At 45.4% G+C, this 140,134-nt stretch overlaps 8 protein-coding genes, 1 long non-coding RNA gene and 2 other non-coding genes across 32 annotated transcripts in view; 7 read left to right on the top strand and 4 right to left on the bottom strand.

The window, feature by feature from the left end:
* LOC131721841 (guanine nucleotide-binding protein subunit alpha-11) overlaps window positions 1–12,270 on the top strand; it is a 24,657-nt gene extending 12,387 nt beyond the window's left edge. Inside the window, exons 2-7 of the mRNA XM_059014880.1 lie at window positions 1,001–1,185; window positions 2,431–2,585; window positions 3,704–3,832; window positions 6,249–6,378; window positions 6,953–7,106; window positions 8,393–12,270. Of these exons, the coding sequence (XP_058870863.1) occupies window positions 1,001–1,185; window positions 2,431–2,585; window positions 3,704–3,832; window positions 6,249–6,378; window positions 6,953–7,106; window positions 8,393–8,583 (944 nt within the window). The 3' untranslated portion in view covers window positions 8,584–12,270. The remainder of the gene's footprint in view (window positions 1–1,000; window positions 1,186–2,430; window positions 2,586–3,703; window positions 3,833–6,248; window positions 6,379–6,952; window positions 7,107–8,392) is intronic.
* A 7,047-nt stretch (window positions 12,271–19,317) lies between these two features.
* Window positions 19,318–40,493, top strand: LOC117966252 (TLE family member 5-like). 2 transcript variants are annotated; one of them, XM_034911999.2, is made up of 7 exons: window positions 19,318–20,102; window positions 31,875–31,972; window positions 33,819–33,882; window positions 35,168–35,212; window positions 36,845–36,907; window positions 37,633–37,707; window positions 38,589–40,493. In XM_034911999.2, the coding sequence occupies exons 1-7, from the start codon at window positions 20,076–20,078 to the stop codon at window positions 38,814–38,816; spliced, it is 600 nt and encodes a 199-aa protein (XP_034767890.1). In that variant the 5' UTR covers window positions 19,318–20,075; the 3' UTR covers window positions 38,817–40,493. The 2 variants fall into 2 exon arrangements, with proteins under 2 accessions (XP_034767890.1, XP_034767891.1); XM_034912000.2 differs by having other exon boundaries at window positions 19,319–20,102; window positions 38,592–40,493.
* Window positions 39,399–40,767, bottom strand: LOC131721848 (uncharacterized). Of its 2 annotated transcripts, XR_009319939.1 has the most exons (3): window positions 40,079–40,767; window positions 39,641–39,912; window positions 39,399–39,598 (listed from the first exon to the last, which is right to left on the bottom strand). It is a non-coding gene; the product is annotated as an uncharacterized LOC131721848 (long non-coding RNA). The 2 variants fall into 2 exon arrangements; XR_009319938.1 differs by having other exon boundaries at window positions 39,641–40,767.
* A 7,895-nt stretch (window positions 40,768–48,662) lies between these two features.
* On the top strand, window positions 48,663–67,468 carry LOC117962920 (transducin-like enhancer protein 1). 12 transcript variants are annotated; one of them, XM_059015036.1, is made up of 20 exons: window positions 48,663–48,776; window positions 51,861–51,958; window positions 52,213–52,276; window positions 53,796–53,840; window positions 55,206–55,268; window positions 55,732–55,833; window positions 56,553–56,732; window positions 57,554–57,700; window positions 58,713–58,844; window positions 60,495–60,548; window positions 61,141–61,284; window positions 61,514–61,655; window positions 62,346–62,503; window positions 62,886–62,962; window positions 63,125–63,374; window positions 64,181–64,428; window positions 64,567–64,714; window positions 64,948–65,098; window positions 65,506–65,582; window positions 65,862–67,468. In XM_059015036.1, the coding sequence occupies exons 1-20, from the start codon at window positions 48,753–48,755 to the stop codon at window positions 65,967–65,969; spliced, it is 2,412 nt and encodes an 803-aa protein (XP_058871019.1). In that variant the 5' UTR covers window positions 48,663–48,752; the 3' UTR covers window positions 65,970–67,468. The 12 variants fall into 12 exon arrangements, with proteins under 12 accessions (XP_058871019.1, XP_058871024.1, XP_058871021.1 ...); XM_059015041.1 differs by having other exon boundaries at window positions 55,759–55,833; window positions 56,553–56,733; window positions 57,600–57,616; XM_059015038.1 differs by having other exon boundaries at window positions 55,759–55,833.
* A 538-nt stretch (window positions 67,469–68,006) lies between these two features.
* LOC117962278 (transducin-like enhancer protein 1) lies at window positions 68,007–87,905 on the bottom strand. 5 transcript variants are annotated; one of them, XM_059014869.1, is made up of 21 exons: window positions 87,296–87,904; window positions 86,853–87,041; window positions 83,677–83,816; window positions 81,031–81,094; window positions 80,765–80,809; window positions 78,736–78,798; window positions 78,423–78,527; window positions 77,917–78,131; window positions 77,532–77,586; window positions 75,861–75,959; window positions 75,131–75,175; window positions 74,172–74,330; window positions 73,590–73,740; window positions 72,796–72,980; window positions 72,208–72,311; window positions 71,588–71,837; window positions 71,157–71,404; window positions 70,843–70,990; window positions 70,459–70,609; window positions 69,888–69,964; window positions 68,007–69,538 (listed from the first exon to the last, which is right to left on the bottom strand). In XM_059014869.1, the coding sequence occupies exons 2-21, from the start codon at window positions 86,874–86,876 to the stop codon at window positions 69,431–69,433; spliced, it is 2,436 nt and encodes an 811-aa protein (XP_058870852.1). In that variant the 5' UTR covers window positions 86,877–87,041; window positions 87,296–87,904; the 3' UTR covers window positions 68,007–69,430. The 5 variants fall into 5 exon arrangements, with proteins under 5 accessions (XP_058870852.1, XP_058870854.1, XP_058870853.1 ...); XM_059014871.1 differs by having other exon boundaries at window positions 78,486–78,527; window positions 86,853–87,905; XM_059014870.1 differs by having other exon boundaries at window positions 78,453–78,527; window positions 86,853–87,904.
* A 7,594-nt stretch (window positions 87,906–95,499) lies between these two features.
* Window positions 95,500–95,571, bottom strand: trnaq-cug (transfer RNA glutamine (anticodon CUG)). The gene has a single exon. It is a non-coding gene; the product is annotated as a tRNA-Gln (tRNA).
* A 627-nt stretch (window positions 95,572–96,198) lies between these two features.
* On the top strand, window positions 96,199–96,270 carry trnaq-uug (transfer RNA glutamine (anticodon UUG)). The gene has a single exon. It is a non-coding gene; the product is annotated as a tRNA-Gln (tRNA).
* A 264-nt stretch (window positions 96,271–96,534) lies between these two features.
* On the top strand, window positions 96,535–99,865 carry LOC117401341 (required for excision 1-B domain-containing protein). The gene is made up of 5 exons (XM_059014879.1): window positions 96,535–96,843; window positions 97,150–97,232; window positions 97,784–97,988; window positions 98,705–98,793; window positions 99,242–99,865. The coding sequence occupies exons 1-5, from the start codon at window positions 96,829–96,831 to the stop codon at window positions 99,312–99,314; spliced, it is 465 nt and encodes a 154-aa protein (XP_058870862.1). The 5' UTR covers window positions 96,535–96,828; the 3' UTR covers window positions 99,315–99,865.
* Window positions 99,866–100,209: 344 nt separating this feature from the next.
* On the bottom strand, window positions 100,210–108,850 carry LOC117401339 (cytokine receptor-like factor 1). 2 transcript variants are annotated; one of them, XM_034001942.3, is made up of 8 exons: window positions 108,450–108,850; window positions 105,035–105,313; window positions 104,349–104,478; window positions 104,073–104,242; window positions 102,886–103,043; window positions 102,607–102,775; window positions 101,854–102,039; window positions 100,210–101,286 (listed from the first exon to the last, which is right to left on the bottom strand). In XM_034001942.3, the coding sequence occupies exons 1-8, from the start codon at window positions 108,505–108,507 to the stop codon at window positions 101,270–101,272; spliced, it is 1,167 nt and encodes a 388-aa protein (XP_033857833.1). In that variant the 5' UTR covers window positions 108,508–108,850; the 3' UTR covers window positions 100,210–101,269. The 2 variants fall into 2 exon arrangements, with proteins under 2 accessions (XP_033857833.1, XP_033857832.1); XM_034001941.3 differs by having other exon boundaries at window positions 100,211–101,286; window positions 101,858–102,039; window positions 108,450–108,849.
* A 3,802-nt stretch (window positions 108,851–112,652) lies between these two features.
* On the top strand, window positions 112,653–121,590 carry LOC117966274 (transmembrane protein 59-like). Of its 2 annotated transcripts, none has more exons than XM_034912048.2 (8): window positions 112,653–112,923; window positions 114,328–114,436; window positions 114,955–115,049; window positions 115,338–115,487; window positions 117,992–118,100; window positions 118,609–118,720; window positions 118,937–119,054; window positions 119,151–121,590. In XM_034912048.2, exons 1-8 carry the CDS (start codon window positions 112,765–112,767, stop codon window positions 119,307–119,309), a joined length of 1,011 nt encoding a protein of 336 aa, XP_034767939.2. In that variant the 5' UTR covers window positions 112,653–112,764; the 3' UTR covers window positions 119,310–121,590. The 2 variants fall into 2 exon arrangements, with proteins under 2 accessions (XP_034767939.2, XP_034767940.2); XM_034912049.2 differs by having other exon boundaries at window positions 114,331–114,436.
* A 1,459-nt stretch (window positions 121,591–123,049) lies between these two features.
* LOC117962286 (kelch-like ECH-associated protein 1A) lies at window positions 123,050–132,277 on the top strand. Of its 3 annotated transcripts, XM_059014874.1 has the most exons (8): window positions 123,050–123,289; window positions 125,073–125,166; window positions 125,367–126,079; window positions 126,410–126,766; window positions 127,501–128,177; window positions 129,819–130,024; window positions 130,601–130,777; window positions 131,491–132,277. In XM_059014874.1, the coding sequence occupies exons 3-8, from the start codon at window positions 125,870–125,872 to the stop codon at window positions 131,685–131,687; spliced, it is 1,824 nt and encodes a 607-aa protein (XP_058870857.1). In that variant the 5' UTR covers window positions 123,050–123,289; window positions 125,073–125,166; window positions 125,367–125,869; the 3' UTR covers window positions 131,688–132,277. The 3 variants fall into 3 exon arrangements, with proteins under 3 accessions (XP_058870857.1, XP_058870856.1, XP_058870858.1); XM_059014873.1 differs by lacking the exon at window positions 125,073–125,166; XM_059014875.1 differs by lacking the exon at window positions 125,073–125,166 and having other exon boundaries at window positions 123,050–123,285.
* Window positions 132,278–140,134: the final 7,857 nt, after the last annotated feature.

Here is a 140,134-nt window from a genome sequence, read left to right on the forward strand (position 1 = left end):
GGTTTTACTGCAAGCATGATAAGTCATGGTTTCTGTGTTACAAGCTCAGGTGTGTCTTATTAAACTTGCAGTAAAACAGGAGTGGATCAAACCGCTATGCAGTGAGTCTGATTTCCATCCCTGTGTGGGTTTTTTATTTTTATTTAATAAATTTTAACTTGCATGAAATCCCGGAGGCAGTGCTGTGTTTAATCTGTCTTTTATCTCTAGTGTGTACCTGGAAATGTACACGAGTATACAAACAGCAGATCCGATTCGAGCTTTGTGGTTAACCTAGCGGGGGTTGTGTGGAAGTGTCTGTCTAACACACCAAACCGCCCAGAGGTTTCGTCTTCTGCATTTTGTGGTTTGTCACTCGTAAGCTGCTCTGGTTATCAGATCCTGTGGAGATTAACCTGTTCGTGTCCCACTTGTAAATTTGCAATACGTTTTTCTGCAGGTTGCTTACTGTACGCAGTTGTGATTTGCTTTGCCAGTGGTCACCAAATGCACATTTTAAATCTGCACTATAGTGGAGATGCACACACACAGGGTTGTTGGCTGCTGAAGGCCTCGCTTGTTGAGCTTTGGTTAACCAAACCTTCACGGTGTGACACTATGGAAACGAAAATGTGCTGTGTTTTATTTACTAAGTAAGGCCATTGTAATAATAATAGCAATGCTTTTTCTAAAGTTGGGTAAATGAGGTAGAATTTATATAATGTAAATAATAAAAAATAGTCATCCTGAAGTACCATTTCAGAGATGGGAATAAGACTCCCGTTGCATAGCAGTTTGATCCATTCCTGGTTTTACTTGGACTTTCAAAAGACACTCCTGAGCTTGCTCCCTATGGCTGATCAAGCTCGTATTAAAACCTGGGATGCTACGCGGTAAGGGTATGAATATAGAGAAAGCTGACCATTTGAAAAGGGTCTCTATAGAAGGGTGGGATTCATCTGTGAGGTCTCTCTCTTGACCGGTGGTCTTGAATATCGTTTGCCTGCTTGTGTTTTCCCAGGAACGGGAGAGAGTGGAAAGAGCACGTTTATCAAACAGATGAGGATTATCCATGGAGCTGGCTACACTGACGAGGACAAGCGAGGCTTCACCAAGCTGGTCTACCAGAACATCTTCACTTCCATGCAGTCCATGATCCGAGCTTCGGAGACCTTGAAAATCCAGTACAAATACGAGCAAAACAAGGTACGGGCCAGACCTGCCCAGAGACACACCGCACAATACAAACCAAGATCCGAGGTTAACCCTTTCAGTGTTGGAGGGACCTCCAGGTCCCACCTTGCCTTCGTGCTGTATGTTAATGTAGACCGCTGGAACCTCACGGGATTTCTAAGTCCCAGTCGGGGAGTTTCTTTATATATATATATATATATATATATATATATATTTTTTTTTTTGTGTCCTGTTCTCATCCTCAATAACGGAGTTTGAATTATGTAACTTAATTTCGACAATTAATTCGGGAGATGTGACAAGGTGTGCACCTTCAGCGAATCACTTGGCCCACGTTTATCTACCTTGTAACCTTCATGCTAGTAGTACTCAAGATCTGTCGATGTTTTAAAGTAATGGGCGATCGCTCGTCTCGTTGACGTTTGTAATGCGTCGTGTTGTTGCTGAAGTGGTCTAGCCACTAGGGATTCGGATGCAGGTAAGAGCCTCTTTTTGTCTGCTGTGACCCAGTCCCTACTGGAATGAAGTAACATTATAATGTGTGTGTTTTTTCGTGTAGGTGCTGGTTTATAACCGCATATCCTTCACAGGGTGTGTTTGTGTGCAGAAATCAATGTATGATCTTTCACAGTGCACTGCGTCGTAAAATGGTCATGTGGCCTGGGAGAGATGATTCTTATCGTTCAAAATGTACCACAAAAGATAACCGCCCTGTGTACTTCTGTCCCCTTGTTATCTCTCTCACGTGCCGGCTCTGAGCTGTGTGTCAGGCTCTGGCTTTATTTATTTAACCACTAGAGAACCCATGAAACCAAGCGATCCTTCATATCCCCGCTCTGAGCAGGGATATCGTTTCTCTTGTCCTCCCCACGCGCTCAGAGTTTTCCTTGATCATCTTTTTTTAAATAATCCAATATTGATATACATTAGAAGTAATCCAATATGATTAATGACATATACTCTCTCTATATATATTTTTTTCTTGATACATTAAAGTAATACATTGGGATGGTATTTTAAGAGAAATCTTGAAATGCTACAAACTTGCCACTGGGTAGAATGTCGCTCCATGATCCTTTGTTGCGGTTTTGCTTCCCACATTCCCACAGTTTAATTGGAGTTCCATCAGAATTGCTTCCTGCTTCTGTGGTTGGTGGTGTTTAAAACGATTTCCTATCGTAGTAGTTGGTGCCTGTCTATTGATGGTCCTTCAGGTTTGTTGCCTCCCTGTCTGCACCCTGTTTTGTTTCTCCGCAGTCCAATGCCCTGTTGGTTCGCGAGGTGGATGTGGAGAAGGTCTGCTCTTTCGAGCACCCCTATGTAAACGCAATCAAATTTCTGTGGACCGACCCTGGAATCCAAGAGTGCTACGACCGGAGGCGGGAGTATCAGCTCTCCGACTCGACTAAATAGTAAGTACGAGGCTGGATCGGGGACAGGAAAGGAACACGGTGGGGCTGATCGAGCTGCAGCTGTCGACAGTATAGATGGAAAGCCGCTGCTAGTCCCTGGCATCTGATCTCTTCATCTTGTTCTGTGGTTCAGACTCAGTCCAGTGGTGGAGCTGGAATCCCATTTCTGTAAAGTGACCTCTATTGCAAAGGTGTCGGGAATGCAGCACTTTATCTGTAGTGTCGTATTTTGAAACGTTTGGCTCTCCTGAATCAAGTGAAAGAGCACCAAAACAATGTCAGGACAGTAAAAGGTGGACCAGTCCTAGTGCTGCTAAAGCTTTAATAGAATGTGTTTTTAAAGCATCAATTAGCACTCCTTTAAATGTATCACAGACACAATTGTAATGTGAAATACTACAGGGCTTCTGTAGCAGTCGACTGAAATTACAACTTTAAGCTTAGAGCAACATGCCAGCCCCAGGAATAAAATAATATTTTAGTGTGAATGTTCTTCCATTGGTAATAATTCATCAGTACTAACATGTGTACTGGAGTCTGCAGCGGGGTGACTTGGTGTACTGAGAACTACATTTCCAACAATAGAATGAGTATTGGGTTAAGAAAAGTCTCCCTGGGGAGAAAAACTTCAAGCTCAAAGCTATGAACTTATTTAAAGGCTTGTGCATTTTACTTATTTAGTTATTTTTTAAAGAAATGCATGAAATACAAAGATTTAAAACATTTGTATTCTGTCCAAATGCAACTTTTGGTTTCACGGGCCGCAGAAGAGGGTGAAAGCACAGGAGAGGGTGAAAAAGTAAAAAATAATAATAATCTGACCCCGATTTACACTAGCAACAGATCAAAAATATGCGTAATAATTAACACAGTCTTTTGCTCAAAGATGTTTTAGTTTTATTGATGAGCTTGTATAATAAAAAATAACAATACAAATAAATGCAAGTGGCTGCTGTAATTTTGTTAATGTTGGTTTTATCAAATAAATGTGATGTTGGTGCAGGGGTTCAAGAATTCATCAGGATAGCACCTCGGAGGGGCCCAAGTGAGGGGTGTGCTAATTGCTGTCCTGCTTCATTTATATAAGTTGTGTTCCTGTGTTTTCTCCCTGTTTGTAGCTATCTAAGTGATCTGGACCGTATAGCGGAACCGTCCTATCTCCCTACTCAACAAGATGTGCTTCGGGTTCGAATCCCCACAACCGGGATCATCGAGTACCCCTTCGACTTGCAAAGCATCATTTTCAGGTACAAGATCAACAGCAAGGTTACTCATTCAGTGCTCACTCATCACTTTATAAATCCGATTTTAATTATTCTTTATTTTTGTTTTGTGTTTTGCAACTTTGCGGGCGGGTTGGGAAAACTTCCAACTTTTATCTAGTATACATTTTATATTCATATATATGAATATAAATATATGTAAACTTTTTCTATATATGTTTTGCATTGCTGGATGTCAGGGAGGGACCCCACCTATTATTATTATTATTATTATTATTATTATTATTATTATTATTATTATTATTATTATTATTATTATTATTATTGGTAGTAGTTCTTGATTATTGTAAAGAACCTTTTCAGTCCTTCTGTATTAATCGTTCCTAATGAAATCATTCACCACGGCTTGTCATCATGTTTAATATACAAATCATTTTATTTTTAGCTGTAGTTTTCTTTTAAGGAGAAGGGTGTTGGTTGATGGCATCGGAGTTTAATGTCTCACCAACAGAATGGCGACCTCTGCTGGCTGACCCTGGAACAGCCATTCGTACTCTGCAGCCCCTCCTTTTTACTGTGCGGTTTCCTGTGCAAGCAGGGACCTAGCCTACTTTTTAATCAAAGGCTTTACAAAAAAGGATTGTGAAAACAAAGGATTACTGCGCTTCATAATGGCCAGTCCCCCTGCCTTTCACCTTTTTCATGAGCGCCAGGAACAATACAGTAATATTACAAACAAACAAGGCGGTGCGAGTAGGACTTCCTGTCACGCTGCAGTCCGTGAGGACGGTTTTAAGTGGTGACGCAAAGGGTTAATAAAATAAAATTCCCAGAAGATTTCAAGCTCGTGTGCTGTCGGTAATAAAGTTTAAAGGATGCCATTTCAGATGTCCTACATCAGACCTCGTCTTTTTTTAAGTAGGTCAGTCTCTCACAGGAAAGGAGGTTGCTGGATGTGAAGGAGCGTTATTTTAGGCAGCTGTTTCTGGAGGCTTCATTTATCAAAGCTGCTGTGTAGCGCCGAGGCGTTGGGGAACAGAATTACCTTCCAGAAATAATATGTAATTCTGTGGACAGCCTTGGCGTCGGTTTAACTCCTTCCTGATGCTGCGGCTGCTTTTCATTGTTTCAGAACAGATTTCAAACATGTTTCCTCCCTGTGCTTACAGCTGGTGTCCTCCCAACACTACCCAGCCTGCTTTTCAGCTGGTCCTTGTGGAAAAGCAACCTCGCATCAGCGTTCTGTTTCGTATATTATTTTTACTAAGCAGTACGGCTTTATACAAAATTGTTATTCCATGGTTCCATGGTAAAAATCTGACCTGGATTAAGCAGCACAGCATGACCTCCACAGTGGTTTTATTTTCAAGTTGTTTGTGTTTACGGAGACAGGGAAGCCTGTTCTGTTTGTGTTTTTATTTCTTTCTCCAGTGTGTGTGTGTGTGTGTGTGTGTGTATAGAGCAAAAGCAGTATCGCTTTTAAGAAACCTCAAGATCTCATTAAACATTTATTCTTAAGTGCTGTGACTGGGTCAAGCAGTGCAGCAGCCCCTAGGTAACGGCCTGCTGGGCTGATCTGGGGAAATCGTTTTAATTTTTTTTTATTTATTTATTTTTTCTTCTCATAATACACTATTCAAATGCCAGTGCATTAACGCTTGCTGGCCTAGAATGATGACAGGAGTATAAACTTCCCATCAGATACATTACAGTGTTTTAAAAGACTGTAAAAGTAGTCTGTGTCTCAATTAAATGTTAAGGCTTTAAGGCTCCACCCACACATCCATGAAGTTCAGACCACCTATGAAACGCGCAGCTGTTTAACGCGTTTGCCTCGGGGCTCGAGCTCCGAGGAAGCTTTGACAGGTGTGATCTCTGACCCGAGGAAGGTATCCTCACAGGGCACAGAAGAGAAGATGAGGGGCGACCTCTCTCTGTAGAGAAAGACAGTAGAAAGAGCAAGTTACATAGATAGACAGAGATACAGAAACACAGTAGATATAATAATAAATAATAATAATCTTTATTTTTAATATGGCGCCTTTCACAATGCAAATTGCCGCAAAGCGCTTCACATGAATAAAACAAATATTAATAAAAGAATGCAAGAAAAGCAATAAAAACTAAAGAAACCCACAGAACAGTAAAACAAGGCAGGGAATAAAGGGGGCATCATTTTAGCATCGAAACGCTCCATTATAAAAGAGTGTTTGTAATCTTGTTTTGAAAGCAGTGGCTCGCCATGGTAATGCTGACGCTAATATTTTACAGCTGTATTGATGAGGCACCCATTATTCTGCTAAGTGCATGGGAGTCCAATGCACTGTATTGCTCTGTGATTACATTGATGCACCTGTAGAACATTTTGTAAAAATCCTAACAATAACTCTTAATGGAAACCCTTTTCTCTTATTGTCCTGGTCCCTCTCTCCCTTCTCAGAATGGTGGATGTGGGCGGGCAGCGGTCTGAGCGCAGGAAATGGATTCACTGCTTTGAGAACGTGACGTCCATCATGTTCCTCGTCGCTCTCAGTGAATACGATCAGGTCCTGGTCGAGTCTGACAATGAGGTACGGTACCGAGCCCGGGGGGGGGGGGGGGGGGTACTCTCTATGTCTCTCTGCTCTCTGTGTCTCTGCTCTCTCTTTCCTCTCCATCTCTCTCTTCTCCTCTCCTCTCCACCTCCCATCCCCTCTCTCTGTCTCTCCCCTCCTCTCTCTTCTCCCTCTGCTCTTTCTCCTCCTCCCCTCCTCTCTGTCTGTCTCTCTCTCCTCCCCTCCTCTCTCCTGTCTCCTCTCTCTCTCTCTCTCTCTCATTTTTACTCTTTCTCCTCTCTCTCTCTCTCTCTCTCTCTCTCTCTGGGTTCATATGGATTTCTTATCTGACCACCCATCTCTTCAGAAGCTTTTAAAACCCTATTCCCATGGCAGCAAAATGCTGAAATAAAAGGGTGGTGAATTCTGCAATTGTTCAACATGTTGTGACTGTCCCTGCGCAATTGAAGGGTATATCTTGAGCTGCAGGTCATGGCAGTGATGTGTGTTTTATTTCAGGGCGGGGCTGTGACAGATGGAATTGGTAAGTTGCTAAAATCCTTTGTTTGGTTTCTAATTCCTTTTTTTTTTTTTCTCTCCCCCCCCCCAGAATCGAATGGAGGAGAGCAAAGCGCTGTTTAGAACGATAATCACATATCCCTGGTTCCAGAACTCCTCCGTCATCCTGTTCCTGAACAAGAAGGACCTGCTGGAGGAGAAGATCATGTACTCCCATTTAGTGGACTACTTTCCGGAGTTTGATGGTAAATCTTCTGTCTAGAACTTCCACACTCCCTTCCCAGTTAGAGCGCTGCTTCATTCTCTTACCTTACTTTATTTAAATTCTCCAGTAAAACATATCGGTGAATGCACAAATGTAGGGTGATGGGTTATGACCATCTGTAGATCAATTATTAATAGATCATTTCTTACCTTTTTAGTAAATTCATTCTTACCACCTTGGCTTTTTTACTAGGTCATTCTTTTTAAAGACATTTCAAATATGATTACTATAGAAGAAACTGTCTCTGTTGCTTGCTGTGCTGCACTCGGCTAAGGAAGGGATTAGGCTCCTGTAGAAATCTGCTGTAGTAATTGTGGCGAGATCCTTCCTTGACAGGTGGGGTAACTGTTGGGTTTGGTTGCTGCTTGGCTTTGCCTGTCGGCTGTGCTGAAATGCACGAGTCACTGGTAACCAGAGAGGTGTTTCTGTACACATACAATAGCAAGAAGAGGTATTCCCTTTACGAATCCAGAGCCAGAGTAAAAATACTGTCCGGCCGGGACTTCACTTTTCTTTTTCCAGTTTTTAGTTTTGCCCAGGGATACGGTTAGTGCTGCTGACACCTAGTGGTACAAACCAGGAATTTGAAAGTGCTGTAATTGGCAGGTGGGCAGAGTTAATTTCATATGAAAGCTTCTCCAATGCATGGCTTCATTACCTCACCATGCACGGTGTGCGTATGTAGTTGACAATCGACTCTCTTAAAAGGAATCTGTTTTTTTTTTTTTTTTTGTATACAACTACAATTCCTAATGCACTGTTCCATTTCTTACATGCTTGTGTTCTGTGTGATTCTCCTATGGTACCCAACAAAAAAAACTAAAAATTTTTGCAGGGATGGAAATAAGACTCCTCTTGCATACCGGTTTGATCCATTCCTGGTTTTACTACATAAACACTGTGGCTAATCAAGCTTGTTTTAAAACCTGGAATGGGTGAAACCGCCAAGCATCTCCTGTAATTGTCTAATAGCTCTATCTGACTCTAGTCGGTGCCATGCCCTGTACACTAAATTCATATTGGGATTATTGATGCAGGACAGGGTAATGATGCATATTACAGCAGGCAAGCCATAGATGGAACGAGCGAAACTGCTAAGCAATAGGAGTCTTATTTCCATCCCTGAACGGTACGCGACACAGGAAGCAGTGTAATGTTCTAAGAGGTTTGGATGATAAGTGATTGTTGTAAGAGGATTGGATTGCACAGCGATGGGTAACGGAGCGACGGCCCTGTTAACGACACGAGTTGTTTCGTAACCCGCAGGTCCCCAGAGAGATGCCCAGGCGGCCCGCGAATTCATCCTGAAGATGTTCGTGGACCTGAACCCGGACAGTGACAAGATCATCTACTCTCACTTCACCTGCGCCACGGACACAGAGAACATCCGCTTCGTGTTCGCCGCAGTGAAGGACACCATCCTGCAGCTCAACCTGAAAGAGTACAACCTGGTGTAGACCCCCCCCCGCCACGCGCCACAGAAAATTAAAATTATAATAAATACGAAATCAAATCTATATATTGCTGAAAATATTTTAAACCTTTTTAATAACAACATACAAACAAAACGCAGTGCTGCGTCGGATCTGTGCAAGTTTGTAATTCGATGGCAAGTCGTCCACAGAGCTTCTCTCGATAAATGAAAAATCTACACGTGTACGAAAGAGAAGCTTTTAAGATTGAATTGAGCAGTACATCGGGGGTGGGGGGTGTATCCATATTCATCTCTCTTAGTTCAGTATTGATGTTATTTTAATTATGGGCCAATCTGTACATTTATTTCAGCCTACCACAACTACTATGTTATAATTTGCCAAACAAGCTTGGGCTAATTTTTTGTTTGCCCCCCCCCCCCACCCTCCCCCCTCTCATTGCCAAATTTAAACACTGGACCAACTGACCTGCCCTGACCCCATCCCCATTCTGTGCTGTTTTAAAGACTGGCCACTAAACGTAGATTTTGAAAACCAAAAATTATAAACAAACTCACTATGTGGTGCATGTGATTTTATCATTTTTAGGGACAGTTCCGTCCCCCCCCCGTCCCCGTCCCCCAGGAAATAACCCAACCATCTGAAGTGATTTCTAATGATGTATTTACTGTTTTTAATTGATTTCTTCTTTCTTTACGTATCAATCATAAAGTGTTGATACTGTGATTTGTGTTTATTTTTTATTGACGTATTAAAAACATAATTAGTAACTTGCTGTTCTTTACATTCATGGACTACAAAGATGGGAGGAAAACAAGCAAAAGAAAAATAAATAAATAAGTCAGAAGACCAGGAAACGTGTTAAGTTATTGGAGGGGGAAGAATGACCTCTGGTTTTATTTTATACAGTTTAAATTTAAAAGAAAAAAAAAAAAAATCTTCTGTAGGCATGGTTTAGAAGATTTTAACCAAGATTTAAAAAAATAAATCATAATTTTATTTATCTAATTTATGGACCAGATTATATATATATATATATATATATATATATATATATATATATATATATGTGTTGAGAGAGAGATGTAGTTTATATAAAAAACACCTCTTCCACACAATTCCCAGGCAGAGGTTGACGTCTCGACTGCTGTAAAAACTTCTTGTGTTCGGCTAAGTAATCAGTTTTATTTTATTTAACTTGGATGTCGATGATTGTTGTTGTTGTTGTTGTTATTATTATTATTATTATTATTATTATTATTATTATTATTAGTTTAATGTGAGGTGGCAGTTGAAATGCGTTACAGATTTAATTCATGGTCTCTCTTTTTTTTTTTTTTTTTAAATGCAAAATAGGAAATGTAAAGAAAAAAATGTGTATTCACTCTCATCAGTGGGTGAAGTCTAACCTGCCCCTTGTCTGCTTGTAGTAGTATTATTATTATTCTTCTTCTTATTATTAATGTTGATATTATAAAGAAGCTTGTCCTGCTATGAGACAGCTGTTGAAGTCAATGAATTATACTGGTACTTGCAGTCTTATTTTTTGCAATGTACTCCGGTAGTTTTTTTTCTTTTTCATTACAAGGGCTAATGAGGGGCTCTGTGAACAGCCTAATAGAAACAGACTGGGTCGTGCGTCGCGGTGGGCTTCACTGTTGAGAATGGGTGGGATGGGGAGGCATTGCTGCAGATTTGGTGCACGAACGTTGGGGAGACTAACTGGGTGGCGTTTTTGCAAAATTAAAATAGTGCCAATTCACAATTTCTTAAAATACTTTTAAGAGATGCAGTATCAGTTTTTAGAATTTTAAGGAAACGATTCTACTGACATCTTGCACAGCAGATGCATTATTTCAGATATTAGTAATAATAATAAAGAAATACGAATCCAGTAGTGTTTCTTTGTTTGTTTATAATTGCAGATCTATTTTGTCCTCCTCGGCACATCCAACACTAATAATCCAAGTGTAAAGCTTCACGCTCAAGTTTATGAAGCCTCTGTAATCCTGCATCTTGTGTCCTAAAAAAGGTTTCTGCATCCTTGTAAAAAAAAAAAAAAACAATAATTTATATGTTATTGTTTTCTTTCTCCTGAAGTGCTAATCCTGCCAAAAGACATCATGTGTCAAGAACTGTTCTGCTGATCTGCCACAGTCGGTTGGGTAAATAACTGGGTCTCCCCCTTGCCTCTGTAGTTGAGTGCGTCCGGTATTCAGTATTTTTCCTTGCAACTCTTGACTTGTTCAAGAAATGTATTTAATTCTAACCACCCCCGGTTAAAAATCGATGCTGTCCGAGACTTTTTAAGGAAATATGTAATACAGGAAACGTCCGGCTTATCAGCGTCAGCCATGGCATGAATAGGATAGACAGGGAAGCAGTGGGTTTATTTCATCATGTAGCAGAAATACACACACACACACACACACACTCTTTTGGGGGTTTGGGGGAGGTTAAGAGGTGAAATGTTCATTAGTATCCCGCGCAGAATGAGTTTTGGCTTTTAAAAAAAAAAAAAAAAAAAAAAAAAAAAAAAAAGTTGTAAACTTTTTTTAAAATGACTTCGTTTTTTGAACTCCTAACTGGGTTACCTGTACAGTATTAATTCTGATCACTGGTTACAACAAAACAAAAAAACAACACTAAAACAAAAAAATATATATATAAATAAATTAAAATATATAAAAAAAATAAAAATAAAGTGTGAGTGGAACGTTATTAAATTTTAAATATGCATCTTAATAAGCTTCTCAGTAATACAACACTATATTGCCATCATATATGTCTGGAATGCAGTAGACGTTCCGTTTTGGTGTTTTGAAAGTTTGGTGTTTTGAAAGTTAAGATTTAGTGTCTGAAATATAATTTTTTTTTAAATCTAGATGTATAGAAATCCCATCTCATTAAACAGGTTGTATAGCCCTGTATACAGATGCATTGTGTGTGTATGTATAGGGATCTTAATGCATCCGTTTAATTTTCCTGACCTTGCAGTAATTTATTATTTGATTTTCAAGGTATGTTTTTACATTCCCCATAAACTGATCCATCATCATTCAGCCTCTCCTGCTTTTCGGGGGGGCAATTTTATTGTTCTCTATTAAAATATGTGCCATGTTTGGAACAGTGGGCTTGGTTCCCAGAAATGTAAGGACTTTTTTTTTTTTTTTTTTTTTTTCTTAAGTATGTTTTGATTGAAGTTTGAAACCCTTTACAACGAGAGGGTTTGGAAGATGTATTCTCATTTGTGTTTAAAATGCTGTTTGACATCCGAGAATGTGCTTATATATATAAATCCTCCTTAAAGTTTTGTGAATTGGGCCCAGTGTCGGGATTGGAAAGGTGCAGCATTTATTTTTTTTGTTCTTCAGTGTCATAAAAATCATGTTGAGCTCATCCAAAAAAAAAAAAAAAAAAGGGTGGGGGAGTTGGGGGCGACGACGTCTGATTTGTTAGCCTTTTCCTGCTCTGTTGTCTTCATCTTTTTATTTTTTATGATTTCTCCCATTAGGCATTAAGTGTTTTATTTTTTATGATTTTTTTTTTTACATACCTCAGGTAACTGCTTAGGCAGTTCCAGACACACTTTGTCACCAAATGGATTTTTAATGTACTGCAAATGTGCAACAACTTCTATAAAATGTTGATTTGGTTTAAATTCTATTGTTACAATCATGCTCAATAAAATGTAAATTCCTTAACCCTTTATACTTTATTACCCCTCTTCTATTGTAGGGCCTGACAGCTCTCAAGCTAGCCTTCATCATCACAGCTAATGTAATGCAGTGTGTGTGTGTGTGTGGATAGATACAGATTCACAGCTAATGTAATGCAGTGTGTGTGTGGATATGGATAGATACAGATTCACAGCTAATGTAATGCAGTGTGTGTGTGTGTGGATATTGATAGGTATAGATATGCAGAAAGCCACTTTCCCTGCATCCATTTCTATCTGGTAGAGATGTTTTATTAAAGTGATGAAGCCCCAGCAATGTGTCTGACTGGGTACAGGCCTTGTTGTGTCTCATTTTATATATATATATATATATATATATATATATATATATATATATATATATATATATATATATATATATATATATATATATATATATATATATATATATATACACACATTCATGATGAAGGAACCAGTCTTGCAAGTTTAGCCCAAGAGGTTTTAAACTCTGCATTAACACATTTTTCTGTTTTTGCAAGGAACCTGTTAATCCGCCTTTTGTTTTTTTTAGGATTATGATAGATCGGACTATAGTTTATATACACTAAAACACATGCACACATATTCCCTGGTGATCCTGTAGGGGGCACTGTTTTACACAAGTTGGGTTTGCTTCTGGTAAAGCGTTTCAATGCAGCAGTAAAGAGACTCCCAAACTTAATTAAGCACCTGCACTTTGTAACTTGAACTCCCACTCTTAAGAGCATGCTTGATGAGGAGAGAATCCTTCTGGGCTTTTGGTGCCGTTTCCTTTGATTTTATAATATTTTTGAGGCCGGAGAAGCTGAAATTGACGCGTAACAAGTGTTGCCCATCTCCTGGTGTTGCCGTCACACATCTGCACCAATGTCTCTTGGAAAGGTTCAGGGCCATGTGGAGGAGGTGATCATAGGGGAATATGGAAGCAAGGACTCATCCTGCAGGGGAGGGGGTAAAAACAAGACTCCCGTTGCATAGCAGTGTGAGCCATTCCAGGTTTTACTGTGACTTTAACCAGGCAAAACCATAGGGAGGGAAATCTGGAATGAACCTGAAGCCTTTTTAAGATCATGGTAAAACCAGGAATGGCTCAGACTGCCTACGCATTGGGAGTCCAGTAAATTCTCTGTGCCAGAAAGGACATGTGAAGTAAAGGGCTTTGCTTTTTTTTTTTTGGAGCTGTGGGTTATTGATCTGGGAGAGTAGAGGGGCTAGAGATTTGGATTGTGTGTTTTTTTTTTCGGTTTTGTTTTTTTGCTGTAACGGATGCTACTCGATTTTAGTAAAGATTTTTTTTATTTTTTTTATATAATATATTCTTTAAGGATTTGCTGTAAAGTAATAATTCTCCTGATTTGAGAAGGTCAGATTTTCAGTGTTTAAAAGTAGAATAGGTAATAAGCTTTTAGACAAGCCTTGTAGCCCCTCCACACACACACACACTCTCGATGCTCTTTACAAATCTATGTAAATCTGCATTGTTGTGAGCACTCCTCTTAAGCCAGGCTGGTAATTGCACTGAAGTGGCCGTGTGGGAGTGCTAACAATACCCAGCCGTATCTTTTTCATTGTTGCGTTTCATTATTTCTTTTTATAATTAGAGAGAGAGAGAGAGAGTTTTGTAAAATCAGCAGTTTTGTTCTTTTAGGCCATAAAGATAATTTGATTCCCAGTTTAAAAAAAAAAAAAAACCTGCACATGCATACAAAGGGCAGACGTTGGAAGTGATTCAGTGAGTTTAATAAAATGAAATGAACACAGACCCTGAGCAGCACTGACCCGGAACCACCTGCAGTTACCTGGGGTAGATTAGTGTTTGTGTCTTTTGTAGTTTAACGTTGCCCCAGAGGGTTTGCATGGCAGTTCATAATCTGGGCTCCGATGGCCTTATTTAAGCAGGGGCACGTGCTTGGCTGCAAGAGATCCATTCTGTGGGCTAACGCTGCATTGCATTGTAACAGAGGAATGAGCTGAGATCCTGACATAACATCACGGTGCGGGCCGTGTGAAAGCACCAACACCACTGCCCCTCGCTCCCCCGGAGATGCTGATCACACACACATACATGCATGCACACACACACACACACGCGCGCGCGCACGCCCTCCTGCTACAGGGCACCTCATGATGGTCATCCATAGCATTCACTACCTGGGAGTGTCTGTCTGTCTGCCTCCTTGTGTTTCAATACTGCTGCTCTATCGATTTCCATGTTCCTGAACAGAAATATAGACATGTGCACAGTGATGTGTGTTCCATGGTAGAATACTATGTTTTAAAGGAGTCAGGAGTTTGGCATCAGTCTGTGGGGGTGTAGGGTGGGAGGAGGGCAGGATAAATTGGTTTAGAGTGTTGCAGGGAGTCTATTGGAGGATTGTTTGTGCTGTGTTCCTAAAGAACTCCCTCCAATGCCCAAGAAAGCAGAATGGAAGGCTCCACATTTAATTATATCCAAATATATACCTGAAATAAGTGAATGAATGGAGGGTGCTAGTGCTTGAACACCTGGTACCATTTTATTAAATGTCTTGCCAATAACATTTTGTTAAATAAACACATGTGAAAGCGGACAGGTTTTTAAGATTAGCAGTGTGTACATTGAAGATGAATTTTTTTTCATTTGTTTGTTTTGGTTTACTGGGCTGCATTTTGTAATCGTCATATACATATATAGTTAGGAAGGGGCGTGCTTTTTGTTCACCATTAAAAGTGTAAGTGCAAAGAGCAGACTTTTTTTTTTTTAAGATATTGTGCAATTACAGCTCCTATTGCAACACAAAGGGCATGGATCAGTGCAATGTATAGGAATGTACCAGGATGCACGTTCTTTGAGGCACCAGTGCAGAAAGTCACGCTCACTCTCAAATCTCAAAGCCATTGTGGGTTGTGTTTTTTTTTCTTCTCTATAGTACAATAGCATTTCAGTAACCTCGGTCACGTAGGAACCAGCTAGCTGGCGTGTGCCGAAGTAAAACCTTTTTTTTTTTTTTTAAATGATCGAGGTTGACCATCGTGTAGTGATTGTATACAAACCAGAGTCATGTATTCATTCTCTTTCTGTGCTCCTCTTTGTTTTTAAGTATAGCGAATGTAAATTCTGTACAATAATACCTGTGCCAATTCCCTTCTTTGTAGTGCGAGACTCATACAAGTGCCAATGTTGTGGAAATCATTAGACCGACCTAATGTATTTTAAGGTCCAATTTTTAAACAAAAATAAAGGACAACTTTATTCTGTATTTAAGATTAAAGAGAAAGGAAAAAAAAGATACCGCTGTTTTTAACAATTGTGTCATTTAAAATTGCATGTATTGTTTGTTTTTGGGAGGGGGCCTAGAACCCATAGTACTGCTTAACCGAGGCAGGAGGGGGGGGGGGGCGGCTGTAAGGTTACAGTATTGTTCAGCCAGGCATTTTATTTTTTGTTGTTCGTTTCATTTCAACCACTGTTGCCTGAACCTCATTAAAAATACATGGAAATGATTTTCATAGCCTTCTCCTGAAAAAAAAAAAAAAAATCTCTGTTTGAAATTGGAATAAATTTTGTTCCTATACTTGTGTTGTGTCTTATTAAAAAAAATAATAATAATAATTGCTTTTACTTCAGTCCCTGCTCATCTTACCATACTAAAGAGCATGGCACGGCCCTCTGCGATTTCATGAAGATTTGAAAATGCACAGCGCACGAAAAGCAGATTTGCTTAGAAGTGCGTGCCACTGCAAAAGTGTTGAGATGTGAAATCAATCTGCCAGATCACATCAGTTTATTGCAATACAAGACCAGAAGCTGGCAGCTTGCTGTGCACCAGGGAGAGGTGGGGTGCTCAGTATTGCTGTTGAAAAGTCGTGTGTGTTTGGATGAATTCTAGTACTGGTATTATTGGTACTGTTAGCTGAACTCGAACGGGGGCAAAAAAAAAAAAACACGAGCTTTTCGAAGAGGAGAATCACAAGCAGCATTGAAGGGGAGCACAAGCTTTTGAACTGGACTGCTTTTCAGACTTGCTGCAGTACAAGTAGTTTTGTCTGGCCCCGTTAAGCGCAGTCAGCAAATAACTTTGACATGCTCTGTATTCAGTTCAGTTCCAGCCGCTGCCAGCTACAGCACTAAACTCGTCTTGCATTTTGGCTTCGACAAGGTGTTTGTGTAGAATCCAAAAAAAACAACTTTTGTTAATAGCTGAGAATTCCACAGGGATAAAATAACGGTAGTTAGTTGCTGTCATTTTGCAGCCCTTTGCCAGAGGTATCTGCAGAGTTCTATATAGAACAGCACGGAACACTGCAGGGTTCTATGTAGAACAGCACGGAACACTGCAGGGTTCTATGTAGAACAGCACGGAACACTGCAGGGTTCTATGTAGAACAGCACGGAACACTGCAGGGTTCTATGTAGAACAGCACGGAACACTGCAGGGTTCTATGTAGAACAGCACGGAACACTGCAGGGTTCTATGTAGAACAGCACGGAACCTCTTGACCAGGTGATTGATCCTGGCTGAAGAAGCCATTCCCAAAGCTGTGTGTTGCGTTACTAGCACTGGCATGCAAGGCACAGGAGACAGACTGTCTCACGTGAAGACAGGTAGCCAGTAAGCCTGCCACAGCGTTCTCACTGGTGGCTGCGAGTCTGTCCTGGTAAAGAGGGTCAGCGCTGTGGCAGGCCACACAAACGGGGGAGGGTTGTGTATTATTTGAAGGGAAGCGCTGGTTGCTGCAAGGGAAAGTGTGGGAGGCTGAGAGTGAAATGCAAGTGACAGCAGCAGATTGAGTGGGTGGTGAGACTCTCTTGAATGTGCAGAATATTCACTGAAACAGTGGAGGGGGGTAAATAATGCACTAGAGCTGTAAATGAACAATATGGTGACATTTCTGGCACCTGCTGTAATGCATTATCATGCAGAGACAGATATGCGTGCCATGCGTATTGTACTTGAAACCATATAAATATGTATATATATATACACACACACACACATATACAGTTGTACAGGCACATGAATGTTCACACATGCTATCACACTGTTTTCATAATAGCAATCACTGAAATTGGTGTGCATATGCGGAGTATGACCTGTGTGATGTTCCATTACCTAATTACTTCATATTCATTCGTTTGTACCCCCCCCCCCCCCGAGCTCCGCTAGCTGCAGAGTGGATTCCAGGTCTATTCAGCAGCTTTTTTTTTTTTAATTCACATTTCCCTTTAATTATCAGCTCTTCCTGTCCCTTGGAGTGCCAAAAGCGTTAATTACCTTTAATGAGTTGGCAGTGCAAACAGCTTCTCTGAGAGCGCTAAAGAGGCAGTGGCAGCCCTGCCTCGCGACGACTTCACTAAGTGCCTTCAGGAGGGTTTGCTGGATCGCAGGTTCCGTTCTGGCAGGGTGGTCTCACTGCAGTGGGACCCCGTTTCCACACTGCTGTCTTACTGCTAGGCGTTTCATCCGAGAATCGTTGAACCCTAACGCTGTCGGAGGTGGGGTTATTTAAAAAATAAATGACCTCTCCTCCAGTTAGATTTGATATGGGTTTGAGAGCTTGTAATCTCATCACAGGGGACAGGACTGGCAGTGTATCACACAACATGGCCCGTCGCACATAGAATCTCAGCTAACTGCCCTAGGTCTTATATGGATATAGGGCAGGGCTGGAGCTGCAGCAGCTTTGCCTGACATTTGCTCATGCTGTGCCTGCAGTTCTTCCAAATAACGCATACAATCCATACGCGCCAACAGCTAACACAATGGTTGGGGGTCACTGGGGGTCCCATTATCCCAGTCCAGATAATCAAACGCTGCCCCAATGCTTACCCCTGCTAATAAAAAGCAATGCCCTGGTTAACATGTTAGGCTTCTGTACTGTTGTATCTCACTAATACCTCATTAACACAAGCCACCTGCCAGGCCACTCCAGGGAGAGACAGGTCCTTTTAGCTTGGGATTAGCCTGTCTCGATTCGGAGAGCTCTTTGTAAGGACTTCCTCTGCAGCGATGGTAATTACTGAGTCCAGGGGAGAGGAAGTGGGGAGGAGGGGTTTCTCTGGGCTGATGTCTTACTGTGAAGCTGATTCCAATTCTCTTGAAGACGCAGCAAGCAATTTTTCCTGTTTTTTTTATTTGTTTTTTTGTTTAAATATGCAGATATATTGCTGTCCAACAAGGCTTGAGACATGAGACATTGAGACTGCTGCCAGGGCTAAAGAAAGATATATTTCTATATGCATCAGTTTAGACTAAGGGAAGCGGGGGTTATATTAAGAATTTGTTTTGTGCAGCTACTGGCAGCAGCGAAATCAACTGCCTTAGTGCCAGTAAAACCTACTGGTAGATTAACATCTGCCATAATAATAATAATAATAATAATAATAATAATAATAATAATAATGGTAGATGCATAGTTCACACATCCTAGTCTCTGTAAGTCGCCTTGGATCTGCTAAATAAACTAATAATAATAATAATAATAATAATAATAATAATAATAATAATATAGAGTAATACAATATTCTGGAAACCTTGATTGAGATGAAACTAAACCCCACCTTACTGAATGGGTGATTTCCTTCTGAAAATGACATCATGCAGCCCTCCCTAATTAATTATTTGTCATACAGATTAGGTCTCATTAAATAATCATGACGCTGGATTTTGTCTTATTAAATATTGATTAGAAGCGCTGTTCTGAGATGCATTTCGACCGATATGAGCGTGGCACTGCTGCATCTGTGTAATGAACGCTCTTTCATGCCGCGACCGGGAGGCTAACCTTACATGCACATTTGAAGATTCATTTTGTCCCCAAAATTGAGCGGGTTGATATTTTTTTTTAATTGTATAAAGACAGGAGGTTGATAAAAAAAAAAAAATGTAAAAAGACAGACATGTAAGTGACGTAGCTAGGAAAACCATGTTACAATTTAAATATGCATTTAAACACCCCCCGACCCCACCGCTGGTGTATAGGATAGGATGCAGAAATATTTCGACCTTCGAGGGGGGAGCGGGACAGAGGGAGGGGGCTAACTGTATAAATTCTGACACCTAAAATGGATGTGCGGTGCTTCGCCTCAATCCTCGATCACGTGGCGCCGCAGTTCCTGGACGCCTGATGCATTTTGTGACTCGATGTAGCGGAAAAGCAATGGCTGAGGAGCGGAACCGCGCATCAACATAGACTGGGGCAGTGCGGAAAGGGATACGAACATTATAAAATACACCATCATCAACAACAACAACAACAACAAGGAGGACGAGAAGAGACTGTCTGAGCAGCAAGGAGCCTCCTTCGCGCTTTCTCTCTCGCAGTGTTTTTTTTTCCCAAGGAGAGAGGGGGGGAAACAAAGATCTTGGGATCCTCACTGTTGTTGTGCACAAAAAAAAAAGGCAGACCGTGGAAAAAAAAAAAAAAAAAGAGGGGGTTGTCAAAGTCCCGACCTGTGCCGCGTTCTTCTCTACATTGCAAACAAAGAACAGTTGCTTCCAGGTCACACACACACGTTTATTTAATTTTTTAATTTTTATTTTTCCCGCTGGCAGTTTGGCAAAGACGCCGGTTTTATGGAAATACAAGACTCTGCGCACATTATGAACCGTGTAATCTAGACACGCTTTGAAAAATATATATAGATCTATATAAAAAAAGAGAGTTGTCTAGCCGGCGATCGAAAAAGGGAGGACGATTTCTTATTTTTTGACTGGATTCACAGATTTCTCTTGACACTAAAGAAATATATACCTATTTTGAACGGTTTGGTGTTTGGTTGCCGGACATTTAAGAAACAAAACACGAAATTGACATGATGTTTCCACAATCCAGACATTCAGTAAGTTTGATTTCTTATTTTTACGTTGTGATTTGTGTGTGTGTGTTTGAACATCCGCCGCAGACTCATTTGTTTACATATGTGACTTACTGACTCAGTTCTTGCTCGTCTGTGTTGCACGGCCAAGAAAGACGTGTCCATTTTTTAAAACAAAGCTCAAATTGTTCCATAAAACCTTCCCCCCCCCGATGTTTTTAAAAAACTGTTTTTATTTATTTTTAACCAAAGAAGGCGGCAACAACTTGAAACAGTGTGCCATTTTGAAAATGCTCCTTCCAAAAATAGATATACAATTAAGACGTCTTTCCTAATCCTCGCACATCTGTGTGTTTTTTGTTATAATTGACCGATGTAGTGTGGTTTTGATTAGCTGCATTATTTAATTTCGTGTACACATTGCCGTTGCAGTCGCAGACCAGTCTGAATAGCTGCGATGAATATGATTTCTGTGTTGCCGTAGTTGCTGGGAACCCAAACGGAAATGATAAAGCACTTGTCTTTTAAAAATGTTAACAAAATGGCTGTGTTTTCTTCCTTCGTATCCGCCAACGGCAATAAGTATATTGCCTGTGTGTGTTTTCAATGTTTTTTTTTTTGTTTTAGTATAATATATTGCTATACAAAATGTATCGATCGGTCGAAACTTTAATTAATAATATTGGTAATTAAGGTAATTTGAAACACACGCCTGTGTTATTTTTGAAGTTGCTTAGTTTTTAGTTATTGGAAAATTTTAATGAAAATAACAACCAAATAATGTTTCTGGGCGCTGTCATATTTTCGAAAATTTAATGTTTGAATTGGAAAGAGGCCTACTTCTACTAAAACTAAAACTCAGACCGGTACTACTAGTCTGTGTTTGTCAATGATATTTATTGTACGTAAAATGTTTTAACAAAACTACAAAACAGCAGACCTAACAATTACACCCGGGTTTGTGATGACCCAGGCAGAAAAAAAAAAATAAAGATTTTAAACTGCCATTATAGGAAATCAATTTATATTATAGTCACACTAATCATTTATGAATTACTGTATTGCCGGCGTCATCAAATTGCTTCATAATTATACTCCACTAAAGGAAATGTCATTTACTCGCTCCGGGAAGGATTATGATGATGTTTCTAAAAACGGGTCCCCTCTTCTCATATCTTTCTAAAGCTTTAGATATTTTTTTTTCCATCCATCTGAAGGACTTGTAGTGCGAAACGACCTCCTATAATCGATTTTTTTAAATCAATAATTATTTTTTGGTACACAGCAGTTTATATAAAGCCTACGCACTTAGTTTATCAATCTTTTTCAATCAATCTTTATCTTATATAGCGCCTTTCATAGTGGACCACCATCACAAAGTGCTTTACAAGATAGTGAGGAAATACAGTGAAATACAAGGCATAGTACATTAAATACAAACAGTACAAAACAATGCAAATGCATTCAATAATCCATTGAATACAAGGCTAGGATGTGAATTCTAAACATTGTGGATGCATGTGTCATACAGAATCATACGACTAAAATGGAGTAATAAAAACCTGAAATAGCAATTTAGACAACAGCGAATAACTGACATCAGGCTTGAAGAGCATTGAAAGCAAGAGAGATCAAGAGGGTCTTGAGAGTTGATTTGAAGCGAGCGACGGGGGGAGCTGCACGCACTAAAGCTGGGAGAGAGTTCCAGAGAGTCAGGGCCATGAAGCTGAAAGAGAGCTCTCCCAGTGTGGGGCACTGTTGCTTGGGTATAACAAGCAGTTGAGATTCTTGAGCTGAGTTTTCGATCCTACTAGAAGTTCAGATTTGTTAGTTTTGAAGAAAATTGGCAGACATCCAAGCCTCGATGTCTTGGGTGCAGGCTGAGAGCCGGACCATGGTAGAGGGACATCCAGGGTCGAGTTTTAGGTAGAGCTGGGTGTCGTCAGCATAGGATTGAAACATGAGGCTGTGCTGGCGGATGAGGTGACCCAAGGGAAGCATGTAGATGTTAAAGAGAAGAGGCCCAAGAACAGACCCTTGGGGGACACCGCAAGTGACCGGGTTTGCGTCAGCGCTGCTTCCATCATAGAAAACAGACTGCATGCGTCCAGATAGGTAAGAGGACAGCCAGGAGAGACAGGTTCCAGAGATCCCAGCATACTTCTGAAGGCGGTCAAGAATAATGCTATGATCTATGTTATCAAAAGCAGCTGTTAGGTCAAGGAGGACAAACACAGAGGGAGCAGCCCACTGAGCAGGAGATCATTCACAATCCGGAGCGTTTCAGTACTGTGATGCGGCCGGAAGCCAGACTGCAGAGATTCAAGCAGATTGTTGTCTGTGAGATGTTTCATCAGCTGGCTGGTTACAGCCCTTTCAAGAGTTTTGGGAAGATTGGCTATGGGACGGAAGTTGGATAAGACAGCGTGGTCAAGGGAGGGTTTTTTGAGCACTGGCGTTGCTCTGGGAGTCTTGTTTAGGCCTTAGTGTGTACATGCCTCAATTGCTCTCTGTATTTAGTCAGTGTTTGCCCACACCAGTGTGCAGTAATAAAAGTACTATGTGAAATATTTTGTACTCAAAATTTTAGGACTGTTTCTTAATCCCAACCTTTTTTGTGCATGCGTTGCAGACAGACTCATACTGCTTAACTAGCAACCCGGGCTTAGATGGAGGAGTTTTTAATTAGACACAGCTGAGCTTGTTACCGATACACTGTGGCTAATCAAGCTTGTAGTAACACCTGGAATGGTGTGAAACGGCTGTGCAATAGGAGTCTTATTTCCATCCCTGCACGATATGTAACAAAGGAATCTGCTGGTACGACTAACGTACTGCGAAGATTTTCAGATCAAACAAACTGTCAGTGAGAAATGCTTCCAGTCAACAATTCGACACAGGAGTGCTGTGTGCAATCCGCAGTGGAAATTATAATTAAAGGGAAGAAAGCCCTCCAAACCCCGCACACACTCCGGTTTCATCTTGCTTTGCCTGGCACCGCAGTGGCAGCCCGTCCATTATACTAATTACACAGCTGTAATAACGACATGGCAGCTTGTAAACACAGCTGCACAGATGTGGTGGAGTGGGTGAGTGCGAGTGTGTTTGTGCTGGGTTAGCACATGTGTATCGAAGTCTGTATTTGGCGTTAAAGGGTGCTGTAGAAAGCGACTTCACATTTAAATCGGTGCCCCTCAATAAGAGGAAAAACTACCCTTAAGGGCCTGCATGCTGCAGGGGTCCGTCCAGTTACAGGGTTGGCAATCCATCTCCCATTAACCAGCAGTTTGATCCATTCCTGGTTTTACTAGTTTAATTGCACACCTGAGCTGGTTACCGCTACACTGCGGCTAATCCAGCTCTTGGTAAAACCTGGAATGGGTGAAACTGGGTAAAGCACTTTGTTTAGGATTGTATACTGGATGCAGGAAAGCTATACTGTGTATATTTTATGCATTTGCTCTGCACCTTTGTGTTGCCAGCCTGCACATGTTAATTCCAGCTGCTTCTCTGCTAGTCTGTGCTTGAACAGGCTTGCTTATGAATCACAGCCCCCTGCAATGGCACCAGAGCTGTGCAGAGGTGTTTCTAATGATGCGGTAAAACACTGCGCCTTGCTTCTTGCTGACAAGGTTAAGGGCAGCGTGGGCTGTAAATTGGTTTAACCTGCTGCCTAATGGTCCGTCTGATGCAAATCAAGGCACAGCCTAGCGATTCGGGATTTTAATCCAGTGAATACTGTGGATGAGTGCATGTTAAACCCATCTGCCAGCAGGCTGCAATGCAATCTTGAGTTATATATGATGGCACTGTTGGTGACTTGAAAAGAAATGAAGTTAGGGCTGATGTTTTGTGCATCAAGGAGTGTTTATGGTGCTTTGTCGTAGCGTAAACCGGTCGGAGAAAAATGAATGTCATTTCTGCTTGCGTTTCGGTCTGTGATTAGGGGCGAAGTGATTCGTTGCGTGTTCTTTACGTGATAGATCGCCTCCTAATGGAGGTACATATAGATTTCATCGTGATAGTAGACAAGCTGCAGCACATGGGTCATCGTAGTTCACCAAATGTTTCTTCCATGAAGAATGTGTGTGTGATAGTTGGTATGAATACATCCTCTCACCATCTCCTTCTGATTTTGGACAAAAAAGAGAAATGATCATTTGATCCTAGTATGCGTCGTGGACCATCGCTTGTATTGTGAGATCGTATCATGACGTTACTGCATCTTTATACCCCTGTTATAAAGAAAGTTTAGAAGTAGAGGTTATTCACCCTGTACAGTATTATTCAATAAAGCTTTCAGGCTAGGGCTCTTTTGAAATCGCTCAGTCCAGATAATGTACGAGCCGGGAGATAATCGTGCAAATCCGTGTATTGAAAAGCCATTGCGCGAATACAGCTCTGTATTGATCAGAACACATTAAGAGCGTGTGATTAAATGATTGGGAAGGGAAGACATTAACACCACGTGCTCTCAACACGAGGGCCAGGACTGGTAGGAGAGTGAGGCTGATTCTGTTACAGTAATCGGGCAGAGCATGCATATTATATCTCTCTATCGCTGGTCTGATTGCAGGGAGTGTGTGTCAGCCAGGTTTGAATTAACCTGTTCTCTGTGCGCCATTTTCACAGGAAGCCGCCGGCACGTTGCTTGCTGCTTGCTTGCAGTCATGTAACCCGCCTGGAATGCGCTGTGATCCTCGACGCGCGCTCACAGCTTTTATCAATCATTGTGCTTCACGTCTGGCACGGAAACGGGTCTTTCACAGCGATTCTGTGGGGAGGGGTTTTGACTTTTTTATGTGATTTGAACATGCCTGTAGCAGAAAGCCAGCGTGACCCTTTCTCGTGTTGTGGGTTTCGTGCCCTGTCAGGTTGCTGTGTGTATACTTGTGTTAAGTCTCCCATCTAGCAGCTCGATCCATTCCTGAGATGTTTAATTAGCCCCCATGTGCTGATTTAATTAGGCTGAAGGTAAAACATGGAATGGCTCTGACTGCCATACAATGGGAGTCACGCTGACTTCCTGAAATACAGCTGGTAAAATATATTGGTAAAACTGTGACTCGGACGCTGCACCTTTTAGAGTCGCAGAAAGATTTGTAATGCTAATTTGGTAAGGGGGGGTGGAATACATGCTTGCTGAGTTTAACACCCTTTATTGCAAGCTGTGATCTAAACAAGATAGCCGTGATTATTACCAGGATGATGATGATGACGACCCCAGGGCTGCTCGTGAATAATCAGTTACACTGAGCTGTATGGAGCAAGAGCTGCTAGGATGATCAGTCTCTCCCTTACTGTTGTCTGACTCTTCGAATCTGTTGGTGGGCTAGAAGCCGATTCGATTTATTTATTTATTTCTATTAATCAGCCGGAGCTACTGAACTCATTCCACTGGCTATTGTAATACGTTGTTTTGCGGTCTCGGTTTCATCGAATAGCTGTGTTCAGTAGCACACGCTTCTGAGCAGTAGGGCTGTGTATTGGCAAGGGGGAGGCAAGCGGTCCGCGGGCAGGCTGCAAATCTGCACTTGCAAGATTGAGCAAACAAGAAGGGCATCATTGTAACTCTGTGTCGTTCTCATTGTAACGTGCACTTCCTTTCTGGAGGGGTGGGGGTGGGGGTGGGGGGTGGGGGTGGGGGTGGTAGTTCCAAGCTTATTAAGGCCACTTGAATTAACAAAACAGACCCCCGGGGGCATTGTATAAAAACAGGTCCAGCTGTGTAAAGGTCACCCCCGCTCGCTCGCTCACACCCCTCCCCTCCCCTCCCCTCTCCGGTCTCTCCTTTGTTACGCGTGGATGAATTGAATAAAGGACTCGACACACACACACACACACACCGAGCCCAGCAGATGTCTGGGTCACTCGAGGGCAGTTCCCTCTCATTAGCATCACAATCGCAGCTCTCTGGAAACGCTTCCGCCAGGGCAGAGGTCACAGGTGACCATGTTGATTGCTGCACCCACCTCTGCTAAGCGATTTCAAAAGAGGCGCCGAGATGCCCCCACCCCCCCCCCCCCCCCCCCCCCCGCTGTCAATGAAAACAGGCTAGTGGAATGTCAGGAATTAAAAATAAATAAATATTTAACCCCAAACGTCCTCCAGGTACTGTCTGAAATCTGACCTGAAATATGAACTTCTTTCTTTCATTTGGAATTAGCTTAAATATTAATTAAAAAAAAAAAAAAATCAGATTGCCCATTACAGAGAGGAGAGAAGCGCTGTTCTGTCCAGCAGAACTGGACGGGTGTTATTTATTTCCGACGGCAGTCCTGCATCGGCTGGTATGCTTTTGATCCGTCCGTTTATAAAATCAGCGATGTGAACGAATACGTTTCAATCTGCGTCTGTTTTGAAGATTGTTCAGTGTGGCTACGAAGGACTGGCGCCGTGCGCTGCGTTGAAACCAGGAGTCCCAGTTTTAACGGGTGTTTATTCTGTTTTATTATTTCATTTATTTATTTAACGTGATCTAAATGCCACCGTCCTGTAAATCATTAAATAGCAATGTTTTTACAGATAGAAATGCACTGAAGGATTTTTAGACGTTTCTAATTCTGATTGTCTCTGGACTATTGTGAAGACCCTTCACTCTTCATGTAAACCTGACAGACCCCGATGTGCTGAACTTCATTACCCTTGAAAAGGGTATTAATTCCTGTGTACAGCACAGGAAGTATCGCAATCAATCCGTGGTGTCTGGCAACACCCTGTCTCTATATTGGCCACGTTTCAGCTCTTCACAGGAATAGATGATTCCCTCAAGGCTGGATTATACAAGTGGGTTTCCAACCAGATCGATCCACGTACAGCAGCTTTCTACAAATTACCAGCCACTTACTAACAACTGTAAGCTATTCGATGGATCTGTGTTGCATGTGAAAGTGTGTTAAAACCCTGTAGTACAGCTGTTGCTGTGTCCGCTTGTACAGCATGGTGTGGGAGGGGCATGGTGCTGTTCAGAACCCCCCCTTTCACCACACCGGCACGCAAGAGCACACAGCCTAATGGAGACGGATATTCAGACAGTTCTAGATGTCAGGATCCATCGTTCTGCAAATCGTGAATTTACTAACAAATGAACTACCGAATTCCTATTATTATTATTATTATTATTATTATTATTATTATTATATTTAATAAGTAGCTTTGCATGTTACTATGCTCTTGTTTTTTTTACACGTCATTCTGAGAAGTCTTGAATCTTGTTGATGGCTAGATGTTTGATCAACAAAACTCAGAACACACACACACACACATTAAATTTGGAAGCTTCTTCCTATTTAAGATACATTTAAATATATGATTTTAAATGCACTTTCCTAAATGGAAAAACGAAGAAAAAAATATATATACAGGATTCTGATATTTTGTGTGCTGTGCCAAAACAGACACCACACTGCGCTTCTTAAAGAAGTGTCAATAGTAAGACAAATTGCAGTCCTGTCGATACCAGCAAAGGATTGTAAGGCAGCCACCTGGCAGGAAGTAGGTGTCCTAAATTACAAAAGAGTAGTTGCGATGCTCCGTACTGTAACTCTCTGAACTTGTGCTGACATGAAGTTCTCGTGCGCTGTGCTGAAAGGAAGAAGACTCCCCTGCCTCAGAGCTCCGTCTGTAACCATGCGGGGCTGAGCAGTCGGAGGTGTGAGCTGCATTCTGCACAGCGTCTTGCAAACTGAAAGGCATCCTGCGGTGCCAAGAATTCATGTGTAACGAACCAGCACGGCAGGGGAGGCTTGGTTTGGAGCTCGGGGGTGGAGAAAGATGAATGCAGACTGAGCATCGAAGAAAGAGAAGACAAGAATCCTCACACAGGTACCTGGAGTTCTGCAACGGAGGCCGCTGCGTGGGTCGCTGTTCTCCGCAGAGTCTTTAAGAAAAGCAGTGATCGTCACAGATCATGCGACTGTTTCTTCACCCGATTTGCTTGGATTGGTAAATTGGCCCAGTCAACACCAATGATCCCCCCACACCTCATTTCTGTAGAGAGCTCAGTCTGAATAATCGCTTCGTGCAGCACGAGTCGCAAACCTTTCTGGGAGCCGGCTCTTGAAACTGAATAGCCCTTGTCTGCTGCCTCGACCGCACAGCAGCAGGCCAGCCCCAGTCTGTAAGGGATACCCTCCGGCGAGGGAGAGCCGGGGCTTTGTGATCGCCACGTCCGTCAGGACCATATGTGTCTCGCAGCCTGGGACAGCAATGCTGCGTCTGGTTTCATGGTGGGTGGTTCTTCGTAAGGATCCCTGACTGAATCATTTGAACCCACCCAGACAGACACGCTCTTCCTGTGCCGGGAGCGTTGACTGATAAGTACACCAGCATTTAAAAAAAAAAAAATGCAGGAATCCGCTGGAAGCAATTCCGCTGTGCCTTCCTGCAGCTTAAGCTGTCGCTGTGCCCCTTGTTTAGGGAGGTTGAAGAGGAGTGCAGGAGAGACTCGCTTGAATCGGGACACCTTGCTGGAATGTGAGCGGCCTAAAGAGGGATAATAATCCTGTTGAAATGGTCTGAAACAGGGGTTCAAACAAGTCCTGCGTAGAACCCTCAATCGGATGATGTGGGGCTGCATGCTCATTGGGAGATGAGGTTAATAATAACTAGATCTATTGAGAGAATCAAATCCTAGTCCCAAACAGGATTATCCTGTGTTCAGACTCCAGTGGATCTGTTAAGAAACAATCCTATTGTGTGTGCTGAACTCTCTTTCCTTTTTTTAGTTTTTTTTCCTAATAAAAGCAGATTCTTTTAGGACACTGTTTAGAAAATGTTTCTGTAAACAGACCCTGAAGTACTCCAGTACAGCTGCTGTACACTTCCACCCCTCCCCTCCGCACTGCCGTCTTGCGTGTTCAAACGTTCCCTTTCAGAATAGGAGCCGGGGCTGATTGATTTGTTGTATTGATCTGCCCGACTAGCTTAAGTTGCACAATCTGAATTATCGCTGAGCACGATCAAGGCGACATGCAAAACATTGTAAATCAATCTGAAGCATATGCCTTTGCCCCAGTGTCAATGTTGGTTGCATTTTTTTACAGCTGATTTTCATGCAAAACTAAGCTGCTGTTTCTGTACGGGGGTGGGAAGGGATTCAGTTTAACAGCAAAGGGTTCAAAGACTCGCACAGCTCTTTGGGCTGTAAGCTTTTTTCCTATAAATAAACCAGGGCAATGTGTCAACTGGATACAAGCAGATCTTAATCCAAGACTAATCCCCACTACTCATTTTGCAGTATTGACACCCTATGTATGTTATTGGCATAGGACTGTGTTGGTACTGTACTACAATCCAGATGAATTAGGAGTTTGATCCAGTGGATAGTTTGCTCCTCGTTGTTTCAGAACTGGAAGCGTACAGCTCAGCTAATCCTTTCATTCGTCCCGCACACAGCTGAGCTGCTAAGTTGTATTTGTTGCACAAATCTCAGTAAAGCTGGTCTTTAAACCTTTTAGGCTGTTGCTACATAAATACCATCAACACTGTTTATTTAAAAACAACGCTGCTCTTAATAACATTGTATTACTGTCATTATTATAAACATTTTGAAACCTAATAATGTCAAATGTATTGTTGTACAATTTTTAATGACTAGATTGTCAAAACTGGGGAGTGGGCTATAATAAAAAAAACTAAAAAGACCAGTCACCTGGGCAAACTGGATGCACAGCCTGGCGTGGCTGTGGATTAGGTGATCGGGACGGGGCAGTTCGAAGTCGTTCTGCCAGTGCGGGGGTGTGAACGCACCCCACGAAGGCAGCAGGCACCAAAAAGGGTTACAGCAGCCAGCGGAGGCCAAGTACAGAGCATGGCGTGTAGCAGAGGCTGAGGCTTGTGCCAACAGCCCCTCCTCGCCCAGTGCGGGTATAGAACCATCCTCCAATGAGCTGAAACTTGATGTCAGACTTGAACGCCCCCTTTCCAATGTTTGTGCCATTCATTCATTCATATATATTTTAAAGGGTGGGGGGGATAACTATTAAGAGTAGTGTTCTGTTCCATTTAATAGAAAGGAAAATCACAACAGGACCCTCTTTTTAATTGGCACAGCCGAAAAGCAGTTTATTAACTGTGTCTCCACGGACGCTCTGAGGCTGCATTGCGGGCGTCCTACATTTCAAAAAGTTTCTGCAACTTCACAGTGGAGCTCTGTGCTCTCTTGCACCCTTGAGCTACTGAATCCTGCAGAGCAGTCCCGCTCCTGAACCAGGAGAGGATGAACGAGGCACAGCCCTAATCCTGCCCCCTCTGGGGAGTGACAATTCAGGCTGTCGGATTCAAAACCCTAAACGCTTAGGAATGTAAAAAAAAAAAAATGCATTAGCTTTTCTTTTTTCTGTCATCGTTTTATAGTGCCATTAAATTCCACTTTGTGTCTAAAAATGAGTGTTAACACTTGAAAGAACTGCCAACGGTTCTTCCCATCCTTGCAAAGTGGACTCGGGAAGGAAGTGGTGAAACGGAGTTCAGTGTGTAAACCGTTTGATGTGAACCGTCATTCCTGCTGTGTGACTTCTCAATCTCGCTATTACAAATCAGGTTTCCGTTGGACCCCAATCGCAGCAGTGGAGAGTGGAGATCTCGCTCTCGCAATGACAAAGCATTGTAAACGTTTCACAGCAGTATTAACAGCACGTTCATGTTGAGGTTTTGTCTTTTATAATTGAGATTTAATGGCGTGCAATCTGTTTCCAGGTGTTCGGTGGCTGCCTCTAATCCCGTTGAGAGAGTGTCCTGTCTCTCGCACTCTTTGTGTGACAGACCCAGTACAGCCTGACACAGCAGAGTGTGAACACACAACTTCAGTACTGATGTGCGCAGGGCCCTTCTCCTGGAATGCGATCCCATTCCTTTGTCTGCAGTAATTTTGTTTGCACCTGACTTTATTGACATTCCAGTTTGTTTGCATTCCCCAAAAAAGTAGATCCTGTACCTGTTTGAAAAAAAAAACAAGCAGGTTCCTGTTATACTTGCAGCAGCAGGAGGTTATATATACAAAATACATTTGAAAAAGGGGATCACCCATTGTATTTCTGTTGAACCGATGCATTAATGATCCTGAATAAACAGCATTGTTAATTGAACCTTTCTGAACGCCTGCATGTATATTGTAAGTTCTCCCCAAGGCAGGGAGCAAGCTGCAGTGGTGTCAGCACTGTATAGAGAATTGTGTGCTGAGTTTTTCAGTTTGCATTTTCTTCTGGAACATGCACAGCACAAAGGCACGTACTATTATCATCCCCCCGGGGGCTGGCTGTGCTGTTCCTAAATGGAAGATAAATACCAGCGTGTCTTTAAATCCGACTCAATCATGCGTTTTGACAGGCAATTTTGTACTACAGTACAGAGACAGCGGAGGAACTAAGTACCTTTTTGTGTGTGTGTCTTATTTAAATAATAATAATAATAATTGTAAAAATGCATTCTAGTCTGAATGTAATTTCTTGAAATAAAATATTGGATTGAAAATAGTTTCCAATGATTACTGTTGAAAGATCAACAGTCCCGCCCCTGCTCAATCCTGATTGGTTTAGACGGACAACAGCATTCTAAACTGAACGCATTCTTAAGTTTTTCGAGGGTCCCGGCTAACATTGTGAAAATGAAATATTTTATTCGTGCTTTTAGTTAAAAATAAAAATTGTAAGTAACTGGATTTAAATTTCCGGACTGCATCATGCACATGGTCCTGTTGCTTGTGTTTTGCTGCGTGGGGTGGGGTGCTGGTTACACTGTTACAGCAGTGCAGTATTGGATGTTAATGTGTTTTTAATGAGCTGTTTTTGTTTGTAGGCTTCCTCTCAGTCGTCGCAGCAGCTGAAGTTTACAACTTCTGACTCCTGTGATCGAATCAAGGACGAGTTTCAGTTCCTCCAGGCGCAGTACCACAGGTATGGATTATAAATACATATACAGTGATTTATTTCTTTAGCAAAGTACTGTGAATCAGACCACAGCAGAGGGAAAAAAAAGCTCTAGTTTTTATAACGTCTTCATATCCTTTGCAGGTCTTATGTGTGTTTACTTGCATGCATTTTTATTTTTTTTTGGTAGTACTGATTTTAACAGCGCCTCAAAAACTCTAAATAAAATGACTAAAAACAAAAAAAACAGAAATTTTGTGAAAGGTAATCCAAAATGCTTCTAAATATCCAACACTGGATTTAGGAGCTTTGTAGATTAAATAAAAACCCCACTTTTCAAGTGACTAATATCTTTATCTTTTTCTCTTTCGGACTCAAGTTCCATTAGTTTGCGTTCAATTATTGATGAAGTGGGGCATTAAAAATGCATCGCGCTATCATGCAGGGACCCGAGGAGCTTCTGCACAACCATGTGAATTAATTTAAAGGTTTTTTAAAAGATCGCCGTTCCCAGAGTCCCTCTCTTAGCAGCGGGCTGTTAACATGCTGGAGGTACATCGTGCGAGCCGGGATCCAGCAATTACACTGTGCAGCGAGCACCATTTAGCACTGGGGGTACCTTGTACTGCAGTGCACCATTAAAATGATCTATTTGACATCCCCAGCCTAGGTGAATTCAAAGTGGATGTTATGTCGGTCTCTGTGCTTCTCTCTCTCTCTCTCTCTCTCTCTCTCTCTCTCTCTCTCTCTCTTGTTAAATTGAGTGCTGGTGGCAGGCACTGGATTGACGGATCGCTGGAGACAGAAAGACTAGTTTGCTTTATTTATTGTGTAGTAGTTTAAGCACAGGCAGCAGTAATTTCAGCTACCCTACAACTACAGTTCAGCCTCGATGCCTCAAGCCTGGCCTGGATTGTAGGGAGCACCCTTTCTCTTAGGGGCATTTTAGTCTCTGTGTCTCAGTAGCGATGGTCTGTGGAATGTGATTCTTAACCCGCTAGACGCTAATAACATAAATAATGTGGGCAATGGGCTGGAGCAGAACATAACGGGCTAACAATTGAATTTAAAACACAGTGACAGAATTGCGTTGAGCGCGTTAGGCAGCAGCAATAAGGAACATTCTCTGACGCTGCTGGATGTGAACAAAATCGAGGGGGGGGGGGAGGGGGGAGCAGAAAAAAAAAAAAAGAGAATTGACACTGTAAATGATTGGAATCATGAAGAAAGGCACTAAACTCCATCAAAATGTCATTTGCGCTCCCCTCGCACCTTGAGGCTTGTTTAAACCAATCAGGCGGCATTCAGCCAATGCGGCAACTCCGCTGAGGTTTCCATGGCGACCAGCACGCTCGTTGCCGTGGCTGAGAGACGATGTGAGGAGTATGAATCAAAAGCAGCAGCAGCGTGCGTCTCATAGGCATTTAGAAATGCACAGATGTAATGTAAGAAATCTGTGACTACGAATGAGCTGGAGGTGCGATACAGTACAGGCCAGTGTTGGATCTCTCCTCGCCCGTCCCTAGCTCTAGTCTCTCAGATCTAAACTGTAGCTGACTTTGAGGTGTTTGCATTTCTTATGAAGTGCTCCCCTCCGGGCCCCTGCTCATCATGAGTCGTTTTTAAAGGTGTAATTAAATCGCGCTCGGTGTGCATTCAGCTGTTCAGACTGATGTTGAAGAAACAATATGCATTCATAAACTGAGATGCAATGATTCATGGATTGATCGATTTTTGTCGATAGGCGTGGCTTTTAGTTTTGCGAGCCTCAGTTAAACATGAATTGATGGGCGACTTGCACACACATGTATTACCAGCACATGTATGTTTTCAGTCTTGCTTTTAAAATGATTTTTTTTTTTTTTTGTTTCAGTTTGAAATTGGAATGCGACAAGCTGGCCAGTGAGAAGTCGGAGATGCAGCGTCACTATATCATGGTGAGTCTGAAATGACGTCCGGAGGATCTTGAAATCCCGACACCCAATAATAACAATCGGGGTGTACGAGTTACTGAACCCTGTGCAAGTTTACCATTGTATTTGTGCATTTCAATTCTACACTCCTGCCAGCTAATTCAGGAGTCAAGGATATTGGAACCCAGGTCCCTGCACTAACATAAAGACCGCCTTTATGTGGATGCAAGCTTGAGCAGTCATTGCAAACGGGTTTAACTGTGCTTGTAAACACGCCTGCAGCTCTCTTCCCCTCCTGTGCTGCTGTCATCCATCTCTGTTCCTCTGTTTCTGTCTCCCAGTGTGCTCTCTGTCGATATCGCTGTCCTGGGCCTCTGTTCCTCTGTTTCTGTCTCCCAGTGTGCTCTCTGTCGACATCGCTGTCCTGGGCCTGTGTTCCTCTGTTCTTGGAGCAGTAGCACTCGGGAGCACCGCTACCTGTAATCTGTCTGCGTGTTGATGAGATTTGCCTATCTGCCTAATCTCATTGACATTCGCTTCTCTGTGTCGCTGTCTGGTCTTTGCATATGATTGATCGGTCTAGCTGGCGTGTGTGGGGTGTTGTGTGTGTTGTTTTTTTTTTAAATTGATCTAATCCTCGGCTCATGCTCACATCTCCATCTCGCAGATAAAAAAAAAAAAAAAAAAAATGTCCTCCCTAATTGGCTCTCTGGTTTCACGCTGCTAGAGATGACTTTGAATTTCGTGTGCCAATTTCCTTTTGTGACATTCTGTGTAATTACATTAGGAACACCCAGTGTGATCAAGTCAGTGTTAATGGATAGCTATCCACCTTCTTTTTTTTTTCTTTGTCCCTTTATAGGACTTTGATTATTGGTATTAGTTTTATTACTATTTTTATTTGTTTTATTATTGTTATTGTTTATTAGTATTATTTTAATATTATCTACATTTGCTGGGATTATGCAGGAATCCTAATATCCTCAAAGCACCGCACCATTGTAAGAAAGGAGTAGCTGTAAGCTCTATTTTTCGTGCTGCCTTTCAGCTGTGTCTATTGTAATTGTGTTGCTTCCCTTTGAGGAAGCTGTTCGGCTGTGACGCTGTAGAGCCGCCCGTCTCCATTAAATAGATTGTAGTAGTCTCCAGTGTACACCACAGTAACGTTAAGCTAAACAAAGGCTAATCTACACTAATCCTGTAACACACTCACCGGTGGGATATGCAGGAACTCCAAACTGACCTGTGTGAAATGAGGTGACGGGTTAACATAAAAGCTCTAACTGTGTTTGTATTTTTTTGTTTGCAGTACTATGAAATGTCCTATGGCCTGAACATTGAAATGCACAAACAGGTAAGTGCGATTCTGAATGAGTTCATGTCACGCTCCCCATCGGGTTGTGAAATGAACTCGTACTTATTTCTCTGCTAACGAGCCCGTTGCCTGAGCCCCCCGGCTGCCTCTCTCTCGTGTGGTTGAGAGTCAATTTCAACAGAAACGCCTCCGGTTTGTCGCTCCAAGCCACGAGACTGTCTCTGCTTCCGCTCGGCTCTCCTTGCAGCCCGCAGGGAGAGAGACTTCTGCGCCTTGTGCAAGGTGACAGGAAGTGGTTTGTCCGCACCTGTGCGCTGCAATGAGATTTTGTTGCAGAAAAAAAAAAAAAAAATCAAATTAAACGGAGTGACTCATTTCAATACATCGCTGAATCACTAGATCGATCCCTTCAGTGTACTGTGGCAAGAAGAGCACCTCACAGAGAAGCAAAGCATGGACTTGCATGGGAAAGGGACTGGGGGGGGGAAGCAAGGCAATGGCAAGGAAATGAACTTTTGCAGATTTTAAAAGCACAAAGCGATTTGGAGGTGACGGTGGGGGGCGGGGAGACAGTTTTTGTAAAATCACGTGGTAAACGTTTGTAAGGGTAATGCCGTTGCCTTGGTGCTTTCCCTGTACAAAGGCTCTAGCTATTGAAGCCGTGCAGAGGTCCTTACCAGATGCTTTGCCAGGCCTCCCGCTGCCTCCCATGCAGTTTGTCATTCATGCCTATACTGTGCTAGTCTGTGCTCCATCAATCTTACCTTTCCCGGAATGGGCACCGGTGATGAATAAATCAGGGCAGCAGATAAAGACTTCAGAACTGCAGCGACGCCGACGCGGGCTGGAATTCATTAAATATAAAAAGAGGGAGCTGAAGATGGGTGCAGATGCTACCTCCCTGCGCCGTGTGGGGAAATTGATGGCGACATTTCCTAATTACTTTTCGCTGGAAGTGATGATTCTTATTTTTAGGTGGGGGCTCAGCTGCTCTGAGCTGCTTTAATCTCTCGTGGCGTTTTTGTCTCATTTTGTAGCTCCTTTACAGCAGTGTGCGTGGATGGCTTTCTTTATCTCCGTGCAGGGATTGGAGCCGTCCTGTGTGTGGACACCCTGTGATGCTGCGCTGCTCCCCGTGCTGTTGATCTCTGCACAGGAATCCGATCAGGGCCGTTGCTGTTGATCGGGGGCTGATTTACCATTCAAAGAGAAACGAGTGAAGAAACGGCTGCTTGGATTTGCATGGCTTTCTGCTTTTCTTTAACTCTCCTCTGGGATCCAAGCAGCTGCTTCTTCACCGGTTTGTCTTGGAGTGGTAAATTGGCTCATTAAATAGCAGTGACCCTGACCGGTGGAGAGCTTGATCAGCGAAGTCGAATAATCAGTTTGTGCTGCTCTTCTACATGCAGTTACAGTAACACTGAACCAAGCGCAGACAAACGAGCCCACTGGAAGTCTTTCTCTGTGTCTTTGAGCGCGCGCAAAGTAACTTGTATTTCTTTGTAAATCACAAGCTGTTGTGGGTTTAAGTTGCCACCTGTTTTGTAACCTGCCGAGAAACCCAATTCAGGACTATTCAATGAGTGACCGAGGTCCTGCGGAACTGAACACAGCTCTGAACTGGCTTACTGAGAGAGCCTCCGTGTTCAACCTCCTGTTTTCTCTTCGCAGGCTGAAATCGTGAAGAGGTTAAACGGGATCTGTGCTCAAGTCCTCCCCTATCTGTCACAAGAGGTAAGACGCGTGTGCCGCCCCAGACAGCTCTACACACACACACACACACACACACACACACACACACACACACACACACACTCTGTCTCTTGAGTTTGCAGAGCTGGGTGGGGGCTGGTCTGTAGGGTTGCAATCTGTCCTGGTCCTCCCTTCTGGTGACATCATCACATCCTGGGCTCTCAGTGCAGCACTGTGGGGACCGGCACAGCACTAGAACGCCAGCAGCTGCACTGACGTGCATCAGGGACTCCTATTGCATAGCAGTCTCTCCCATTCCAGGTTTTACTACGAGCTTGATGAGCAGCAGTGTGTTTAACAAGCTTGTGTGCGTCCTTATTGAACTGGTAGTAAAAACCTGGATCGGATCAAACTGCTATGCAATGGGAGTCTTATTGCCATCCCAGTACATGTATGGAAATAGTGACAGTTTTAAACAGTTTTATTTTCTTTAGTTATCCTCACCCGGTGTACTATTGTACAATTTTCTAAAACCCCCAAAAATATTTCAGTTCCACCACGTTCTTTTTTCCATTATTCTCTAAATGTATTTTTTTTAGCTGGTAATATTAATATTTTGTGAAACGAGGAGAGTCTGAAATCCTTTTTTTCATGAACCTTGAATACAGACTTGCATGTGTGTTGGTGTTTTGTTTTTGTTTTTTATTTTTAAATTTAGTTTTATATCAACTCTTTTTTTTTTTTCCCCTTGTGTCCCCCTCTCTCAGCACCAGCAGCAGGTCCTGGGTGCAATCGAACGTGCCAAACAGGTGACCCCCCCAGAGATGAACTCCATCATTCGGGTAGGTTGCAGTTCTGCATGAAGCTCACTGACACCCCGTCTGTCTGCACTGCCCCGGGGCACGTGGGAGACGCACAGACAGACTGGGGGGTCTGTTCACCAGCAGAGCTGACGAACGTTAGGGGAAGGCTCTGCTAGTTCTTAGACCACTGGTGTGCAACTCCAGCTCAGAATCCAGTCCAGGTTTTCCCTTCTAAAAGTTTACCATGATATTTTTTGCACTGTGTTTTGCGTTTTTCTCGTGATTTCTCCACGGTTATGCAATGCATTTACCATAGTTTACACTGGCTTGCTGTCTTTATTAATACGCTTTACCATACCTTGGTATTCTTTACAATGCTTTACTGTGCTTTATTACACTTTGCTATACTTTTACTGCAGGAAGCTTTTTATAAGGATTAACTCCAAGCTGGTCATTGAACCTGATCATAGTCACTTTACTGATTCAGTCGCTGATTGGAATATAAAACCCGGACTGGAGTGGATCTGGAGGCTGAGAGTAGCGCACCCCTGTCTTAAACTGTTTAGAATATAAAGGGTGTACACATAGCAGTGTCACCCATTCCAGGTTTTACTACAAGCTTGATTAGCAGCAGTGTATAGGTAACAAGCTCAGGTGTGTATTATTAATTAAACTCATAATAAAACTAGGAATGGATCAAACTGCAATGCAATGGGGACCTTATTTCCCTCTGTGTACAATACTACATGAGGATGTTTACAGTGTAAGTGTTTATAATACATCACTTTTAAATGATTCAGTATTTTAGAATCAGAGTTTTAGGAATGAAACAGGCTCCCTATTTGGGGGTGACCTGTGGACCTGGGGTGTCCCCGGTGTCCCTGGGGTCCCAGTTCATGTTCCGCCCTCTTTCTCCACAGCAGCAGCTCCAGGCTCATCAGCTCTCCCAGCTCCAGGGACTGGCCTTGCCGATGACCCCCCTGCCCCTGGGCCTCACGCCCCCCTCCCTGCCCGCCGTCACCTCCAGCTCCGGCCTCTTCTCCCTCTCCAGCATCCTGGCCTCGCAGGCACAGCTGGCTAAGGAGGAGAAGGCAGCGCGAGAGGGGGGAGACAACCACCGGGACGAGGAAGCCGAGAAGTCAGACTAGCACCGAGGGGGCAGGCGCGGGCGGCTTTACTTCTGTTCATTTCTCTTCTCGTCTGTCTTCTGTCTCAGTGAATCCTTTCACAGGCTCCCCCTTTTGAACATGTACAACAAACAAGCACACACAAACACTAGCAATGGTTGGCAGGCAGGGCAACGAAGGAATTTTTATCTAGTTGTTTTTAAAGCTGGGTAACTCTATGCTGAATCCCGGGGAGTTTCCTGAAATCCTTAAACACAATTAAGTAGGTTTTTGTGTAAAAACTCACAAGCCGAACAGAAACTGAAAAACAAAACTGACGTTGGGTAAACTGCTTGAGTGTCTCTCTCTCTCTGCATTTGCATGCTTCCAGAGCTTGCACGCTTTTAACCCCTTTCAGGTGGGGGTGAGGGGTGGGTGGTCGGGGGCAGACAGACAGGGTGGTTACAGCTGTGGCACAGAAGCAGGCGTCACCACCCTGCCTGCCTGCCCCATTCAACGTCCCTACCATTAATAAGACGACCTGCGCTGATTATAGCGCCTTTCATCTTCAATGACATAGAAGAAAAACATTTCAATAAATAACGAAACCAGCCCCGCCCCGTCATGACCACATTCCCAAACATCAAGGGTCTCGATCCAGCATGTCAAATACCACTGCCTCTCCAGCGCTCTGTATCCGTCTCTCCTCCTCTCTCTATCTCTCCTCCATTCTGTATCTGTCTCTCCTCCTCTCTGTATCTCTCCTCCATTCTGTATGTCTCTCCTCTGCTCTGTATCCGTCTCTACCGCTCTCTCTAGGTACACTCTCCACCTCTATCTTCTCCACTCTGTATCTGTCTCTCCACCTCTATCTCTCCTCCGCTCTGTATCAGTCTCTCCACCTCTATCTCTCCTCCTCTCTGTATCTCTCTCCTCTCTGTATCTCTCTCCTCCTCTCTGTATCTCTCTCCACCTCTCTATCTCTCCACCTCTCTGGATCTCTCCACCTCTCTGTATCCGTCTCTCCACCTCTCTGTATCTCTCCTCCGCTCTATCCGTCTCTCCCCCTCTCTGTATCCGTCTCCACCTCTATCTCTCCTCCTCTCTGTATCTCTCTCCTCTCTGTATCTCTCTCCTCCTCTCTGTATCTCTCTCCACCTCTCTATCTCTCCACCTCTCTGGATCTCTCCACCTCTCTGTATCCGTCTCTCCACCTCTCTGTATCTCTCCTCCGCTCTATCCGTCTCTCCCCCTCTCTGTATCCGTCTCCACCTCTATCTCTCCTCCTCTCTGTATCTCTCCACCTCTCTATCTCTCCACCTCTCTGTATCCGTCTCCACCTCTCTGTATCTCTCCTCCTCTCTGTATCTCTCCTCCGCTCTGTATCGGTCTCTCCCCCTCTCTGTATCCGTCTCTCCTCTCCTCTAGCTCCACTCTCCACCTCTCTCTCTAATCTTTAGCAGAAATATAAAAAGCTGATTGACCTGTTCCTGATCAGGATATTATTTTTATTTTTTATTTTGAGGGGTGCCCCTCCTAGATGCGACGAGAAATTGAAAACAAAAAATAAACACATACTTGTACAATGGAAGGCAGCGTGATTTTAGGTGGGTACCAGTTCTACTTTAAACAGTAAATACAAATAGCATAGTCTACCATTGTGAAATATTCAAACTGGCTTCGACAACAATAAAGGAATGGAGCGTCTTAACTTTACAAGCTTTGTAATGTTCTTCGTTTTGTTTTTTGGTTTTCAGTTCTCTTATTTTGTGTTGTGTGTAAAATGTTAAGTGTGTACTTGGCAGATGTATGTTTGTGTCAGTGAAACCAATACTATAGCTTGGTTTAAAAAAAAAAAAATGTAAAGGTTTAAAAAACAAGAAAACACACATCTACAAATGAATGAAACGTTTAAGCAGTAAGGAAGTATTTCTGGTGCCTTACAAATAAAAAATAAAAGGAGGTAGGGTGTGTGTCAAAGTCATGTTTTTGTGATTTCATTAAAAGCACGACAGGAAACGGCTCTATAGTGTAATACAGCACAGGCAAGCACTGGAAATGACTGCAAAGTGTAAAGCACATTAATACATACGGCAAACAAGGGAACATGCTAAAACATAGCATTGCCGTGGTAAACTTTTAGAAGGTCGTTTTAGGTTTTTATTTTCACTTTTTGTAAACTCTAAATGTATATCTTGCTTTCTCTTCTGACACGAGATAGGGATCCATATTTGTGTTATAATAAGACAAGCACAGGCAATGCAGTCCACAGGAACTGAAATTTCACTGGACTTGACTGCGGTCCACACTTCTACCACAAGGGGGCGCTCTGGCCCTACGAACCGATGCGCGACACGAATCCCTGCTGCGGTTTTCCAGATACAGTAGATCCCGTGCAGCAGGTACAAGGACCCCCTCTATCAGCAGTCAGGTGAGCGCAGAGCTCCTAATACCCGCTGCGCAGGAAGTGAATCCATGTGTGTAAGCCTAGCGAAAGCCCAGTGAAGTATCGTAAAAAGAAAATAACAGTGTAACCATGGAGGAAACTACACTGCAAATGTACCATGGGGAGCCCTCCGAAGGGTATTACTCTGCTCACAGTGCAGGACTGAGCTCTGACAGCCCGGCTCATCTCTGTGTCTGTCCTGCTGAGGTTTCCTTTGGGCTGGGTGTCCTGTGAATCCATGACTGACTGCACGTTGGAGCTGCTGTTCTCTGGTCTTGTCACAGCATGATTGCAGAGGCTGCTGGGAACAGGCCGCTGGGGTGTTTGTGCAGGCTCAGAGCTGGATCACAGCTGTGCGCACTAAGCACTGTGTTTGCTCTGCGTGCAGCGTGGGGCCCAGGGGGTCTGAAAGCAAACGTTCTTTACATTCAAAAAGCATTCGCTCGAGATGACTTTCATTCACAAAGCCACGCGGTTATTCTACCCGGGTGATTCTAGAAGGACTGCAGGAGCCCCTGTATTTATAGTACTCAGTAATACTTCAGTGTACCTGGACTTTACTTGAGGGGGATCTTCGAAGACAGGGGGCTCCAGCCCTGGTCCTGGAGAGCTGCTGGGGCTGCTGGTTTTCGTTTCATTACTGGCTTAATTAGTCAAGATTAACACGTGTTCCTGAGCTTTAGCTACTGTTGATGTAAAGACACCTAGCAAACCTGCAGGACTGAGGCTCTCCAGGACCTGGGTTGGAGATCCCTGATCTGAGACCGTGTATACAAGGACTTGGAAAGGATTTAGAAATAAGAACAAAAATAAAGTCTGCTGCCTGATTGAAAAGGAAAATAGCATCTTTAGCCCCCTTCCTGCTCCACTCTCTTCTCCCTCTCTCCCACCTTCTCTCTCCCACCCTCTCTCTCCCTTTCCCTCTCTCCCTCAGTAATAACTGGAGCAGCGGTTTTCTCACACTGCTTGTCTTGTTGTCAAGCTGAGAGCCAGGAGCCAAAGCTGTCTTCTCTGAGCAGGATCATTTTCAGCTGTTTGTAGGCAGGCCTGCCTGTCAGATCTCATTACCGTGGCCAGCCCGCACTGCTCCCCCCCTCTCCCTCGCTCCAGTGTTTCTACTCTGGGAATGGTGTGCCTTCCTACACCCACACTCTGGGTCGTGTATCCCAGGAAGTGGTTTGCATGCTGCTGTGTGATCGCTCTGCTTTGCTCGAGTGGGCACAGCTGGGTCTGTTTAGGGGAATTTGACAGGGGGCTCTACTGTGGCAGCAACCACACACACAGGCACAGGCATGTACAACACTGCTGACAAGCAGACCCCTGAAAAACACACACACACCGGACCCATTCGAGGGGGTGCGTGTGTGTGTGGACTATAATTAACCAGGGAGGAGGGGGCGGGGCTAACCGCCATGCACCACGTTACTTTGATTGACAGCTAAGGGGGAAGTGGTGTGAGTGGTGCATGCTGGGAGTTGTAGTGCTTACGGCTCCCCCTCCCCTTCCCCTCTACACTGGACAACTCAACACAACGCTACAGACCAGATAGCCCCGTTTTTGGAATCTAATTTAAAGAACAATTATTATTTATATATATATATATATATATACATTTTGTTTTTATAAAACACTTTAAAATGCTGTTAGGTATATTTGACTGCAGTCCCCTGGACCGCCACCAGAGGTCTCTGAGATCGCGTCTATTAATTTAAACTGGAACATACTGCTGGACTCTGATTCGCCGACAGGATGGTGCCCTAAAAAAAAGGGGGGGTCTCTGTTCTGTCCCGTGCTGGTGTGACTGGCGCTCCCATTACCCCGGCAAAGGCTAGTCGCGCTTTCTGAATGCTGTCAATAACCTTTACTCAGCTACATTTGCATAAAGCATGAATCCTTAGAAAAAAAAGAGTCCAGTGCCGTCCACAGTGCTGTCCTATACTGCCGGACACACTGCATCGGGCATGCTTCATATAAACCACTTCTGAACTGTAACTGCTGAGGTGGGGAGAACATATTTCAAACAATAAATAATAACTGATGAATCTGAAAAGAGCCTGGAAGAGAAACTCACAATTCCAAAATAATAATAATAATAATAATAATAATAATAATTCAAACTCATAGTTGACAAAGTGATCTAATATATCGATGCAGTCTGCCGCTTTATCAAAGCGCTGCCCGGCTGTTTGGTAGGTCGGTTCGTTGGTTAAATTCATCAGAAGTGTATTATTAGCTACTACCTCTGCGCATGTGCAGCCGAGGAGTCTGCGGATCCGAGGTAGCACTAATTAATGCGTCGCTTTTGTCATGCAAATTGCTCAATTAAAATCCACTTTTAAACATGCTGCTGCGTGCATGCGTGTGTTAGCCAGGACTGAGGTGCGCTGCTGTACCACAGACCCCTGAGAGGACTCCAGAAATCCTGCACGGTCCAGAACGCCCGGGCAGGACGGGTGGGGCTGGCTGGCTGGCTGTCTTGAGCCCCAGTGCAATTCTAGGGGTTGGTAAAGCATGGCGCACCATGCGAAATGTGCACCCGTTTCTGGTACAGCGAAGATCCAAAAGCGCATGCAGAATCTCTTAAATAAACCTGTTCATCCGATTTTATCTTTTAAAAAAATAAAAAATAAACAACTAAGCAGGGTGATCAATGTGGAAATGCGGCTCCCGGCTGTGTGATCCCTGTGCGTTGATACAGCACACAGGAAACTCGGGAGATTACCGGCTTCATTTTACTCGCTCTGGTCTTAACACTGGCCGAGCGACGCTGGAGAAGGTGACACGTCAACGGCGCACCTGAGTCGGTGAGATATCAGCAGCAAAAGGTGGCCGAGATCGAACTTCACTGCCCACAATCCCTGCAGGTTTTACAACTCCCTCTTCGAACGCCCGCGGCCAATCACAGACTGGCAGCTGCGTGATTGGGTAGAAACTGATATGATGTCACAGTCCAACGTGGGGCAGTGGCGGTTGATTGGTAACTCGAACCCAGTGTGGCCAATCACCGAACGGCTAGCGATAAAGAAGGAGCCGAATATTTTTTAAGGTGGTTTCATGTTGTTGTTGTGGAAAAGAAAACATGGGGCATTTTCTAAATGAAATGCTGTACATTTAAATTGGACAACTCGTAGGAGTTTTAGTTTTTTTTTTTTTAGGCAATTCTTTTTAGGAAAAGTATGTTTTAAGTAATTGTTTTTAATACGAACCTAATATTATATGTATATCCAGGGCGACTTAACAGTTGTTACAAAATATCACTTTATGAAATATCACATTGCATATACAGCTAGGAAATAGACAATATTTCGCTAGAATGTGACGTCTTAGAATTGAAATGAATCGCACACGTCGTCGTGTTTGTATGGCAGCGAGTTCCGTGTGCTTTGATCGAGCAGCACAAACTGTTCTCTTTACATTCAATCTTGCGTTAAATTAAAAAGCAAAACTCAAACTCGCAACTGAATTACCAGTAGTGCTTAATACAGCCTTCCAAGACCAGCCGCCCGTTATACTGTCATTACAATGATGAGATTTCTATCTGCTGGGAGAGCAACGGCTTTACCACCAGCAAGGACGATACCCCTATAAAAGATTATTAACGTGCGTTACCATCCCTCTCTGTGCTTTACAATGCTTCCCTATGCTTTACCAGACCTCTCTGTGCTTTACAATGCTTCTCTATGCTTTACCATCCCTCTCTGTGCTTTACAATGCTTCCCTATGCTTTACCAGACCTCTCTGTGCTTTACAATGCTTCCCTATGCTTTACCAGACCTCTCTGTGCTTTACAATGCTTCCCTATGCTTTACCAGACCTCTCTGTGCTTTACAATGCTTCCCTATGCTTTACCAGACCTCTCTGTGCTTTACAATGCTTCCCTATGCTTTACCAGACCTCTCTGTGCTTTACAATGCTTCCCTATGCTTTACCAGACCTCTCTGTGCTTTACAATGCTTCCCTATGCTTTACCAGACCTCTCTGTGCTTTACAATGCTTCCCTATGCTTTACCAGACCTCTCTGTGCTTTACAATGCTTCTCTATGCTTTACCAGACCTCTCTGTGCTTTACAATGCTTCTCTATGCTTTACCAGACCTCTCTGTGCTTTACAATGCTTCCCTATGCTTTACCAGACCTCTCTGTGCTTTACAATGCTTCCCTATGCTTTACCAGACCTCTCTGTGCTTTACAATGCTTCCCTATGCTGTTCCATGCTTTCACTGTGCTTTATTTCACTTTGCAATGCTTTTGCTATGGGATACTTTTATAAGGGTTAGTTTACCCTGGTTTCTGTTTTAATATGTAGATGTTGGTTCCAGTAATGTTTAGTTTGATTGTGCATGGCGCCACCTGGTGGTACTGTAAACACACAATTGGAAGATTATGGTTGCTGTGGCAGCGTTTGCACTAACATGTTCCCAAACTTTGTCTCGCCTAGGGTGTGCCACAGCAGTTTACTGACAACAGGGGGAGACACAGCGACTGGAAAGGAGTTTCAAAGGCTGCTGGGAACCCATCTGTGAATTACACGACTTCCGTCATTCCTGGGAATATGGAAACTCATGGCAATGCAATGATTTGAGACAGGCATGCCAACAGCACTGCATACAGGGTAAGGTATGCACGTTGTTTAATTGTATTGCTATACGTGGTGCAGTACATTGATCAGTGTGCCACAGTATACATTTCACTGATGAAGGCATTAGCCCAAATGTGTGTCCGCTCCACTTAGTTTCTAAAGGTGAACTATACAGCAAATATTCCTACAAATAAAATATTAAAGTAATTAAAGAAAGCAAGCAAGCATAGCTGGACTTGTTCTCTCACAACGCTCCCCATGATCTGAACACTTGCAGGAACAAGCCCTCTCGGCTCGGAGCCATCCCATTAACTGGGCTGACCGCGTCTGGGAGGCAGCCCAGCCAACCTGCCCTGTTTATCTGTCTCCCTGTACTCTTTAAAAAAAGAAGAAGTCTACTTGCCAAGTTCATCTGCAAGCTCTCTCTTCCAGCACTCGTTGATTCAAAGGGGAAAGGACTGCAGACGACATACAAGCTAATGAGAGCAGACCTGTCTTGTGAAGCCTTGTTTTCTGCTGCTTTATACCTGACAAGCGTATCTTTATCAAGTCACTAAATTGTTATTAACCCCCCCCCCCCCCCCCCCCCCCCACTGTTCTGTACGTTGTATATTGCCTACAGATTGTTCCAGCGCTGTACCTCAACCCTTGATGAAAAAGGAGCTACGTTTTAGGGTATGTATACCAACCGGACTGTCATCAAGGTCCTGATACAGTGTAGCGCACAGCAGGAGTACTGGCAGAGCGCAGTGAACAGGATCCCAGGGGACCTGATGCAGTGGCTTGCTGCAGTACTGCCAGACTCTCCTGCCTGCTTGTTGCTTTGATTTTGCCAGAGCGCTCCTGGGGGATTAGAGACAGAGCTGGGCAAACCGTTTAACTCTGGGAGAGAGAGGAGAGGGAGAGAGAGAGAGAGGAGAGGGAGAGAGAGTGAGAGTGAGAGGGAGAGTGAGAGGGAGGGAGAGAGAGGGAGGGAGAGGGAGAGAGTGACAGAGGGAGAGAGTGACAGAGGGAGAGAGTGACAGAGAGGGAGAGAGTGACAGAGAGGGAGAGGGAGAGGGGGAGTGAGAGAGAGCAGTAGTTGAGTACACTGGCTCCAGTTCCCCTGCCATCACTGTTGCAGTATCCCAGATGATGTCAGCTGTCACCGCTCACACACACACACACACACACACACACACACACGCAGCTCTGTGATCCTACGGGTATTCATTTGCCCACAGCTTTCGGGAGCAGATTGTCCCTCTAAGGAAGGGTCACATTAGTCTCACATTAGCCTCACATTAGCTTCTCCATCTCAGTGGCTGAGGGGCTCCTGTTGATCTTTTTCTGGGGTGGAGAGGGGCAGACAGCCCCCCCCCAGCGTCCTTCAGCAGCCCAGCACTGGAGAACGCCAGTAAGATTTCAATGACACTCAGAACGGAGCTCAGCTGTTGGCAGTAGCTACTTTGAGAAGCCCTTTGATGTTGTTGGGGACACAAGCCTCGCGCTGCAGCCAGCTTCCAGGGCGATTGGCAGCCAGAGTCTGGCCAGCAGCAGCTTGAATGGACCGGACACTGAAGTGAGGTCCTTAAAGTGGCATTCAACTGGAGTTCAGTCCTGTAGTGAAACCAGAGCAATGAAATGCAGTCACTATAGAGCTGGTAAGGAGTGCTTGTGGCATGCTGTTTCTCATGTGCTTTTAGTGCTCTGTGCAGGTTTGTTTTAAGCAGATATCGATTGCTGTGGATTCACAGCAACCCCACCCGTGCCAGGAGAGCTGCCTGGTTGCTCTGTGATCTTGAACTCTGTTGTCCTGTTGTGAGAGTCTTCATGCACCGCACAGTCATTGCACGACACCACAGTGTGTCTTATAATGTGGTATTTGAGAGATCTACATGAAAGGTAAAAGTGGCCTGTTTTATGCAGTGGATTTCACCTCACCTCGTGTGGTTCAGTGCCTAATTATTGCATGCAGCTGTGTCTGATAATCCATCGATGAGCAGTTTACGGTACAGACCCTCCCCATGCACAGCTAGCCCTGGTACTGTGCTCTTAATGGTTATTGATTCACGGCATGCATGTTGAAATTGTTCCACTGGCAAGGATTCCGATTGAATTGAATTGGGCACTCTACAGTGACACAAACAGACCTGGTACAATTACTACTGTAGAAATCCCACGGAACAGAACAGAGCAGCAACGCAACAATCCAAACTGAACCCTTTTTGACTCTGAAGTGCTTCAGTTTTTTTGTTGCTCTATTTCAATACAGTAGAATAGTTTGTTTTATGATCCCGGGGAACCCAAGCCGCAGCTCCGCAAACACCCCCAATCCCAAATCGACCGCCACCTTTCCTGAAAATCAATGTCTATCCATAATAAAAGCCAGCATTCCAGGTCTGTGCTGTGCGTGGAGAGTGGAGACTGGATCACCGCGGAGCCACCTTAAGGGATGTTCCATAGACAGCAAGGTTTGTGTTCATGCCAACAGGCACAATTTATTACAGTCTAGGACGGCTGCTCAGAAGCCTGCTGGATCTCCTAGTGACCTGCTGTTCATTGCCTGCTTTGCTTTCGGATTCAACAAAAACATTCCTCCTCCTCCTCCTCCTTTCTTGTAAGATAAAACAAAACGCACACAGAACGGATCGGGAACCGGGTCTGGACCTCACCAGAACTTGAGGGAATCTCAGCATGGTGGTTTTAGGGACGTAGGGCAGACCCTTAAGACAGGACTACTTGCTTCCCAAAAAAAAAAAAAAAAGTGCTTCTCCTGCCTGCCGGCCTGCCTGCCGGTTCCACTGGACGGATTGCATTTCTCTTTTTTTTTTTTGATCCTCGGTGGTGTTTGGTCGGGAGGGAGGGAGGGAGGGAGAGAGGGAGGAGGGTGGGCAGGGGGGAGTGTTGCACTGCCCAGCTCTGCTCTGAAGACAGAGATCATTAAGACGTCGCTCGCTGCTCCCTTTCAAAGGATGTATCCTCAGGGACGGCACCCGGTGAGTACCGCGCAGTTTATCTAGATTAGAGAGCAACGCAGCCAGGGAGCGCAGGCCTCCTGCTGGGGAGCAGGGCTGAGAACAGAGCACAGAGCCCGGGCTACACTGCTTCTTCACACGGGGGGCACTGCAGCCTGGCAGATGGGGGGCATGCAGGGCTCTTCATGGGGTTGTGAGCAGAGGTAGTGGTGACATGATGTGTGTGACGAGCAGGACACACTCCTGCTCTTAGCAGTCTGGTTAAACCATGTTCTATTCTTTACTGATGTTCAGCTAGCTGTCCAGTTTAAACTTAACTTACTGTGTTTGTCTGTCTTTATTGCCTTAGTTATATATAATTAGTACAAGAAATTCAAACACAGCACACAGCTCTCTATCCCCGGAGAATCAGGATCCAATGGGATACTCATCAATCACTAGAAATACACGACGAAGGAGAAAAGTCATTGATAAACTGAAGACTCGCTGTTCTAATAATGAGGTTCAACGGAAGCTGAAACGCTCTACTCTAAACTACTGTAGTGAGTTTTCAGTTTATCAGGGGCATACTTCTCAGTGTATTAGTCTGCTGGACGGTCATCATTTACTTTGTGTTAGTGGAAAATAACTGTAGGGGAATTCATTCAGCCTTTTTTGTTCTCTGCTGAATTCAGCATTGAATCAGTGGTTCTCCACATCTGTTTCATACTGCATGGGTTTGTATTTTCCGTTAAAAACTTATTTTCAGCTGGAACTCAGTTGAATTTTTGATGCAGCAGTAAAATTCTGTGTTGCATTAAGCTGTACAAACAAATATACAAATATCATGTTTCTTATATAGATAGATAGATAGATAGATAGACAGATAGACAGATAGATAGATAGATAGATAGATAGATAGATAGATAGATAGATAGATAATAAGACTCCCATAGCATAGCAGTTTGATCCGGTCCTGGTTTTACTGTGAGTTTAATAAGACACGCCTGAGCTTGTTACCAAGACACACCGCAGCTATTCAAGCTCGTGGTAAAACCTGGAATGGGTGAAACTGCTGTCCTATAGGAGTCTTATTGCAAGGGTCTCTAGGGTAGGATTTATGCTGGCTACAAATGAAATATTTAACAGACACGCTGATTCACCTTTAACGGAACTGCAGCTGCAGAAATGAAGTGGTCTATTGCTGCGGACTCCTGGTGCGGGCACCATGTACTGTGCGCTGTAGTGGAGTGACGTGCATGTCCCGAAGTAAAGGGTATGCAGCTGAGTGGTGTAGCATTGTGTCAGGGAGGCCATCTGAGGCTGCAAACAGATCTGGTGACGAGATACAAGAAGACAGGAAGATGTGCAATCCTTTCCTCTAAGTGTACACTCCCTGACTCTGCTTCACTAAGTGCTGGGGCTCGGGGCTCTGTTGCTGTTGCGTCCAGCCTCTGTGTTTCTGATCTCAGCACCACTGCTGCTTGTGATCTGATATGATAGGGCTGATGCAAGAGGGTGCTGGCTGTGACCTCGATGTTGTGTGAAGGGGGGGGGGGGCTCCATGAGGAGCGCTTCAAGGACACGTGTGTGTGTGCGTGCTGGTGTGTGGAGTGTGTGTGTGTGCGTGCTGGTGTGTGGAGTGTGTGTGTGTGCGTGTGTGTGCGCGTGCGTATCTGGAGAGTGTCTGTGTTTATCCACAGCGATCAGCACAGAGAAATCTGTCGCTTGAGGGCTTGAAGAGCGATCCTGCCTAACCCAGCGCTGGCCAGATAATCCCGCCCTATCCCTGTCTTAATGTAACGAGAGGAACATGAGCGGGGGGGGGGGGGGGGGGTATTTGCACACAGTTAACTGTCTGTTCTTAAAAATCCTTGTGGAGGGGAAGCCTAGCGTGGTTGAATACTGTCACAGTCGAGTGGAAAACAGAGGAGCTGGCAGGTTACTGAAGCTGGAGCTCGAAGAGGAAGGGGGATTAATCTGCCTGGGTGCCCCAGCCGTGTTATCCAGGGGCCTGGGGCTGTGCCTCTGAACTCCCTGGGATTGTTTTAACTGGAGCTCAAACCAATCCTCATTGTGAGTGTGCAGAGAGGCTCGCGGTGTGTGTGTGTGTGTGTGTGTGTGTGTGTGTGTGTGTGTGTGTGTGTGTGTGTGTGTGTGTGTGTGTGTGTGTGTGTGTGTGTGTGTGTGTGTGTGTGTGTGTGTGTGTGCGTGCATGTGTGCGTGCATCGAGGCAGGCAGGCCGGCAGTAAGTTACTCTGCTTCAGTCAGGTTACATACAAACAGCCTTTGCATGCAGCCCCTCTGCGGCTCAAGCAAAAAACCTGGACTGGTTACAGCGAACGAGGGACCGGAGCGGAGAATAACTGGCACAGCGGTTACAGCTGCGGACTGGGTTCTTGGAGGCTGTGGGTTCAAGTCCCAGGTCAGCAATTGATTTCAAGTAATGCAATGTGACTTACAATATTCCTCAGGGAACTGGATGTATGTATTTAAATAGTGCTAGAAGGCATATTATTATTATTATTTATTTCTTAGCAGACGTCCTTATCCAGGGCGACTTACATAATTTGGCATAGATACCCACATGCCAAATTATGAAGCTGTGTGCTTCTCTACATAAATAAGACATATCTGTTTGGACTGAAAGAGCAGCAGGTTCTAAGCAATTCCCAAATACAATCTTTATAACCAGAGACAGGAAAATTATCACATTCCATCTTCGTACTATAATGGAAACAATTCCACGTCTTCGGGGAGTTGCTCTGCAAAAGAGAATTCTCCCAAACGTGTTCGAACCCGTGGAACAGCCAGATGAACCGAATCCTGAGAGTGTGAACCCGAGCCAGTGCTGGTCCTTTCTATCAGAGCGCTCCAATAAGAGGGAACTGTTCTGCTGTGCCAGACCGTTCGTGGAGCATGCTGTGTCGGAGTAGCAGAAAGGGTCTGGTTACACATTTAAATATACTGGTAAATATATCCAGTCAGACACACTGCCTGCAGTCCCCGTGGAAGTTTCTGCCCCTTGTTCTCGGCTCTCAGCCTGTGATATCGTAGCGCATTCTCGCTGTGCATTCTCTGCTGCGGTGCAGTGACGCCCCCTGCTGTCTGTGTTGTGTTGTGCAGGTTCCCCTGCAGCCAGGCCAGCCCTTCAAGTTCACAGTGCTGGAGACTCTAGACAGGATCAAGGAGGAGTTCCAGTTCCTGCAAGCACAGTACCACAGGTGAGCCACACCCCTGGGGGCAGGCCAGGCACAGGGACACGCCCACATCCCTGCTCGCTCTCAGCAGCTGGTTCATCTCAAACCTTTGTCAAGCAACACAAGTTATACCAGGCCTTTACAACAGTCTTCCATGGTTTGTTTTTTTTAATATGCTTTACCATACCTCTCAATGCTACCTAGGCTTTATTAAACTTTGCTGTGCTTTTACTGTGGGAATTTTCATGAGGGTCAACATATTTTCTTTTCCTTCCCAGTCTGAAGCTTGAGTGTGAGAAACTGGCCAGTGAGAAGACGGAGATGCAGAGGCATTATATCATGGTATGTGTCTGTGTGTGTGTGTATCAGTGTGTCTGTGTATCTGTATCTGTGTGTGTATCAGTGTGTGTCAGTGTATAAACATGCTGTCAAACGCAGACCTGTAGTTGTTTTATGAGCTCTGTGTCCTTCAAGAGAGCCCCAGAGCTATTATAGGGATGCTCCATTGAAAGAACTTCAAGAGGCAAAGTGATAGCGACTTCCTTTTAAATCTAGGATGCTGCATCTGTGTGCTGCTCACAGACCCATCACTGATTCAGAGCAATAAGCAGCCCAAGTTTCCCCACAACAAACGACCCTCGAATGCGCTCTGCTGTGTCGTTGGGGTGTGTATGCATGTTGCATGCATTGAGAAGTACATTGTTTTTGTATTAATCACACACACACACACAGACCGCGGGAGAGGACAGGCACAGAGATAAGAGGACAGGCGGATTGATAAGAGGATCTGAAATAGCGTTTTAAAGCGCCGGTGAACCTCAGTTCAGCTGGATATCATCACAGTGAAATATGATGAGGGTTTGAACCGATGCAGATAAAATGAACCCTGTCGTTGGGAATTGAATTAAAGTGACGTCTCCTGGCAGTCTTGTGTGGTCCCTAAGTGCTGCTGAAGTGCTGTTTCCACTGCGCTCCCTCCAAGCACCGCGTTCACCTCAGTGCACACACAGAAGCCAGCTGAAAAAATACATGCACTTGTTGGGTTGTGGTGGGTTTTTTTTTTTTTGCTATTCAGGATATTTGCTAGAAAACGTCCAAACGTGAAGTTATTACAGAGAGAGAGAAATGAAAGATGTATTCGGTCTGAATGCATGTACTGTATTCAGGAAGATTACAAGATTTTTGACATGAGGAGGTTTTGAAGCTCGCTGGCACGGCACTAAATTAAATATAAAATCCCTAAGTGGTGATACAGGATTCGCTCATTCCCATTATCCGTGAACAGTGCTGCAAGACATTGTCACCCTTCTTTGTTTTTTTTAACAGCGATCCTGAAAATGTGTCAGTCTGTCTGGCTATCTGTAACTGTATATCTATCCATACTGTGTATTACTCTGGAGTGATCTGCCTGTCTCTGTAAAGGAAGAGTCACTGCTTTCAAAACAAGATTACAAACACACTTTTATAATGGAGCGTTTCGATGCTAAAATGATGCTGCTTTTATTCCCTGCCTTGTTTTACTGTTCTGTGGGTTTCTTTAGTTTTTATTGCTTTTCTTGCATTCTTTTATTAATATTTGTTTTATTCATGTGAAGCGCTTTGCGGCAATTTGCATGTGAAAGGCGCCATATTAAAAATAGATTATTATTATTTATTATTATATCTACTGTGTTTCGGTATCTCTGTCTCTCTACATGTCTCTCTATCTGTGTAACTTGATCTTTCTACAGTCTCTGTCTATCTGTTTATCTGTTTTGTTAAATTAAAGCTGTTTGTTTGTTTGTTTCAGAAGTCAATCACACTCCACAACAGTTTCTCCTGCATTGAATTCTATTTTTTTTCTGCTTTCTTTATTTTTCAGTACTATGAGATGTCTTACGGGTTGAACATCGAAATGCACAAACAGGTAAGGTGCATTGCAAACACATAAGCATACAGTATCAGGGCCTTTTTTATAAGGCTGTAAATCTGTACAGAATTTCTTTAAAAAAAAAAAAAAACACTTCATTTTTAAATACATTATTAAGATTGGCCACCTTCAAGTGAAAGACAGACAGACAGACAGACAGACAGACAGACACGCAGACAGACAGACCAGCCAGTGCTCCGCCCTGCAGGATACAAAACCTCACCTGAATTTGGCAGAACGTTGTTTTTTCTCTGCAGCCTGGCCCTGCAGTTTACCTCAAAGCCTTGATTTTTTGCAGCAGAGGATGCAGTGTGTAATAGGATTTATTCCATCTCTCTTTGTAAGCCTGGCTTGAATGCAGAGTCCTTATCTTTTAAAAACGGCAGGATTATACAGGGGTTTATGTGGGTCAGTCGAGGGGAGGGAGGGAGCGATACTGGATCCAGATGCACAGACTGGTTGCACTGGAGACCTGTACAGTCACATGGGATTGCATGCTAAGTAAGGTGTGAGAAAGTATTGTGTTGGCTCGTGAGCTGCCTCTTCAAATCTGGGATTATAAATAAACCCAGATTCCCAGAAGGACAGGAGCTGTTTCTGGCTCCCGAGTCCTGCTTTTGCAGATGGACATGTTTTTCTTTTTTCTCCTCAGTGTGTGCGTGTGTGTGTGTCTCAGTGGCACGAATGTGTTTTAGTTTATGCCCCCCCCTCCTCTTCCTTCCGAGGGGGGGCTCCATCCATCAGTGCCTGGCGCAGGTTGCGGGCGTGTGGGCGTCGTGCCAGGGAAGGGAAGAGAAGGACTGGCAGGCTGCCCGGAGCACTCTGCAATGAAAATGCTCTTCTTTCTTTTTTTACTGAATGCCGCTACGCCTGCGTACACAATCGCCGGGTGATTAGTGCGTCACCTGTTCCAAATTATATTTGCCTTTCAATGTTTGCTTAAGGAAATGATATTCCATTAGCGAGGCCTCCGTGCCCGCATTAGTGTGCTATCCAGGAGACCTGCTGCCTGTACTTGGCAAAGGCCAAAAACAAAGGCAGCCCTTCAGTGTGACACTTTAGGCACAATCTATGAGTCAATAAATCATCTATTGAGGTGTTGTGATACACGTTATTAATTAAAATACTAGTAGTAGTAACAGAACTAATAACAATCGTCCTAATAGTGGTAGTGGTAATACTGTCACTGCTGCTACTACTACTAATAATCATAGAGATCTCAGTAAAAGATCAACTATAGATGTCAGTGTAAAAACTCTAACCCTACCACTTCAGTTCTCTGATGTTCCTTCCCAGTGTGTAAAGTGCTGGTGTTGTCCATGCAGTGCAGTGTTGTGATGGTGCTCTCTTCCTGTCCTGCAGGCTGAGATTGTGAAGCGGCTGAGTGTGATCTGTGCTCAGATCATCCCTTTCCTGTCCCAAGAGGTAAGCTGGGCGCCGCGCTGCACGCTGGGGGTGCACCGATCCCTCGGGCGTTGATGAATCACCATGCTTTCTGTACATGATATCTCATAACAGGGACATGCATGCTCTTGTATCACAAAACCAGAGCGAGAGTGCAGCATAGCTCATTACACAGCAGCAGCTCACCGGACGGTGCTTGAATGAACAGTACAAAAACTCTTGTGTGTTTTATAGCTGGCATGAATACCTTCTCTCCTTGTCCCGTCCTTTCATAAAAAAACAGTCATCGAATGTTTTTTATTTAACCCCTTCATGCATGAACTATTGAAAATGGCTGAAATAAAAGTAGTTTTATGGACAGATAATAAATATATTTTTCCTTGACATTTCTTTTTTCCATTGCTTTTATATGGGGGGGGGGGGGGTGGCATCCTCAAATGAGGCTGTGATGCATTTGCGTCTCTTCCATGTGTCCCCTATAAAGCTGCCCGTGTGCCTGTCTGTTTCTCAGCACCAGCAGCAGGTGGCCCAGGCAGTGGAGAGAGCCAAGCAGGTGACCATGGCCGAGCTCAACGCCATCATCGGGGTGAGATAGCTTTCCCAGCCACGTCCCTCCCCGCCGTGCCGAGTACCCAATCAGACCGCTCCCAGCCCCGCCCCTCTGTGCCAAGTACCCAATCAGACCGCTCCCAGCCCCGCCACTCTGCGCCAAGTACCCAATCAGACAGCTCCCAGCCCCGCCCCTCTGCGCCAAGTACCCAATCAGACCCTGCAGGACCACGGTTTAAAAAAAAAAAAATGGTTACTTCTTTCCCACGCTTTCTTTTCACTTTGATTCAGGAGAAACCGTTTCTTATTTCGTGTCATAAAAACTACAGGTTCACTTCCTGTGTTACATGCAAATACGACCCCCCAATAGGAAACTACATGGGGGTCAGTGCGTGTGCGCACAGGAAGTGAAATTGTAGCAGGGGGGGTCAAACGGCTTCACTGGAGTCGGAATGAAAATAAAGTCTTGAAAATGAAGAAAATCTCGGCAGCAAAAAAATGAAGGAATTCTGAGAATTTGTTCCGCTGAGAAGAGGTATGAAAATGTTTTTTAAAAACCTTGGTCTTTATCCCCGTTTCAGTTTATCACTTTCCGTTTGCAATGCCCGTCCTAAACGAACGTGTAGATTATGCATGATCACTAGCAGGGCTTTGTTACCCACCCTATTCCGAGTGATTTCTCCCCTCCTCCCCTCCTCCCCTCCTCCCCTCCTCCCCTCCTCCCCTCCTCCCTCATCACCTGTCGTTGTCATACAGCAGCAGCAGCTCCAGCATCTGTCCCATCATGCCCCTGGGATCCCGTTGACCCCTCACCCCTCCGGTCTGGCTGCACTGGGGGGCGGCTCGGGGCTGCTGGCGCTGTCGGGGGTGCTGGGCATGCAAGCTCACCTCGCTGCCAAGGAGGAGCGCGGACAGGGGGAGAGTGAGCACCACCGGGGTGAGTGGAGACCCAGAGAGAGAGAGAACAAGAGACGCACACAGAGTGAGAGAGTCAGAGAGACCCAGAGAGAGAGAGAGACAGAGAACAAGAGACGCACACAGAGAGACCGACACACACAGAGTGAGAGAGTCAGAGAGACACAGAGAGAGAGAGACAGAGAACAAGAGACGCACACAGAGTGAGAGAGTCAGAGAGACACAGAGAGAGAGAGAGAGACAGAGAACAAGAGACGCACACAGAGTGAGAGAGACAGAGAGACACAGAGAGAGAGAGAGACAGAGAACAAGAGACGCACACAGAGAGACCGACACACACAGAGTGAGAGAGTCAGAGAGACACAGAGACACAGAGAATAAGAGACACACAGAGAGACCGACACACACACACACACAGAGTGAGAGAGTCCGAGAGACAGAGAACAAGAGACGCACACAGAGAGACCGACACACACAGAGTGAGAGAGTCAGAGAGACACAGGGAGTGAGACACACTTTTATCAGTTTGGTAAGACTTATTTTGGTACATTTACAGAAAAGAATATGTTGAATCTCACAAAGCTAGTAACTTATTAGAGACGGCATCCTGTGTTTTGGATCCCTTTAAGTAAGGAAATGACGGCAGCAACTTGATTTTTCAGCAAAGTATATAAGGCACACATCTACTGTATGTAAACAAAGTGTAGCGATAACGCTGTGTGAATTTTGTGCAGTTCTGTTAAACGCAACAGCTAGTGAACCTCTGTTGCTCGTAAACGTTTCCTGTTTTTGTGCACACTGAGGCCTGATTGATAACCCCTCATCTCTGTCTCCTCTGTTCTGCCTCTGCAATCCGGGCCGGTGCGGTCCGCTCCTGTCCTGCTGCAGAACGGGCCCCTAGCCGGGTGAGTCACCATTACTCCACTTCTAAGAGTCCCACAAGAGCAGCTCAGCAAAGTGTAATAAAGGGAAAGCATGGTGAAGCACAGGTAAGCGTTGTACAGAATAGGGCGGCACGGTAAAGCATGTTAATGAACATGGCAAAGCCAGTGTGGCAGGTCTCTCCCACGCTGCCTTCTGTTTCCAGGGAGTCCAGAGGCTCTGCTGCCATGTGGTTTGTGTTCTGAAGTCATTCCAGGAAGCCCTTTGTGAAGTAGCCTGCAGGTCAAATACCAGGCCTGTTAGTCACTCAGAGAGAGGGCTGTGCTGAGGATCAGCTCGGAGCCAAGGAGAGGGGCACAGGGAGGGAGAGACACAAAACATTACCTTCACAAGGGAATCAACCAAACAACTAAGATTGAGATATTTCAAAGTCGGTTTAAGCGCCTCCTTAAGTGTCTTGTTTTTGTAACGTGATCTATCCTTTCAAAAACGAGATTTAATTAAAGAACGGCGGAACGCTTTGAAAGTAAGGCCCCTGCTGTTTTCTTTACCGTTCAGAGAGAGAGAGAGAGAGACACACACAGACAGACAGAGACAGAGACAGGCATGCCTGCCCACCCACCTCCTCAGTAACGCATCCTGGAGGAGTGCAGTGAAGCGTGTCATGTGGCTTCATGTTTCTCACTGAGACCCAGGTGTGATGCCTGAGTTCAGAAGGCATCCTGCGGGCTGAGTGCTAACTGAAACCCGAGACACGGGCTCGTAACGGGTTTCCAGAACGATGCGTGGTTAACGATGGTGTGTGAGACACGGCAAGCCTCGGTACACACCGAGCGTCACACCATCAGTGCACTGCAGACCGCTTCACATCCCAGACTGTTTGCATTACAGATTGTAGACATCTGGAACTGCAGCAGTGAAGGACTAATAGTAAAGACTGGATGTTGTGCAGTTCACAGGTTATTGCACACTACACAGGACATTGTGCATGACACAGGACATTACACAGGTGTGATGCGCTGCCGTGACGGATTGGGTCTCCTGTCAGTGAGGTGAGACGAGGTGAAAAGCTCTCAAACCACGAATGCACGTTTTGTTTTGTTTTTTCTCCCTTCGCAGAGCAAGTCGGTGTCATCGACGGACAGCCAGCGCGCGGAGGAGAAGCAGGGCCCCTCAGGGGGGGAGTACGGGGGCGAGGGGAGCAGAGAGGGGAAGAGGAGGCGCTGCGAGGACAAGGACCCCCAGCACTACGTACGTACCCACTGGGGGCTGCACTGCCTCCAATCCAGCTGGAGCTAGCTGCTCCACACAATCAAGGCGTATTCAGACAGGAGTGTGTTCAGGGTTATACATCCTGTATTGAAACAAGGACCGTCCCATTTACACAGGGTCAGCAATCAGCACCCATTACAGGGGCTCCACTTGGTGATCACCACGCACACACTAATGCAGGCCTGCCATTGACGCTCTCTTAGTATGCTTTCATACAGTGGCAAACTATTCCAAGTGGAGTCTCTCCAAGCTGCTCAGTTCAAGCGTGTTTAGATCGTGTTCCTTGAGTCTTGCACTTGATGAAAGCTGCTTGAAAACACGCCCGTCCTGCACAGAAATAGTTTCCTAAGGTTTCCGTCATTCCCACGACTGTGGAGTAAATCCGGAGTTCCCCTGCGGAGCTGGTTTGAAGTGTCTTCCAGGATGTTTGTGAAATTCCTGGCAAGCTGTGATGAAATGAAATGGGAAAACTGTCAAACCAGGAGAAACAAGAGGCAGGTCTGAGTGGACAGGGCTCCATATCGAGTTTAGAGACCCAGCGATCGCAGGCTGCCCTGAGGGGACCACAGAGAGAGTACAGGGGGAGGAGAGGGGTGCAGTGAGACAAAACATCGCAGGCTGTCCTGAGGGGACCACAGAGAGAGTACAGGGGGAGGAGAGGGGTGCAGCGAGACAAAACATCGCAGGCTGTCCTGAGGGGACCACAGAGAGAGTACAGGTGGAGGAGAGGGGTGCAGCAAGTCAAAACATTGCAGGCTGTCCTGAGGGGACCACAGAGAGAGTACAGGGGGAGGAGAGGGGTGCAGTGAGTCAAAACATCGCAGGCTGTCCTGAGGGGACCACAGAGAGAGTACAGGGGGAGGAGAGGGGTGCAGCGAGTCAAAACATTGCAGGCCTCGCTGTGGGAATCACATTAGCATTGCACGCACTTCCATGCATGGCGCTTCACACACAGGCTGCAGTGCACAGTATGAGTGTCATATGTCTGAAAGCTGTACAAGTTCCCCATAGTGAAAGCGTAGCAAAGTGTAATAAGGCATAGTGAAAGCAAAATATGGCATGGGTAACCATGGGGAAAGCAAGGGGAAAGATGCAATTTTACTGTGGCAAACTTTGACACCAACGCACAGTCACACACCTCACTGACTCAATCCACGCTACAATACCTGGGCCCTTAAACAGGAGAGGCTTGTGTCCCTCTGGAGAAATCACACTGCTGAAATTAGCTTAATGAACAGATGTCGCTTACAGCACAGGGCCTGTATCAGATCCGTGCCTCCATTGCAAATCACGTTACTGCCATGGCAACCAGTCAGATTCCTGTTCCAGTGAATCCTCAGTCCCAGGCAGTCCAGCACTAACAGAACAGACAGGGGAGGAACCTCAAAGATGAATATTTGTTTCTTTTAGTGTTTTAACCAGAGATGAACAACGCAGACGTCTGATTCGGGGGGTGGGGTGGGGTGGGGGGCTTTCTCGTAGTGTTAACTTGTTTCCTTGTTACCTAGTTTGTGACGAAGACAAGTGTTTTTTTTGTTTTTTTTTGGGGGGGGGGGGGGGGGTTGTCAGAGAAAGGAAGAAAGACAAATTGCAATTTTAAATCTTTTTTTTCCTCTGTGAAATTTGCAGGACAGCGATGCAGATAAAAGCGATGACAATTTGGTGGTGGATGTTTCCAACGAGGTTGGTTTCCTTCATGAGGTTTTTTTTTTTTTTTTTTTTTTTCTGTTTTGAATTGCTCTGTAACAATCTGACGATTGGGATTTAGATCACCACCTAGTGGCGGGATGTTCCAATTGTTACTCTTAAGGCAAATGATCACTAATGCAGCCTGGTGTAGGCCAAACAGATTGACCTGTTGACTTATGAATGTGAATTCATTAGGATCGCGTCCGAAGCCACCATGATGAATGTTGAGTGCTGACCGTCTTTCTCATGTGAATAAAAAATAAAAAAAAACAGTTCAGTTCGTCTGCGATTATATTTGAGTTGCCGACACCAGATTTTAAATGAAACGCTTAACGCCAAAAAAAAAAAAGTGTATCCTCACATAGAAATAAGATGATATTTCCGGCTGAGTTTCCAGGTCACAGTTCTGTTTAATTCACAGTAAAGCCTGAACGGCTCGGAGCAGCACAATGTAACTGTAACGAGTCATTCAAATTGTTCATAACCTCTTTCATAACGCATCGAGAGACGCTTTATAAACCCTCAAACTAAAGTGTGTCTGTGCTTTGTGTTACCCTCACATCATTCCCCCTCCCTCTGTATTTAGGAGCCCTCATCCCCCAGTGGGAGCCAACCCCACTCCCCCCACGGAAACGGCTTGGATCAAGCCCCTCATTTGAGGAAAGAGACCCCCACCAGCCCCCCCGGCTCCCCCCACAGCACCCCAGGAAAAAACAGGGAGCCCGCACAGGTGAGGAGGCAGAGGGGGGCATACAGGGAGCAAAGCACAGAATAAATAAGATGGACAGAGATGTCTGTTTATTTACATGGACTGAAGGAGGAGAAGCATTGGAAATCCTCAATCAGCCAGCCAGTCAAGCAATAAACAAATAAATCAGCCAGTGACTCCAATAGTGGACCCTCCCTCCCTCCCTCATGCGCATTCTCACCTCTCCGGTTCTGTCTCCCCCCTCTGGCAGGTCGAGAAGCCCGGGAGCCCCACCTCCAAATCCACGAGCCCCTCTCCTCTCCGGGACGCCCCGACCCCCCCTGGCCCAGGACCCAGCTCTGCCTCCTGCCTGCGCCTGGTGACCTGCAAGCCGTCGCCCGCGGACCCCCTCGGTACGACCCCCCCAAACTGCCTCATTGATCAATCAGACCAAGAACCATAGAAGAGCCTTCCATTGAGCTGCATGCCTCAATCCTATCTATTCAGATTGAGACAAGTTCCAGTGTCGAATCGCATTGCCCCCTGCTGTAGGTGTAATAGAGGCAGGTACCCACCAGCCTGCATACAGAACCAGAACCAGAACCACAGCCTAACACCATCCCTGCTACAATTCCTTCTTATAAAGCATGACCAATTGAACTATTCCCCAACTAAGCCATCGGAAAATGAATTATGGCACCTCTATAACACAGGGATGGAAATAAGACCCCCATTGCATAGCAGTTTGATACAATCCTGGTTTTACTAGCAGTTTAATAAAGACACACCTGAGCTTGTTACCTGTACACTGGTTAATCAGGCTTGTATTAAAACCTGGAATGGGTGACACTGCTATGCAATAGGAGCCTTATTTCCATCCTTGTCATAACAGACAATATTATACAACATACCTATTATACAACATACCAGTGACAGGGTGAAGTTAAGGCTGGTTTCCCAGACCCCGATTACAGCTCATCTTGGACTACTGTAACCTCAGGTAAAGTAGATTAGTGCTGAGCTGTGAAACCAGGCAGTACAATACCTTGTGTGTGTTTAACAGTGTGTACCCCAGTACTGGTATGCACTCTTGTCACCCCCAGGTCTGCGGAGCCCGCTGGTCTCGGGGTCCTACCCTGCACATTTCGGGGTGCTGTCTCACACAGGGCTCAACGGGGAGCTGTCCAGTCCCGGGAGCTACGGGGGTCTGCACGTCTCCCCCCAGTCCAGCAGTGTGGCCGGATACGCTCGCTCCCCCATGGTAAAGAAACCCCCCTGTTCACTGCTTCACTGAACCAGGAACACGAAGCCCAGAGACCACATTTACAACCGCAAGCTAGCTGTGTTACTAATGCACTGGCACTGCTTTTAATTACCCAGCTCCTAGCACTGCTTGTCTCAGCCTCTCTGGTCTTGCTGAGTGATTTTAATTACTCCCTCGATACTTCACCGTTCAATAATGCACCAGTTTGGTTGATTTGCGTGTTGATGGTGAATTGTAAATTAAAGGATATTGCAAAACAAAACAACAGAAATAAAAACACATGGGAAAAGTGTAACTTGTATAATGGACAGTTTTCCATTTCGATGCAGGTGGCGTGTGAAAATGATATCTTGTCTCTTGTCTCCTCTCTCTCTGCTAGGTTGCCTACGAATCTCGGCCAAACCTGAGAACTCCTGGCCTGCCGTCTACTCTGCCCGCCGTTACCGGAGGAAAACCGTGAGTCGAATCGTATCCCTTTCCATCCCGAGCTTCCACGCAGCTCCCATGCTTCGTGACCTCTTGTGCTCTATCAACACAGCACCTGTGGTCTGTCTGTTCCTTCCTCCCCGCAGTGCCTGCTGTCTGTCCTCATATCTCTATCCAACTCCCTCCCCGCAGTGCCTACTCGTTCCACGTGAGCGCCGACGGGCAGATGCAGCCGGTGCCCTTCCCTCCGGACGCTCTGATTGGCCCGGGCATCCCGCGCCATGCCCGGCAGGTCCACACGCTGAGCCACGGAGACGTGGTGTGCGCCGTGACCATCAGCAACTCCACACGCCACGTCTACACCGGGGGCAAGGGCTGCGTTAAGGTGTGGGACGTGAGCCAGCCGGGCACCAAGAGCCCCGTGGCGCAGCTCGACTGCCTGGTAAGGAGGGCGTCAGAGAGAGACAGCGAGCGAGCGAGAGAGAGAGAGAGAGGAGAGAGAGAGAGTGCAAGTGCATGTTTGTTCCTATCGTGCCATTCTGTCTCGACTGGGTTTGTTTAGTGAGAGACAAGCCACAGTGTTGACGTGATTAGCCCGAGGCTGGTTTTGTTCTGGGCACTGTTCCATGGGCACATAGTCTGACTCTCTCTCTCCAAACTTTTCTGCAGGGGAGTCACATCTGCTCCCTAATCCCTCTTCCTCTATGATTGTTTGCTTTAGTTTTTACTCTCGCCAGCAAATGTTGGCAAGTCTCATTTGGACATACCTTTGTCTATCAGCCCCCCCACGGCCTGTAATCCAGTCCATGACTGCCTCTCGCTGCTCAGCCCCCATGGGATCAGCACATCATCTGGGCTTCAAGTACTCAGCTCCCCCCTCTCCCCCTCTCCCCCTCTCCCCCTAAGCCAGTTTCCGCTCCACCGTCTTGATTGATACAGATTCTGACAGCCCCTTGACTGGTTCAGGTGCCATGTTGCAGGCTGCATGTTCTCCCAGCCTCGTGGAGGTGAAGTCTGGCCGTGTGCATTCAAATCCTTTTAAAATGAAAAGATCCTCATTCTTCTTTCTCTCCCCCCTAGACCCGTGACACACAATCTAACAAATATATAACAAAATCTCATACAAGATCCGAGTATCTGTTTGCTTAGCTGTGAATCGAAGGTGTATAAGGTGAGATTGTTGAATGTGTCTGGCGTTTACGATCGCTGCATTATAGACCCCCGTTCTGTCTCCCTCCCTCTCCGCAGAACCGTGATAACTACATCCGCTCCTGCAAGCTCCTCCCCGATGGGCGGACCCTGATCGTGGGCGGGGAGGCCAGCACGCTGTCAATCTGGGACCTGGCCACGCCCACCCCCCGGATCAAGGCGGAGCTGACCTCGTCGGCGCCCGCCTGCTACGCCCTCGCCATCAGCCCCGACGCCAAAGTGTGCTTCTCCTGCTGCAGCGACGGCAACATCGTGGTGTGGGACCTGCAGAACCAGACCCTGGTCAGGTAGGAGCACAGCCCAGCCGGGGATCTCTGGGGCAGGGGACCTGGGAGAGGGGGGTCCTGGGAGTCTGTCTGCAGTGACCCTCCTCAATGCTGTCTGCTTGTCTGTCTGCAATGACCCTCCTCAATGCTCCTCCACAGGCAGTTCCAGGGCCACACAGACGGCGCCAGCTGTATCGACATCTCGAACGACGGGACCAAGCTGTGGACAGGCGGGCTGGACAACACGGTGCGCTGCTGGGACCTGAGGGAGGGCAGGCAGCTCCAGCAGCACGACTTCACCTCACAGGTACCGGGGGAGGGAGAGGGTGGGGAGGCTCGTTGTTCGGGGCTCTCTCACAGGCTCCTAAACCAGCAGGTTACAGTTTTGTAGCGTGTGATATTTTCGTCTGGTTTCACGGACCCCAGTGACCCTCGCACTGCTGCTCCGGGTCTGTGAAAGCAGGCGCTGGTGTCCTCTGTCTTGGGGCTGGGTGTGTGGCAGGGAGGCTGGCTAACCCGGAGCCCTGGTTGTCGTTGCAGATCTTCTCTCTGGGGTACTGCCCCACCGGGGAGTGGCTGGCAGTGGGCATGGAGAGCAGCAACGTGGAAGTCCTGCACGTCTCCAAACCGGACAAGTACCAGCTGCACCTGCACGAGAGCTGCGTGCTGTCTCTCAAGTTCGCGTCGTGCGGTGAGGAAGGAACCGAGTCTCCTTTGCATTCCTGTCCTAATAAATTCTCTTTGCTAATCCTGCGCTGTCGACATTCTAAATAATCCTTTCACAAGAGGCACGCTGTTCTGTTGATTCTGTTTAGTTGTGTACTGGAGCAGGTATACATGTGTGTTTTGCGCTCGCTGTCATCTCCGTTAAGTGGTTCAAACAGCTTTGAAACAGAACCCACCTCTACTGTGCAGAAACGGCCATCACAATAGCAACTGCCTGCGCTTTCAAATAGCTTATGAGATACCCAGCTTGTGCGAGTGCAGAAGAGGACTTTGTTTTAGCTGCTGAGTACCATCGCTCTCCTGCATGCACCTATGTATACATAGGCATGCACATCCAGTATACCTGTATCAGTATCCGTGTCTTATTTTCAGGTAAATGGTTTGTGAGCACTGGGAAGGATAACCTCCTGAACGCCTGGAGAACGCCCTACGGAGCCAGTATATTCCAGGTAGGAAAAAAATTAATAAACGTGTAAGCAATTCATAAAACACCTTGAGTATTAGGGTTAACTAGAACACTTAAGGAGACCTTGTTCCCTTAACTTGGGTACTGCCTTACATTGTGTTCAGGTGCTTTTGCAACAGCCACATTTAAAAAGGGGAAAACTAAGGGGAGAACTTAAGGTGTTTTAAGCAGCTGGCCACTGCACTAGAGCCTTGATGAGTCTGAAGCAATGTTGGGGACCCTCGTCACTCACACTGTCCCTCCTTCCTCTTCCCCTCCCTAGTCAAAGGAGTCCTCGTCCGTGCTGAGCTGCGACGTCTCTCCGGATGACAAGTTCATCGTCACCGGCTCAGGAGACAAAAAGGCCACAGTGTATGAGGTGGTGTACTGAGGGGACCTGCAGCAGCACACACCCATACCACTAACACACACACACACACAGACACACAGACATGCCTTCCCAAGTGTCTGGAGCAGTCATTCAAAACCTTGTATTGTATTACCTCTCTCCCCCCCACCCCCGCTCCAATCAGAATATTTAAAAACCACAAGAAGCCAACATTTTGTTTAGCGGGGTTAAGAGATTACCTGCACCCTTGCCTTGCTCAGGCAACCAACTCCCACAGCTGCCTGCCTGTATCACAAGTCCTGGTGCAACGTGTGTCTGAATGGGAGAGGTTGCTGCAGCTAGAACAGAATAACCCCCTTCCATGTGATTTTGGAGCTTGGGATGTGGCAGTGGTCTCATCAGTCAGGGATAGCATTTAAAACTGCCCTTTATTGTTCTGCACTCGCTTCCTCCATTCATGACATGGGAAGTGAAACTCAATTTAGTTGAAAGGCAGATGGAGACAAGCGACCACGCTGCGTAACTCCGAACGCGCTCATTAATCTTCAACACTTACGTTTAGAGTACCCAAACCCAACCATGCCTTCTAAATGATTACACCCCTGTATATAACACTGTGTTCAGGAAGCCCTTTGATGATCACCACAGGTAGAAACAGGAGCTCGCTCGTGTGTGTCTGTCTCCTACTCACATTCAGTGGGAACCCTCTTGTATACAGTTCCAGCAAATCCCGCTGTTTCATTTGCCGCTGGGACCAACTCTAACGCAGTTTGAAATCAGACTCGTCCATTTCCATCAGCAGCAGATCAACATCAAATCCATTTCAAGTGGGTCTCTGCCTGCCTGCCTGTCAGCCCCAGTTAGGATTGTGGGCTGGCAGAACTCCATCGCGCCACGCTGATGGTGGAAGTTACCCAACGAGAGTCCGAGGCCAAGGATGCAAGATGTACTTTTTTTTTATATCTTGAACTGCAGGAAAATAAAAAGCACGTAGGCAGAACATGAGGGCTGTGAATAGAATTACACTGGCAGGGAAATACTGGTGGGTGGTGAATGAGTTTATAGAAAGAGCAGATTATACAAGAACATGATCCACCTGCAGCGTACAGTCCGATCTGCAACCCCTACACAAATATCCTGCAGAGGAATTCCAGTCTTGTATAATTGCTTTTTATAAAACAACTGGATGGAAACATGGGAACGAGATGAGATCGAGCGTACAGGCTCCTCAGCACTACATGTTTTCCCCATAGAACTGAAGCTGACCCCTCAAACTGCCAACATAAACGTCTCCTTCCTGAGAAACAGACATCCCATCTGTGTGCTCCTGCCCTCCTTTAGATTAGGAATATCCTACCCTTATTGCATCTTTTAATATCTGTTTCAGTGTCAATGCCTTCCTTCCCTGTCTGGGATTCTACTAAAAAATGTAAAACGCCAAGGAAATTTATTTTCAAAATGCACTTACTTTTTGTGTTAACACATTTAAAACTAAATGTAAAAGGGAAAAAAATAATTAATAAAACAATGTATATGTGTGGATCTTTTGAAGAGCCTGGTGGTGTTTTTCTTCTGAGCACTGTGAACGATCGCAGGTGTCACAAGCTATTTGCTTTAGAGCACCTCAGCATAATATACGACTTTATGAAAACTGAAAACGTTTTTGCATCACCATTTTATTTATTTATTTATTTATTTTATTTCATTTTGAAACGTCTCTGAAAATAACATTGAGTTAAATAAGGTGGATCCGAAATTGGAATATTACAAATAAGACGCAGCAGTTTGATCCATTGTTGGTTTTGCTTTGAGTTTATTAAGACACCCCCGAGCTTGATACCTATACACACGGTGGCTAGTCAAGCTCGTAGTAAAACCTGGAATGGGTGAAACTGCTGTGCAATAGGAGTCTTATTTCCATCCCTGCCCTCAATTGGTTTAATGGAGCAATGGCCCAGGATAGGGGGAGTATAAAACAAAAGGCAATTTAGTTTTTTGCTGCCCAAGCACTGCAATAATTGATGTGCCTGAAACAGAAGTCCACCGTGTCGGGTCTCTCCACCACAAGGAAACAGGAGCAGCCATACAAAATACTTTATTGGTGTCATTTCATCTCAGCTACAACTAGAACCTCCCATAATGGATAGGTCTTGATACACACCCCCCCACCCCCCAAGAAAGTACAACACAGCACTGTTCCCAAAATGAGCAGAACCCTACCGTCGCAAAGCTGTCCGACTGCCATGTTAAAAAAAAAAAAAAAACAAACAAGTGAACGAAAGACAAACAATAGTAACAGCGTTTCAATTTCTACTCAAATAATAAAAAAAATAAAAAGCATTTAAACACCCCCCCCCCCACCGCCCCACCCCCCCACAGGAGTTAGAAGCAGACCTGCCGTTGGAACTGCGCTTCATCATCATCATCATCATTATTATTATTGTTTTTCCTTTAAAAAGAAATCAACACTTTTTCAGAGTTGCAAGTACACATTGTATTTCGGCTGTTTGCAATTCAGAAACACACACACACACACACACACACACACACACACACACACACACACACACACAGTGTTCCCAAGGCAGTACAGATATCTGAAAAACAACAACGCAATACAATTTGTGTGTCGAATCTTACAGATGATCTCTCCCCGCTGGTACAGTAGTGTCCGGTTCCTTTGCTGCAGTTGAAGAGTCTTCCCCCTTCAGGGTGCAGTAGTGGATGAATTTGACCTCTCTTGACCAATTCTGTCATTTTTCAAAAAATCGTCCTGAATCCCACACGAGAGTCAGAAACTGTTACCGACTTCACATGGGACCACTGCGGAGAATAAACTGGGATTCGAACGCAGTCCTGCAGAGGTTACAGGAATCTAGATAGTGATCGAGTCAAGCCCTCAACCCCCCTCCGATTACAAGCAATTACAAACCAGTCTCTGCAGAGTCAGAGTCAATCTGCCCTCTTTTTGGCACGGGGTTTCGTGCAGGTTAACGAAAGTCACAAGGGCTCCAGAGTGGTTTGAAACAGACGAGTGTAGCTTGGGGTCTTTTTAGGAGGAAAAGTGGTTCATAAAAACAGTGAAAGAACAGCAGGAAGGGAATCACACTGCAGCACTGTACAACTTCATAAACCCCTCACAGGTTTACTGACTGCAGTGGAGGCCACTACTAAACATCAGTCCACAGGTTAGAAACAGTACGCATAGCTGTTCACAGTCCAGTCAAAGCCTCGTGTCCATTTGCAAAATTCTTCTTCACTAACGTTTATTATTTTTTGTTCACTACGTATTTTTTTTTATTTATTATTTATATAAAAAAAAGGTTTCTCCAGACAAGAACATTCATTGTCAATCAAGCTAGCGTCTAGAAATAAGCGAGAAGCTACCTTCCATCACTGCAGTGTAACATCATTCTTTCAGGAGTTAGACGACTGGTAAACAACACGCTCAGGGATTCTCAAAGCTCCGCCTCCTCCTGCTTGTCTCATTGGCTCGTTCCTCCTCAGTAGATGACCTCATAAACAGTGGCTTTCTTGTCACCGGAACCCGTGACGATGAACTGGTCGTCAGGAGAGATGTCACAGCTCAGGACAGAGGAGGATTCCTTCGACTACAAATAAATAAAACATGAACACATTTCAAACAGGACTAGTGTTTCTACAAGCGACGGTCAACTTGGCCTTACCAAGTTCATAAACTTATGAGAAGTGTGTAAACAATGTACTGAAGAGGTCTCCGGTGTAGTCCTGGGGTCAATGACCATTGCAGCGGTGTAACTGTAGTTCTAGTTCTGTAGCAGGTATCTGTATTTGCATTCGTGATGGCTCGGGTTACTTAGAATAATCAGGGTAAGCATGTTAAACATGTGGAGTGCTTTGTTACTTTTTACAATTGTAATTACTGCAGCATAACTATCTAATTACTATTATTACTATTATTATTACTATTATTACTATTACCTGGAATATACTGGCTCCGTAGGGCGTTCTCCAGGCGTTCAGGAGGTTATCCTTCCCAGTGCTTACAAACCATTTACCTGCAGGCACAAAACAAGCACAGAGTTGAGAGACTGGCTCTGCCAAATGGGACACACACCTGTCACAAAAACCTGGACGTCATCTGCACGTGTGCCAGGTTTCCAAGACACTGCTCGGCTGAAGAGCCAGACAGCTGCTCCTGTCTCTAATAGGGTGTGTGTGTGAGAAAGTGCAAGGTCCTGAAAACGCAGGGATGGAAAGAAGACTCCCATCGCAAAGCAGTTTGATCCATTCCTTGTTTTACTACTTAATACAAAAAAAGATTCACAGCTGAGCTTGTTACCTATACACTGTGTAATCAAGCACTTGACAGAAACACTTGAGCGAGACTTGCATCTTGCGCTATTAGGCTGGTACATGTAGACTGTATTACTGAAAGGGTTACACAGTGTACAGGAATGTCAAGCGTTAGGAATCTAGAAAACAGACCAGCTGTTACAGAAGACCGCTTTCGGAAAGGGGTCTGTCCAGCGTGACAGAAGGCTGTACTCACCGCAGTATGCAAACTTGAGAGACAGCACGCAGCTCTCGTGCAGGTGCAGCTGGTACTTGTCCGGTTTGGAGACGTGCAGGACTTCCACGTTGCTGCTCTCCATGCCCACTGCCAGCCACTCCCCGGTGGGGCAGTACCCCAGAGAGAAGATCTGCAACGACAACCAGGGCTCCGGGTTAGCCAGCCTCCCTGCCACACACCCAGCCCCAAGACAGAGGACACCAGCGCCTGCTTTCACAGACCAGGAGCAGCAGTGCGAGGGTCACTGGGGTCCGTGAAACCAGACGAAAATATCACACGCTACAAAACTGTAACCTGCTGGTTTAGGAGCCTGTAAGAGAGCCCCGAACAACGAGCCTCCCCACCCTCTCCCTCCCCCGGTACCTGTGAGGTGAAGTCGTGCTGCTGGAGCTGCCTGCCCTCCCTCAGGTCCCAGCAGCGCACCGTGTTGTCCAGCCCGCCTGTCCACAGCTTGGTCCCGTCGTTCGAGATGTCGATACAGCTGGCGCCGTCTGTGTGGCCCTGGAACTGCCTGTGGAGGAGCATTGAGGAGGGTCATTGCAGACAGACAAGCAGACAGCATTGAGGAGGGTCATTGCAGACAGACAGCATTGAGAGGGTCACTGCAGACAGACTCCCAGGACCCCCCTCTCCCAGGTCCCCCGCCCCCGAGATCCCCGGCTGGGCCGTGCTCCTACCTGACCAGGGTCTGGTTCTGCAGGTCCCACACCACGATGTTGCCGTCGCTGCAGCAGGAGAAGCACACTTTGGCGTCGGGGCTGATGGCGAGGGCGTAGCAGGCGGGCGCCGACGAGGTCAGCTCCGCCTTGATCCGGGGGGTGGGCGTGGCCAGGTCCCAGATCGACAGCGTGCTGGCCTCCCCGCCCACGATCAGGGTCCGCCCATCGGGGAGGAGCTTGCAGGAGCGGATGTAGTTATCACGGTTCTGCGGAGAGGGAGGGAGACAGAACGGGGGTCTATAATGCAGCGATCGTAAACGCCAGACACATTCAACAATCTCACCTTATACACCTTCGATTCACAGCTAAGCAAACAGATACTCAGATCTTGCATGACCTGCGACTGTGGTTTATTCTGTCCCCCTGATGGAATTAGGCGCCCTCCTTACCAGGCAGTCGAGCTGCGCCACGGGGCTCTTGGTGCCCGGCTGGCTCACGTCCCACACCTTGACGCAGCCCTTGCCCCCGGTGTAGACGTGGCGTGTGGAGTTGCTGATGGTCACGGCGCACACCACGTCTCCGTGGCTCAGCGTGTGGACCTGCCGGGCGTGGCGCGGGATGCCCGGGCCAATCAGAGCGTCCGGAGGGAAGGGCACCGGCTGCATCTGCCCGTCGGCGCTCACGTGGAACGAGTAGGCACTGCGGGGAGGGAGTTAGATAGAGATATGAGGACAGACAACACTACAGATAAACAACAGGCATGCACTGTCTCTGTGGGCTACACTGTAATCTAGACTTGTGCGAAGGAATTGCCCTTCAAAGCGACATGACCAGTTCACAAGCTTTACATACGAAAGGGGTCTGCTCTCACTTTCCTCAAAAAAAAGGAGTTCCACGCAAGTACCCAATTCAAACCTACTCGACAACTCCTCTGAATTGGCCAGACAGTACTACCCAAGATTGAACACTTGCATTTTTACATGTCAAGGGGCTAGAGCGAGTCTCAAGCCCTGCACAAAGAGACAGAGAGACAGACAGAAGCACAGGGCGGCAGAGGGTTTGCACTCACGGTTTCCCCGATGCAGAGGCAGCAGCGGCGGAGGCGGCCTGCATGCTGGCTGGCAGTCCTGGCACTCGGAGGTGTGGGTGGGAGTGGGGAGACTCGTACCCCACCTGCAGCAGACACAAGAGCGAGTTGGAAATGGAATGGATTAAAAAAAAAAAAAAAAAGGAATTGATCCCAACCCTGTCCGCAATGATAGATCTCAATGCTAATAAAGTATTCAAAACACAAAACAATGACTGGACCAGGCATTTTCAATAGGATACAGATCACGAAATCCATCAGTACCCCCCAAACCACCTATCAACCTGACCAGGGTCCCGTTCCGCACGGGTTCGGATCAGCAACAGCCTAGAGGGTGTCTCACAAATCAGGCATCTTAAGCGAGATCATGCAGAATATGAAGTTAAAATCAGGGTGTTTCCCTTCACCCTCTGTACCACACACCAGATCTGAATTCCTTCCTTCATCAAGACATTTCACACGTGAAAGATGACAATGATGCCTATGAGGTTAGACTCATGGGACTCCCTGTACTGTAGAACTTTTAGGCAGGTATTACACGTTCCTGTGTTGCGAGTGCGGGGTACTCACCACCGGCGGGCGTCCGTAGTTAGCAGCCGCGACCGCCGCGGCTCCGTTCATCTGCGGGGAGACGAGGTGCAGCCCTGCATACGCCCCCGCTGCAACTGCCATCTCCCCGTTCACCCCGGGGTGAGCCAGTCCGAACGAACCAGGGTACGAGCCCTGCATCGACAGGGGGTTCCGCAGAGCCAGAGCTGAGCAAAGAGAGAGAGAGAGAAGGGAGCACATCCATCAGAGGGCATTAGCAGAGCCTTCAGGAGTGTGTACGAGACAGGATAATCACGCAGCAGAACCCAGCCGGGAAGGTAAGCGCTACTGCCACCGTACAGGAGGGGGTGGAAATCAGACTCCCATTGCATAGCGCTTTCATCCAGTCCTGGTTTTATTATTAGGAGTTTAATACAGCACTGTCCTGTTGCAGCATTCTACAGTGTCAGTGCCTGCCTGCGTCCTGCAGCAGGAATCAGAGCTGTGCATTGAAAAGCTAGCAGGCAGCTCCACTTCTGAGGCAATGCCGACATCTGCTGGTGGAAAACAAGCAGTACACATGCCAGTATTGTGACTTGTTTAACCTGTACCTCCCAAAATTCCATTGAGGAGAATAAATAAATAAATAAATAAATAAATAAATAAATAAATGAATGAATGAATGAATGAAGTGCGATGCACAAACCTTAAAGCAAGCCATCACAGATTATATGCCCCATGTTCCAGTATATGGAAGCTACTGTATGCAAAATACAACATACAAAACGCATCCCAGGCCTCAATCACAAAAAAGGGTTACCGCCCAGCTCTCTTACCAAGGGGGTCGACCCCAGGCTTCCCAGGCATGGGTCTGAATTGTGGGGCGCTGCCGCTGGCGCTGGCCCCGGAACTGGGGCCGGGCGTGGACGACTCACTCGGGGGCATCGGAGTGCTGGACTTCAGTCCGGGGGTGCTGGACTTCTCATTCTGATTAGACAGGGAGAAACAACCAATCACAGCCTTCGTTTCACCAGGTTGAACCAGCTCGGAACAGATGTGCATTTTACAGAGGAACTAGGGGCTTGCTCTGGAGAGTTAGCAGCTAGCGTTGAGGGGAAAGATACCTCCCAACTCCCTAACACCAACTAACTTCCCAAACCAACTTAAAAAGTAGAATGTAATGCCATGTAGAATATTACTCCTGAGCATTTACTAATGTTATATATTTCTACAAGTTAGATTTTTTTTTTATAACACTCACAGACACCAGCTGTTCATAGTCATGAAACCCAGCCAGCGTGTAATGAGCAGTAATTATAATGCAGGTTTATAATTACAAAATCTCCTTCCTCCCTCCCCCATCTCTCCCCTCCCTCCTCCCTCCATGACAGCCGCGTGGCCAGGGCTCCTGAGCGTACCGCGGGGGGCTCCTTGCCCCGGGACGGGGAGGGTGCGCTGCCGGACGAGCCCATGGAAGTGGGGCTGACCTGTGCCAGCTCCTTCCGCTGAAGGTGCAGCTTGTCCAGCCCGTTCTCTCGGGACGAGTAGGAGTGGACGCTGCGCGGGGAGGCTGGGTCCTGGGGACAGAACAGCAGATCAGTCAATCCACAGCTATCCAGCAATATACAGGGAAGGAAAGAAGACTCACATTGCATAGCAATTCCACCCATTCCAAGTTTTACTATGAGCTTGATTAGCCACAGTGTGTGAGTAACAGAATCAACCGTTATGCAGTGGGAGTCTCATTTCCATCCCTGTATACTGATCACTTTAAGGGCTCATTTATAAAACCACTATAAAATTAAAACATTTGCTCTCCAGGACGTAAGCGCTGAGATGAAACATCCAAGGGGGGGTCCCAGGGGAGAGCAGTCGCATCTTGAATTGAATACTAAACACAAGCCAGAAGGACTCCAGCACATTCACTGCAAGAATCATAAAACCTCAAGCATCGTCTCAGCCAATTATGTTCCCTGTGGAGCAGTCGTTATCCCACAGGCAGGAAAAGCTAACAGGGCTTTGGAAACGCTTTGGAGACTCTTTAAAACTGCGTCAGTCACTCCCATTATTCCCCTTCAGAGCGGGACACCTGACTGTCAACGCGAGCGATTATCTACAAGGTCATGACTGCCCTGTCGGACGTTCACCCCGTCTTACTCCTAAAAGCTTCCTGTAAAAGTACAGCATGCAAATAAATGGCTTGTGGTCACACTTCATATTAAAGTCTGTGCCGGATCAAACCTTGTGTGAAAGCAAAGTGAAAATGTTATTATTTTTTTAAACATTTTAAATTGACAGGTCGACGGGTATCCTGGCAGTCGGAGCTGGCGGATTTCGCTGCTGTGAAACCGATCCAGCTTTAAACAGCTGCACAAACCTCATCCACCACCAAGTTGTCATCGCTTTTATCAGCATCACTACCCTACAGAAGAAAAAACAAACAAACAAAAAGAAAAATGTAAGCTTTGGGTAGAGCTGCAAACGCACCGCAGAGGCAAGCTTGGTTATACAATTAGGAAAAGGATTAACCTCTTCACAGCTCATGGGCTTAAAGGAAACCTTCTTAAATATGATAAAAAGATCAATTACAATTGACATATACCAGTAGCTATCTATCTATCTATCTATCTATATATATCTATATATAAATAAATCAAAAAGAAAAAGGTAATGTAAGTACACAAAAATGTGAATAACTGATAACATCAATTATATCAGGATATCAAGTTTTTCTTCAGCTGGACGAATCAATGCCATAGTTTACTTGAGCATCACTGCAGATCAATCACCTAACAATGCAGCACACTACTCTGGTGCCGATTGCTACTTCAGGCATCTTTCCTGGCCACCACAATCCAATTGAGCAAGCTTGGGAGGAACTTGAACAATCGTCATGAAGACCCTCTCTGCACCGACTGAGTGAAACACGAATGACCGAACGGAGACGCCTTCCAGCACCTTGCGGAGTCTGTGCCACGTCGTGCCAGGCTGATCTAAATGGTGGTGCAGTGCGATGCAAGCTACAGGTCCTGATGAAGTTGCCAGGCAGGGCAGGTATTTGTAATGCTTTAGAATAGCTCAGGTTTAAAAAGCAAAGCAAAGCGTACGTAGTCTGTCATGAAGTCCTTCTCCTCGGCTTTCCTCTTCTTGCCGTTGCTCAGGTAGTCTGCTTGAGCCCGGCCTTTGTCCCCGTTCGACAGAGAGCTCTGAGAGAGGAAACGCGAGTTAAACAGGAGCAGCATCAAACACCTTCAATTAAATCCCCCTCACATGCAAGTCAATAAGGGAAAACGCACCCTTAAGCGTTCTGCTAAAACAGAATACTTAACGTGGTTTGTGCAGTCAGCTCCAGCTCTTCAAATCTCATGTCAGCTGCTTTTTCATGTTTTCTATGATGTTTGAATACCTCACAGCAGCTTAGAAGGGATTATGTTTTTATATCTCATATTAAGACTTATTTGACTTGGCTTTTGAAATTTAAAAAAAGTAATAAAAACACACATCTGTAAAGCGATCTGGGACAGCCTTGGTCGTGAACGCTGCTATATAAAATCAAAAACGGTGCTGCCGTTGATTTTTGCAGTTCTGTGGTTCTGGGTTCAGTCAATCCATTTTCTCTATACCCATCTTTTCCAGTCTCTTCAATTAGTTTACATCCTAATTAATAATGAAAACGCACAGCCCCAGTAGCTGCAATGCTTTGAGTGCGGACTCTTTAAAGCCCTGCTGTTTGCACTCCAGCGACCTGCCTGACTCGGACAGCTCCCTGATATACACTGTGTCAGACAGGGCACTGACACCATCGCTCAGCCTGCCTGCCTGCCTCTCTGCGCTATAAATACTCTGCGGTGAGCTCTGGAGGATGTGGCGAGACCCCGGGGTGTAAATAACGTCTTTCAGAGCCTCACATCTCCGGCCCGACTCTGCATGTGGGAACCACAAGACCGGGCAGCGAGCCAGCACAGCCTCGGAGCCCAGCAGCTGCCAGCAGCACTGTGAAGCTGCTCCACTTATTCAGGAATGCTTGGGTTTCGTTTGCCCCCCCCTCAACACATTTAAATACAGAGCTCCACCTTTAAAAAGGGCAGCTGTTTATACAGAGAAGCCAGTTGTGAGACAGCATGGTCGTGGCTCTTGCCCCATGATCCATTCCACTAGCGCGTCCTCTCTCGTTAAGAAGCACAACACAAACAGCACGGTCTGGTAACTATGGACCCGACTGCAGCATCACGAAGCAGGAGCACAGTATAGAAATTCTAAAACATTATTATTATTTTATTATTATTATTTATTTATTAGCAGACACCCTTATCCAGGGCGACTTACAATTGTTACAATATCACATTATTTTTATATACAATTACCCATTTATACAGTTGGGTTTTTACTGGAGCAATCTAGGTAAAGTACCTTGCTCAAGGGTACAGCAGCAGTGTCCCCCACCTGGGACTGAACCCACGACCCTCCGGTCAAGAGTTTAGAGCCCTAACCACTACTCCACACAGCTATATATATATATATATATATATATATATATATATATATATATATTTTTTTTTTAGTTCTGGATTTTTTGAATTTAGCACTGATGGAGTGTTTTGTACTTAATAAATAAATAGGGGTAAGTTGTTTTCTTAGTTTAGCACCGTTAAGGTTTAATTGAAAGTTAGTAAATGTCACACAATCATAGCTCCACGATCAGGGGAAAAAAAAAAAAATCTCTCAATCAGAATCAATAACTAATCAAACGGATCAATGAAAGGACGGTCTCTACTCACCGGCCCTGGCTCCCGATCTGCTTCCATGGCGAGAAATGCAGCACCCCGAAAGAAGCCAAAACAAACCAAAACAGACAAAACTGTCACACAGAGCTCAGACCCAACGAGGACGACCAAGAACGACACGCACTGAATTCTGTACCAATCGTGGCAGTCCTCACTGGAGAAACATTTTGGGGTACCGCTGCACTTGAGATGGCTTGATCATTAAAATATTTTGCATTGATGATTTAGCTAAATCAGGGGTACCAAGATATTTACTGAGTAAATGGGATAAAGGGGCACTGAAAGGTTTCAAGGCTGGCGACGCAGCAGTGGATAATTGTGTAACACACCCCCTCTCTCTCACACACTGTGTCTCACTCGCTGTCTCTCACTCGCGGTACCTCTATGATGCTCAGCCGCTGCTGCCACCGCCTCCAGGTGGCTCCGCTCCTCCTTGGCTGCGAGCTGCGCCTGGACCCCCAGGGCCCCCGAGAGGGCCAGCAGACTAGAGCCCCCCCCTAGGGCTGCCAAACCCGGGTGCTGCAGGCCGGAGGGGTGAGAGGTCAAGGGGAGCCCCTGTGCATGGTGGGACAGGTGCTGAGCCTGGAGCTGGTGCTGTAGGGAGAGAGTGGAGAAAGAGAGAGAGAGAGGGGGATCATACCGCTTCAAACAACAACTGCACCTCTAGAATAATTTATGTTTGTACACCGAATGCCTGTATGAAACCCATCTACAGCCTGCTAGGACGACGCTGCAAAGGATAATATTGCACGTTCCCATATTTGTTTTGAATCCGGCTTAAATTTATTTTTTAAAGCGACACAGAACAATGATAATAAAAAATGATAAACTGAACAGTAATCATGAGAATAAAATCATAAGAATGAGAAAGATGGAAATACACACTGTGGGCGGCAGAGGGGGGAGTCCACGTACCCCTATCGCGGCATTCAACTCCCCCATAGTCACCTGCTTGGCACGCTCCATGGCCTGAACCACCTGCTGCTGGTGCTGGCAGAAGAAACCAAAATACAAAATTAAAGGAGGGTGATTTAGAGGATGGAAAGGAGCAGTATCCCATGGTAACAAAAACAAACGAATATGGATTTTTCATTTCATAATATTCTTTCAAAATGTTATTAGAATATTGTTTTTTTTTTTGAAATTCTGAATTACTGGAAAACAAAACCGTATAGATAAAATAAAAAAAACACCTTACCTCCTGAGACAGGAAAGGAATGATCTGGGCGCAGATCACATTCAGCCTCTTGGAGATTTCGGTCTGCAATAGGAAAATGACACTGTAACAACCACGCTTTGTAACTACTGTGTAATTACATTGACGTTTTGTATCCGCATGGTAACACCAGGATACAGCCTGCTCCAGGCAGTGACACACACCACCAGGGATCCCCAAACTACTACTGAATAACAGCTAACAAAGGACGTATTTATAGGTACACTTTTAAACCCTAAGGAAGTTACAAGCTCACCAGAGCGCCAATCAATCAATAATATAAGCAAGCTTACCATTCTACTTTAAACATTACAAATACTTCTGTGTAGTCCTAATAAAAACAACAAAACAGTATTCACATGAAAAACTAAATCTGAAAATCTGTGTTGGTGTTGCTCTGCAGAAAACTGATTCCTAGGATCCCTGCTTATTACACAAGCAGTTACCAAGCAAGTACAGGAACCACCTAGCTAGTTATTACAGTGTTATAGAACATACCCAACCATTAAGTCATCTGTGCCATGCGCAACTAAATCCGAAAGCAAAAAAAAAAAACACACACACATGCTGGGTTAAAGTAAGATTTTGTAATCCATTGCCTGTGTTGTATTTCAGGGATGTGTGCAGCATCTGCCACCTTCACTGTAGTTACCGACTGATCATCCACTTATTTCAGCTGCCTGTACAATACAGAACTGGTCTAACTTAATAAGTACAGTGCAGCTACCCATAACATTCATACAGCATAGAATTATATAAATCTAATAAAAACACAGATACAACAAAGGCAGAGCGATGCATTCGTGCAGAGTGCACCTCCCTCGGTAACACTCAATACAATAGCTCACTTTTGTCTGGCAATGCACTGTAAGGTGGTGTCGACAGTAAATTCTAAGAGTCCTATACTTTCCTGTATAAGGAACCTTCGCTGATTCATATATATATATTTTTGGATGTGCAAGTCAGATAGCAAAATAAGGAGGGATCGCTGTACTGTCCATTACTCTGTGTGTGTGTGGGGGGGGGGCAGGGTAGGATGGAAGGTATAAAGCAATACAGCTCTCTCTCCTAATCACACACCACTGCCCCCAGCTCACAATTCTCCATCAGACACGACTGCCACTCACACCCCCGCCTTCAGCACCGGGGTCTGCAAATTGCTTGTAAATGATTTATTAATGAAGGGAAGTGAGGCAGCCCCCACACAACCAGGCTCCAGAGACAGAGCCCAGAGCCTTTCAGAGGATTAATAGAAAAAGATCCATCACCACAGTCTCGAGAGAGAGGAAATGATTTCTTGTTAGTGAATGCCAGCTCCGAAATGACCTCTTCAGGAGGGAGGGAGGGACGGAGGGAGAGAGGGAGAGAGATGGGAAAAATTGAAAATAGGTTGGGGGGTACAGGGATGTACATAAGACTCCCAATCCATAGCAGGTTGATTCATTTCTGATTTTACTATGAGTTTAATAACACACACCTGAGCTATACACAGTGGCTAATCAAGCTTGTAGTAAACCTGGAATGGGTGAAACCGCTGTGCAATAGGACTTGTTTTCCATCCCTGGGGTCGGGAGCTTTTATATCTTCTCAACATTAAAAGGTTTAGCCAAGGCTTCCAAACCGTATTTTTTAGTGCGGGCTACCTCAGCAGTTTTTGTCCTGTTCCCCTGCCCCCCCTCTCACTCTCGTTAGCGGATTAGCGCTTGTGTTATTGAAATGCTCACTTTATTCCCCGATGCGTTTGCTGTAATTAGCGGATCAATTAGGAGGAGCGGGGGTGTTGAATTCCAGAGGGACCAGGCTTGTGAAAATGATCTTTCACACGTTCACCGCTACTTGACAGGATCAGACATCACATAAACCAGTGCTGGGAACAATGTATTCATTTGTATATTGGAATTTATAAAACTGACTGCGATGGATAGACAGAAAGATAGGGAGATAGACAGATCGATATTAGTATGAATTCCTTCATAACGAGAAATATTAAGAAGTGCGACGCCTTCCTTACCTGTTTGTGCATTTCGATATTAAGGCCGTAGGACATTTCATAGTACTGAAAAACAAAAGAAATGAAAAAAGAATTACAACACAGAGCCGTTACAAAGACATTCCGCGGCAGGAACGCTCTGCACATGCCATTACCATTACAAAAGCAGCAGTGACATCTTCTTTAAAAAGCTGGCCCGCTAACCAAACGCCAGTGCCAGAAGGCCCTCGGTTGCTAGGCGACGCAAAAAAACTGAAAAAAGCCTTGCGCCGTACCCCCTCACTCACCATCACGTAGTGCCTCTGGATTTCTGTCTTCTCTGTTGCCAGCTTTTCACATTCCAGTTTCAGACTGTGTGAGAGAGAAAGAAAGAGACGCACACATTGGTGAAAAAAAACAAAAAAAAAACAGGAGTTCAGAGCCAAGTTCCTGAGCAAGGCTGCAACATCAAAAGTGTCTCAAACTATTTTAATATAGGGGACCTATAAAACCTCGCAAACAAGAAAAAACTGCATTGCGGTGAATGTAAGTGTTTCTATAATATTTGTCCAGGGATAGAAATACGACTCTTCCTGCATATAGCAGTTTCACTTATTCCAGGTTTTAATACATGCTTGATTAGCTCCAGTGTAGCGGTAACAAGCTCAGGTGTGTCTTATTAAAGTTCATAGTGAAACCAGGAATGGATCAAACTGCAATGCAATGGGAGTCTCACTTCCAGCCCTGTAAAACACACAACGCAGTGCCCAATAGACACTTCCCACAAGGTGATAAGCTTCTGTGTGCCTCTGGGGCTTTCAGTTCTCCACCTAGCCTGAGAAACGAAGCCACATTCTCAGAGATGCCCTGCTCGCTTCGCCTGCAAAACGATCACAAAAACGGCAGAACTGTATCTGTGGGTTCCTCACTGCGGTCAGCCGCCATGCACTGCGTAGCGTTACAAAGAAAAACCACAAACCCCCGCGCCCACACCCAGAGCTTGTGGCAGAGCTTGTGGTGCAACGGACCGCTGAGAGAGGGAGGCTTAAACAGAGTCTGCCGTTGCAGAAACGCCACAGAAACACAAACCACGAGATGATTCAAACTGCTCTGCAATAGAGACGTGTCATTAATGTATTGATTTAAAAACAAGAAAAGCCATCCTTCCCTCACCTTTACAACCGAGTACCAATCGATGGCAGTTATCTTCCGTTTTAAAAGCAGATTGGAAGAGAGTTTGCCTCTCATCCAGGGGGCGTTTACATTGTTACTGCTCTAATGCAATGGGAGTCTTACAAAGCTCAGAGAAACAGACCCTGTAAAGACTGATTGGGTGTGTTTTCAGCACCCAGTATCATTAAGCTCATGGTAAAACACGGGATGGCTCATTTGGCGATGCAAAGACACTGAAAACGCACCCATGCCTGAAATTACTCAAAAACATTATTAAAAGAAAGGACTTGGAAGAAAACCGTTGTGTTATGTTATTGTGGATACTGCATCATGCACAGCGGATGCACATTTTGTTCAATTCTCCCCTGAACACCCAGGTAATAGCTTACTGCCTGAGACCGATCCTTGGCAATTCATCCTTGGCTACGTGTTACTCTGTGTAACAATTCAGCAGGGCTCCTGCAAACTAGACTTGCTTGCAAATGGCAGGTTTATCCTACAATCAGAGCCGAGGGTCTGTGAAGTCAGAATATGATTAATGCTGCTACATTACAAAACGGCAACATGTAATCATTCCAGCTCGGATTTATTCACCCAGCCGCACATGCTCAGAGAAGACTGACTCGTTCAAACAGATGGGGGAAGCCGGGACTAAATGCATTCACAGAGATGGCAATAAGACGCTCCTACTGCATAGCAGTTTCACCCATTCCAGGTTTTACTGCGCGCTTGATTAGCTCCAGTGTATAGGTAACAAGCTCAGGTGTGTCTTATTAAAGTCATAGCAAAGCCAGGATGGGATCAAACTGCTACGCAATGGGAGTCTTCTTTCCATCCCTGCATTCGTATGCATTCACAGATTGGAAAACTCAGCGTCCAGGACCAGACATATGCAAAAAATAAAAAAAGAAACAAAGTTGGTGTCTGCCTAACACGCCGAGTCACGCCACTGAAAATGTTCTGCTGAACTTCAAGTGCCCCAATTAGAGTGTGCAAATTAAATCACACATGACTGTACATGGCAAGCAGCATCGCAGACATCCATGCAGTCTGACAGCCTCTCCTAGACTGTGTTTCTATCATCTTATCAATCAGTGCTTGCTGGTGCACCTTCATCTTAAAGTCTCAAAACTAGAAACAAAATCAATTTGAGGTTCCCGTGCATCCAAGTGATTAGCTGCAGTTTTTTTTTCTTCTCAAAACCACTTTTTACTGCAAACGAAAGAATCACATTCAAAATCTGTCCCCCAATAATATAAAATCAGCTCTCCCCTTACTAGTCCCCGTATAGCTCACATTGATTTTCATTTTTCAATCTCTCAAGTGTTGGAGAAGATCGCTCTGCTGCCTGCCTGCTGACCGTGTAGTTCGATACACAAGAGAAGCACAGAATCCACCCGGAGAGATTTCAACTGAGCGATTAACAAGCCTGTGAAGCTACAAGCCATCTTCTACTGGGACTCAACTGGCTCTGAATTCAATAGCGATGCAAAATTAATAAAACTGACTGATAAATTACTGACTGCCAACAGGGAGGGATGCAAATTAATCACATGCTAGAGAGTGGTAAGTCGCCAGTCTCTTTAGAATGAGGCATTAGCAGGGCTATAGGAACTTCCTGTAGAGCTAGAAGGACCACTTGCAGCTGTTCCAGGTCCAAGTCATTTGCTGTATAAGTTATAACCCTCAGCGAGACACTGGTACTACTGCTACTTAGCAGCTCAGCGAAGGGCAGGAGCTCCTACAGTACGCAGTAAACTACATCCAACCCCGCGAGGTACCTGTGGTACTGCGTCTGCAGGAACTGGAACTCCTCTTTGATGCGGTCCAGAGTCTCGGGGTACGTCAGTTTCAGAGACTGGGGGGTCCCGGGGGCGCCCGCAGCAGAGGCAGACGAGCCGGGGGGAGGAGCCAGCGGGGCCTGGAGGGGGGCAAGCAAAACAACTCATCACTACAGTGGGAATACAACACAGGGAAGGAAAGAAGACATACAACAGGAGACTTTCGTCAGGGAAGTCTAAACCTGGTTTCGGACGTGTCATTAAAAGACTTTTAAAAAAAAAAAGGTTTGGTTAAGATTTTATTCTCCATTTAAAAACATTTGAACTGACCCCCCCCCACCCCTTCAAAATGCCCGTCTGTCCATTTACTGTCTGGAAAGGGAAGTAGACTTTCCAGTTGGAAGGCTTTGAGAGCCGGTGTCGGGTGCAGTGGCGGATTTGTTTACTGCAGAGGTTTTTGCGTCAAACCTGCAGTTATTTTTTTCGCTTGGATTGCAAGAAGACAAAATCACACCGAGTGTTTTCTGTCACGGACATCAAAGGAGAAGGACGACGTCCTAAAAAGCGTTTACGCTACCGATAAGGGTCAGAGCCAGGCTGTGGGCGCTGCTCTTGTTCTGCTAGCGTTAGAGGAGAGGGAACGTCTCTCAGGATTACACTTCTCGTTGCCCATGAAGGGACAGCTAGCTGCTCACGAATGCCCTGCTAATGGGAGTCAATCCATCCCTTGCAGCTGGTTTACAATGCAGACCGAGAGCTCCTTAATGAGTCCAAGCCTTGTTGTAAAAACAAACATCTATGTCCCATTAAACTCCAGACGCCCTCTTCACAGACATTCCTGCCACGTGTTTGGGCTAGTGTTCATCTTGTTTGTCTTGTTCAACGCAGAACCAGTGGTGAACATGCCTCTCTCTCTTAAAGGTGCAGCAGCCTACCCCTTCTTAACTTCAGCACCCTTTTTTTTTTTTTTTTTTTTTTTTGCAGGTCAGATTGGTCCCTTCCCAGCTCCAACTGCAGGGCTTGAAACACAAAATAAAATTAAGCTGATTGAGGAAGCAGCATGACACCACTAAAGTTAACAAGGCGTGCAAGTTAACAACACACAACACCCCCCCTGCCAAGGATATTAAATGCGTTGCATGAATCAGTACCTAGAAAAAACAAACAAGCGAAAAACAACTCATTCAAAGGCAGGTCATTACGACCTCGATCAGGGATGGAAATAAGACTCCTGTTGCAGGTTTGAACACTTGATCAGCCACAGTGTATAGGCAACAAGCTCAGGTGCGTCCCATTAAAGTACAACCAGCAATGCATCAAACCTCTATGTAATGGGAGTCTTATTCCATCCCTGCAGAAATCTGACACCCACCACCTCCCATGTGCTAGAACTGTGATTTCCAGAAGTCTCCCTCTCTCTCGCTCTTCTCTACAGTACGCTGCACAAACCCATATTTTCAAACCGCATGCACTGACTACAAAACACATTTCATTGGCACTTGGGGGTCTCCAGAGAACAGCACACATGTATGGCTCCACAGCCTTAAAGGAGCAATGCTTTGAAAGGTTTGCGTTCGTGCTGCAGTGTTTGGTAACCCTACTGCAGGAGTAGCTGTTTTGTCTGTGCCAATGGCTTTACTGCTAAAGCTTCCCAGCAACTTGGAAATCAAACAACAAGTCTGCAGCATGAGTCGAGTCATATCTGGGATGTATTCATTCCAAGACGCCCAGAGCTTTTATATTCTATGCAAGCCATCTGCAAGTCACCGAGCAACTTTCAAGCTCAAACACCGGTCTATGTAGCTATTTTTTTTTACCTATGCCACCTAAAGAAGGCAGAAGCTGAAATGTTGTAGCCGTGTATTAGCACGACGAGGGTTCAGTCTATCAACGGCTTTTCTTCTTTGTTAATTATTTCTAGTGATTGATGAGCACCCTGTTGGATCCTGACTCTCCTTGGATAGAGAGCTGTTTGTGGATTCTCTGTCGTATTAGCAGTCTATTCAACATGGTTTTACATAAAGACACTTTTAGAAATCAGCATGGGGGCACTCCGAGTTTTAAATTGAAAAGGGCAAACAGAGTAATTTTATATAAAATGTTGCTTTTAAATCTTTTTACTAAAAAAATAACAATTGAGCACTGTCCTTACAAACCACACTCCACATATAATAATGTATGTGGTTTCAGTTATGGGGTATTTAAAAGTTACTTACCTTCAGGACTGGATAAATATATACACAGGTACAGCCGAAAAAATACAATTAACAATTGCAAGAGAATTCAAGACACCTACACATTACAACACGTGTGCCACACAGGTTCTAGAGGAGAACACCAGTTACAACACAGCCTGCTTGTGGCAGTGCCATAACATACCCAACACATGCAAAGTACATGATTATACAGCACTTTCCCTTCCTTAATCTGTGCCATTTCAGAGGAGACGTAAAACACGTCAATTAACGATTTAAAATCTATCAGGGACACCCAGCTTCTGTTTGTAAATTGCATGCCTTCACAAAAATCAATAGGTCCCCTTGTCATGAAACTTGCAACTAAAGCATATTATTATTTACACCACCTCTATTGGATTACAGCGCCTTCCCTTATGAATTTCAAATCTATAACGCGGGCAATACCATCATCATAATATTAAGGATACTGTATTACATTATTAGCATCATCCACGTGGGCTATTCGAATGAATAAACTGAAGTAATCACTTCTGAAGCCAGTGTTTTTGCAATAGCTGCTCTGCTCAGATTTTGACCACCATAAAATAAATAGTTCTATGCAAAGCATCTGTGCATCGTCACCTTCATTATAATAGTCAAAATCAGATTAGTTGCGTGTTTGTTTTTCTGAAACCACCTGAACTTGATCACAAGCACCCGGTTGCTGTTTTAACAATATAGTTGTTAAACAAACCGATGAAGTAGCCAAGTTAGCGAGCAACGCTGGCGGACGGATAACCATTTTTTCCCCCACACACAAACATGCGTGCAAGACATTCTGCAGCGTAGCATTAAGACTAGATAACTGGATGAAAAGAGAGAGAGAGAGAGAGAGAGAGAGAGAGAGAGAGACGTGTTTGGAAACAAAACCACAAAAACTTTCCAATGAAATAAAAGTGTTACAAACGAATAAGCAATGGAAATAACGCGGATACTTACTGGGGGGCGGTTCTGAGGAAACATTATATATATATATATATTATTTTTTTTCAAAGATTTGAAATGGAGAACACAATAAAAACACGCTGAGGGTTAAAAGCACATCACAGCCCGACACAGGCCTCTCGTAGTCCAAGCAGCAGCAGAAATGCGACTGAAGCTCGTTTTCCACTCCCGGCTTCCTTTGTTCTTCCCGATCGCCACAGAAAAAAAAGCAAAGAAATACTATTGTGTTTTTAAAGCGTCGGTTGCCCAGCCAAGTCAGCGAATTTAGCAGAAGTAAAACATAGTAATTATAAGAATTATACAAAAAACACTCATGTGGTACTTTAAAAAATAAATAACAATAGCAATCCAGAGATATTGTTATCGCTTCCGGAAATATGAACGCAGACTCCACGTTGTTTTTTAAGAAACGTCCTTATTCAAGATTCAGCACATACTCGTCCCTTTGTTTCCGTCTGTGGCCCGACTCGCCTTGCTTCGTTTCTTCCCTCGGTTTCACTCGCAGATGCAGTCGCTGCTCGCTTTCTGATGTATTTCTTGCAGGAGTACCTAAAACGACTGCCGTACAAACCCGGAGCAGAGAAATGCAAGATTATAATTATACAGCGTCAAATTTCATGCATTTCAGAGCTGCTTCAGCGTGCGGCTGCGATCTGTTTTAAGTTGTTTCCACGGTATTCCTTTTGGTTACAATCAGGCAAAACGTCCACCCAAGATATCCATCGAAGATTTTATAGATTTAAATTGTAAACTTAAGTTTTTCATCTTGGAAATAGAAAAAAAAGCAAACAGTGAGACTGTTATGAAAACAAAATCCACGGTATTAATGTCATTCTTCTCCACCACCCCCAACAAATCAATAATCCCAAATATACAATATATCTTTATCCCTGTTATACTACAAACAATCCCCCGGTGTCTTGTGTTCTTTATTATTATTATTTATTGTTTAATTGTCGCGGTTCCCCCAGGTTTAGTTTGATATATCTGTAAATCCGATCAGGGAGTGTATGCAGTGAAAGAGATCATGAATGAATGAAAACTCCACGTGGGTTTGGTCTGTTTCAGACGACACAGCGGCGCCGACCAATCCGCTGGCAGAGCCTCAGTCGGCCCCACGTGGGGACACAGCTCCGGGCAGCTGATTGGCTGGACGGGGGACACAACCGTTCCATACGTCAATCAAGGGGCACGGACTGCAACACAAGGCGATTTAACAATAGTAGTGGAGCGAATAGGATGGAGCGGTTCTGTTAATTAAAAATGTAATGGGGGGGTGAGGGGGGGTGAGGGGGGAGTTGGCTAGTGAAGGGCACATCAAGCCCGGTGGTTGTAACTCATAAGGACAGAGCTTGTAACCTTAGCAACAATACCATTCACTTTGCTTTGTGACCTAAAAATTATAATAGGCTTCGTGCAAGGAAAGAACTACTAATAAGGAATATCTGACAGGATAGCAGTCATCAGTGGACTGTTTCATTTAACAATAATTATAATAATAAAAAAGAGACACTAACAATCTTATGACGTATGTATATATATATATTAGTACACATTACGTCACTGTGGGTTATTTGAAATAAATGCATTTATTTCCATATTTTTGTTCTCTAATGTTACCTTGCTGTCTACAGATAAAGCAGCAACGTCGGTTTGACAACTTGAAACCACTCGATAATCGTCGGTTAGTCCAATATAAATATATGCGTAAAAATGAACGCATATAGAAATCCTCCCCAATGACCTCATTTACTTGCGAGTGTTAAACGAGCAGCTCACTTCTCCTGCAGGAAAAGCAACACTTTATAAAACAATGTGCACCTTTCTGTTACTGCAGTGTGTTCAGCGCCCCCCGGAGGCTGTACCCTGTCCCCGCTTCTCTCTCTCTCTCTGCGGGGCGCCTATGAAAACGTTAGGAGCAGCAGAACAGAGACTGCAGTCTCCTAGCATAAAGAAACACACAAGCAAAGAATACAAACAGGGGGGGGGGGGGGGGCAAAATAATTGCTTCTGCGCGCACACACAGCCACTACCAAACTCCCAGAGACTGTTTCCCCAATCTTGGGAGTATTTTACCTTAAGGTAACATTAGCTAGATTACTACCAGAGCAGGATAGTTTTCATGAAGTTATTGACATGATCATGGATTTCTGGGGGGGGGGCAGGCTCCTCCATCCATCTGTGTCCCACTCAGGGTTCAGGTCTGGGAAGTGTAGGGTTTAAAGTTGTCTCTAAAGACAGTCTGTGGTGACAGCTCTGCATGCAAAGGGATCTCAGAAAGAAGCTGGCCGCCAGTCATTAAAATAAATTACAGGGCTCTGGTTCTCTTTACAGCCCCGAAGAGCAGCCGCTGACCACAAGCGACACTCGCTCTTCAGTCAGGCAGTGTGGAGTAGTGGTTGGTTATAATCAGGCAGCAGTGTGGAGTAGTGGTTAGGGTTCTGGACTCTTAACCGGAGGGTTGTGGGTTCAATCCCCAGTGGGGGACACTGCTGTTGTACCCTTGAGCAAGGTACTTTACCTAGATTGCTCCAGTAAAAACCCAACTGTATAAATGAGTAATTGTATGTAAAAATAATGTGTAAAAAATAATATAATTGTATGTAAAAATAATGTGATATCTTGTAACAATTGTAAGTCGCCCTGGATAAGGGCGTCTGCTAAGAAATAAATAATAATAATAATAATTACAGCGCAGGCAACGAAGGGGTGAATTCAATCTTAAAGCACGCCACTGCTTTACGACCCGTGTTATGATGGTCCTGTTTTTTATGGTGCTATTCAATTAAACGTCCGTGCGTAGAGGGCTCGCCCAGAACATGCACGGGCAAAAATGCAATTTATTATAAACATCGAGGAGCATTAGCTGGGATTCAAGCGCACACACATATTGCACTTCTGTACCGAAGCTGAAGAGGAATTGATAAGCAGATAATGCGCGGTGATTCAGAAGTCTTCAGCATTCAGGAAGAACTGGAACTCAGTGTTCTGATATCTCTAAACGAGTTTAAACAAAAAAAAAAATGACATTTATGGTTTTGTTTTAGACAATGCTCCTAAATGTTTTGTTCATTGGAACCTGTGTTGTTTTTTTTTTGTACTATAGCCAACTTGTTGACCACTTATTGCAGCAGATTTCCAGGATGCTGGCAGATTTTTGAGCGATCTGCCTGTCATCAGTAGGCCCTTGCCGGGCACTCAGCCCTTTAGTATCCTGATCTGGTTCCCTCGAGTCTGTGACGTAAAACTTACAAGACACTAAAGGAGTGGATTGGATCACCCTAAACCCTGCGTGGGATAAGAGCACCTAACCCGGGATTGCATCCACCACCTATAATTAACAGCAGGAAGGTGGAGGATGCACTCCAAGGTGATTCCCCAGCGCTGTAAAATGCTCTAAAAAAAAGATGCGATTTAATCCCAGCCAGGTATCGGTCGACCAGATCTCAAGCGGTTAAACTGACAAACGTTTCAGGCTCTTGCCTGCACCGGTGAGTCGGTAGCAATAGCCAGGATCCGGTCGCTAGCATTGCCCGCGGCAGCACACGGGACTTCTGGAGCGCTCTGCCTCGAAAGGCACGGGGTTCGGCAGCCGTTAAGAAAAGCGAGTTGAGCGAAGCGACGGGCTGCATCCCCGTCACTCTGGGAGACTGCCTTCATGATTGAATGCTGCGTGTGATGCCGATTCTGAAACTCAGTGCCTCCTCTGGAAAAATCTAGCAAACAACAAGACGCTTATATGGTTATATTAGCCTGGTAATGTGTTTATATATCATATTGGGGTCAGATTATAAATACATAAAATAATGAATAATTAACTACAACGATCAGACCTGGCTGTCTTGTTTGATCGAGTGCTCTGCGTGCTCTGGTGCCTTGACTGTGTGGCACAAATGAGAGAAAATTTAAAAAAATCGAGGACATGGCATCTTCTATTAGTATTCGTGTGACACGACCCCTTTAGAAGCGCTGATAATTAGAGGCTCAGATATCGGAAAAGCAATTTTCTGACAGTGAAAATCATTGCCTGGCTCTCGCTAGCGGCGTTGTGAAGACAGTTCCAATTCACTGTGGGCTCAGGGAGAGGGGTCGGAAAGGGGAGGGGGGGCTGTAATTGCTGCTTTTTCTATGAATTTGAATGCCCTTGTGAAGTTTTGGGATTACATTTATAAAATAATCATAATAATAATGATGCATCTTTAACAGACTGTGAGGTCAGAGATGTACTTCGCATTATTTTAACCGGCTCTTCTCCTGCTTAATTAGCAGAGTGATTTCATGTCGGTTTTATTGTAGTACTGAACTGGTCGCACTTGACAAAACTCCAGCTGCTCAGGACCACTGTTTACATGTAATAAAATAACACTATCGGCGAGAGCATTGCCAGATACTACAGTCACACTTTTTTTTGCAATTACTCAAATATTGTGCTCTTCAGTTCCAGTTGCCCAGCATAGACATATGCAACTAGGCTGTCCGTCAATGTAAAAGAAATGTTTAAAAACTTGAGGACCAAAAGATTCTCAGCACAATAACACAATAAGGGTGTGTGTGTGTGCAGGGAAAGTTAATAATGCTGCTGGTTAGGTGTCCTGTCAGATGACAGGAGCACGATGTTACCTCCACACTGTCTAAATCTTCGCCAGTGAGTCCATTTGCCTGTGTTTTATTGGGCCCCTTGCACTCCAGGGAAATCAATCTGCAGGGATCTTAATGTGGGAGGCAAGGATAATTGTTTAACATCGCAGATGAGCGATGACAAACCGCCCTCGCCCCCTCACTCCTTTCTCCTCGCATAACTTCAAAACGCTGAATCAGCGTCTTTAGGTAACGTCGAGCAGACGGACGTTTAGGACCTTCTTCAGTGTAGCTGTAATGGAAATGTAAAACAAAAAACAATTTAAACGACTCTCAAAGCTTCTTGTTCTGGAAGTCCTGGTGATCTCAGCACAGTAGTGTACAGCGATCTAAAAAAATAACAAAAAAACAGACACGACATTCTGAAATCCCGTGGTAAAAACACTGTGAAACATGCGAAAGCACAGAGCGAAGTATGAGCAAAACAAAACATGGTAAAGTGAGAGAGTGGCGGATCCATACATTACATATACATTATATACACTGCCAGCGCTCAAAGAGCTCCAAGCAAGCCTGTCAGACTCATTAGTCTTCTAAGTGTTGTAAGCGACAGGCAGGGTCGTTTCTGCTGATGCAACAGAAGATGTCTGCAGCATCAGAAGCACACCGGAATTCTCTAAATAAATCAGGGATGGAAATAAGACTCCTACAGCTGAAACTACCTTTAGAGGATGTAAACAAACCAGACAGTCAACAGGGCACGGCTTCCAGGGAAGCAGACCGCGCGTACAGGAGCGAGTGAACTGAAGGAGGATCTTTATAAGCAAGCTGGTTATTCTATGCAAGCAGATACCAGCATTTCCCAAAGGAGCCTGCGCTCTTTGTCTGCCATGCCCGGCAATGATAGTTGGTTTCCTGAGTAGCTACAGAATAGATTTGTCTCCAACAAACCCTCACAACAAAAAGGTCCTTTCTCCTATTGAGCCTTTAAGCAGTTGCTTGATAAAAAAAAAAAAAAAATGACGTCGCTCCTCGAGTGCTCTCCTCGTCCGAGGACAATGACGAGAGAGCACTCCACGCTGGCCTAATAGGCGATATCTCAAACAGAAGAGGCGTTTGGAATGGGATTGCACGGAGGAGCACATGAATAGGCTCCTGCAATTACACACGACTGCGAGAGCTGCAGAGAGCCCTTACACAGCCCCCCGCGGACTCTAATGAATTCTTCAGTGGGAGGTCAGTGTCTCTCCTGCACTGTTCCTCCGCACAATGAGATGAAGAAGGAGATGGCAAGGTGACCCTGGAACACTGCACAGCGCGCTGGCTGCTTCTTGCGGGTGCTGCCTTTCCTTCTCTTCTCTGATTGTGTGAGGGGCGGTGTCTGATGGCTCAGAGGGTCGCGAATGTGCCTCTGAGGTGGAAGGTCCCGGGTTCAAATCCTGGTCCGTTAACCCTTTCAGAAAATGCTCTACCAAGTGCGTATAATAGAGAGCAATGGCGCCGCTGTGATTCCCAGCTCTTATGTGAAACGCTATATCACATATATGTAAGGTTTGAGAAAATGACAAAGCTACAGACTTGTGTCTGCCCACCTTTGATCAATGCAATTCATTAACAACAATACTTCATACAAATAAAATTATAACTCTCTCTCTCTCTCTCTCTCTATATATATATATATATATATATATATATATATACACATACATACAGTGCTCCCCCTTTATATAGCAGCTCTTTATAAGCCAGTATGTCTGTGGCTCCCCTCTTCCCCCAAATGCCATTCCACTAGCTCTTTCATTCCAACACTAATATCGGTCCTGTATCTATGGCCCTAACTACAGTGATATACAGTAGGAGCCCTATATTCGTATTGTTATATGATTGCACTGAACGTGTGCTTTGGCCAGGGCTGTCTTGCAAACACTCATTTCAATGATATATCCCGTGTAGGTAATTCTAGATTGGAAGTTGTATGAATACCAGGTCATTCATGGATAGCCGTATTGAATTCCTGACCATCTAAAGAGAAGCTGTTTCCTGTCTGGAGCAGCTGCCAACGTTACAGATTAAGGGGAAAAAATAATAGGTTTTAATATAAACTAATACTCCCATCACTCCCACTGCGTGTCAAATACAATCGAGGAAACCGTTTCAAATTTCATCCCATTCAGGGTTATTTTTGTGATCATTATTTTTGATATATTATATTATTACATTCAACAACCCAAGGACCTGTCAAAAATGATTCATGGCTGTTTCTGTTGTATCAAATTTCTGTGCATAAATATGCATGTGTATATTATATATATATATATATATATATATATATATATATATATATATATATATATATATATATATGTGTGTGTGTGTGTGTGTGTGTGTGTGTGTGTGTGTGTGTGTGTGTGTGTGTATTCCTGCTGTGTGATGGAGGTTCAAGCATTGATTGATGTAGGCCTGTGTTGTTTGGCTAATATTGGCAACGGAACAACAATACAGGGTAAAACAGATTTGAGGTTGCTTCCAACAGCTTACGATGATTCATGGATTTTGTGATGCAAGAGGTTTTTTGTAAATTGGGATATTGCAAACTCACTTAAGCACTATTGTACAAACATGTTGAAAGATTAAAGACACATACGATATCCAGTTGGGCTGAGATATACTGTTCAATATCTAGATTCGTTTTTAGTTGTTTTTTTTTCATCCCATTATTTATAGCTGACGTGTACATTCACCCTTAATTGTAAATTGCGAATTACTGAAATTGTAGCAGTTTAATCTGTTCAAGTATTAGATGGTCTTTTCACGATAATACTTGACTGACACCTAGTGGCAAAATTAGGTATAACTGAAAACAGAAAGGGGCTTGATATGGCAAATAACATCTACCACTCCCCCCCCCCCCCCCTCCCCCCTCCCCCCTCCCCCCTCCCCCCCCCCTGAATAAATCACATTCATTTCACACGCAGCACGGCACAGCAGTAGCACACAGAACTTGTCGTGACAGCAAACGAGAACCAGTTCCCAGAGGTTTAAAAACGTTACCACAGTACATCTGGGTGCGGATTGTGTAATTTACCCTTGGACCAGAGTGTACCTTTTTTACAATCGCTTTCACTGACCATGCTTCGCTGTGTTTTTATAACTACACTGCTGCATTTAGTTTCTGATTCTATTTATTCACCTTTTCCAGTCAGTCTGAGTTACTGGTATCCTACTTTACATTCTCATGATGTCAAATTAAGTTCAGAAGGTGAAGGAGCTTCGCGCTGTTACGCTCCGAGACTATGGAAAGGCTTGCTGTGGGGCAGTCGGGAAGCCCAATCTGTCCTGGATTTCAAATCTCGTCTGCAGTCACGCTGATTGGAACAAGCCTCTGCACAGTAGCCTCAAACTCGCTGGCTCAGACACAAGACAACGATGTTAAGTGTTGTTCTTGTGAATCAAATATCCAGTTAATGTGCAGATGTAGAACAGAGAATGACTTACTGATGTATTTAAGCGATTAATTAACGCGATCTGAAGAAAGAAAAGGCGATTGCATTAGGTATACATTGATGTAGACTTCAAACTGTCGACCTGGGTGTTTTTACAATAGTTTTATAATGGTTAGCAATACAAACACAAACCACTTAATGCATTTGCGTGTTGTCAACCTGCTCTTTTCTATATCTTTCCAATTTTAGTATATGTGCGGGAAAACTATATATATATTTCTGTGTGTATATACACACACACACACACACACACACACACACACACTGAAAACGCAAGACTAGTGTTTTATGAACACCTCAAAACAGCACCCGTGTTACTGTTGTACTAAATCAACTACTGATTGTATTTATAGAATTCATTATGCACGTTTTATTCATTACAGTAGCTAGGGCCATTGCGTTGCATTGTGGGAGTTCCGATGGCGTCTACTCGGAATATAATAATAACTGGAAATACCTTTTTTTTTCCTTTGCCAAAAAATGCATGCTCATGACACGTTGGTGAGGTGCCATACACCGTGAATTTAAATTATGACACTTAAATAAAAGGTGACAGGACCAGGTCCTACCGAGATTTGAACTCGGATCGCTGGATTCAGAGTCCAGAGTGCTAACCATTACACCATAGAACCGCCTATGAACGCGTATACCGCACGACGTGGAGACTAAACTTTAATTAAATAGATCTATTGTGTACATTTATACCGAATTCTGGAGCACATAGTCGACTGCTTTATATTATGGCGTTTCTTTTAAACGTCGTTTGCGGAAAAAAATCTATTTGGGTTTTTTCTTGGATATAAAATCGGCGATTTTGTAAATAGTTAAGTAGGCTATACCCTGTATAATGTCGTGTTGTTAAAACAATATATAACGAATTTACTAATAACACTTGAAATACTGTTAAAATATGAACACATGGAACCAAGAAAAGTCAAAATAATGTTTTTTTTAGATCAGAAAACAATAACAATGATGGCAGATTTACTAACCAAGTCAACAAACACCTTAAAAAAAAAATCCGCCGAAGAAGCATTGTAAAAACAAAACAAAAACACCTAAAGCGAAGACTGTGTTTGCATGCTCTTCATCTTTTTGTGCATGTGGGTAATACTCTGCTGCAGCTGCACGGAGACTCAGATGTCTGTCACTGAGAGACCTGTGCTGTTCTGATGTGATAATCCGATACAGAAAGGCTCTCACACGTGTACGTGTCTTTTTCTTTGCTTCCTGATCTTTCTGCTGCTGACTGCATGACAGGTTCTATGGTGTAATGGTTAGCACTCTGGACTTTGAATCCAGCGATCCGAGTTCAAATCTCGGTAGAACCTCACTTATTTTTTTTTTATTTTTTTTCTGGACTGCATTGCAATATGATATCATTTTTAATTTAATCTTTAATTAATGGGTTTGTAATCAAACTTTTTAAATGGGATATCGGCCTATCACTGCATTTTGACACCACTACTACTATCGCTACTCATGCTATTAACAGTAATATGGACAGTATAGTTACCTGAAGAAAAAAAAAAACACTAATATGCGGGTTTGAGTTTCTTATGATTATGAAGGACGGTACTTAGTTGCGACAGCTTTGCGCAGGCGCAGAGATTCACTCTGTCACCGGAAGTTCTTGTCCATCCCGAGGAGGTGGAAACGTGTTTTTCGGAAGAGGTTCTGTTTAGTGCAATGAAAGCTTCCTTCGTTTCTTTTATTTAAACCCAAAGATGGCGCCATATGTTTAGGAGAGCAAGAGTGAGTTGACAAAAAATAAAACGTGTGTACGTTCGGTACTGGGTAAGCTAACTTTTAAAACACGATTTGAAAAATCAAATGATAGTTCTGGAAAAATAATACAGAGGATTTCTGACACATCTGGAAAACTGCAGATGCCAGCAATGCCGGTGAGTTACACACAATATCAACATGACGTATATATAATTATAATAAGATAATAAGCATATATATATGGACAGTAATTAAAAAAAAAACAACAACAACGTTGTGCAATTTTTATTTTCCAGTGGGAGTCTCATTTCCATCCCTGTGACCCCTTACTATTTTACAGCACTGAGATTCCCTGTGACCCCCCCCCCCCCCCCCCCATGCTAGCCCCTAACCCGTATCACGTCAGGCACTGCGGGGGCGCTGCACTCCTCTGGTAGCGCACAAACACAGCTGTATGTCACCCTGCTGTCTCTTTGTTTCAGGCTGGGACAGGCTGCGGATCCCTGGTGCAGAGGTTCTATGCTCTCCACGCTGAGCGAGTGGAGGCCTACAGGCTTTTTGAAGAGTGAGTTTCAAGGGTTAGCAGCAGCAACCCTGAAAGACACCCGCACGCTTTCACGAGGAACGCTTCGACCACAGATCTGTTTGTAGACGAGCTTCTAGGCTGAAAGCAGCTTGTCGTAGGATTGCATTTAGATATTTGTCTTTTTTTTTTCTGTTTGCTCACATCAGAGTCCCGCGGTAACATTTATAAGAGGTAGATCAAACTTTTGTTGACACACCTGAAGGTTTCACAGACCCCCGATTAGCACTAATCCTGGACTAGCTGATGTGACCTTAAGACAAGGCAGTTCAAGATCACTGTTGATCAGGGTGTGTGACACTAGCCCTCAGAGTGTTATCTTAATGCAGGGATGGAAGTGACTCTCATTGCATAGCATTGTCACCCGTTCCAGGTTTTACTGTGAGCTTGATTAACCCCAGTGTATAGGTATCAAGCCCAGGTGTTGTCTTGTTAAACTCATAGTGAGACCAGGTGTGGCTGAAAGCTCTCTGCAGTGGGAGTCTGATTCCTGTCCCTGTAATAAGTGCCCACGCTGGTTTATTTCACGTCAGGGGGCACGAGGCGTACCTCCGGACGGCGCCGCACTATGATTTCCAGCGCTACCGGCAGCTGGTGCACGAGATCACGCTGGCGTTCAGCGGCATCTCCAAGGAGCTGATTGAGATGAAGGAGCGCCTGCACGAGGAGTGCGAGCGGCCAGACCTGTCGGAGCACATCGAGAAGCTGCAGGAGAAGGAGAGGCACAAGCTGGAGCTGGTGAGAGGGCCCGGGGTTTGTGTGGTACAGCACCACCCTGTCTGTCCTTCTGTCCGTCTACCTAAGAGTCTGTCTGTCCGTCTGTCTGTCTACCTAAGAGTCTGTCTATCCGTCTGTCTGTCTACCTAAGAGTCTGTCTATCCATCTGTCTGTCTGTCTGTCTGTTTATCTATTTGTCTATCAGTCCACTATCAGTCTCTGTCTGTCTGTCTATCTACCTGTCAGTCTGTCTCTGTCTATCTATTAGTCAATCAATGTATCATCTATCAACCTATCAGTCCGTCTCTGTCAGTGTTTCTATCAGTCTATCACCCGATGTCTGTCTGTCTGTCAGTATCAGTCTGTTTGCCTGTCTGTCTAGCTATATCTTATAAGCTGATATTCAATACAAGCTGCTGTCCACTCCACTGGAGGTCAGAGAAGGCTTTCTGCTCAAACTTTGTGTGGGGTGAAAACCAGCTGGTGTCTTCCTGCCCCCTGTTCTGTATTGCTTTTGTAATACAGGGGCGTCCCATTCGTCAGGCATCACCGGCATGAATGTTAACAGCGGTTGTCCGTCTCTTCCTTTCAGCTCCGAAATTAAAAACGGCGAATGTTAGAAACGCTGCATCATTTCCGTCTGACGCAAAGACGTGTCAGGTGACCGCGTCGCGCTGACATCGCTCGGGAGTCACCTGCGGTGTTCTGATCCGGATGGTTCTTTTTGCCCCTTCCAGACTGCCAAGCTGCAGCTTGCGAAGCAGAATGTCGTGGATCATCCGGAAGACGAGAGCGGGCCAGAGCTGGTGCAGGAACTCAGGCAGAAGTAAGAGAATCGGCTACAGCTCCTCGCAGCAGCCGTGCTGCTCGCTGACTTAGGAGGATCAAACTGCTGTGAAACGAGAGTCTTTTTAAAGCGTTCCCTGCAGCTGACTGCTCTTTCCAGGGATAGAAATAAGACTCCTATTGCATAGGTTTCACAGACCCCGATTAGCACTAATCTTGGACTAGCTAATGTTACCTTGGGTAAGGCAGTCCAAGGTTAGTGTTAATCAGTGTGTGTGAAACTAGCCCTCAGTTTCTTAAAGTCTTACCTTAATACAGGATGGAAATAAGACTCCTAGAGTCGCCCCTTCCAGGTTTACCTACGAGCTTGGTCAGCCACGGCGTACAGGTAACAAGCTCAGGTGTGTCTTATTAAACTCGCTGTGCAATGGGAGTCTTATTCCCTTTCCCTGTCTGTCTCTTTCTCCCCACCTCTCTGCTCGCCCCAGGATAATTAAAACAGTGGAAGCGATCAGTGAAATCCTCCAGGACTTCAAGTACGATTCCGAGGAGCTGGCGTGACGTTCCGCGGAAGTGTTTGTGAGCGAGGCGAGAGAGGATCGTCCTGGACTGACGTTGACAGAGATCGATGGGCTGCACTGTCTTCGCTTTTCTTCTTGTTTTTTGTATCTATTGATTTTATTCCTGCTCCAGTTTTCTCTCTGTGTGCACTTGACCTGTCTGCGGCACTAAATGTCAGATGCCTTTATTAAAGCAGAGCTCTAGTGTTCTTGGCGAGAATTATGTACAGTTGCTGAAGGACACCTAAGGTTTCCACGATGAAGAAGCGAGATGGACTGATTTCCCCCCCGCCCCCCAGGTTATACTGTTCAGATGCATAGGGTTGCATTCTCAAAGCTACTTGCTTCAAATTGTCAGGTTAGTTCAATGAAATCGTGTTTACTCCACATTTTGTTTCAGAAAGGAGAAACGCACGCAGTAAGGTTACCAAACCAGAAACAACTAAGGCTTTTAACTTTTAAGTTGTTTGTTAATCGTTTTGAGAACTGTATTTATTATTATTTTTTTTCATATGAAATTAGCTCTAATGATGAATTGTAGTAAACACCTTTGAGAATCTAGCCCAGGAGTAGCCAAAGCTGTCCCTTCCATTCCTGGTCGTTGTTCCAACCCTGTTTGAAACTGTTTACCAGTTCAAACTCCTGCCAGACCCTGCAGGAGTTCATGATCTCATTGCATCTGTCAAACCTGCAGTGGAATGAGCCTCCAGGGCTGTGATTGGACACATCTGATCTAGCTCATACTGTGCTCAAATGAAACATTGGTCATCCAAAAAACAAACAAGATGGGTTCTCTATTGACACCAGACCATGCACCTGGTTCTCGGTCACTCCAACATCAAGCTACATCTGCATCTCAGAAACCACAAGGCACGTGATTTGATTTTAATTTTTATTTGTTTATTGATAACTGCACAAAAATGCTTAGGTTTCCGTCAGCCTTAGGCTATCCAGCACAGAATAAAAACAATTCACAAATCTCTTGACCTGTTCTGAATTTTGTCTTCTTCATAACAACGATAACGCTCGCCGTGACCTGCGAGAGAACTGAGGTTACCTTGTAAGCTCTCCACGCCACCTAGATAATGCACACCACATGAACGCATGCTGAAAGCACGACGGTCGTCCACAATCAAAACCTGCTGATCACACAGTGTTTGTATTTAAGTGCTGTGAAAACGCTGAACTATCTATTCGAAGCTGCAGGTCCACAGTGTCGGGAAGTTACTGAAATTATTAAACAAAAGATTATTATTAAAAAAAAACACAACTGGAGAGGGTTCCATTCACTCGTACTGTATTTAATGCTGTCTGGTTGGTTAAGTGAAGTATGCAGATTTAAGAAACTTTTTTATTCAATGCAAGCGGCTTTGCTTAAACACATTTAAAATGTATCGCTTCTCATAATGCTGAACAACTCGCTGGAGACTGGTGTCGTTTAAACAGGAAGCATTAAAACAAAGGGATGCGAAGCATCAAAAATGACTTTACAATAAGCAACGCTGCACAGGTACCAATAAGAAAGTGGCAATGGACGAGATCGCTTCTGCAAACATGCCTCACGGAAGTTCCATTGAAGCTGAAACAATTTCTGCGGTAAATATTTCAGTGAAACTTCCCACCTGATAGATTCTTGTCCTGGATTCTGGAATGAGAAGGGAACTAGATTCTGGAGTTCAGTGTGCGATCTGTACGCACCGGGTCACAATGCAATACAAGCATGTCCTTTAGGACTCGTTGGAAAATGACTTTGGGGATGGCGAAAAACTCCAGAGGAGCAAAAAATCCAGAAATGCTTTGCAAAGCGGTATTGTATACCATTACAGTGCGTGTGATGAACCAGAGTCTTCCCAGCATTCAGTCTCTTCTGTGCCACGACATCACTGCTGGCAAGGGTTTTTCTCCAAGTACCGTAAGTCCAGTATATTTTTCCGAGATGGTTTACATGGCTAGGATTTATCTCCTTGTAGTATCTGAAAGAAGAGTATAGAGACGTTCCAGTTAGGTGTGTCTACAGTCAATCAGCAGGGGGGGGGGGGGGGGCTCTTTGAATCCGGGTCAGGGGGGTGTTCTTGCAAACCTGCCCCAGGCAGCTGTATTAATGAAGCTGGGTGAAAGTTATGGCAGATCTGTCATCTGCTGTGGAGATGCCTTTGTTTGTAATCTCTCTCTGATCTCCCAGCTGTGGGGCTGCCATTGTATCGGTTTCCCAGTTAATTCCCCAAGCCGTGAGCACCAGGCTGTAGCGGGGAGGTGAGCCAAGCAGCCTGACGTGAGTGGGTGGGCCGATGATACCTGACAGACCAATCAGAGCCAGCCACTGCTCCCGGGCCTCTGATACCGTGAGGCACAGGCTAAAACATGTAGGCAGTGCTAACCGAGGAACCCTTTAGATTTAGATTTTTTTTTTTTTTTTTTTAGCATTAACAATGGCCCTCTGTCATTTTGTTCCAACTGGAGAACGGCTTCCAAAGTAATTTCCGCCCCACCTTTCCCGCTTCAGAGCAGTATGGGTGAAATAAAGGCGAAGGGCTCCTTACCTACCTGGTTGCGAGTTTTGTGGGATTTCTGCAGCCACACCCTCCACTGGTCGTAGAGCTTGATGCTGAGGCCCGTGCAGCCGTAAGCGTGTTTCCGCACCCAGCCGAAGAACTGCTTGAGCTCCCGACGCAGGGTGGAGTTCTGCTCGCCAGCCTTGGGGTCGCACACGCCGGCTCCCAGCCGATCTGAGAGCACACGGGAGAGAGGAAGCCGGGGTGGGGGTCACACAGAGGGACGGCTTTTCAAAGCACAGCAACTTAGGCTGAATAAATCTTCAGCAATAAATCTGAATTTGTGCACGTGTACTTCAACAGCTCGGCTGAGCGAAGCAGAGCCTATGATTAATACTTTGCAAACAGATGTCCGGCTGCTTAAAACACCTCCAGTTCAATTTAAATTTCTTGATTTTAAATCTTTTCTTTGAAGCCGTTTTCTGCCGCTGTGCGTGATTGTGACGTCACCAAAATACCTTTCTAAATACCCAGAGCGCCGCAGGCTCCTTCTAACCTCATAAATCAGCTTTGAAATCCTGGAACTACGAGAATCGCACACCCTGCTAAATCCAGGATCCTACTCCCAACACGCTCAAATTAATCCCCTAGATTAAAAAAAAGAATACCCTTAAGTGCTATACTGAGACTTGAAAACCTCATACTGAAGATGTTTCATGGCCCTAAGTTTATAGCACGGAGTTCTCGTGAGGAGATGCCCCTGGTTCTCCCCCCCCCCCCCCCCCCCCCCGGGTGGCTCACCGCTCCTCGGCGTGGACGCGGCGGTGGGGTTGCTCCAGTCGCTCCAGATCCCAGCTTTCTTGGAGCCGTAGATCCCCACGGGGTTGCAGCGCACCTGGACGAAGTACACCGTGCCGGACTTGAGCCCGGCCAGCCGGCACGAGGTCTGATTCCCAACATCATCCACCACCTGCGGGGCAAAACACGCAGGGAGAGGGAGAGAGGGAGGAATGAAATACAGTTCAGCCAGGCGGGGGAATCTCTAACCCCGCAAAGAGCAGGGTGGATCAGCGGCCTCACCTTCCACTCGGAGCTGTCCTCCACGCGATAGCGGATCTGGTACTTGGCCTGGAAGAGGAAGTCCTTGAGGGCGGGGGGGGTGCTCCAGCGCACGCTCAGCTGGTCCTCCAGCTCCCCCACCCGGCTCACCTGCACGTCCGAGGGGGGGTCTGTGGTCACTGCGGTGGGGGGGATGCGTTCACAAGAGACGGGAGCGTTATTATTTCAACAGGAGCCATCAGAGAGTTGCAAGGGAATGGATATTCCCATCTAAAAGCTTACCACAGTAAAAGCAATTGCAAAGCGTAGCACAGCGAAAGCATGGTACAGCATAGTATGGTAAAGCATACTAATAAACATGGCAAACCAGGGTAAACTACGGTAAAGGCACAGTACAAATGCAAATATACATGCAAAAATACAGTGGTACATGTTTCAGGAATCAAACATTTTGACACTTCTGCAATTTTTCTCTGCTAGACTCAGAAGAGAACAGTTTTATGAGCCAGTGTTTAACCAGTCAGAGCAGCAGTGCTCACGGTACCTTCTCTCTTTATAATGCAATCTCAACTGCAGCCAACTGGACTGCGTGCTGGTTTAGTGCTGCGGACTGAAGCCCACGTGGAGACCCCAAGCCCATCTCCCTTGTGATGGAAGCTGAACTAGCCAGAAGTGCAAGGCAGCTTGGCATACACTTAGCCCTGATCTTTGAAAGAGGATCTTCAAAAAGTCCTTTAATGCTCAGTTTTTAATTGAGCCTCTCTCTTGTGGGTCCCCCACACAGACACGCCTCCTCATCCTCTATGTTCCCCCAGAAGGAGTGAGACAGTCTGGTCAACCCCCCCTCACGCTCCAGCGCCCCCCTCGCTCTCGCCTGCCTTGTCTCTGTGGCTCAACTGGTTTTCCTGGCAATCACTTCAGCTTCTGAACTCCGTTTGACCCCATATCCCATATTTAATTCAAAGGGACCCGTCTTGTTTGTTTATTTTCACAGCGTAATCAATTTTTCATCCCAGAAAAATAAAATAAAAACTTAAGGAGCTAAGTCAGGGTCGGAAACTCAGAATCTTCAGCAGTCGGAATTAACCCCTGTTCTGCCAGAGGTGTGTTCTAACTCAAACACATGATCTGAAAAACCGTTTGTCTGATTGTGCTCATGTGCGTTCATCGCGGAGCGCTGTGGAGAGTACAGGGAGCCACACTCTTACCCACATCCAGGACGTCGAGGATGGTGACATCAGAGCCGGCCGCTCCCAGCTGATTGGATGCCTCCACCCAGATCTCGTAGGGCGTGAACAGAGCCAAGTCCCTGGGGATGTAGCAGGAGTAGGGCTCCCCCAGGTTATAGTCCTCACACTCCTTCTCGTGACCATACCACCTAGACAAAGGAAGGAAAAGCCCGCGTTCATTTACCGTCACCAGCCTAGCTGCCAGTCCTGAGTCACAGGACCTTTGTTCCACACACCAGCAGTAGGATTCCCTACCGTAGTTTGTACTTCAGGGTGTACTTGGTCCTCAGGAAGGACTCCCCATTCCCGCCCGGCATCCATCTGCACGTCAGATCCTTGGTGTTCCTGGACCAGCAGCTGAGGTTCACTGGTTTCTCTGGGGGCACTGGTGACACAGAACACAAAATAAAATAACGCGTCAGAAATTCCTTTCACTGAGGGGGTTGCCCTGCCCTTCGCATGCCGGGAGGTGCATTGGGGGGGGGGGGGGGGGGTTGTTCACATTCTGTTATAATTTATTCAATATTCAATCGTTTTGAATCGGCTCTTATCAGCAGTAAAATACACCCTGGTGGTATCCCATCAAATTACCCATGAAGAGTTAAGCGCTCTTCTGTACAGCAGAATGCGTCACTCATGCACTGGTTTCCTTTTTTTGAGAGTCATTTATACAGTTCTGTTATGTGAACAAAACAGACACTTAAAGCAGATATTTATCATAGTAATATAAAGCAGGGGTGTCCAATCACAGCCCTGGAGGCTCATTCCACTGCAGGTTTGACAGGTGCAATGAGATCATGAACTCCTGCAGGGTTTGGCTGGAGCTGTAATTGGTTCAATTAAACAATTTGGAACAGGACTGGAACAATGACCAGGAGTGGAAGGGCCAGCTCTGGCCAGCCCTGATATAAAGTGACCCCCGGGACCGAAGTGAAACTCACTCCCCACGTAGACGCAGGAGCCGGCGAGGATGTGCCCGTCGGCGCTGTGACACACCAGGTTGTCCCCGGATTGCTGGCGGGAGCCGTTGAGCCGCTGCAGGGAGACGGTGAGAGCCGTGCGGTTCAGGACGGTGTAGTTCTCGCTGGGGAGGCGTTTGCTGTTCAGGGTCCAGTACAGAGTCCTGGCTTCCAGCCCCAGCTCCGAGCTCACCGTGCAAGTCGCCGTCAGAGAGGCGCCGATCGGCAGAGCTGGGTCCAGCGGGTAGATCGCGGCAAACTCTGGGGAAGTAATGGAAAGGCACCCTCTGATCCGTGTGTTTACTTTCATACATAACTACTGAAACGCTTCAAAGCCGTGGAAGCCCTGCAGTCGAGAGACAGGTACGTGCCCATATTACTAACTCAGGAGGAGATTCATGACATAGACCAGCTCAAAACCACCAGCTCTGAGCAGCACACATCAGACTCAGAAGCTGGCAATGGCCCATGCCTCAAAGCCGCAGGAACGAGCTGCATCAGGACTCGCCCGCACTGCATACCTACCTATTGAGCTGGCAGCTTCTATAAGTACAGTGGGTGCTGTTGGCTCGGCACGTCCAGCCCGAGGAAGTTACAGGAGAGTTTTAATCTCAGAAGCATTCATGTTTTATTACTTCGGCAGGCTTTGTCTCTCGGTTTATCCTCATGAGTACCTGTTAATCCCTGTGTGTGTTTAAACGGCTCTGTGTTTCTTTTGAGTCTCCTCTCCTCCTCTGTGCTCCATTTCGGCTCTCAGAGCAGACTTGGCCAGGCTACACACAACACTGATCCCCTGCCAAACCAACGCCATCACTTACTGGAACTGAAGAGCACGCTGCGCTGCAACGCTGACGATGTCGCTCATGCTTTTCACTGTGAGTTCAGTGTGCTGTTATGTGATGCTGGTATACTGGGATGAGTTTGTGTGCTGTTATGTGATGCTGGTATACTGGGATGAGTTTGTGTGTATTTTCAGTGTGAGTTCAGTGTGCTGTTATATGATGCTGGTATACTGGGATGAGTTTGTGTGTATTTTCAGTGTGAGTTCAGTGTGCTGTTATATGATGCTGGTATACTGGGATGAGTTTGTGTGTATTTTCAGTGTGAGTTCAGTGTGCTGTTATGTGATGCTGGTATACTGGGATGAGTTTGTGTGTATTTTCAGTGTGAGTTCAGTGTGCTGTTATGTGATGCTGGTATACTGGGATGAGTTTGTGTGTATTTTCAGTGTGAGTTCAGTGTGCTGTTATGTGATGCTGGTATACTGGGATGAGTTTGTGTGTATTTTCAGTGTGAGTTCAGTGTGCTGTTATGTGATGCTGGTATACTGGGATGAGTTTGTGTGTATTTTCAGTGTGAGTTCAGTGTGCTGTTATGTGATGCTGGTATACTGGGATGAGTTTGTGTGTATTTTCAGTGTGAGTTCAGTGTGCTGTTATGTGATGCTGGTATACTGGGATGAGTTTGTGTGTATTTTCAGTGTGAGTTCAGTGTGCTGTTATATGATGCTGGTATACTGGGATGAGTTTGTGTGTATTTTCACTGTGAGTTCAGTGTGCTGTTATGTGATGCTGGTATACTGGGATGAGTTTGTGTGTATTTTCACTGTGAGTTCAGTGTGCTGTTATGTGATGCTGGTATACTGGGATGAGTTTGTGTGTATTTTCAGTGTGAGTTCAGTGTGCTGTTATGTGATGCTGGTATACTGGGATGAGTTTGTGTGTATTTTCAGTGTGAGTTCAGTGTGCTGTTATGTGATGCTGGTATACTGGGATGAGTTTGTGTGTATTTTCAGTGTGAGTTCAGTGTGCTGTTATGTGATGCTGGTATACTGGGATGAGTTTGTGTGTATTTTCAGTGTGAGTTCAGTGTGCTGTTATATGATGCTGGTATACTGGGATGAGTTTGTGTGTATTTTCAGTGTGAGTTCAGTGTGCTGTTATGTGATGCTGGTATACTGGGATGAGTTTGTGTGTATTTTCAGTGTGAGTTCAGTGTGCTGTTATGTGATGCTGGTATACTGGGATGAGTTTGTGTGTATTTTCAGTGTGAGTTCAGTGTGCTGTTATGTGATGCTGGTATACTGGGATGAGTTTGTGTGTATTTTCACTGTGAGTTCAGTGTGCTGTTATATGATGCTGGTATACTGGGATGAGTTTGTGTGTATTTTCAGTGTGAGTTCAGTGTGCTGTTATGTGATGCTGGTATACTGGGATGAGTTTGTGTGTATTTTCAGTGTGAGTTCAGTGTGCTGTTATGTGATGCTGGTATACTGGGATGAGTTTGTGTGTATTTTCAGTGTGAGTTCAGTGTGCTGTTATGTGATGCTGGTATACTGGGATGAGTTTGTGTGTATTTTCAGTGTGAGTTCAGTGTGCTGTTATGTGATGCTGGTATACTGGGATGAGTTTGTGTGTATTTTCAGTGTGAGTTCAGTGTGCTGTTATATGATGCTGGTATACTGGGATGAGTTTGTGTGTATTTTCAGTGTGAGTTCAGTGTGCTGTTATGTGATGCTGGTATACTGGGATGAGTTTGTGTGTATTTTCAGTGTGAGTTCAGTGTGCTGTTATATGATGCTGGTATACTGGGATGAGTTTGTGTGTATTTTCAGTGTGAGTTCAGTGTGCTGTTATGTGATGCTGGTATACTGGGATGAGTTTGTGTGTATTTTCAGTGTGAGTTCAGTGTGCTGTTATATGATGCTGGTATACTGGGATGAGTTTGTGTGTAGCTGCAATGCGCTAGGATTAGAACACAGCTGCGGCATGGGAATGTTCTCGGCCATCATGATAGAACACACATTGTTCTAGAACACACATTCTAGAACAGAGTTTGATGTTCTAGGTTATTTACTGGTATCACAGTTGGTGTATGAAATAAGTCCTTGTCAGAAATTGAACTTTTTTTTACATTTATTTATTTATTTATTTATTTACTTCTTTTAAATAAATAACATTACGAGATTGTGTCACTGCGCACCTGGACAGTAACCGTTTACAATAGGATTTTTATTTATTTATTTTATAAAATGATGATTATCATTTCAAATGTTATTTATTTACAGTCTGCATCACTTCTTTTTGTTTTTACGCGTTTATTTCTTTATTTTGCATATTATATTAGCGAGCATTTCGTTTGAGGTATTCCCGATTCTACAGGCAGCACGGTCGACAGCAGTAAAACGAGTTCAGGCTGCCTCTGTGTGAATACGAGCATGTCTTCTCCTGTTATAGAGCACGGAATGGAGTTTTTACTGAGATCCTTCCCGCCCCCTGAGCGCCTCGATAACACGAAACACCGCACAGTGTGGCAAACTGTTCTGTTCTGCTGATTAGCAGAACAGCAGAGCTGTGGACATGCATCTATATACTGTATACATAACACAAGTACTTACGTGTCAGTGAAGATGCCACTTTGAGAACACAAAGCCCCAGAAACAAAAAGGTGATCATATTTCAACACACTCTCTTTCCTCCGTCTTTCCTTCTTTTTTAAATAAACTTTATTTCTTTAAAACACGCCTTTGGCAAACCAGCGAATAAAACTCGGAGTCCCAGCGGCACAGTACAGTAGCTGACACGGACCCGTTGAAATACTTCCTGCAGGCTATCCCGCCGGTATAATTACTTGTCTTATAATTCAAACTTTCACAAAAACAAAACAAACCAGCCCCTTGCTAAAACAGTAGCAGCGCAGCAGCCTGCAGAGGAATGCTCGGGTGCGCGTCTCCACAGCTGAACTTTACAAGCTGATACTTTCCAAGCCCCTCCCAAGCCGCCTCGACACATCCCTCCACTCCTGTTTTCTGCTTGTTTTGTCTAATTCTTTGTGCCTCCTCTCGCACGGTCACAAACACAACCCTGCTACAGCAAACCGCATTGCAAGCTGTTTGATTACCGTGCTTCTGTAATCCAGGACAGCACACACACACACACACACACACACTGACACACATACACACACACACACTGACACACTGACACACACACACACACACACACTGACACACTGACACACACACACACACTGACACACACACACTCACACACACACATACACACTGACACACTGACACACACATACACACACACACACACTGACACACTGACACACACACACACACACTGACACACACTGACACACACTGACACACTGACACACACACACACACACACACACTGACACACACTGACACACTGACACACACACACACACACTGACACACATACACACACGCACACTGACACACACACTGACACACTGACACACACACACACACACACACACACACACTGACACACACACACACACTGACACACTGACACACACATACACACACTGACACACACACACACACTGACACACACTGACACACACACACACACACACACACACACCAAATTTCATTATTATTATTATTATTATTATTTACAAATCCAATAAAGGGTATTACTATTTATATCCATAACTTTAAATACTTATACTTAATAGTTAGACAGAAGAACTAAAAAAAAAAAATTGTTGACAAGAAATCTTGAACACGTTTGTGTAGATTCTTTGTATCTCTCAAAGGCACAATGTTGTGATTTGTATTTCCAGTTTCATATGCATGCTGTGTTATTAGGGCAATAGGGACAGCTATAACACTGGGTCTCTATACACTGCGAGTGTCTTTACAGACCCCTGAATGGAGCAGTCACCTGCTCTAACCAGCCACTAACCCCCTTTTCCAACACAAGTAAATGACAGAGGCGCCTTGAATAAACAGCCACCTTCCTTAAGCAGACACCAGTCAAGTGTCCTTTTGGCGACCTGGTTAATTCAGCTTAGCAATACTGTTTCCCAACCGGCCAGCTCACCCGTACAATTCCCGAGCGAGCGTGTGCATTGGAAAAAGAGCAGTTAGACAGTGACTAACAAGGGTGTAACAATGCAGGCTGTCTTCATGAGTGACGTGGCTGCTGAGTCAACCGTGCCAGAGTCCGCTTGGACAATGGCCTTGAACTTCACTGCAGTCTGACCCTGTTTCCACAAGCGAGGGGGTGACAGAGTCAGGGCTCGTTCCCGCGTCGCACGCGCTCTGTGAATGAGGGAGGCTTTGTGAATGAGGGAGACATTCACAAAGACATTAACGGTCATAGCGATCAGAAAAGATGACAGGACCAGGATATCTTTGTCTGGACAACTTAACTGGAACTGATCAGTCAGTCGCCGGTTAAATACAGTAAGACAATTGTTTTGGCTACACCACAGTAAAGTGTAGTAAAACGAGGACAGAAGCTACATAGGATGAACCTTCAGGGTGGTGTGTTTTTTTAATTATAAACTGCTTTGACTGTGGAATTGTCTGTTTCTAATACATGCAACACTGCACTAGCGGTCGCTGTAAAACCACGTCAGCCACGAAACATGGATAGGAGCAAAGACTGATCAGTCTGAGAGTCTGCAGCTGCGTGGGGGAAAACATCCTGGCAGACAGACATCTTCCGATTGGTCTGCGCTGATAGGGGAAGGTGAGGACTGCAGAGGTCTGTGACAACAGTAAGGTGAACCGGGAGCTACGCGACACAGTAAAACAAACAAACAAATAAAAAACATTCACGGCTGGTTTTGCTTCCTGAGCTATAACAGAGTTCATAGGTGACACACATGAAAACCTACAGCAGCATGCAAAAGCAAGCTCTCTGTGATACCTGTCTCACTTCCACAAAGCTCCAAGCTGTCGTTTTGCATTCTCCCATGATTTGCCGGGGTTTTGAATTTGCTTTATTGTACCTCTCTGCGCTTGACAATGCTCTCCTTGTGCTTTATTAAACTTTGCTATGCTTTCACCCTGGGAGGGTTCCACCACAGGATGTCCCACAGTTTCAGGAGCACTGCATAAACAAACCGGAGTGCAGACACAGGCTGCTGTTGGGATGCAGGAAGACAATCTGTGTAGGAATGCGTGCGGGAGGGAGGAGCCTGAGGGGGTCGTACTTTGAGGATAAGACAGCGATGAACGCGAGACAATGTGTGTTCAATCTGCAGTGCCACCCACAGGGGTTCAGACTGGGGTAGCACTGCTGCGGGCTCCAGGACACCCAATCTGCCTGCACTCCTGACCGCGTTTCCATCCCCCTGGGGCGGACAGGAGTCTTGATTGCACGCCAGTCTGAGTTCTGGGGTCTTGATATTTAAAACTTTAGGAAATCTGCTCCAATCTTCATTTCAGCTTTCATGGACTAGAAGAAACTAAGTCAAGCAGACACAGTTTTGGCCAGTGTACTATTGGGTGTTCTGCCTCTGTAAACAAATGGCCCTTGTATATGCGATTCTGCAGTTCAGCATGCTTTTCCCATATAGTTCACTGTGCTATATACAACGCTGCTATACCGTCCATGACACACTATACTTGCCTGTGCTTTACCTTATTATTATTATTATTTGTTTATTTAGCAGACGCCTTTATCCAAGGCGACTTACAGAGACTAGGGTGTGTGAACCATGCATGGGCTGCAGAGTCACTTACAATTACGTCTCACCCGAAAGACAGAGCACAAGGAGGTGAAGTGACTTGCTCAGGATCACACAATGAGTCAGTGACTGAGATGGGATTTGAACCTGGTACCTCCTGGTTACAAGACCTTTTCTTTAACCACTGGACAACACAGCCTCATATGATGCTGGTATACTGGGATGAGTTTGTGTGTATTTTCAGTGTAAGTTCAGTGTGAGTTCAATGTGAGTTCAATGTGCTGTTATATGATGCTGGTATAATAATAATAATAAGGTAAAGCACCTCTGTGTATCACGCTCCTTATGCATGACTACATGTTGCTGTTCATGTAGGAAAGGTCCAGTCAGCTTCAGCACACCTGGGTGGCAGTAATGGGAGGTGTGCCCTTGCAAGCATCCGTTAGCTAATCTAGAATTGGCATGCTGCTGCTGCTGCTGCTGCTGCAGTGCCAGTTCATAGGAAACGCTTCACACATTCAGAGACAGAGATGTTTTACCCAGGATGCACACTCATCAAAACTACAGTAGCAAGAACTAACGCCTGCTCTAGTTCCACACTACTGAATGAATTGGTCGGGTGTAGAGTACTGTTTTCTTGTACGTGCAAATAGAAAGCAATGCAAATCTAAACTCAGTCGTATATCCTCGCTGGTTTTACAATGCTGCTCGCTACAGGTTTATTTATTTTCATTTTTTTTTTTGCAAAATGGTGCCAATCGCCCAGGAGCCAATGCATTTGCCTTGGCCCATTTAGGTGGGGGACAATCACACTTCACTCTAAACAATTTACATGGGGCAGCAGTGTGGAGTAGTGGTTAGGGCTCTGGACTCTTGACCGGAGGGGCGTGGGTTCAATCCCTGGTGGGGGGACACTACTGCTGTACCCTTGAGCAAGGTACTTTACCTAGAGTGCTCCAGTAAAAACCCAACTGTATAAATGGGTAATTGTATGTAAAAATAATGTGTAAAAAATAATGTAATTGTATGTAAAAATAATGTAATATCTTGTAACAATTGTAAGTCGCCCTGGATAAGGGCGTCTGCTAAGAAATAAATAATAATACATCGTTCACTGCAATTCTTCTTCTTTCTCCCACAGTCCCTTGCAGCGTGGGGTATGACATCACAGCGTTGCCAGCCGATTGAAGCAGACGGTGCTCGCTACTGTGCTGCAGGTTTGAGGCTGACTTGGATCAGAAGCACCGTGCAGGATGGCTCACTGCTGCAGCATCCGCGCGCTCCCTGCTTTCATGTCGCTGCTCCTCATTTCACTCACAGCTGCCAATGGTTTGTTTGACAGCCAGCTCGGGGACATCACTTACTGCAAGAAACAGTGCCAGACCGCCTTACAGCACACGAGCACCGCTACAGTAAGTGCCGCAGTGGGGTCTGATTAAATGGTATTATTATAATAAGTATTATTATATAGCCATTTGAAACGAGCCCAGCGCGTATCTATTGCAATCTTATTTCTGTCGGCTAAATGATATTACATTGTTTTGTTAAATGCACAGGTACACCGTTTGGAGTGATTTCCAAATAAATAAATAAATGAATGTCTGGCGTACAGGATTTATCTTGCAGTGAAAATAAACAGAAGGCGTCCATCTTAAATCATCGTTTGATCTAGTCTGAGTGTGCCAGTAACACTAGGCGTCAGCATCCTAGTTATTTTCAACTTGCATAATACACTTACGCATTAAAACAAAATGTACAAAGTCATTATTTTCCTATTATATGTGTGTCTATTTTTTTTGCAAACAGTTTTATTTCACAGTAGCGGGTGCAGCGTCCCTCGTTTGCTGGCGTTTAATCTGTGTCACTGGCATGTCATGCCATCCCTTCTATCATAACTGATTCTTTCCTTGCTTTTTCGTTTCCTATAAGCTCCTTTTCCCGTCGGCGAACAGTATATAACCCCGTACTGCCCTTTATTTAACGACCTGAGTGACGTAATCGGTGACTGTCAGAATTCTGTTTGTCTGCAGGCTGCGGTTCACACAGGAGACAGGGGTGACCTCAGAGTAAGCGGCTCCAACATTACAATTGTTCTTGTTAATATGATAATAGTGTAAGATGTATCTATTGTCTTGTAAGTGCTATGCTTGCATAATGAATAACTGAGCGGACAAATACAGCTACAAAAGAGAAATCAGCATTATTTAACGTTTGTCTCAGCCCCATACATTGTGCAACAAATACATGATACACAAATTCAGTAATCCTTTTAAATCGTATCTGTCTGTCTATATCTATCAGTCTGACAAAGATACTGTATAACAATCATACAGTAGTTACAAAAACCACAAAATGTTTTTAAGCCTATTGCGGTAGTTATTATTTCTAATCTATTCATTTGAGTGTTGATATAACAAACTCGTTGGAAGTAAATCCAGCTTCTCGACTGGTTTATGTGACTGGTTTGTGCACTCACGCACGCACACACACGCACGCACGCACGCACACACACACACACACACACCCCTCCTGCGCACTGTGCGCTCGTGTGTCAGTGTGGGGTGACGCTGGGATACTGTGATGAAAACAGAACTCGGTCACGTCTGAGCTGGGCCCCGGCCTCCTGTTTTACGTGGTGTTTGAATAGGATGTGCAGATGTTTAACACAGTAGCCTCCTGACACGTGAGACACAGCAAGCTAGCTTTGGCAGTCTCTTTATTGATGTGTTAGGAAGGAGCTGCCCAGCCGTACAGTCCTGTGTTAGGAGATGTCTTCACTTGAACCTGTCCCCCGTCCCCCGTCCCCTCTCTCCCAGCAGGACCGCGTCCTGAACGCCTGTCACCGCGGCTGCCGGCTCTTCTCAATCTGCCAGTTTGTGAATGGGAACGCCGGGTTCAACACCACCCTGTCCGAGTGCGAGGGGGGTAAGCCAGCCAGGGACTGAATGAAGAGAAGTTTAACTGTGGAAACTGGGGGGGGGGGGGGGAATCAAATGATCCTGTTAATATTGTGTACTGTCAAATATATATATATATATATATGGAGTTGAAGCAGTGCTCTGATGGGGGGGGTCTCTGGAGTTGAAGCAGTGCTCTGATGGGGGGGGTCTCTGGAGTTGAAGTAGTGCTCTGATGGGGGGGGTCTCTGGCGTTGAAGCAGTGCTCTGATGGGGGGGGTCTCTGGAGGTGAAGCAGTGCTCTGATGGGGGGGTCTCTGGAGTTGAAGCAGTGCTGTGATGGAGGGGGTGTCTCTGGAGTTGAAGCAGTGCTCTGATGGGGGGGTCTCTGGAGTTGAAGCAGTGCTCTGATGGGGGGGTCTCTGGAGTTGAAGCAGTGCTCTGATGGGGGGGGGGGTCTCTGGAGTTGAAACAGTGCTCTGATGGGTGGGGGGGTTCTCTGGAGTTGTTCTGACGGAGGGGGGTTTGGGTCCCTGTCGTTCTCAGCCTGCCTGGAGGCATACAGCAGGAGAGGGGAGCAGGACGGCTGCGTCGCGGGCTGCAGGAGCCAGCCTTCCGAGGCAGAGAGCAGGAGGAGAAGGGTAAGACTGGGAAACAGGGCTGTCTGTTTCCACGCCCCTTTTAAAGTTTTGACTTCAAGTTAGAGCAAGGTTTGAACAAAGGCCAGGAAGAGCCAGCCAGTGGTCACCAGTAGTTTCCATTAAATCAGGTTACAGATGGCCATGCCATTAACCACACTTGACTACTTAATTGAGCAGTTAATCCCTTCGTTATGTAATTGGTTGTGGAAAGGCCTTGGAGGACTGCAGTTGTCCTCCCCTGCACTAGAGGGCTCTCCCCTCTGTCTGAACTCCCTTGTGTTTCTGCAGCTGGAGGCCTTGGCCCACAAGGCCCACCCCTCCGTGCTCGACATGGTCTCTGATTGGTGCAGCAACATCGTGAGCTCCGCCCAGAGCTTCATCTCCTCCACCTGGACCTTCTACCTGCAGGCTGACGATGGCAAGGTGGTGGTGTTCCAGGTAAGAGCCTGTCAGTCCGGACGGCACAGCGGTTAGAGCTGGCGTGGGCTTTACTGGGGTCTCGCACTCTCACGCTCTCCAGGCAACCAGAAGTAAGACTTCCCATTGCACAGCAGTTTGATCCGTTCCTGCTTTCACTATGAGTTTAATAAGAAGACGCATCTGAGATCGTTACCTAGACACACTGCGGCTAATCAAGCTTTATTAAAACCTGGAACGGTTGAGACTGCTGTGCAATAGGAGTCTTATTTCCATCCCTGCTGTTACGTGTGCGCTCTGTCGTTCTCTAACGCGGTTTCCTGTCCGATCATTATTTACCAGGCTTGTTATTGCAATTTGCTTTTAGGAGGCTTTTCACAGAAGCAGCCTCCATGTTTTAAACAAAGATAAAGACATTCGTTTTCTGTGTCTGTTGTATTCCTGTATTTCCCATCACGAAGCGAAAGGGAAGTGCGTGGAAGGAAAGCATGTGTTGATGGCTTACTACGTGGGGGTCCCAGTGGAGTGCCAGGGACACTGATAGATCAGTCAGTGAATGAATGTTCAGTTGAGGCTGGCAGGAAGTAAAAGCCACGGCGATCGCTGATTGATTGATCTGTTAGCTGCTGTATCTTTGTCAATCTCTTGCACTCTCTTCCCCTTGCCTGCGCTCCAAGCTCGCTCAGAGAGAGACAGAGAGAGAGAGAGGAGGAAGGCAGGAGGTGTCCTCTGCCTGTGAGGCTGCAGGTCCATTTAAGTAGAAGGGATTGGCTCAAGGCATGACTACAAACCCTGTCTGAGTGATGAAAGGGAAGTGAGAGACAGGTTCTGGGTTCTGAGTGAGTGAACGGGCCCCTCGAGGCACCGTGTGGAGCCTGTGTCACACTGCGTCCAGGCTGTGATCGGGGCAAACCGATATTCGGTCCTCATGAAGTTTACAGAATGCAGGTCTTCCCTGCGTGAGCCCCAGCGTGCTGATCTTTCTGTGAGACTTCCAAGTAAAGCACATAAATATTCAAAACCCGATTTATTTTGAGTCTTACCTTGCTGCGAACACTAATACCCGGCTCAACACACAGACATGTTTATTTTTGTAATATGCAACCCCATGTGGATTCAATAACAAAAAAATGCCTTTTGAACTTTTTTAATTTCAGAAAAAAAAAAAAAAAAAAAAAAAACCCCAAGATCTAATTTAAAAACGCCGCATTGCAGCTTCTTATTCAATTTCACAGATAGATACACGCGAAGGCATGCTTTTAAATGAAAAGAAAAAGACAGAGCAGTGCGAGGTAAGAGCTCTCCCCGGCTCCTAGCCAAAGCACCTTTGGCGACGGCTGTAATCCATCCCAGCTGGATATTTTTTCCTTGTTGGTTTCGCTCTAGGAAAATGAATTCGGTCCGTGGCCAGCGTTTTAACTTCCTGCAGGAATTGGTTTTTTTTTTTGGTTCAGGATTACATCTGGAAATCATGTCCGGAGAAAAAGAAAACAAAGATGGGAAAAAAAAAAAAAAATCCTAATTAAAGGATATGATCTTGGGGGGGGGGGGGGGGGGATGACAATCTGGGGGCGTTCTAACTAAACTCTCTTTCTCCTCTCCTTTTCCATTTTACCTCAGGGAGGGCCAAAAGGCCAGTGTTGGATGAGATTTGCCATGACAACCTTGAGTTACGTGCTGTGTTACCGTTCTCTGCTGCTCAGTGTTCGCTGCACAGACTGACTGCTGGGTTGTGTTCTGTGCTCCTCAGTGAGTTAACTACACAGGCTGAATCTGTTGCAGCCGCATGATAAACGAATCAACAGCCACAGTAGCAGCCGAGCTCCAGACATTTTTATTCGAAACAATTTGGAAGAGCAGCTCCATCCCGTTTTTAATGAGCTCCCCGGAGAGCCGGGCTGATTATAAATAGTTAATGCAGAGGGACCAGCGAGAAGAACTGCAGGATGATTGGGCTTGGCAGGGAGAATGATAAACAGATGGGCTACACTGCGGAGACTGTGTCGTGAAGACAGGCCGAACAAACTGAATCTGTGTACCCTCGGAGAATCGGGAGGGACAGGGAGGGGGGGGGGACGGGGGGACATGATTGTCTTTAAAATCTGAAAAGGCGTTGACAAAGTGAACCCAAACCAATACTTTAAGAGCGGCACGGAAACCAGGACACCCACTTGGAGATGAAGTGGCGCTGATGGGCTGCACGCCATCCTCTCCTTCAGGAAGTCTCGTCTCTTCTTGTGTTCACTCTGAGATCTAAAGGAGGGGCTTCAAATCTTGTGCCCCTGCTCTAAATTACAGGAGAAAATCCCTTGTGAATGTTACATCGAGAGACCTTGAATAATATCACCAAGTTATTACCAATAAAACTGCAAGCGATGCAGGAATTATTTTGCCCGCAGTAACGGAACTGCTGTTGCGATGCAGCTCGGTGCTCTTTGTACACCGAAGAGGAGGTTGTCTTTGTTCGTGACTGAAACGTGCTAGTAGCGCACCGAGGTTAACCCCGTGTCTTTCTGTCTGTTCAGAGCCAGCCTGAAACTGAGTATGCAGCTCCAGAACTACAGGCTCCCAGGTCTGATGTAGCTGAGAAATCCTGGCCGCCAGTCAACTCCCACACCCTGACCCCACACGCAGGTGAGCGAGAGCCTGTGCCAAGCGACAGCCTCCCTGGCCGTGCCGATCCAGACAGGAAGGCACTAAAGAAAGTGTGCTTCATACAGTAGCATGATGTCGACATTCCAAGCTTTGTGCTGGGCATTTCTGTACCGATTTGTAAAAAACGTTCCCATACTGCACTGTCAGTGAGGTTCGTGATATCGGAGGTCTTCATATAGTACCTAGGGATGGAAATAAGACTCCTGTTGCATAGCAGTTTCACCAGGTTTAATACGAGCTTCAGGAGTGTACAGGTAACAAGCTCAGGTGTGTCTTATTAAACTCCCAGTGAGACCAGGACTGGATCAAACTGCTATGCAACGGGAGCCTGATTTCCATCTCTGGTATGTGTCGGAGCCTTCAGTGTCCCAGAATGCAATGTCACAACTCCGAGCAGCGATGGGGGAGAGGGTGGTTGAAAACGGCAGGGTCTCTCCCGAACACTAACGCTCCTTTCTCTTTCTCTCTCTCTCTCTGTACGCTGCAGGACCGCGCGAGCGAGCAGAGAAAGGGTCCAGGAAACCTGTCAAGACCAAACACCCCTCCCAGCACGCAGACGCTCTGCCATCGGAGCATGACTTCCTGGGCTGCATGTCCAGGTGCGGGCCGGGGGTCCCAGGGAGGAGTAGGGGGGGGGGGGGGGTCTGTTCAACTGATCTGAACACTGTCCATACAGTGAGGGGACTGTGTGTGTGTGTGTCACAGTCATGCAAGCCCATCTTCTCTCTCTCTCTCTTGCAATGCATGCTGCTGCATGTTTAAAAGCTACGTCGAAACATGTGACTAACCCTCTCTCTCCCTCCCCCCCCCCCCAGGCGCTCAGGACTGCCTCGCTGGATCCTGGCTGCCTGTCTCTTCCTCTCCATCATGGTGATGCTGTGGCTCAGCTGCGCCAGCTTGGTGACGGCCCCAGACCAGCACGTCAAGACGCAGGTAAACTGGGAGGGCTCTGGAATATCAAGAAGCGTGCAAAACGAAAACGATCCGCAGAAAAACGCTTTCTTTTTTTGTTTGTTTGTTTTTTTCCAGCTGAGTATAAACGGTGACAAGGAGTTCCTGGATGACGTCAGCAAAGTGTCTCCGTACCCCCTGACCCCTCTGATCGCTGTAGCCGTCAATCAAACGGACGAGCGCGAGGATGCGGGGCCGCTGCCCGTCAAAGTGGACTTGGACCAGACGATCATCTAGAGCACTCCCTCTTCCTTTCTTTTTATATATACACGTGCCGTTCGTTTTGCTTTTCGTTACCGTACTGTAGCTTGGCGATGAAGAATACTTTTTCTAAATCTTAATCTTAAAAAAATAAGTGGAAAGTGCTCCTTTTAACTCGGTTCCCCTACAGACACAGACTTCAAATCCCACAGGAAGTTTAAACACTTTGTTTTCTTGTATGTGTTGTGCGTTTTTTTTGTTTTCTTGTAAGATTCATGGATCGAATCAGGACTCCCGTTGCATAGCAGCTAGGTGCATTCCTGGTTTTACTGATAGCTCACTCATCCACAGTGCATTGGCTGCAGTGTCAGGTGGACCTAATTCAGCATACAGTAAAACCCGGAATGGCTCCAACTGCTGTGCAATGGGAGTGGGGTTTCTGATTCCATTACTGTCCAGGGCACCTGACCCAGGGTGCGCAGAGCAGGTCAGATGATGGAAAAAGACACTTTGTTTTGTTGTGTTGTTCTCTAAACACATTTATTTATTGTATTGCTGTGGTTGTGTTGTCGCGTCCGTCATGCAAGTGCATTGCTAAAGGTGTAGAATATTTGTTTAAAAGACAAAAAAAGCACTTAATTTTTTTTTTTTTTTTTTTACAGTTAGTTGTGCATTCAGTCCTGTAGATCAGTAACACAACATAGCACATCAATGCTAGGGCAGTTCTGCAGTAAATCTACACCAGTTATATCAGGGCCCAACACAGATGCAGTCAAATGACTGACTTGTAATGTAGATATTTGAATATAGTGCAAAAATAATTCAATAGTATGATAATAAAGTTTCAGCCTCACTCTGGATCCACTAGGGGTCACTGTGCAGTTTGTACAAATCCTACTCCATTTAAAAGGTTATTTAAGCTGTGCATGCTTAAGAAAATAACCCCGCTTCAGTAAGTGAAAGTTGTGTCCCTGTTCAATACAGTGCGTAGATATCTGCTGACTTGGATCAGGGTCGCTTCCATCCTGCTGGTTGCAGTGATGTCACAAGCATGCTGCCAGCCCTCCTTTCTTTACCTTTCTCTTTGTTTTATCGTGCATGCTGCTCCGTCGTGCTTAGAAGCTGCTGTAGAGCTGTGAAACGGGTCGGGACATAAGAACATCTGATTTTAAAAACCGGCTGCTTGCCTGTATCCGGAGGTGAGGTTGTACGTGGGAGTCTTGGGTGTCGAGCGTGCCAGGGGGACAGGAGAGCCCGGATCTGCACCAGCACGCTGACCTGGCACCCCTGTCCACACATAGCAGTCTAGAATATAACACAGACACAACTCTGCCTACAAGGGTCTGCATGTTGTAACGAAATAAAGGAGCGACAAAGCAAGGCTTTCAAATGAAATGTTGTAGCCTCTTAGGAACCTTCTGCCCGAGCCTGCTTTCTGCCGTGCTCAAGATGTTATTCTGTATTTATCAGAGTGGGCGCGGTAGATTTAGTGATTTACACAAATATTAAAAGTAACTTCAATCCAATGACTAAAAGACATGGAAAAAGTCTCCCTAGGCGAAACGTTTTTGTCGCTGAATTGAAGTTTGTTTTTAGTATTTTGAAATTCGGCACTGTTGTGTCAGTGCTGTGGAAGATTTGTGGGTACCAGGAAGCAACTTTAAACCTTATGTATTTAAAATCCTGCTCGCCAAGTCAAGTGCACGAGCAGAGAACCAGGAGATGTGCAAGAGGAACAGTGAGGATGCTGCTAGTGCTGAGGCAGGCGCAGAAGAACTGTGTTTTTAGAGTCTTGGTTTGAAATTGCTTTACTGTACGGTTTGACTGTCGGTCGCTGCTGGCTCAATTCTCAGTTTGGTACACCTTGCATCTTTTTTGACATGACTGTTATTACAAAAGGTTCTGTTTTATTTTCCTGTGTGTAGCTTGGGCAGTGAGACTGCTGTGTGTGCCGCGGAGCAACAGCCTAAAGCAGAATCTACCCAAAGTAAAAAATAATAATAAAGTTTCTCTTATCAAGCTGATCTGCATTGACAGAGTAAGTGCTGAGACTCCAAACATCTCCGGCGTTGAACTCATTCAAATATAAACCCTTTTTAATATTTAACGTTTTTTCAAACCCTTCATTATTTAAACCGTGGCAGTGTGGGGTTTGATTAGACCAAGGAAAAGGACAGAAAACAACAGGGCAGGTTTTTGCTTTGGCTCGGTGACAACGGCACTCTCAGCCCTGCTCAGAAACCGCCATTCCTTCTCCTCTGTGTGTGTCTTCAGCTGTTCTTGAGTCTAGTAAATCTGGTCACAAACTGGTGTCTGGGACGGTGTCCTGTGTGTTTTCTTTCTTCATAAGGGAGATCTTTTCTTTAACATCATCAAAGAAACTACAAAATGATATCGTCCTGGAAGCCATTAATAGCAGTCCAGTGTTTCATGATAGATTTCAGAATGTCACATTTTTCAATATATGGAAAACTACAGTAATTCAGTATTTTACCACAATGTTGTTCAACAGGTTTCATTCAACCTTCTGAAACAAAATTCGGTCATGCTGTAGGGCAACATTTTTAGCCATAGCTGTACTGAATTCCTTTGGCTCTGGCTACTCTCTGGTGCCCCCTAGTGCTGACACAGACATATAACAACCATGACCAGGTGGGGGCTGTGATAGGGGAGGTTATGCAAAATATAGAAATTCGCCATATTTAAACACTCCCCAGTGTTTAAATATGAACTGAAAAAACAGGCTAAAAAAGTTAACGAAACCGGTGGCAATGCCTTTAGCAGGCACAGGGTGGTGTTCCTGAAAACAGCAATGCCTGTATCAGCTGTGCGTAGCCAGCCTTAGTGCTTAGTCACAGTGACTTGAGACTGCAAGCTCTGCAGGGATTACCCTGGGAGCTAAACTCCACTCCGCGAGTTCATGCACTGCTGACGTGCTGCACAGCTTGTACCCAGAAACTCCGAAAACAGCCGCTTGTGAAGAGGAGAGCACGAGGAAGCATCACTCTCACTCCCCACAGGCTCCAGGGATAACTGATCTCGTGACAGCTCTGCGAGGAGACGGACAGCATGCTCTCTGTAATGATCATCTCCACCCTCCATGCTGTGACAGGACCACGGTGGAGAGGTGTGGCCCTGCCCTTGACGTGACTCGCGGTCACATGGAGAGTCACAAAGTACCAATTCTGTGAGGCTCTGTTTCAGGTTCCAATGACAACAACCTCATTACTTCATAACTGCTCAGACGTGCACCGAGTTCTTATGAAGCAAACATGTATAATTGTAACGTGTGCATATCCATTCACTGCACAGGCCTCCACTGAGTGGCTTTGAAAGGAAGACATCTGTACTGCACGAGGCTGAAGGCATTGCAGCAGGGCCTGCTTTTAGATAGCGTCCTCAACTCCTTAATACACAAGCAACTGCTTCCCCTATTGGCTGAAATGCTTTCAGCCAGCAACACAGCCTAGAAGACACTGCTGGCCTGAAATAACCCTGAAAGTGCAAATGTACCTGTTTCCTGACAATGAGGAATGGAAACTGAGACATTTCTTTAACCGGATACTGTATTAAAATGAAAATACATGTTTTCTGTGGAGCATGTGTTTCTTTCAAAACTGCACATTTGACTATATATATATATATATATATATATATATATATATATATATATATATATATATATTGCACATGGGCTAATGTAAGAAAGTGTATAAAAGAAGAAGAAAAAAAAATCAAAACTGCAAAGTCATGCTGACACTGAAATGAAACTGCTCACAGAGAGTGCAGACGCTGCAGGGCAGGAACAGGAACCAGCCAGGGCTGCAAGTGAATCATTATTGGCTGCAACGTCTTTGCATTTTTTTTTTATTATTATTTGTTACTCCCCACCAGCAAAGAGAGCGCGCCGACACTGACTCGACGCTGCAAACCGGAGCATCTCGCGCTGTGCATTTCCACAACAAACAGCTCGCGCCCTGCGCGGACTTCGGTGCTGTCTGGGAACCAGCCAGTAGGTGAGTGTGTGTGTGAGTGTGTGTGTGTTTTACACGGTCGACAAAACGAAGCTTTTTAAAAAAACAAACAACATCTGTAAGAATTTTATTTTGTCGACTTTCTTTTGAGTTTCTCGATACAGACACGTTAAAAAAAAAAAAAAAATGTAAACAAGTCACACAAACTGTGTTTCTGTACCGGTACGCATTTATAAACAAACAACAACACACACCGACAAACGGACCTGAAAAAGGAAAATACTTTAAATTTTAACGTGGTCGCAAGTTTTTAAAAAGGGAAGGTTTTTTTTTATTGCTGCTTCCAGTAACTGCTGTAAACAAGTTCTTACTATGAAAATCGGTTTCGCTTTCAAAGTCAATAAAATATGCTAGTCTCTCTTCTCCAACCCTGATGTTAAACTACCGTCTAGTCTTTTTGGCGATTCTTTACTGGTGACACTAACAGGAAACACCCCCCAAAAAACTACTGTCAGTAGATTAAGCTGTTGGTAGTAACCACTTCGATAACAAATAATTATTTTCATTGCTGTTTTCATTAACTACACAGCATCAACGCATTGATCGAACAGCTGCTAAACCAGTGAAATAAAACAGGGTTTATTGCAGCGTTAAGACTAGACTAACTGATTTAGATTAACTTCTAGACCAAAAAAAAACTGAAGAAAACGAGTTCCAGTTGTAGCTTATTATCAGAAGATGCAGTCGATTCGTTTAGCTAATGTGTTAATAATAATAATAATAATAATAATAATAATAATAATAAAAACCATATGTAGTACCTTTTTAAATGCGATATTTCCTGGCTAATTTAAGAAATATATTTCCTAGCGTTTTCGCGTGTGTCGCTCACATTAAACAGATTTGCAATTATTTCGAAAACAACAACAAACACGTACAGCCGTTGCAGTCTAAGACTGTAGGATCTGGGTGTTGATCAAACACAGTTCCAATAAACACAACCACAACACGTTTTTATAGCTCCCCAGTCCTGTGCGCTGGCAGCTGACGCTGTTTTTGTCCCTTGAACCCTTGCCTACTTGGAGCGCTGCTGTGCTCCTGCGAAAGTCTTCCAGCAGACGTTATTAATAACTCATGAGCTGGACACTGGCGTGGAAACAGAGCTGTTTTTAGATTCCAATTCGTTTTTTAAAAAAAAAATCTATTCCCTATACCCACGTCCCACTCCTTTTTCTTAATCGATTCCAAAACGTGATTGATCAAAATTGCAATTAGCAGCATTCTGTTAGAAGGAGCTTCTCGCAAACCCTGGCAACAAAATCACTTCAATCAAAGTCACTGTTTTAGTCCACCAATAAAACAGTTACTGTGCCTCTAAAGTATCATTAACAATTCCTTCGAAGGAATTGATTTTAAAAAGGAGATGGGATTGACCCCACCCTGATCATGAAGGTCTGGACTCCGGGCAGTAAGCTGTTATAAGCACAAAGCCACTGCGTTGCATGTAACCCTGCAGTCTCTTGTCAGTGTGAACCTGCGCTGCCCTCGCGGTGTGTCTGGCGCTCCAGCAGGATGCTGTAACGTCTCGGGTGCCAGGACGGTCTTGCCAGGACGTTCTTTTTATTGAAGGAGGCTGTCTCTCCAAAATACCCAGCCTTGTCAAATAGACGAACACACGCATGAATGTATAGTATTTCAAAACTTTAACAAATATGAAACCGGCTAAACAAAATCTAGTGTGTTCTGGTTTCCGGCTGGCTCCCTGTTTGAGGAATTGATTCCTAAGACACCCCTGACGCACCTGTCCTCTCTTCCGGAAGGGCAGAATCTCTTCAGGGCAGTTTGTGGCGATGGTCACATGATGGCTTAAAAGCGTGGCAGACTCTCGACTTGTTGTGGGAATCGATTCTGGATCACAGGTAAACCCAGCTGGCTGTTGCTTATTTATTCCATACATTGAAGCCCATGAAATTTCAGTTCAAATGTAAAAAGCATGTAGCGATCAGTTCAGATGCAGTGCAAGATTTTTGTCCCCCGTACTGTTGGAGAAATCTTTGTCACGTATAGAAGTGCACTTGAGTAAAAGATTCTTAATCCTGTTTCTCTCTTTGATTTACAGTTAACCTCAGAGGATCCCTCCTACCTCTTGCAGTGTTGAAAACCTCCTGCCATGCAGAAAGCAACCAGTCCAGACATTGGAAATTGGGGGTGAATCTTGACGACACCTTACTTGTTAATCGGACTTGCTGCTCCAGAGTTCGTCAACGTATCAATTTGCTCTTGATTACACTTTTTTTTTTAAAATTGTGTTTCAATTTTTTTGCACGAAGGAATTTCTTCTTCTTTGAAAAAAAAAAGTCAGTGCACCATTGCCTAATCGAATTGATTGTCACAGCCAGTTTTGACGAGCTAAATCCTGAAATTAAACGGCGCAATGTTTTAAAGATTTGAAAACTCTGCAGCGGTTGACCATGACTTTGGGGTGCTGGAGAGACGTTTGCTGTGCTTCTCGTACAGGTGTGAAAAGACAGAAAGAGGAGGACACGGTCGTGCTGACTCCCTTTGGCCAGCGCCTGCTTTTCATTTTCTAAAGAACTTTTACGAAGGGGACAGAGCCCAAGAATGACATGCGCAAGGAGGAGGAAACCAAACACTGGGGGAGACTTCCCAGCCTTCGCCGTCCCGTCTATGAAGGGCCATGGATACCTGGACTACACCATTGAGAGCCACCCCTCCAAGGCCCTGGAGAGAATGGACGAGTTCCGCAGGCATGACCAGCTCTGTGACCTCATCCTTCACGTCACCTACAAGGACCAGCGAGAGGAATTCCGGGTAAGCGGTGGCGTCGGCTGCAGCCGTGGTGCAGCACCCAAGCTCGGATTGAAACCTGGAATGGGTGAAACTGCTGTGCAATAGGAATCTTGTTTTCATCCCTGCAACGTCTCTATTTTTCCTGTTCTTTTTGCCAATCCTCCTTGTTGAAACCCACCTTCCTTCCTTCCCGGAGACTGAAACTCCTATTGCATAGCAGTTTCATCCAATCCAGGTTTTTATTCAGTAGTGTAGAGGTAACAAGCTCAGGTCTTGCAGTAAAAACAGGACTGCAGTGCAATGGGGGTGGTCTTATTTCCATCCCTCCCTCTCTCCCTTCCTCCCTCCCAGGTGCACAAGCTGGTCCTGGCGTCCTGCAGCCCCTATTTCAAGGCCATGTTCACCGGCGACTTCAAGGAGTGCCACGCCTCGGAGGTGACGATCCGGGACGTGGCCCCCTGCGTGATGCAGCGCCTCATCGAGTTTGCGTACACGGCGCGCGTTACGGTGGGGGAGAAGTGCGTCCTGCACGTGCTGCTGGCTGCCACGCGCTACCAGATGGAGGATGTGGCCAAGGCCTGCTGCGACTTCCTGGCCAAGAACCTGGAGCCCGCCAACGTCATCGGCATCGCCAACTTCGCAGAGCAGATCGGCTGCAAGGAGCTGCACGAGAGAGGAAGGGAGTACATCAACACACACTTCAACAAGGTGAGGGAGGGGAGGGAGTACATCAACACACACTTCAACAAGGTGAGGGAGGGGAGGGAGTACATCAACACACACTTCAACAAGGTGAGGGAGGGGAGGGAGTACATCAACACACACTTCAACAAGGTGAGGGAGGGGAGGGAGTACATCAACACACACTTCAACAAGGTGAGGGAGGGGAGGGAGTACATCAACACACACTTCAACAAGGTGAGGGAGGGGAGGGAGTACATCAACACACACTTCAACAAGGTGAGGGAGGGGAGGGAGTACATCAACACACACTTCAACAAGGTGAGGGAGGGGAGGGAGTACATCAACACACACTTCAACAAGGTGAGGGAGGGGAGGGAGTACATCAACACACACTTCAACAAGGTGAGGGAGGGGAGGGAGTACATCAACACACACTTCAACAAGGTGAGGGAGGGGAGGGAGTACATCAACACACACTTCAACAAGGTGGGGGAGGGGAGGGAGTACATCAACACACACTTCAACAAGGTGAGGGAGAGAGAGAGAGAGGGGAGGGGGGCTTTAGACCAGCACTTCTCAAACTGCCCCCCCCCCATATCAGGGATAGAAATAAGACTCCCGTTGCATAGCTGTTTGAACTGTTCCTAATTTTACCAGGAGTTTAAGAAGACTTTAAGTAGCTTGTTACCTGCAGACTGGGGCTAATCAGACTTTGTTTTTTTTTTTTGTTTTGTTTTTTTGTTTTTTTTTCTGTGCAGGTGACGAAAGAGGAGGAGTTCTTTAACCTGTCCCACTGCCAGCTGCTGGACCTCATCAGCCAGGACAGGCTGAAGGTGCTGTGCGAGTCGGAGGTGTACAAGGCCTGCATCGAGTGGGTGCGCTGGGACCTGGAGGGGCGGGCGCAGTACTTCCACGCGCTGCTCAATGCCGTGCAGATCTATGCCCTGCCGCCCAGGTTCCTCCAAGCCCAGCTGCAGGAGTGCCCCATCCTCAGCAAGGCCAACTCCTGCAGGGACTACCTGTCCAGGATCTTCCAGGAGATGGCGCTGCACAAGCCGCTGCCCCTACCCAGGCTGCGGGGGAACAAGCTCATCTACCTGGCTGGGGGCTACCTGCAGCACTCGCTGAGCTCCATGGAGGCCTGCGACCCTCGCACGGGGCAGTGGACCAGGCTGGCTGACATGGACGCCCCCCGCAGCGGCCTGGGCGCCTGCGTGCTCTTCGGTCTGCTCTTCGTGGTGGGCGGGCGGAACAACTCCCAGCAGGAGCACACTGACTCTCCCTCGCTCGCCTGCTACAACCCCATGACCAACCAGTGGACCCAGCGGGCGTCGCTCAACGTGCCCCGGAACCGCGTCGGGGTCGCAGTGATCGACGGGGGCATTTACGCGGTGGGGGGGTCCCATGGGTCGGTGCACCACCGCAGCGTCGAAAAGTGAGTATGAGCGACCGGGGGGGTCGGGGAGTGGGATTGGGATAGGGATTGGGGGAGTCTTATTTCCATCCCTGGTATTTAGCATTAGATTTCAGGCATGTCATCTAAAACACATCACCCCAGGTCAGCAGGATTGCAGAATGTATTTTTTTTTTTTTTGCTAGCTGTCTCTAAAGCTGCTGTTGATCTCTTTGCGCTTGTATTGCCTTGCTTTTTTATTAAGTGATATCAGACCTCGACCGCCTCTCTAACAAGTCTGCATCCGTGTGCAAGAACAGGACATGTGCTTCACCTATTAAAGCTGCCGTGGACGTCAGGAAAAAATGCCTCCAAGAATGAGCAACTGATCTGATCTGGGGGGTGGGGGGGGTATTCTGCCTGTGCTGGAAAGTTTGTGTTTTATTTTCTTTGCCGTGCACAGTTGTGGCGCACCTCCAGTAACCCCTGGGGGCTCAGGGATATAGAGGAAGGGATTGTTAGCGCTGTCCACTCGTGATTTAACTTCACCAAACTCCACGTGGCCATTAGTTGCAGAACAACGTACAAGGTCCCTCTATAGTGTACAGTACTGAAATAAGAGGAGTGAAGATGTTGGCACATTAACACATGACAGGAGTTGCACAATCCCAAAGTTTGGTCATCCTGGTTATATATATATATGTATAGGTTCAACTGTAGTGTGTGTGTGTGTGTGTGTGTGTGTGTGTGTGTGTGTGTATATATGGATATGGATATCTTGGATATATATTCAACACAGGTGTTCATATTTCCTTAGTGGGAATAATATATAAACATGAATTAGATCAATTTGCATTGAAAATGTAGACTCAGCTTGGGCGTGTGGATATCTTAGTCAGCTCCTGGCAGGTATGAGCTTTCACCCCACCCCCCTCACCCTCACAACACTCACACAGCACAAGGGAATTCAGCCAGGAACACAAGATCTGGTGTGACATTGTTACAGGCAAGAACAAGCATGCACTGTTTAAACCAGGCCAGCAAAGCAAAGTATGCTATTGCACCATCGTCTCTTATCTACAGTGGCATGTGTGTTGCGTTTGTCTAATGCGCCAGGGGTAAGCTGATTGTAATAAAACGTTCACTTCGTGTGGCTCCCAACGCTGTGTGATAAACTACCAAAAAAACAACCAACCAAAGAAAAAAAAAAAATAATAATTCACTCCTGCTTGTAGCTCGATTTGACCCCAGGGCTCCAAGGAGGGCAGGCAGGGGGTAAGCGCCCGTGTTTCAGCAGGTGTGAGATTGTTATCCTGTTTGACCGCTGCTCTGAACCTCCAACACAGCTGGCAGCTATAAACAGCGATCGTTTCTCTGTGTAAACGCTAGCTTGATAAATCATCCAGACCGGATAACGAGCTGAATCGACCCCCTGCTTCATCTGCACATCCAGGATACAGAGTCTCACAAGCCAGGCTTCCTCTGTGTAGCTGTTTGTGTCGGCTGTCTCTCTGTTTCATTCAGGTGTGAAGTCATGCATGGCGACCTTATATGGGGACAGAGACAAAAAAACTACTCTTCCAGTCTTTTATAGCGGGACATATGGAAGACGCAAATGCATCATAGCCTCATGTGAGCATGTCGTTGTTTTCCCCCTATATAACCTGGCTTCTCTCTCCGCAGATACGATCCCGAAACGAACCAGTGGACGTTCGTGGCGCCCATGTCGGTGGGGCGGATTGGGGCTGGAGTGGCCGTCTGCAACGGGCTGCTGTACGCGGTGGGGGGCTTCGATGGGGAGAGCCGCTGGGACAGTGTGGAGCGCTACCACCCCGACACCAACACCTGGCAGCCTGTGGCGTCTATGGGGTCCGTCCGCAGCGGAGCCGGTAAGCAGAGAGGGAACCAGGACCTGCTGCAGCGAGCAATCTCATGCAGTGTCTCAGTTTGGGTGGCTGGGGGTTCATGCAATCTCATGCAGTGTCTCAGTTTGGGTGGCTGGGGGTTCATGCAATCTCATGCAGTGTCTCAGTTTGGGTGGCTGGGGGTTCATGCAATCTCATGCAGTGTCTCAGTTTGGGTGGCTGGGGGTTCATGCAATCTCATGCAGTGTCTCAGTTTGGGTGGCTGGGGGTTCATGCAATATGTAGAGTTCATTTGGATATCATTCCACAAAAGAACTGTCAGTTCTTTTAAAGTGTTGCTGAACAAACTGTAGGATTTTAAATGCAACGGGTTACTTTCCCTAGCTTCCCTAGCTTTGTTGTAAGTATTCCTGAAAATACATATATATTTTTCAACATAATCGTGATGGTTTCAGTTTTGTTATTAACATATCGGTAGACCCTGATGCAGAAAGCGAGTGAAAGTGTTTATTTGTGTTTGAAACCCCACATCCTGTTCGGTCACGCTTTCCAGCGAGATCGTACTGACCGCTCTGTTTGCGTTCTGTCTTCATCTCTCAGGGGTTGTCGGTTTTGAGAACTGCGTGTACGCGGTGGGCGGGTACGACGGCACGGCGCAGCTCAGCAGCGTGGAGCGCTACAGTGTGGCCAGTGACCGCTGGGAGCCCGTCTCTCCCATGAAGAACCGGCGGAGTGCACACGGAGTGACCGTGTACCAGGGCAAGATCTACGCACTGGGTGAGACTCCGGCAAGCAGCCTGCCATTGCACTGCGCCAACGGGAACCAGCTTCAAAATGATCAGTCCAGGAATCTTACCTGTCCACCACTCGCTACGCAGCCCCGGACGTGCGGCTATGAAAGAAACGCATGTTACAGCACTCCTGTCTGTCCTTTCATTTAGAAACCTGGTATCTACTGTGTCTAGATCCTCCGATAATTCATCTCGTGATTTCGTTATAAGCTTGAAATCACAATATATCTTTTTTTTTTTCTCCCCCATGTCCTCAATGAGCCACCGTATGGTAGATTTCTGATACTACATGAAGGTGAAGAAAGTTCTGTTTCTATGCCTTGTTCTCCAGGAAATCACAGAACAAAAAAACCCCCAAAAAAACGCAGTAGTTCTGACCACCGGAAAGGGGAATCGGTTATGCAGACTGTAAATGTTACGCCTCCCACTGCCCCTACAGTGTAATCAAGCACCTAGGCTGCTGGGTTTACCTCTTCTGTCTGCTGTGAAGATCCTGCCATTGCTTTGGGGAGTGCGTGTTTCACACAGTGTAAGTGGCCCTGTGGCTGAAGAGAAGCAAGGTATAAATGTGCATTAATATGTAACATGTAAATGCACAGTGTCTCCAAGGCAAAAGCAGGGCGGGGAACCGCACGAATACTTGCAGGGCTGTTGCAGCACGCCTGTTCTGATTTTCTGCCGTGGTCTGGTCTGTTACAGGGGGCTTCAACCAGGAGGGCTTCCTGTCCAGCGTGGAGTGCTACAGCCCAGAGAGTGACGAGTGGACGCAGCTGGCAGACATGCCCCTGAGACGCAGCGGAATGGGCGTGGCCGTTACCATGGAGCCCTGCCCTGGCAACCTGGACGAGTGGGAGGAGCAAGAAGAGGAGGAGGAGGAGGGCGGCGACAACGGGTGAGCCAGAGGGACAGGATGGAAAGCGCTGCTTCTGCCACCAAGTCACTTTTTTAAAAAAAAATTTATAGAACTTGTGGATGAATCTCGGCTCTAAACACGAGAGGTTTTTTTTTTTTTTTTTTTTTTTAACCCAATCCATGGAAAATCGGGGGGGGGGGTCCTGGAAAAAATGTACTGTGGGTCATCGAGTTTTCTTTAGATAACCTGGCCTTGCTTCTTTGGGGGGAAAACACCCTAATACGACTTTCTGAAAACTGAACTGTGCGTCCGAAAATATAGTGAAACTGAAAAATGTGGGTTTGGAGGTTTTTCTGAACACCACTCAAGTGTAAAGCTTGAAAATGTATAAATGTCCTAATTTACCTTGTATATGGAACTTATATGTCATAATATTGATAATGCCAATAATAATAATAATAATAATAATATGTTGTTAGCATGCAATGTAAACTGCGCAGAACGTGCGGTGCTGTAAATAGGTAAAGTATTTACACACTTTTATTGGTTGGGATATAGTTTGCTTGTATCCTGAAACTGTCTTCTTATGAGAGTATATTTTGGAGAATCAATAAATGAGTGTGCTTATCGTAATTATATGTTCTGGTCTCTCTCTAGCCCTTGAGCAATGTGCCGAGTGCTGTCATGTGACTGCTAAAGATAACACGCCATTAAAGAGCCGGGATAGTCAAACACAATTCTCTCGGGTCCAGAACCCTTTTAAAAAGACAAGGCTTTTGTGTAGCTGTTTGCTGTTTTAATCATGAGCTCTGTACTGCCCCAGTCTAGCTTCCAGGCTCCTTCTCATTCATGCTTTCATTCACTTTACTTTTTCATTCGTTGTGTTGTCACGTTTCTTCTCAGAGTCAAGAGTCGACATTTGTGGCGTCCCTTCGTAAGGTTTCTCATAAGAAATGCATAGCAAGTGAAAGCCTAGTTAATCACAGGTAAGCACTGTCAAGCCCGGAGAGGTGTGGTAAAGCATATTAAAAAACATGGCAGAGTGTGATACAGGCATAGCTTTAAAATGGGGAAAAAGCATTTTACTACAGTAAAATCGAATACAATATGCAAACGTTGCCTGAAACCCCTGCTTGTCAATATTGGGGTTCTGGGGGGTGATTTCCTGTGCTGACACGGTAATGCTGCTGGTTTGATTACATCGTCGTGAGTGAATCTCGTACAGGCCAGGCTGGTGCTGGTTCCTGGCCTGTTTCCACTTGGCACAGTTTCTCTCTCCGTGAAGCACAGAGACAGCATCCCTCAGCTGAGGGTTTTGTCACCCAAACCCCCCCCCCCATCCCCAGCCTTCTGGTTTCCCGTCTCCCTCCCTCGCTCTCTCTGGTGTTGTGTAAGTGCAGGTTCCACTGCAGAGATGCAAGCTGACACGTTGCTGTGCAATTAGGTAATTACAGGGGTGACTCAGTTTGATAACAAACACACGCTCTCCTGCCTCCTGCCTGCGTGAGCGCCTGCCGGGAATTCTGCACTCTGCAATTACAGGAAAAAAAAAAAAAAATCATGATTGTTTCTGAAACTCTCATCAGGTGTCTTGCTCATTTTTCCAGTAGGTGGTGCCAAACTCTTGTCCCAGTTCTCCCTTGTCCTGTCTTCACCTGGTTTTATTTATTTATTTATTTATTTATTTATTTAAGGTAAGTTATTTAACATTATTTATAGAGTTTCTACTACCTGAGTCTTCAGAAAACTGGATCCCTTGTACCATGTAAGGTTTGTAACCTACCTGGGCTATTCTGTTCATCATTGTGATTTATATAGACTGGCTGATCTGACTTCATCTTAGCGGAGATAGAAACACTGCTACACAAGTATTATTGTTATTATTATTTATTTATTAGCAGATGCCCTTATCCAGGGAGACTTACAGTTATTCCAAACTATCACAGTACAAAGTATCACATTACAAAATATCACAGAATATCACAATGCAAAGTATCACAGTACAAAGTATCACAGAATATCACCATGCAAAGTATCACAGTACAAAGTATCACATTACAGAATATCACAATGCAAAGTATCACAGTACAGATCAGAGCAGTTACAAAGTACAGTACAATCAGTACCAAGTAAAATCAAATGAGCAAAATAAATAATACAGTAAATAATTCCATTTAAGAGAGTTCAAGTGAGAGCAGTTGAACCTGTAGTACAGATATGTGCTTAGAAGAGTACATTCCATTATAATCACGAGTACCATAAATTGTTTATAAGGCTGGCCTTGGCAAACTCCTAAATTATCTTCATACTATTGTAAACAACGGGACTTCTCTGGTTAAATAAAGGTTAAATTAATAATCACCATCAACCTGCTGTTTTCTCACAATAACGACGTCGACGGGCATTCAGTTCAATTCAACTGAAACCTTTATTTAACCAGGTAAAAGACATTGAGAACAAGTTCTCATTTAAAATGCATATTCATTGAAGAGAAATAATGAATGAGCTGCAGCACCGTCCCTGTGCGGGAACATGCATTCTTATTTACATCCACTAGGTGGGGCTGTTACATTGTGCAGACTATTGCAAGTCTAAATGTTTAAAAAAAAAATTAATAGGTCTTCAGTTTTTTTTTGTTTGTTTGTTTTTTTTTTTTTTTTTTTTAGTGGCACCAAGTTTTAAAAGGGTGACTTGTCAAATGCCGGCCCTGACGGCCTCACTTGCGGTAAATGTTTCCCGAAATGCTTTGTTTTATGATCCCTTCCGCACAGACACCCAGTGATGTGTTCTGCACGCCGGCATCCCAGCAGCAGCTGTGTTTATAAACAGCACCGGCAGCAGCAAAGGCGTTGATTGCTTATTAGAGCAGCTTATTGCATTCATTTATTTATTTATTTGTTTGTTTGTTTGTATGTTTGTTTGTTTTGGAAATAAGACTCCCGCTGCATAGCAGTTTGATCCTTTCCCGGTTTTACTATGAGTTTAATCCGACGGCACTGCGCTTATTACCTCTACACTGTGTCTAATCAAGCTCGTAGTCAAACCAGGAACCGGTGACACTGCGATGCAATAGGACTGTATCTCTAAATCATCGAACGCATGCAGACTCGTTTGTGTGTGAAATTCCAAGACATAGTGGCTGTGTCGTGTATTTTGGGGGGCGGGGAGGGTTACTCGGTGCAGTGAGATGACTCACGCGTGACACAGTCTATAAATACACAGTGCGATGTAAACCAAGCCTCGTCCAATCAGCCGCTGCCCTCCTTCAACGGGACCCACGCTCGCGGTCGAAAAGGAGAAGGTGACGTCACACGCACCGCATTGACAGAGCTGCCGCTGTTGAATTGAGGCGTGTTGTAGGAAAATTAACATGATCAAAAACCCTGATCTCCCGAGCGTTTGAGCAACCAGTGCGGCTTCAAACCCCCAGCCTCCCCTGCTGGGCCGTGCAGGGGCCCGAAACCCAGTTCCCAGCCTCGCAGTGGCTCCGGGTTCCCTCAGCTTCAGAGAGGCCGATCCATACTCCATTAATTCAGCTTCACTGTCCTCCTTCTCAGCATCACTGAACACGATCACATATACGAACCCACTCTGCGCATGAACTTCACATCACAGGTCCAGAAAGCCGTACTGTCCTTTTGAATTGCACGGCGCTGATGAGCTATCATTAACTAGATAAGGAGAAGGTTCGCGGCGTGTCTGCTCGCCACAGACAGGTGGCGCCAGCGAGCCGCTCCGGCGCTCCAGTCTCCAGTGCCGAGGGCAGAGGCTGACTCACTCCCTCTCTTATCTACTCTAACCTGCTGTTCCACTCAACCTCCAGGGTATTAAACAGGGCAGTGCTCTCCGAGACAGAGCCCCGACTCCCAGGGAGCGTGAAATCCCTAATGCGGCGGCGGAAACTGGGGGCCGGTTTCCACACCCCGGGAGGGATCCAGTAACCGGTCCGGGGGGTTGCTGAAGCCCTGGATCTGGCTGGGCACACTGGGTCGGGTCAGTACCTGGCTGCAGGAACCTGTGTGTGAAGTAGATTTGTAGACAGTAGGGTGGATCCATCAACCCCCCAGTACAGTATACTTCAGTATAGATTAGTATACTACAGTATAGATTAGTATACTACAGTATAGATTAGTATACTACAGTATAGATTGGCTCAGAAGTCCCCTGATCTATTATTAATAGTGTAATGATTACTATTGGAAGCATGCATGTTATCCATTGTATTGTGCGGATCTCACAACTGTACAAATATGATCTCATATAAAACTCGACCCAGTACGCTGCTGCTCCGGATGAAACACAAGCCCTTAATACACACCGCGGTACCGTTGCACCGCTCGTGTAGTGAAGCACAGGCTCGCTAAAAACCGAACTGAGTGTGTCAGCCAATCACCTTCAGGGTACGTCATCCAATGGGAGTGGCCTATGTTTTAATCTACTCGCAAATCGCAGGTAAATTGCCCACAGTGGAAAAGTCATGCCCTTGGAATCGTGAAGCTCAATCTAACAACGATGTTTAAACAGTTAATCAGCGCGCAAAACGAATGTAAAAACTGAGACAATCGCGCGTTTGAAAGACAGACTCTTTTTTTCGTAACTGGAGTGACTGTAACGATTCATCGTGTATCGCTGAATCGTGACTCTTACTTGTTATATCGTATCTAGAGGTATCTATCGTTTGCGTGCATGTATGCTTTCCTGTGGTACAGCTGAGAGATACGCTGCCTGATTATCGATCCATTGATATATTCATCGATTGGCGGTCCCTCCCACTTCTCCTATAGTGTATTTTGCATTGCTAGCACATGCATGCATTCACTTGGATATGAAGGCTTCCCTGAAGAGCTTCTTCTCGAGATATTACATTATTACTACGTTCAATAATTGGCGCATGCGTGTTTTCAGTTTTGCTTGAAGGTGCACCCGCTTTGTGAAGCGTTCTCGTTAATGCATCGATTATCGATGATCTGCCCGATGTTCCATTCGGAGCCCGATTGCAGATCGTGCCTCTGCTCTGTGATGCGCGGTCGGTGGGTGCAGGTACTGCTGACCCCCTGCTGGAGAGATCGGGATATATGATTATAAAAAAAAACATCCACGGGAAATCGACATCCCTTTTCCAATTTAGCTGTATCTTGGGAACCACTCTTCCGGGTGTGACACAACTTGGTAAGGACATTCTTTGGTGCACGTGCTGCCATCTAGGTCCTCTGCTGCGGTTCCGAGTTAGATTTTAACAGACAGACGTTTTTAACGCACAGTGTAACTCCAATACAAACTCGTCGTTTAAATCATCAACGACCTTGAGCCCCGTCCTTTTAAAAATAAAAAACACAGGAGACCGAGGAGTCGCTCTGTAAAAAGCGTTGTGAACCCTGAAATCCGGGGATCCACGCGTCCACGATGCTCAGACCTGATTGGCCGAACAGTCAAAGGCTATATCTTTTGGGGGTGGAGGGGGTGGATGGGATCTTTCGATTAAAAAAAAAGAAAATAGAATTATGTGCACCAATCTTCATGCCTTTTTTGAAAAGATCACCGAATGGTGAAACTATAGCTCCTTAATCAACCCACAGCAGTAATGCAGTTCTATAAACCCCATGTCATCCCAACACAGCTAACCCGTGGGAGTGTATTTCTTACCCTACTGGGTTTAAGAAGAACATTGTGGGTGGAACAGTACCCTAAAAGAAGCGTTCATGTTTGATCTATATACAGGAATAGGATAAACAAACAGAACACGCATTTTTCTAGAATTTCAGGTGCGCGAACTACCCAGGGACTGCAATCCAGTCCGCAGCACTGCCCTTGCGTTAGCCTCGCTATTAGCCTTCCTCGGAAGCTACATGGCGCACAACTGCACAGCCACACACAGCAGCTTCTACAGTCACAACTAAAACCCAAACTAGCCAACACCGCCGCTCTCCAAACCCGGGGAAAGCATGAGCCGACCGTTTCAAGCTCCCCACACTGAGAATCGATTCTACTATGGACCTGCTCCATTAGCGGCCCGGGGAAGCAGGGGCGTCCGTCGGGGGCAACAGCCAGAAAGTGCGACCCGGACACCGAAAAACACGTTTTTTTAATAGGGAAATGAGTTAGATTGTATTTCAAGTGTTTTGTCCGGTAATCCGGGGTGGGTTTTTTTAGTTTTTTGCAACAGAACGCTGTGCTTAGACGTGCCCCCCCGCCCTGCTTTAAAAATGGAACAATCCACAATTTATTCCAAGGAAGACTGACAGTTTTTTGGGTCATGAAGTAGCTGTTGAAGTCACGAAGCTGCCCTCCCTCCGCTCGAATACGAAATTAGTCCATTTTAAAGTATATAACTGAAGCTTTAAACTAAGTTGTATTTGGGGGGGGGGTATAAAATAGTGTCCAGCCACGAAAAGAGAGCTAAACACACAAGTTAAACAATAACGGGGTCATTATTATTATTTTTTGCGGCTTGCATGAATAATTTGAGCATGTTTTCTGTGCGTTATGATAGTGGTCATTTTAATAGACTAGGCACCTATATACTACAGATGCGAGGCGGTCCTTAAACTGCGCGTTATTCTATTTAGATATGTGTTTGTATTACTACTGTATCATTCGTGTGTGTGTGTATATATATATATATATATATATATATATATATATATATATATATATATATAATTAGTCGTGTCATTTGCATTTGATGAATATTATGGCACTTTCATAAACTGCGTTCCACAGGTTCCATTCTTTTGTATGGATTTCCGTGAATGAATGAATTTCAAACAGCGACACGGGCACCTCTTTAATGACGCGGTCACTGTCCCACAGTGTCACGGGCGTGTCTGTTTACCGCACCTCTTGAACTGCAGTCACTGTAATTAATAATCTTAACGGGTTAGCTCTCTGCCTCCTCTCAGGGCGTTGATGCGGCAGCGGCGCGGAGTGGAAGGGGTTACAGTGGAGCCTCACTGGAATGCTCGCTTCGGTATTAGGGGGCCCCGGGGCGATACCTCGCTCGCTCCATTGCTGTGCCTTTTAATTAATATTATACTACCCGTTACCAAGAAAAATCTATAGACTAGTAATATTGTAATATGTGTGTTGAAGTGGAATTGCAGACGTCATATTGTCTGAGTGCATTGCTATTGCAGTGCCCCTGTCTGAATGAATTGCAGTGCCTCTGGCTGAATGAATTGCAGTGCCCCTGTCTGAATGCATTGCTATTGCAGTGCCCCTGTCTGAATGCATTGCTATTGCAGTGCCCCTGTCTGAATGCATTGCTATTGCAGTGCCCCTGTCTGAATGCATTGCTATTGCAGTGGCACTGGCTGAATGCATTGCTATTGCAGTGCCCCTGTCTGAATGCATTGCTATTGCAGTGGTACTGGCTGAATGAATTGCAGTGCCCCTGTCTGAATGCATTGCTATTGCAGTGCCCCTGTCTGAATGCATTGCTATTGCAGTGGCACTAGCTGAATGCATTGCTATTGCAGTGCCCCTGTCTGAATGCATTGCTATTGCAGTGGTACTGGCTGAATGAATTGCAGTGCCCCTGTCTGAATGCATTGCTATTGCAGTGCCCCTGTCTGAATGCATTGCTATTGCAGTGGCACTGGCTGAATGCATTGCTATTGCAGTGCCCCTGGCTGAATGAATTGCAGTGCCCCTGTCTGAATGCATTGCTATTGCAGTGCCCCTGTCTGAATGCATTGCTATTGCAGTGGCACTGGCTGAATGAATTGCTATTGCAGTGCCCCTGTCTGAATGAATTGCAGTGCCCCTATCTGAATGAATTGCAGTGCCCCTGTCTGAATGAATTGCAGTGCCCCTGTCTGAATGAATTGCAGTGCCCCTGTCTGAATGAATTGCAGTGCCCCTGCCTGAATGAATTGCAATGCCCCTGTCTGAATGCACTTCCATTGCATTGCTAGTACAGTTTACCTTACCTGTGATTTGTCATGGTTTGCTACACTTTGCTATGCTTTTAGCAAGACTTACCAAAGGAATACAGCACACTAGAGAATGCCAATGGAGATCTAAGTGTCGTGTTCAAAGACACGCTGGGGGGAGCAGCGACAGGAAATAAGACGATTGCAATTCTAAACCAAAATACGAAGCCACTGACGAATACTTGCAGTACCAGACCCTAAAATGAAAGTGATTGGTTGTTTTTTGTCTGGTTCGGTAGCTTTATCGGGCGTGTTTTTTCCTTGCCGTCTCGCTGTGGAGGGCGGCTGTGGTTATCTCATGAGGACAGCTGGAGACGACCCCTTCGACATCCTTATTGTTGGAATCCCTGCAGTGCTGCGAGGCGGTCGCACTGCAAGGTGCAGCCTCTGTATATTCTAGTACCTCCATATATCGCTGGCCCCATCTAGAGAAGGACCTGCACACACTATAGATTCTGTTCACTGCACGCGTGCCGTTTGCCTGCAGTTATGAGCAAGAATTCGGTGTATTTCAGACAGGCAGACGTCCCCTTTACTTCTCCTGTGTTCGTCCAGCCTC

Source organism: Acipenser ruthenus, chromosome 49 (genome assembly GCF_902713425.1).
Source record: "Acipenser ruthenus chromosome 49, fAciRut3.2 maternal haplotype, whole genome shotgun sequence".
In the NCBI taxonomy this organism is placed as follows: Eukaryota; Metazoa; Chordata; class Actinopteri; order Acipenseriformes; family Acipenseridae; genus Acipenser; species Acipenser ruthenus.

Excerpts from the sequence above, each read along its gene's own strand:
- LOC117401341 (XM_059014879.1), top strand. Across the intron at positions 97,233-97,783 it reads GCCTACAGGCTTTTTGAAGA|GGGGCACGAGGCGTACCTCC; the intron begins GTGAGTTTCAAG and ends ATTTCACGTCAG. Across the intron at positions 98,794-99,241 it reads GTGCAGGAACTCAGGCAGAA|GATAATTAAAACAGTGGAAG; the intron begins GTAAGAGAATCG and ends TGCTCGCCCCAG.
- LOC117962278 (XM_059014869.1), bottom strand. The coding sequence starts at position 86,876 with ATGTTTCCTCAGAACCGCCCCCCA. Across the intron at positions 78,528-78,735 it reads TTCCTTTCCTGTCTCAGGAG|CACCAGCAGCAGGTGGTTCA; the intron begins GTAAGGTGTTTT and ends TTCTTCTGCCAG. Across the intron at positions 75,176-75,860 it reads AGGACTTCATGACAGACTAC|GGTAGTGATGCTGATAAAAG; the intron begins GTACGCTTTGCT and ends TTTCTTCTGTAG.
- LOC117962920 (XM_059015030.1), top strand. The coding sequence starts at position 51,028 with ATGCAGCCCCTCTGCGGCTCAAGCAAAAAACCTGGACTGGTTACAGCG. Across the intron at positions 56,733-57,553 it reads GGGAGAGTGAGCACCACCGG|GCCTCTGCAATCCGGGCCGG; the intron begins GGTGAGTGGAGA and ends CTCCTCTGTTCT. Across the intron at positions 58,845-60,494 it reads ACAAGGACCCCCAGCACTAC|GACAGCGATGCAGATAAAAG; the intron begins GTACGTACCCAC and ends TGAAATTTGCAG.
- LOC117966252 (XM_034911999.2), top strand. The coding sequence starts at position 20,076 with ATGATGTTTCCACAATCCAGACATTCA. Across the intron at positions 20,103-31,874 it reads TTCCACAATCCAGACATTCA|GCTTCCTCTCAGTCGTCGCA; the intron begins GTAAGTTTGATT and ends TTTTGTTTGTAG. Across the intron at positions 36,908-37,632 it reads TCCCCTATCTGTCACAAGAG|CACCAGCAGCAGGTCCTGGG; the intron begins GTAAGACGCGTG and ends CCCCTCTCTCAG.
- LOC117966274 (XM_034912048.2), top strand. The coding sequence starts at position 112,765 with ATGGCTCACTGCTGCAGCATCCGCGCGCTCCCTGCTTTCATGTCGCTG. Across the intron at positions 114,437-114,954 it reads CCTGTCCGAGTGCGAGGGGG|CCTGCCTGGAGGCATACAGC; the intron begins GTAAGCCAGCCA and ends TGTCGTTCTCAG. Across the intron at positions 118,721-118,936 it reads TTCCTGGGCTGCATGTCCAG|GCGCTCAGGACTGCCTCGCT; the intron begins GTGCGGGCCGGG and ends CCCCCCCCCCAG.
- LOC117962286 (XM_059014874.1), top strand. The coding sequence starts at position 125,870 with ATGACATGCGCAAGGAGGAGGAAACCAAACACTGGGGGAGACTTCCCA. Across the intron at positions 126,080-126,409 it reads ACCAGCGAGAGGAATTCCGG|GTGCACAAGCTGGTCCTGGC; the intron begins GTAAGCGGTGGC and ends CCTCCCTCCCAG. Across the intron at positions 126,767-127,500 it reads TCAACACACACTTCAACAAG|GTGACGAAAGAGGAGGAGTT; the intron begins GTGAGGGAGGGG and ends TTTTCTGTGCAG.
- LOC117401339 (XM_034001941.3), bottom strand. The coding sequence starts at position 108,507 with ATGATCACCTTTTTGTTTCTGGGGCTTTGTGTTCTCAAAGTGGCATCT. Across the intron at positions 105,314-108,449 it reads AGTGGCATCTTCACTGACAC|AGTTTGCCGCGATCTACCCG; the intron begins GTAAGTACTTGT and ends TTACTTCCCCAG. Across the intron at positions 104,243-104,348 it reads ACCCTGAAGTACAAACTACG|GTGGTATGGTCACGAGAAGG; the intron begins GTAGGGAATCCT and ends TCCTTTGTCTAG.